Source organism: Pleurodeles waltl, chromosome 3_1, assembly GCF_031143425.1.
Source record: "Pleurodeles waltl isolate 20211129_DDA chromosome 3_1, aPleWal1.hap1.20221129, whole genome shotgun sequence".
NCBI lineage: Eukaryota > Metazoa > Chordata > Amphibia > Caudata > Salamandridae > Pleurodeles > Pleurodeles waltl.
This window is the reverse complement of record NC_090440.1, coordinates 1,527,675,524-1,527,798,853: the sequence shown is the minus strand read 5'-3', so window position 1 is coordinate 1,527,798,853 and position 123,330 is coordinate 1,527,675,524. Positions and strand designations below refer to the sequence as shown.

Below are 123,330 nucleotides of genomic sequence, written 5' to 3'. Positions count from 1 at the left end.
CGCTCCATTGAAAAAACAGCATTCCAAATTAAACCAGCACACGCTCGTCAGAAATCCAAAAGTAAACAGAGTTTCTGTTTACCTACGGGGGAGTCCGATTTAGCAAACTCCAAACCTTACTATTCAATCGCTCCAATGAGCATTTTTAAACTATAAAAGACAGCGCTCCAACGGCAATCTTTCTGAAAGAATAACCGGCACAACCTAACCATCGTCGAAGTGTACAAACAAAGTCTCCATTTGCAAGAAAGGGAATCACATCCTCTAACCACCAAAACACGCATATTCAAATTTTTCATTACCAACCACAGCAATATGTCAAAATCCTAACCTATGAAAAAAGCATAACTCCATCAATCCCAAACTCATAGTCAAAGCATCCAACTACTCCTGAATAAACTAGGCCAAAAAGTTATAAGATTTCCCTATATACATGAATTAACAAATATAAAATACGGCAAGCTACAAATAGTTTGAACTGCTCCTCCATCTCCATGTTCTAAGCCAATATTTCAGAACAAGGCCAAACCAATCCAAAAACTTGAACAATACAATAAGAGATTTATTCCTCCAAATCCATCATATAAAATGTGTTGCTAGACAATCCCGCTCTTAAATGAGAGTCTGTCAACAACCCCACATGATTCAACAACTACCCTATCTTATTCATTGTCAAAATATTTGAATTGTTACCCATTACCAAACCACAACCACAATTATTAAAGTGGAGAGTTCAGCCATTGGCCAAATTCGCAGTTTGTCCGGAAATTCCTTCATACTCATTCAAACCATTTTCCACTGAATAAAGAGAATGAATCTATTTACATTCTCTTAGCTTCAAGGCCCTTGTTAGATCACCTCCACGAGAATTACAATTAACTTTCTCAATCACAGTCCATCGTAAAGAGTCAAAGGGATGGTCCAATGCAGTAAAATGTTCCACTAAGGGTGCACCTGATGTTTTACACCTAATCCAACTGCAATGTTGCAGGATCCGTGCCTTCACCATCTGTTTTGTCTGCCCCACATATAGTAATTCACAAGGACATTTAGTGATGTAAATTACATTGCTACTGTTACAGTTTGTATGCTCTTTCAAGGTCACAGAAACATTTTAATAGTTAAACATTTTCATCTCCATACACTGTGAACACGCCCTGCATGCTCCACATTTAAAATGACCCACAATCTTTGGTAAATTTAAAATGGATAACAAATAGGGTTTTGTGGGTTCAGTTAACAAAGAACTGATCACACAAGCCTTGATATTTTTACCCCTCTTAAATGCATACATCGGTAAGTCATCGGTCTCGAGATCATCCGAAATCAAGTTCCAGTACTGATTAATGATCTTTTTAATTTCTGAACTTCTTGTACAAAAAGTAGTAACACAAATCATTCTAGTAGTCTCATTCTCAGACCTCTGTTTAGGTAACAAAAGGTTTTCTCGATGACAAAACCATGCTCTTTTTCGGGCCTTCCTACACAGACTCTTCGGGTATCCACGTGTTATCAAACGATTGATCAAATCATCCGATTCCAAAAAATAATCCTGCTTACGGGAACAATTTCTCTGAATACGCAGGAATTGACCATAAGGTAAATTATCCTGCACATTTGCTATGGGTAGGAATTTTGTTCTATTTTCAGGGGGATTATTATTTTCAAACAAAAGGAGTAGCGATGGGAGCGACCTTTGTCACAGATGTTGCTATTTTGTTTATGGATCCTTTTGAAAAGCGATATATCTTTGAGGAATCTTTGCTCTACTATCCCAACATAACAATGTGGAGAAGATAAATTGATGATGTGATAATGATATGGACTGGCACTGTAGACGATCTATTGGATTTTCACTCTTGGTTGAACAACAGATGTAAGGATATTCAGTTTACTATCAAATACAGTTCTTCTGAGATTGATTTCTTGGATTTGATTATTAAAGTGGAGGGACAACATTTGTATACTACTTTGTATAGGAAACAAAGTGAGAGGAACTCTTTATTACAATATTCAAGTAACCATCCACGAAATCTGCGGGATAATTTACCTTATGGTCAATTCCTGCGTATTCGGAGGAATTGTTCCCGTAAGCAGGATTATTTTTTGGAATCGTATGATTTGATAAATCGTTTGATAACACGTGGATACCCGAAGAGTCTGTGTAGAAAGGCCCGAAAAAGAGCATGGTTTTGTCATCGAGAAATCCTTTTGTTACCTAAACAGAGGTCTGAGAATGAGACTACTAGACTGATTTGTGGTACTACTTTTCGTACAAGAAGTTCAGAAATTAAAAAGATCATTAATCAGTACTGGAACTTGATTTCGGATGATCTCGAGACCGATGACTTACCGATGTATGCATTTAAGAGGGGTAAAAATATCAAGGATTGGGTGGTCAGTTCTTTGTTAACTGAACCCACAAAACCCTCTTTGATATCCATTTTAAATTTACCAAAGATTGTGGGTCTTTTTAAATGTGGAGCATGCAAGGCGTGTTCACAGTGTATGGAGATGAAAATATTTAACAAGCAAAATGTTTCTGTGACCTTGAAAGAGCATACAAACTGTAACAGTAGCAATGTAATTTACATCATTAAATGTCCTTGTGAATTGCTATATGTGGGGCAGACAAAACAGAAGGTGAAGGCACGGATCCTGCAACATTGCAGTCGGATTAGGTGTAAAACATCAGGTGCACCCTTAGTGGAACATTTTACAGCATCGGACCATCCCTTTGACTCTTTACGATGGACTGTGATTGAGAAAGTTAATTGTAATTCTCGTGGAGGTGATCTAACAAGGGCCTTGAATCTAAGAGAATTTAAATGGATTCATTCTCTTAATTCATTGGAAAATGGTTTGAATGAGTATGAAGAAATTCTCAGACAAACTGCGAATTTGGCCAATGGCTGAACTCTCCACTTTAATAATTGTGGTTTGGTAATGGGTAACAATTCAAATATTTTGGCAATGAATAAGATAGGGTAGTTGTTGAATCATGTGGGGTTGTTGACAGACTCTAATTTAAGAGCGGGATTTTCTAGCAACACATTTTATATGATGGATTTGGAGGAATAAATCTCTTATTGTATTGTTCAAGTTTTTGGATTGGTTTGGCCTTGTTCTGAAATATTGGACTAGAACATGGAAATGGAGGAGCAGTTCAAACTATTTGTAGCTTGCCGTATTTTATATTTGTTAATTCATGTATATAGGGAAATCTTATAACTTTTTGGCCTAGTTTATTAAGGAGTAGTTGGATGTTTTGAATATGAGTTTGGGAGTGATGGAGTTATGCCTTTTTCATAGGTTAGGATTTTGACATATTCTGTGGTTGGTAATGAAAAATTTGAATATGCGTGTTTTGGTGGTTAGAGGATGTGATTCCCTTTCTTGCAAATGGAGACTTTGTTTGTACAGTTGGACGATGGTTAGGTTGTGCCAGTTATTCTTTCAGAAAGATTGCCGTTGGAGCGCTGTCTTTTATAGTTTAAAAATGCTAATTGGAGCGATTGAATAGTAAGGTTTGGAGTTTGCTAAATTGGACTCCCCGGTAGGTAAACAGAGACTCTGTTTACTTTTGGATTAGTGACGAGCGTGTGCAGGTTTCATTTGGAATGCTGTTTTTCAATGGAGCATTCGAGCATGTTAACTCGGACTTCCTCACGGCTAATTATAGATTCTGTTTACCTTCTAATGTAGCGGCGGGTGTGTGCCCGTTTTAGTCAGAATACTGTTGTCATGATTGAGCGTTTGAGTTTCTAAATCGGCATTTGCTTAGTTGACTCTGCCTAATTGGCACAATTATCCCTGTAGGGAGCCTCCAGCTGGGATTAATCCAATACGTTGAGTGCGTGAATTTACGATCACTATAAAAGTGTGGCCTTTGAAGGGCGGCAGTCTGCTTGGTTAACGATCGGCTTCAGGAGGGCACGCACACAAATGAAGGTAGAACTTTGTTTGTTTGAAGGGGACGATGTATTGGTTTTGGTAGGACTCTGAAGGGCTTTTGTTCAGTTGTAAGGGCTGAGTTACATTCAGGGGGTTCGGGTTCCCTTTCCTTTCATTTGAATAGAAGTTTTTGATATTTATGTTGAGAGGGGAACTGCGATTTTATATGGAGACATAGGTTGCAAATTCTGATGCTCTATTTTTGTAATAAGGGATGCTGTATCGTTTGAAAGTTTAGGAGTAGGTACGTTTTTGGCACGTGATATTGGGTATTAGAATGTTAGAGTTTTATGGTAATTTTGTAAAGAATATATTAGGAGGAATTTATATTAATATTTAATGAGGGACACTAATGAGGTAAGGGAGTAAAAGGATGTGATATTGGTGTTTTATTGATTGATATTAATATTTATTGTTTGGTGTGTGGTAATGGTTTATGTTTGGTTAATTTTAGATTGCATTGAATTAATGATTGATTCGATATATGGTGAGATGTGAAAAATAGAAATAGGTAAGTATGTTTTCTTGTGGGTATGTTTTTAACTTTAAGGGTATGAATATGGTGGTTTGGTTTGTTGTGTGTGGCTTAAATGGTTTTATGTGGTTGATTGTTTTAGATTCAATCTTGTGACAAGTAGACAAGTAATAAAGCAACGAGTCAGTGGACATAAGGTAAGTTTTGATTAATGTTGTTAGACAGCATAGGTGTTTAGGGTATAAGTGATGGATTTTGATTGATTTTTTTGTGATGTTTTAGGGACTTCCATCAATTAGTCCTGAAGAAGAACCATTATAGAGCGGTGACTTGGCCCGAGATATTGAGGGGTCGAAACGTCAACGTACATGTTATCGTTCGGATTGGTCTCTGCATAGGATACTTATGGAGGACTGAAGCAAGAGATTTAGACTTTTTTTGAGGATTTGAAATGGAATCAATGCAGTAAAAAAAGAACCAACCGACTGTTTTTTTATGTTATCTGTATAGGTTTTTGATCTATTTGAATATTCACTATTCTTCTTTCTGTCATTCAACACAAGTACTCTTTTTTACACTATCTGTCCTTCGGTGGTTTGTTTATTAGATGGGTTGTCCTTATAGGATGAAAATATATATAGATGGTTTTTATATGTATATGTAGATGTATGAATATATTTTTGTATGAATAAATAGTTCTCTAACTTTCACCTATGCTGTTCTATGATGGATAAATAACTGTTTGATTTCCTCTTTGGGGCATTGTTTTATGTAATGACTAGTGTACCTGCAGCATTTGTTGTGCCAGCTACTTACGTAGCCCTTTAAATGTATCTCAGGTGGGCCAATGCAGGTGTAGCTGACAGTTGTGCTTTGGGTATTACTCCTAGACAGCCACACTGAATAGAGAGCTTAAGTGTGCCTGAATGGGCCTTCAGTGGCAAAATGGGAGGATGGAGCTGGACACAGCTGTACTTACACTTGAGTAGGCTGTTTCCTGCCTCCAAAGAAAGGGCTTCATAACCCCTGTAGTGAGTCTGGAGCCAAGGCAGGGAAGGCAGGGATCCTGCGCACTTCAAAGAGAATTTCTAGAAGTTTCTCCCACATTTCAGAGGAAGGGCACTGGCCACAAATATTGGACCTCAGACTCTAACTCCTCCATACACTTCTGGACCTGTGCATACTCTACCAGGAAGAAAGATTGCTGTGCTGCTGAAAGAGCTGCCAAAATTCCGCTGGACTGGTGCTCTGAAGAACTGCTGCCCTGCTGTGCTGACACACTGCCCTCCTCCCTGGGTGAGAAGGACTTGACCTGCATCTTTTGAACCCAAGACCCCAGGATGACTAGAAGGGCTAGTTGGCTGGTGTCCTGCCTTGATCCTCAGAACAGAAGGCTCCAACAACTTCGACCCCAGCACTTAGCTATCTGTGAGTCTATCCTATCAAGTGCTGCCACCTAAGTCCTGGACTCTTGGAAGTGGGCCTAAGGTGCTCGGTCAGCCTCTGTGGATCCAGAGGAACAAACATATCTCATCTACTGCTCACGCAACTTGAGCAGACTCTACACATTTCTGCAGCTGCGTGGATCGCCACAAAGACCGGAGCCTCGTCAGAACTGCTGCTGCACGATGCATCCTCGGCTCAGGCCCTCACATCTCTCATTGAGGGCAGCCTCGACGATGAAGTCGGACTCCACGTTGCAGCCTCACTGCTCCTTAGAACCAACACAGTGCCCCGACTACATTTCACATCCTCTAAGCCATATTTCAGACACTCTGTTCAGCTAACTGTGTCCTTGTAGCTGGTCAGCACTTCATTGCAGTCAGCCTGAACTGGAGTCTTTGTGCTAGTCCAGTGCCGCCAAATATCCACTGTTGGCCCTTTGTACATTTTGGTGCTATTTTCACTGAAATCTTTAAAATGGCATATCCCCAGTTTTAATGATTGGATTTGTGTCATTTTGATCCTGTTTTATCTATTAAAATGTACTCTATATCGTTCTAATTTGGTGTGGGATCTGTTTTGTGTGGCATTTTCACTTTACTATTGGAAGTGTTGCACAAATACTTTACACATTGTCTCTAAGTTAAGCCTAACTGCCCTGTGCCAAGCTCCCAGAGGGTTGAGCACAGGCCAATTTGGTGTTTCCTTGTGTCTCACCCTGACAAGAATTGTGGTTCCTGCTTGAGCAGGGCTCACACCATAGTCAACCAACAACCACATTTCTCACAATCCATTAGACATGTAAGAATAATTTGAATAATTCTTATGCTTTGCCCTGTAGGGCATTCTGGAACTGTATGGAACACTACGTTGTTAGAGTACCTAGACCATGGGTACTAGACAGAAGTCACAAAACAAAATGTTTAATAACTTAAATATAGTTTCACAAAATTTACCAAAATATGATAACATGGTGTGGTACATAGAAGGAATGGTTGCTCTGTGGATTCTACTGTAGAATTTTTGTCCTCTATGTCAGCGTGGCACTTCCTCCAGCACTTTAGGTCCTTCCTTGTAAATGAAGGATATAGTCAAAATCTTATAGCGCCCAGATATGTCTTGGTCCTTAAAAATGTTGGTAGAACTCACACAATGTTAAGTTCCATTTCTGAATGCATATGTGTCCGTTTACTCTGAGAAGACACTTCATGGCTCCCAAGCATAATGTTTTGTATAACGAAGAACGTCACACCATGGCTTCTTTACCACTCATTCCTCGTGCAAGGGTGCCTTCAAATGCTCCTCATTAGCAGATCATCAGCTCTTTTCCTCAAAGCAGGGTCACACCAGCATTTCCTAGTAAGCTAAGGGAATCCTTAGGTTTCTGCCAAGAGATTTTAGCAGTAGTCCCCCCCGACCCTGGAGCATACACTTTCTCAGTTTTCAGTGGTGTGGAGATGGATTCTAATAGAGAAATCTTGGTACAATGTCAGGAAGGTTCTACCCCAACTTAATATCAAGGTTGTAGACCGTGTTCAGTCTCTTGTCAGGAGAGACCCAGAAAAAGGGTACAGAAGAAAACTAGGCTGTGGGGTGTAGCCCTTCAAGTGAAAATCGGTGGGCAAAAGGACCCTCTGCCTTCACTCCTCCATACCCAAAATTATGATCTACGACAAAGGATCAGTGGAATGTTGTGGAGAAGGCCTGCAATTCACATTGATGTCTGGGTCTTTCTTTACCCTATATCACTTGAAACAATAACATGGATTCCAGTGTGGCTACATCTACATGTGCCACATAAAAGTAATGTACATATATGCATCATTCACGCCCTATGTAGGGCAAAGGACTCCGTTGTAGAGGACTGGCAGACCACTTTAAAAAGTGTGGGAGAGGCCAGAAAGCAGCTCTGACAAATACAGGTGATAAGGAGTCTTGCCACTGCAATTTTACCTCTGCCACCAGTCAGTCTTTTATGGTCCAGCAATTGACGGTAGCCACACTCAGAAAGGAGGATTTACATGGTGTGCCTTTCCAGTCCACAGAGCTCGCTCTGGCTCTCAATCTGTGTCAACTGAAAATGCATGTTAGAAATGGGGTTTACACCTCTAGTCAGGGTAAGGGAGTCACACAGCTAAGATAACCCTTGCTCACCCCTTTGGTAGCTTGGAATGAGCATTCAGGCTTATCTCAGAGGCAAAGTGTAAGGTATCTGTACACACACATAGTAACAGTGAAAAAAAGCCCAAAAGTACTCCATACTAGTTTAGAAACAAAGCCAATATTTATCTGGGTAAAACAGGACCAAATTACAAAAATCCAACATGCACAAGCAAAGATACACATTTTTAAAGATTAAATCTCATGTAGGAGGATTTGGCACCAATTGGCAAGTCAGGACTCTGAGCAAGAGTGCCCAGGTGCTGGCAGATAAAGTCTTTGATGTTCCTCAGATTTCTTAACAGGAGGCAAGCTCGGTCCAAGCCCTTGGAGAACCTTTGGAAGCAGAATGTAGAAAGCAAAGCCCAGTCCTTTCACTCCCAGGACAGAAGCAGCAAACCAGCACAGCAAAGCAATAGGCAGAGTGGCAGTCCCTCCTACAACATCCAGCTATTCTTCCTGGCAGAACGTCCTCAGTCCAGAAGGATTATAGCCAAGTGGTGTCAGAGGTCCAGTACCTATACCCATTTCTGTCTTTGAAGTAGGCAAAAATCGAAGAGAAGTCTATGTAGTGCGGAAGACTCTGCCTTTGCCTACCTTAGCCCCAGACACACTCCAGGGCGTTGGAGACTGCTTTGTGTGAGGACAGGCACAGCCCTATTCAGGTGCAAGTGTCTACTCCTCACACCACTCTAGCTCAGGAAGTCCCATCAGGAAATGCAGCGCACACCTCAGCTTCCTTTGTGTGACGGTCTAAAGTGAATTCACAAACAGCCCAACTGTCATTCTGAACCAGATGTGTATTCCACAGACAGGCAGAGGCACAGGATTGTTAAGCAAGACAATTCCCACTTTCTAGAAGTAGCATTTTGAAGACCACAATTCACCAAAAGATGTATTTTTAAATTGTGAGTTCAGAGGCCCCAAACTTCATATCTCTATCTGCTCGCAATAGGAAATTACACTTAAAAGGAATTTTCAAGGCAATCCCCTGGTTACCCTATGGGAGAAACAAGTCTGGAAATAGTATTGGGCATGTAAAACACACCAGTGCATGCCCTACCTTTTAAATACATTACATCCTGCCCATGGGGCTGCTTTGGGCCTACTTTAGGTGTGACTTACGTGATGTAAAAGGGAAGGTTTGGGCCTGACAAGAGGCTGCACTTGCCAGGTCGAAATGGCAATTTAACACTGCCCACACAGACACTGTAGTGGCAGGTCTGAGACATGTTTACAGGGCTACTCATGTGGGTGGCACACATGATGCACTATACTAGGGACTTACTAGTAAGTAAAATATGCAAATCATGGCTAAACCAATCACCAATACAATTTAGACAGAGAGCATTTGCACTTTAGCACTGGTTAGCAAGGGTAAAGTGCTCAGAGTTCTAAAGCCAACAAAAACAGGTCAGATAAAGTAGGAGGAAGTAGGCAAACATTTTGGGGATAACCCTGCAAAAAAGGCCAGTTCCAACAATGCGCTACTGTACAAGCATGACCGTGTACAGGGGTGAGGGGGTTTAAAAAAATATGAGGAGCTTGCAATAAACAACTTGCGGCAGGAGAAAACACCCACCCAACAGTGCCTTTGTGTGCCCCAATAGAAACATACACCCAAGAACTAAACTCAGGCCAGTAAAACCCCAATACACTACAAGACACAAAACAAAGCTACATGTAAAATAATATTTTAAAGAATATTTGCTCATTGACTCACTTCCCTCAGACCAAGATACTGAACCTAGCTGAGATAATGAGTTGTAAAGGTTATAATAGTTTGTCATTGTTAATTGGGAGATGTGACTTGCAGGTATGATGATGCCAAAATAACACAAATGTTACATTTCTCTTTTGTTAAAATCAATAAACATTAAAAAAGCAGAGGGTTAGATGTGGGTGGGATGTTTTCCTTGGTGCAGGGTGGCAGAAAGCCACAGAGATAGGAGGTCCTTTTGGACACAATATCGTTATGATTGTTGGGAAAGATTAACAAGTTCCCATTGTTCCATACCACTAGACAAATGGCCATACCTACAATTACCTACAATATGAGAGGTTTCAATAGCCCAGCCAAATGCCTACAAATTATACATGCATTAAAGAGGTTTGACGAGGATGTTTGCTACAGAAAACATTCCAGAAAGAAAAAAGAAATGCTCCTCCAGGCAGTCCTCATCCTCGCAGTTCAAAAAAGGTTGCAGGTATGAGTTTTTTTTTACTGACTGAGTTTCAGTTTGTAAAGTGGGAGGTCGAAAAGGATAGGTGGGTTGGGGTGAACAGTACTCTTCATAGGAACCCATTGTCCTGGACTTCATTTTAACCATTCAATAAGGGACAGATGCAATTCAGTGCTAAAAAAAAGGGTCCGACCGGATACATTTCAACACAGATTTGGTGTAACGGTAAAAAATGCCCACTGGATGAAAGAATCTTAGCGGATGCCTGCCACTATCATCATCAGCTCAAGGTAGACTACTCTCATCTATTGGAAGGCCACCAATGTCATCCTCAGATTGATCACCTGTTGTAGATAAAAGTTTAATGGGGAGGAGGTTTTACCAAGTCCCAATATCCCTCTTAGATTATGGCTGTGTTTACAGTTTAAGATGGGGAGGGAGGGAAGTGAAAGGTTTAAGGTGGGGGTGGAATCCCAATGTCTCCATGCTGATAGGCACAGTGGTAGTGAGAAGCATCAGCTGCAGATGAAGCAAAATATAGTAATTAATGACAAAGGAGAATTGAGGAGCGAGGTGGCGTGGGAAATAGTGGTGGTAGTGATAAGGGCCAGATTATTAAAGAGACTGCAATACTAGGAGGACCTCCCTATTTACCAAAACTCAGTACTTAATTTAGGCATGCGGAATCCAAACACAAAATTGCTCCATCGCAAAAGGTGTGGAATAAAGTATGGGTTGTGTGAGGGCAGATCTGGGCTGAAGAAGGAAAGAGGACAAGCTGCATACACTGGCACGACTATGGATGAGATATTGCAAAGGGAGAATATAGCAGCCACTCTTCTAGTCCGCTAACGCCACCAGAGGCCAGGTGGAAATGAAAGATAGAAAAGGTGTCCTGTCATATAGAGGAAAGGAGTGAGATGCTTTTAAACCTTCCATCAATTCTAGTTTTCTAAAGAATCTATGAGGACCCAGTCAGAAGGTGATACCTTAACTTGGTCGCCTTCCTTAATCTGTGCAAGGAGGAGCCCATCACTACAGGGATACCTCTACATGTGATTTGTAGCCTAGTGCGTCATATAAATGATGACATGTTATGTATTTGTCTTAATAATTGTAGGCCTTACGTTAGCGAGGTTTGGGCTTAGTATTAAACTGCACTGTTTAAGAAATTTGTGGGAATGTATGTCCAGAGAAACTAAATATGCATTGTGCACACTGTGTTGACCAAATGTTTTAGCAGATATCTTTAACTTTCTCATGAGAAATGCTTGCTAGAATATCTTGTATTAGTAGTTGTTACACTGTATAATTTGAGGCGTGAGATAGCGATGTTTCCAGGAACCAACAATGGATGCACAGACTGGAGTACGGAGTGATACAAAATTGTTACCTGATGAGTCGGACAATGGGAAAAGGAGAAGAGGAGCCAATCATCAATGTGTGAAACAGTTATATTTTTGATTTGAGGGTTCATTCTATTTGGATTGACTGTAAATGTTTGATCTTCTGACCAATAGTACTGTGGGAAGTTCTTTAGGTGATTCTAACTTAGCTCGACTGCACCGAGAGGAGGGTGCCTTTTCTGACTTTGATTTCCTCGTTGAGGTTCATTCTGTTCTGTTTTGGGAGCTGAGCAGTTCCTGATGACTTTATTCTTAACTTTAACTTTGAAGCTTGATGGCTAAATAGATTTGATGCTGCCCTTAAAGACTGCTTATTAAATGGTTGTTTGCATAGAGACCCCTGTGTCTGAATCATCCCCTTTTACTGTCTTTTTGCTGAAGAAGACCAGACTGATGTCCAACTGACGAAGAGAATCGCAGCTTGCCGATCCATATTGAGGAGAGGTATAATGAAATGCTATTGTCTTAATTATAGATTTGTTATTTGTTTCTATGTACTAGCCACTGTTTTGTTAGAGCCATAGCTAGATGTTTTCCAAATTAACTTTTGACTAAAACTGTTTTGCATGAAATATGGGATTCTAATCTGAAGGTAGAGAGGAAGACACAGAAAATGCTAACCAATCATTATTAAAGGAGAGGATGTTATTCATTTCATGAACTTAAATGTATTTCATTGTCATTTCAAAGCTGCAGTTATTTTTGTTGTTGAGTTGTACTGTGATTTTAGAATGTTTGATATCCAATGCACTAGCTAAGTTGAGATTCTTTAGAAGATTTGGTCAGCCGGTGTTTGTGTATGTATGCCATATGGTTTTCAGACTAAATAACGTGATATTAGCATTGTTAATCTAGGAAAATAAACAATCTAACTTTTATTAAATGATGTGGTTATTCATGTCCAATTGGGTCATGGTGTGTGACAATTAATGAGTCTAAGGAGTTTTGCTTGATGTTTATTGATCACGCTGATGTATTTTTATCAAATTTAGGGACTTGTGGTGGAATCACTCTAACCACAGTAAAAAAAGGTTAATTGACCCATAATGTGTCCCCTTATCTAATAACATATAAAGACCAAATAAGGACTGACGCGCTAACAGTGGCAACACAGTGTGACTGTGCATCTGGGTTGTTGATAGCGAAACAACTGTACGTCTCTGACAATAGAAAAGCCCAAAATTCTCCATCCTGTAGCCCCACAGTCCTGCCACTTGAGGCACCGAAAATCACACCAGCAAGGGTGTCAATTCAGTGAGCCTAGCCCACCAGCCAAGTTTTTGACTCCATTCTACAATTATTCTGTTAGAAGGGGGTTCATTGAGAACTTTATCTCCCGTACACAAAACATCTTGTATCCTTCTAAAGGCCCAACATTCACTTGTGTAATCAGGGTCTAGTCTTGAAAGGAAGCTCTACTATATTAAGCCTGGAAATCAGCTGTACTCAGACTGCAGTTGAAAGGAGATTTAAAATATTTTTCTGGGCGAATGCATGGTACTTTATTGTGGGACATAAATTATGAAATACATTTGAAGATTTGTTTAAATAAATTATTAGTAATTTTGAGATGGTTGTTTTAATTTTTCACATTCTTAAGCCTAAGAGGGAGCCATCTCTCTACTTTTCATATTGATCCATACCCCTTCTCAATTTAGATACAAAGATATTTGCCAAGATCTTGGCTAACTGTTGTTAATTGAGGATCAAACAGGTAATGTTTGTGGGCCTAAGAAGGGAGATAATTGCACATAAATCTCACTAGATAGTCATATGACAGGCCAAAGAGGTCGTCCGCCTCAAGCTGGATGCTGAGTAAGCAATCAACAGTGTGGATTGGGCCTTCATAGTGAGGTACAGTTTAAGGATATGGGTTTGGCCTACTGTGAAAATAGTGGTTCAATGGGGGTGTCAGAGTTGGGGAGTATAAAACAGAGTACCCACGGGGGTGCCTCCTCTTCTCACTTGAGCCACTGGTGTAGAGGATCCATGAAAATCTATCAATAGTTGGTATTAATATGCACCAGGATTGGTTTAAAGTTTTGACTTTCGATGATGATAGTGGAGTGTTGGTCGCAAGAAGGAGCATAACAGTAAGCCAGAAGACGGAGTTAGCAGAATTCCAGCCGTTCACAGGGTTTAAGGTCAATATGACAAAACTGGAGGGAACTGGATCCTGTCTGGTGCAACATATCTGCTTGAAAACATGCAGAAAAGTACATCTTTTTAGGACAGATTATTATATATGAGGAAATATGGTTAACCCTGGAAAGCCAAACCTTTGAGTAGAGTAATCACCTTGCTTCAGAAAGGTCAGGGAGTATATGCAACACAAAACTCTAATTTAGCAGCCTAAAAAGTCAGGCTATATTGCCAATTCCATTAATTTTCTTTAAAAGATGGAAGAAAATAACTCAGACCTTAAAAATGTCATTAATTGAAAGACATGTGACACTTTACAAACATTTTTCACAAACCCGTTTTCGTTTTCTTCTAAAGTGAATGATGGGAAAGAAAGGGCAATGTAAGGCAGTAAAGACCTCAGCAATGTAAGAAAGACAATATAGCCCTGCGGCTTTAAGAGCACCTTTACATCCAGTGTTCCATTGTGCCCTGTAGTTGGCAGTTGACTTGGTTCTTTTTAACACAGTAACAGGACAGTAGAAACCAAACTTTATCTCTTGTATCAAGGATGGAGGGTTGCTTCTAATTTTAGTGGATATTTCCCTAAATGAGTACTGAGATTACAGGCAAGAAACCATTCTCCCTCTGTCAGGGGGGATCTCCATTGATAAGTATAAACACTGATGACTGGCTAGCTCATACCCTAAGCCGCGAGGGAAGATATAAAACATATTTTTTAAAAATAGCCTAAGCAAAGATTTCTCATAGAGGCTTGCCCTTCTTGGGTGCCTGCTATAGTGTCTGACTCATGAAAAAGTGTCTTGTAAAGGTGTGATCAGATCTCTGGGTTGCAGCAAGGGGGCGGGTGCACTGTTCCATGAGTGAGAGCATATGTGCAGAAGCACATATGCCCTGTGCTGGCATCTAAAACGCAATGCTGGCCAGAGTAACGGCAGTTCAATTGATAACATGGGCTGGCATCTGACCCCTGCTCAGATGTCCAGCAACTCAATAGCCCAGCCGAATTCCATTGTGATTGGTATCAAACACTTTGCTTTTTAACCCTGAACATGGTGCCCAGGTTTAGGATTAAAAACCAGATGCCTAGGTGACACCCTTAGATGGTGCCCACCAAGTTATCCAGTCCTGTAGTGTTTTGGCGGGCTCTCCTGAGCCGCTGCCACCACAAACAGAAGTCTGACCTCCTGCTGATGGTGCTAGTATCTTGGCAGGACTTAAGACAAAGGGCCTGGTCAGGAAGGAGTTCACACCTCCTCCCTCCCAGGCTGGCTAGTGAAATTAGCATCAGGGCAGTGAGCCTCAAAAGCTTACCCTGCCCATTGATGTGCTGAGAGCTGCCCCCCCAGCTGACGACAAAGACCTTCCCAACCCGCCTGGCTGGGCAAGTGGGAAATTAGCTATGCAGGAGGTGGGCAACTCCCTCAAAGCTAGCCACATCTCTGAGGTGGGCTATGAGGTCTGCATAGCCAAGGAAGGGTTCTGTCACCTTAGGAGACCCTAAGAATAGTGGGTTCTCGGGTAGAAAGTGATGTACACACTGCAGGAAGTCATCAATGCAAGGGTGGATAACCGCAGGGACAGCAGCCCATTGGCCACTGTCCCTTACACCCTTAAACACCCCCTAAATCAGGATTTAAGGGGCACCCCTGGTATCAGAACTTAGATCCTACCTGGACAAGAAGAAAGAAGCACAAAGAGATGTCTGCACCAACAACAGGAGCTGGACTCCAGCCCCGGCACAAAGAAAAGGAGACCAGTACAGGAACAGAGTGTCCGACCTGTGCTAGAGGTGAAAACACATTGGTCCCAAGGAAGACTCCCCTGACTGGTGGCAGCAGTCCCTGGTAAATTGCAGGAGTAAAGACGTGCTGAAGTCCAAGAACTGTGACCTGAGGGGCTCGGAGTGCCTGAGTCCAAATAACTTGGTGTCCAGCATCTAAGGAGTGGGAGTGAGGCCTGTGCCAAATTTCAAGCCTCTACTCCCCACCAAACGACCTCCAGCCCGTGGACCATCCTTGCAGCTTCCAAGGCCGGTCTGTCACCTGCACAGAAACTGATGGCCACACGGTGTTCACCGACTCCAGGGCACCCCACCCCAAGCACAGAGACTGACATCGCCAGTGACCCATCTCCTGTGGGACTGCAACCTGAAGGGCCTGACTTCAGATGGAGCAGCAAAGCAGCTTTGGCGCGACCAGCCCGGTGATTGATAGCTAGCAGCTACCTCTGCATCCAGAGCCACTGGATGAGGTGGTGAAGATCCAAGCGATGATTCCTAGTCCTGGCCCCCAAAGACCTCTACATCTTAAAGGTAGATTGGGAGTCCACCCCCAAGTCCAGTTTTGCCGTGGAGTGCAAAATGCACCAGCCACTGCGGACCGTTCAGGACAAAGGACAGCCAAGTCACCTCTGCAACCGGACTCCCTGGGCAAGGTAATAAAAGTCTGACTGTTGACCCGAGGTCTAGGTTCCCGCAGAACCTCAAGTTCCCATGGATTCAATAGACTTCATCCTACAAGTGCCCAAGTGCACACTGCTATTTTCCCCATTTACTTCAATAGAAGCTCTTTAAATCTGCAAAGTGCTGTATTTTCCAAAGACTTAGAAATTCACAACTCCGGTTGTACAAAAGCTACAAAGTTCATTTTTGTGTCTACAATAAGATTAAAATCTAATCTATTTTTCTAAATTGGAGTCGGATCTCTGTTGAGTCATTTACTTTTTGTCCATGTTGGTAATGTGAAATACTTTAAACATGTTCATCTAAGTAGCCTGACTGCTCTTTGCCACACTACCAGGACTGAGCTAGGGTTTGCTAAGAGTGCATCCAAGGTCCACTACTGGGTATTGTGTTGGTATTCCATGGTAAAACTACCTAGTCATACCATATAATACCTTCACCTTGCTACACTTACGCTTCCTATGAAGAGTGCCATTGAGAGATAACACAATTTTTAAAAGTAATAATTCATGTCTGAAAGATGCTATAATAGACTGATACATGCAGTTATTTTATTTAACAATACGCACTGGACAGGCATGCTTTCCTGAACAGCACTGGTTGAGATTTTGAGCTGTGCTGCGAAGTGGGAGCCATACATGGAAACTTGGGTATACTCATCCTTGAGAATCGTGCCCAGTGATCTTTAAGTAAGAGTTCCCTGCAAACGTCTCCTAAGAAACGGGCTTCTCGCCTTGATGGGCCCAGTGCTTGACATGGCTGAGTGTGACAGGGGATGTGCACTTGCCAGATCCGACCATGGCCTTCATGAAACCTTATTTGTTAGGCATTCTCAAAGCATCTACAATAGCTCTGAACGGAACTCAAACAGTATTTAGTTAAGAGTTAGCATGATCTTTGTTTGGATTTAGAATCAAAATTGGAAAGTCACAGAAAGGATATACTCGCAGTGGGAAGTAGAAAGATGGAAGCACTTCAGTGAGCACTGTTTTATTTGGGACAAGACAGTAACGAACAAAACTATCACTGTTCTCTCCTTTTTATACCATCCAAAATACAACAAAATAACGTGGAAACCTGTAGGGGGGCATTTGGAAATTTTCAAATGCTTCTCCAGATTCTGTCTCCCTACTACTATTTCCTACTTTAAATTCTGGCAATTCCAAGAATTGGACGAGGTGGGCTCACTCACGCAATGTGATGTGTTTCATCATAGGCCACCTTGTCCTGCTCGGGTAAGATAGTACTACCGGGGTCAGCTCAACAGCAAGTTGGACTACCTTGAGGGAGTTCTTAGAAATTATTTTGTTTGTATTAATATCTGGGATCCACTTGGTGCTGTTAAAAATACCTTAGGGGAAACCACAAAGTACCCTTTATCAGGTGGTACCCTAAGGATAAATAAAAATACTATAGAGTATGGTCAGAGGACACTGGTGGGTGCCATGGCCCTTGTGTACCTCTGAGGTGACAACATATCTCTGCCCTGGGACAGCTGACTCGGTCTCAGGCATTCATCAGGGCTTTTAAATGGATCCCTATACTTAGTTAAGCTAAGGGTGAGAAAATATATAGAGGCCTTGCCTCTCTTTTACAATACCCAAGGTAATTGTACCTGATATACAGATAAAAAAGTAGAAAAGATCAGGGGCATTAGGGTGGAGAGATATATTTTAAATGTAACTAGAAAGCATAGACCACATAGTATTCTTATGGTTCACCCATAGGCATATATAAAACATTAAATTAGAAACGTGGCGCGTCAAGTACATTGGTGACAAGACACGTGAAGAGAAAAAACATACAAATATCCCATATAGGTTTTCACTTTACCTAGTGCCTAGAGGGACACTGCCTCATGCTCGGTTCTAGGTGGGCATCTCCTATTGTCACACACTGAGGGATATGAAAGTTAAATATATATTCCAGAAAACATTTCCATGCATACTAATAGGCACTAAAGTGCAGTATCAATCTATTGTTTGCCCTTTCTATATGTCAGAATATGTACTGCCTGTCTCAGAAGTTTCCAAACCATAGTACTGGGTAGTAAGCTCCAAATTAATTAGTTTGATAAGGAGAAGTGCCCACAATAGTCCTACCCTTTCCCGTCAAGCAGCCATCTGGTGGAACAGTATGCTGCTAGTGACTGCATTTGTATTGAGAAGCTGATGTAATGAGGTGTGTCTAGGCACATTTTTTTCTTTTCTTTGAAATACCAGCACACCTGCGAGCAGTCGGTCAGGTGTACTGACACACCCTTACACCATGAGCGTGAGTGTAGATTGATATTTTTTAATTCAAATGCTGTGCATTATTCCGCCATCTAGTGGTTGGGTCTGGAATTTCTACTATTTCTCTTGTAAACAAAAAAATGTGTTTGTCAGTCTTCCTTTTCTACCTTTATTTGTCGGTGGGCATCGGCAGAACCTTCATTTAGTGTCTAATTGAGACATCGTTGCACTTCCTCTGGATGTTCACACCTTGGTTCGCCATCTTCAGATTCTTTTATTTTTTTTCTCAAGCTTCTTCTTCTCCCATCTTCCTGATGGGAGTGGGTGGGTCGCTTGTGAATCCAGAAAATTCTTCAAGCTTCAAAACTACAACTAGAGGCAAGATACGTTACGTTTTGAAGTGTGAATCTTTTCCGGATTCACATGCTGTGAACTGATTATAAAGCGGTTTAACTAATGGGGAGGGTGGGTTGAAGAAGGGCATTGACTTGTAAATAAATGTTTTAGCACATTCTCTGCTACTTGAGCCTCCTTGTCCATCTGAATGTCAATGCAGTAATGTTTCAAAGACATCTACTTATGACCATGTTGCTGCCATGCAGATCTCTTGTAATGGAGTATCAGACATAAAGGCAATAATTGCACCCCTTTTTCTTAGTTGACTGCGCTCTTGGTGCTTTTGTTAATGCTTATCCAGCACTGGTATGATACATATAAATTACTTGTGCAAATCATCTTGCTACTGTGTTCTTTGTAACAGGTTTTCCCCAGTAGCCCTTTGCGGAAGATACAACTGCTGAGTTTTCCTCAGAGGTTTTGTCTTTTCAATGTAGTACATAATGGAGCATCTTGCATTCACTGTGTGTAATGTTCTTTCAGCATGCATCTTTGGACTCTGGAAAATACTTTGAATATGAATAGGTTAATGTGAAACTGCGAAACCACCTTTGGTAAGAATGTGGATTTGAAGACAGTGTTCCTGAATTGTGAGTACTTGCCACTCACTAACCCTGCGCAGGGAGTTATTAGCTACTAAAGGCACCATTTTCAGAGCCGGCATCTGTAACGCATCTTTGTGAAGCAGCTCAAATGGTTTCATGAGTAACGCAAGAACTAAATGTAGGTTCCATGAGGATGCTGGTAACTTACTTGGTGGTGCTATTCTTTTTGCACCCTTTAAGAATCTTTTCACCACTGGTGCTGTAAATAATCTTCTCCTCATTTGTCCTCTTGCATAGGCCACAATAGCAGCCAAATGGACCTTCAAGGATGCATATGTTAGGCCTTCTTGTAAAAGGTGTGTGACATATTTTAACACAATCTTTTCTTTTGTGATCTTCTTATACAACTTGTTTTTCACACACCAACTTAAAAATCTTTTCCATTTTGCCATATAGCATTTCTAGTTATATGTTTCCTCGCTTCCCTTAATACTGCCATTGTGTTTTCTGGTAATATCAAGTGACCAAATTCTAAGTTTTCATGAGCCATGCCGTCAGCTTGAAATGCTCGTGTTATGGGTGTAGAACCATCCCGTTTTCCATTGACAGCAGATTTTGTCGATTTGGTAATGTCATAAAAGTTCCCTGGGCTAGCTGTACTATTTCCAAGTACCATGATTGCCTTGGCCATGTGGCACAATTAGAATGAAGGTCATGTGACTCATTTTGAATTTGTTGATAACCCTATTTAACAGTTGAATTGGGGGAAAGTGTATGCAATATCCTTGGCCAGTTTATCAAAAGGGCATTCCCTCAAGACCAAGGGTGTAGTTATCTGGAGGCAAAGTTTTGGCATTTTCTGTTCCAAGGAGTTACAATCAGATCTACTGTTGGTGTGTCCCACATTTGGAAAATCTTTTGGACCTCTTTCTGACTGTGTTTCAATGTGTGGGAGCAGGAGGCCTGTGTGCTCAACCTGTCTGCCTTGCAATTGTCTTCTCCTTGTAGAAGTATTGCCTGAATTTCCATGTTCTTCTTGACTGCCCAACTCCACAGCTGCTTGGCTAATCTTGAAAGGGGTGGAGATTGAGCCCCCCCTTGTTTGTTAATGGAAAACATTGCTGTTGTCTGTCTGAATTAATACTGTATTTCTCTGAATGTGCTTCTAGAAAGATTTCAAAGCTAGTCACACCGTCTGTAATTCCAAGAGGTTGATGTGTTGTACCGCATTGTGATTCCTCGTATTTTCAGAGGGCCCATATGTGAGGCGTCTGTGGTTGTTGCTTAAGGAGTTGGTTCCTGAAAAGGTCTTCCCCGTGTAATGTTTTCCTGGTGAGCACTGCTATTTTCTCCCGCACCTTCTGCGTGACAACCACTAGGTCATCCCAACTCCCTGTCGCTCGAGATTATTGATTTTGGAGCCACTCCTGAATAGGTCTCATATAAAGTCTCACATACGGGATCAGAGGAATGCATGAAGCCACCTTTCCCAATAGTCTTCCAACAGTCCTCGCTGTCAGAGCTTGGCTGTTCCGGTAATGGTGAACCTCCTTTAGGAAAAACTGCATCCTCTTCTCGCTGGGGAATGCTTTCCCCTGAACTGAACTCAGTCTTGCTCCAAAGAAAACCTTCTCCTGCTCCGGTTGTGGCGAGGACTTCTCTATGTTTAATGAAAAACCCAGAGAGTACAAAGTCTTCATCACTATTAGAATGTCGTGTTTGCATCTCTGGTACAAGTGAGCTCTCACTAACCAATCGCTGAGATTTGGATTAACATTAATACTCATCCTTTTGAGGTGTCCTGCCACTGCAGCCAGGCATTTTGTAAACACTCTTGGAGCTTACTTTATTCCAAAGGCTAGCAGCCAGAATTGATGTTTCCTGTTTACCATAAACCTTAGGTATTTCTTGTGCTTCACATTCACTGGAAGGTATGAGTAAGCAACTTTCAAGTCTACTGTTACCATAAAATATGTTTGAAACTAAGGGATTTCTTCCTGTAAAGCTGTATTTTTGAACTTTAGAGTTTTCATAAACTTGTTGAGGAACCAGAGGTCTAAAATTGGACGAAGGGATCCATCCCTTTTGGAATTAGGAAGTATGTTGAGTAATTTCCCTTGTTTTTTCTTGAGTTGCGACCTGGTCTATTTCCCGTTTAACAGCTCTTTGACCTCTCTGAGGAGTCGTTCTGTTTCCTCCTTTGAATGACTCTTTCTTTGGCTCCCTTTTGGAAGGTACCTTTCTAGTTCTATGCAATAACCGTATTGTATTGTGTTTAGTATCCATTCTTCCAAAGTTATTTTCCTCCATTCCTGGAGAAATGTTTGTAATCTCTCAACTACTGGTGTATTATGCAAATAACAAGAGTCTTTGTTGTCTCCTACTACAGATTAATTTGTGGTTCTTGTTGATGTAATGCAGTCACTTAGTCACTTATTAGTCTGGGTTGTCCCTCCTCTCACAGATTGTCCTGTTTCTCGGACTCTTCCACAAAAGGAACCCTTTCCTTGCTGTTGGTACTGCCTCTTGAGGATGACTTTCTTGGCGCGAAGGAACCTATGCGAATTCTTCCCCGAAACTGCAAAGCCCTCATGGACTTCGCTGTTTCACTGCCCTTCTTGAGTTGATTGAGGTTTTCGTCAACAGTATTCCCAAACAATTGATGTCCATTAAACATGATATTTATTATATTTGCTTGAACCTCTGGCTTGAGTCCCAGAATTCTTAGCCGTGAATGGCACCCCATCATCAGTTGGCGACTAGATGTGTCCGCTTCTCCACCAGATGAGCAGCCCTCTTCTTGTATTGATCTGGAAGAGGTTTCAATAATTCTCCTATCTCCTCCCAATGCTCATGTGTGTTTCTGTTTAGTAATGCATTGGAATTTGCAGTTAACCACTGGTTAGCCTCACTCCTCCCCATGTTGCGGCCCATTAGCTCCATCCTTTTACTTTCTTTGTCTGGGGGCAGACCCGATCTTGAGGGAAGGTTCGTCCTCTTCCTTGCAATTGAGTTTATAATAGAGTCGGCTGGCATACTACCTTTAATGTACTCAAGATTTTTTGAATACTTTTTTTTATTTTTTCTCTGCCCTCTGCGTGACTGCTCTGCAGGTGGATGGTTCCTTGAACGCTTCCCTGCCATGGCCTAAAATACTTAGCACCATGGCCGGATATTGTTTCTTAGCCTGATTAGGAATCAGTGTGTCCAAAAGAAAGCATGACTGGGGCTTGTCTTCCTTTAGTTGAGTATTACATTTGTATGCATTTTTATCACCATATTATACATGCCAATCGAGGGCTTGGATGGATAACATTTCACTACCATCCAAATCTTCCCTCTGCATCTCAATATATTTTCCTTTCTCTGAAGGTTGATACAATGTCTGTTCCTCTTCTTCTGTATAGAAGATTCCCTCTTCTTGAGGTATTGGTGTAAGAGGGGGGGCAAATGTCCGCAGCCTCTGTCTCTGCCACTTCCTTTGTCTTCAAAGTTTTTTTGAGGAATTCGGAAACTACTTAGGCTTTCGTCAAATTCCTTCTTTTCTCAATCAGAGCGGCCAATTTCACCTCAAGCCTTTTCCTCTTTTCCTCAATCTCGAGGGCTCTATCTTCGGAACTTGCTTTTGAGTGTTTCCTCTAACATGGAAACCTCTTTTGCCTGATGTTCTGAATTTGTGGTCCGGTGAACCCCCCTTTTGACGATGATGCATCTTTTGCATTTCCGTCTTTTGGAGCAGAATGTTTTTCAGACTTTTTTCTTCACTGGAAACTCCGCATGAATCCTTTTTATGGGGCATGCCTGTGGACGGGGAGCGTTTTGTCGCAGAGGCTCCCTTTTGTGCCCTCGTGCCAGATTTTTTCAACTCGTCTGTTGTAACATAGGTGGCCAACTCTCTTACCTCCTTTCTGATTTCCTACGGTGACTCTTCCTCGAAATCAATGATCTTGTGATCACCCTCCAAGATCTCTCCTACTGCTGCTCCTTTTGCGCCATTTTCCTCTTCGTCACTGCAAAGTCCCAGATCTTTAGGGGTGAAATGGATTGTTGGCCTTGTAGTGAGTGGTAAACCATTCTTTGTCTTGCCCGCACCTTCAGCATTTTAGGAGTAAAGACAAGCAGGAGTTACTATCTTTAATCCGGCGGTCGAGTGGAAGGAAGAGATTACACACAGGATGTTTATCCTTCTGGGCGTATTTGTGATGGCAATTTGGTCAGAACTGAAATGCTGTCCTCTCCATCGTGGTGATTGGGGAGACCCCCCTACAGGGCATTCTTGGCCGTCAAAACATTGCACTAAATCTTCTTTTTTCCAACCGCTATTCCAAGATGATGTTTCGAGGCCTTTATAAACATTTCCAAAACTTTCTTCGGCAAATCTTCAATTTTCCCCTACGAGCGGGAGACGTCATTGCAGAACCTTCCAGGCCCAACAGATGAAAAAAAATCTGAAGATAGCGACCCAGGGTGTGAACATGTGGAGGAAGTGTGATGACATCACAAAGACACCAAATGGAAGTTCCATTGATGCCCACCAACAAAAGGTAGTTAGGGAAGACAGACTAAGACCTTTTTTTGTTTACAATAGAAATAATAGAAATTCCGGACCAGCCACTGGAAGCAAGATTAAGGCAGATCATCTGAATACAGAAAAGATTTACGCTCCAAAACTGCTGGTTATGATGTCATACTTGAACAATAAAATTATGTCCAAATAACACTAACTGGAGTTTCCACTGTTTAATTTAGTAGCAGGTTATACCGAAAGTGGTTGTCACAGAGAATGTATTATAACTACACAATCTGTCCTTCTCTTGATGGAGGGACTAAAAGTACCAGGTCAAAACCTATATGCTGTTAATCATATACGAAGAAACCCAAAACTGCACATTGTTAGTTATTGTAGACCTACCAAAATATGGCTAAGCACATTTAAGACAACTGCAACTGTTTGGTACGTGTCTCTAAGTATTCACTTTTTAAATTTCAGTGAGTCCTACACAAACGCACATATAAGTACACATGTGCTGTGCACTGACATCCGAGCAATCACCCCATTTCACGTAGCACCTTATTCTCACCCTTTTACACCAGAAATTAACTTCTCAAACTTTCTTTATCTGAAAAGTTTTATTGATTATTGTAGAAAAGTTGTCATAATGCTTTGCATCGGAAATGTAATGAAGAAAGGCAATACTTATGATGGCCAATAAGGTAGAAGAGACTGTTAGTGGTAGGTGGATGAGAAGAGCTCAGTATGCACGTTCTTATTTAGGCTCTAACTTTATCTCCCTTTACTACGCTTTTGGGTGATGGGAAGCGCTTTATTTTAAAAGCGTACTCAAACAAGTAGTAACGAGTATGAGTAAGAAAAAGAGGAACTAGCATGTGAGGTTTACATGGGCAAGGTAGAAGAATCAACACAACTTTATTCAGAACAACAAAATGGCTAAGGTATTTACCTCAGCTGAACTTAAATAAATATTAGTGAAAGGCTACAAGAATGTACTTTTATTTTTAAAACACTTTAATAAGGCGGTTTCACAAACTATACAATATGTTGGGAAAAATGATTTCAATGAAGTACAAAACATTAAATTAAGGAGATGTCCCAAACAAAAAATAGCTCCTATTTTAACAACCAATATTTAATTCTCTTGGTCTTCACACCTCCGGCCACATTCCAAAAGTACAAAAAAGTATCCAATACTTAATGGGATGGAAGAACATCTCACTAAAGGCAGCCATTACTATGTTCTGAGATTGAGTCTGTAAAAGCAATATATAATATTAATTCAAGACTACAGAGAATCACACTCATTCGCGTTGTTCCATTTTTACTTTGGGTGGTTTCAAAAAGGTTCTGTTTTTCTTCTCTTTTTTCCCTTTTTTATGTGCCTGAAAGGTTCGCCAGCTGTCCACACGACCATCTCGACTTTCCTATGAAAATTATAAATTCAACACAGAATTACACATTTCACAGTAGCAAGATTTTTTCAGAAGCAATTACTTCTTGGCAATTGTCAGATTTGACTTTGCACTGCAGTGTTTGTGGGCGAATGCATGTTTTACTGTTAAAATGCTGAATTACTTCAAATAAGTTTCAGGGTTATACACAAGGTGTGTGGGGGGGGGGGGGGCAATAAATGAATTACCTGAATAAAAAGAGGCATAGCAATGTTTACAAAATATACAAATCTGGAAAGGGAAATGGCAGAGGTAGGATACCTCATGATGACACTTGTGCAAGTATGTAACTTGCTGTTGCAGGTAAGAAGCCACGTGCGAGTTGGGGTGCTCCCCTGAAGTATGCAAGATGAGATTAGGGATGGGAGTAGAGGTGCCACAGTCTATGGCCAGACTACTAGTTACAGCATGGAAACAGTGCACTACTACATAACTTGCCCTCCTGGGCAGAACAAACTTGCCTCTCCTTTTACCTGTCCCACTCCCTCAAATACTTTTCACAACCTGGCAGAGGGACCCTAACATAGTGGCACTGCTGAAACATTGAACAAGACACCTCCAAGAGGCTACACCATCTGCATTCACACTAGTGGATAGCAAAAGGTGAGCAAAGCATTATATTCAGCCCACAGCAGAATATAACTACAGCAGCAAGGGAAACTAAGGCCACTTTGTCTTGCTGCCATAGATACAATTCACAAGAAAGGAAGACTAGCACAGGCCACAAAAGGGTTACTTCACAAACAGGAGATTACTGTATTTGACTTAAAAAATGTCTTGAATCATCAACAGTATGTTAAATATGGTTTTGTTCAAGACCGCCTCAGAGACCTGTCCTCTCAGCCCGCCAGGTAGTGCCAAGATGACTCCTAGTGTGATCCCTACACTTTAGAAAAGCCCATTTAACAGTAAATAGCGTTGGGAGACTGAGTGGATTTTGTGGAAACTCACTGTATGAATGACTTCCAGAAGGAAGAATGGCTGCTTAAAGTGAAAGGTGGTTATAAATATTAATACCATGTATGTTTATGTGCCTTATAAGCGAATGGCATGGAGAAAGGCATCCCAGAAGGCGTCTAAAATGGAGCAGCCCTCTAGCAGTCACATCAGTAAAGACAGTTCTTCTGCAGTTGATTCACAAGAGTATTGTATACAAAATGAATTATTCCTAAGTCTTTATGTTAATAGATGCCAACTCCGTTGATTAGAAACAATCATCATTGTTTCAACACGACATGAAACTTGCAAATTAGTGATTTCCCATATGTCAGAAAAAAATTATTGAAGACATCTACCATCCAATAGAAAATCAAATGTGATGGACAGGATTCAGGAGTTTTGAGCCTATTAAGTTACCAACAAAATATACAAAAATGTCAACCCTCTCAATCCTGTTTGGCACTTTTCCAAACAGAAAATATTTCAGAAACAACTGAACATAATTCAGCTTTAGGTGCACAGTCCTAACCAAATTTGGTGTAAATGTATTCTGTTTTTGCTGTAGGAGTGAGCAAAATTGCTTTTGGTATGTTGAATGAGAAACGTTTTTCACTTATCACCGCCCCCACCACAAAGCCCTTTTAACATTTTTTAGATGGACCTAAACAAACCTTGGCATGCCAAATCTCAGGAGGATACAAGGAGTACCATTTTAGTGCAGTTTAAATAAATGAAACTAAAGTAACAAGCAAAACAATAAAACACCTTTACAATAAAAGGTGACTCATACATAACGATAGAGTTGGTACCACTGCTTCTGTAATTATATAAATATATTCATTTAGTAAAATTACAGTTAAAGTGAAGTTATAATTAGGATTAGTGATAAAACACTGATGTATGTTTACAAACATTTGAAAATAACATCAAAGTCACATTTAAAGTGACGTTTTTGTTACAAAACAAAACCTATAAGTCACTGGAACCCACTGGTTATGGTTTGCTTCATAACTCACAACAGCCATCCAAATCTTAACTCGTTCATCAAATGTACTGCTTATGACTTCATCCTTAATGTGAGAAATGAATTTTCATATGATTGTACAGGTTAGATTACATATCACATTACCACAATAAAGCAACTAGGAATATAGCATTATTTATTAGTGTCCGTATGTGCTTTTATTTATTGACATGCTTTTTTAGATGTCGTTTTTAGGATAAATAAGGTGAGGTTATAAACATTCCATTTGGTGTGCGAGTCCTGCATTTTCGTCCATCCCAACAAGGATGCTTAAGACATCCACTGCACATGGCCAGAGAAGTTGTAAACAGGGCCGGCCTTTGGCCAAGGCCTGCCTGGACCAGCTGCCAGTGGCCACTCATAAATGTGCAAGGCCTGAGGCTAGGTCCTGTGCACAAAATGTCTCAAGGAGCCAATCTCCACTATGCAAGGGCTTCACCTAACCAGCAGCCTAGACTGTCCCCAGGGCGTTGAAAAGCAGCCAACACCTTAGCCAGGTCATGTACCCGACCCGCCACTTTAGACATGCAGAGTCCAAAAAATTGTATTTTACTGTTTTGTTTACTAACTGTTGTGTCAAATGGCTACTTCTATCATTTTTATACTTGATGTTTAAAAAAAAAAAAAAAGAAATCCTTTTTTTTTCTGTGCCAATTCTTTATTACTGTCTGCACACACTGTCAGTCTTCAGTCCATGCAGTATAAAGATTTTGGTGTGTCAAATGCCTCCCTGCCTTACTTGCTGTAGAACCTCTGCAAAAATGTTTGGCAAAGATCTGACATCCAATACTTCAGCAGCTAATGTCTCCTGTTGATGCATCATGCTCCCCTTCTCATGCTTCCACTTCAAGACTTCTTAAAGCTAAAGGAGCACTCTGCCACCTACTGAGTTTCTAGTCTTAAAGCATGCAGGTAAGCCTTCTGCTAATAAGCTTCTTCTTGCCCAGGATATTTCTAAAGAATTCCCAAATGAAGGGATCCTTGGTGTTCTTATCAAGTTCCACCATTTTCCCCAAGGCAAATAATCACTTTCTCAGCAGACAATTTCCATAAGAAGCCACACTAAATCCTAACTGCTCAGGTCTTCTGCTCTACAGAAAAATTACACAGCCACTTTTTGACTTTGTTGAGGATTACCTGAACCCTCAAACAAAGAGAATACTCTGAGTTGGAACACTGGCTGCGCATTTGGCTAGATGTTCATAGACTAAAGACCTGTCTCGCTCTCATAACTAGGTGTGTCAAGTCAGTCGATTCAATTTCAAGACTATGGACCTGCTGCATTTTTGAAAAGCTGGTTTCACTATGAACATCTCCCTGTAACTGAAGATAGTGGTAAGCCAAATAAAGTGGACTATTCATTTAGGAAACAAAATCAGTTTTTTAACAGTCTCCAAAAATGTGTATAGTCTACAGACTATTTTAAAGGACTACAGGCTTGATACATCTAAACTACTGCCCACAGTCCTCAAACTCTGCACTGAGTACGCAAATTATTGTTGGAGACCCAATGCAGGTTTATTAGTTTCACAGTCCATGATCTCTTGCTCATGGTCTGAGGACAGACATATTGTAATATGAGGGGGATTAAACATGTGACCACAAGTTTCAGAGTCCGAAGTCTCGGCACCGAGATCATGGACAATAAACTGAGAATTACGGGTGGACCCGTGCCCACCCTGACACAAAATGGGGTCTTCCATTTTTCCAGGAGGCGAGGGCTATGCCCGCATCCTGTAATAGAGACAGCAAGAGAATGTTTTTGCTTGCAACCAGCAAATCCAAGCCCATTTGCACCTACTGGGCCACTAGACACACCTGCAATGGACGCATCTGTAAACATGCTTTGGAGGCTAGCTCAATTCATGAAGCCATCATGCCCATCAACCTAATCACCATACTGTCAGAGATTGTGATGGCTAAAACACCGATTAGTCTCAAAACACACTCTTCACCATTGGGAAAGTCTGAGCAAACTGAGGTTTTCCTGTTGCTCCCAAATACGGCTGGGTCTGCCGGTGTGCAGATGGGTCTTTTGGCATGGATGGTAACGGCTAATTGATAAATCTGGGATACTTTGTGCGTGTTAGGAAGGTATTGCTGAGCTACCCTCCCTTTTACCAGCAAATTGTCTAGATGAGGATAAACCTAAACACATTGGTGGCATAGGTGAGTGACTAGTGCCACCACAGAAAAACAATGTGCAAGAAACTCTTGCCACAGCTGTAATGCTGGAAAGAGTAACTGAATGGTAATGGTTTGAGCCAGCCAAAAATCCAAGGTACTTACAACCATTCTCTAGCATTGGTATACACAAGTAGCAAAGCATCAGGTCGAGGGCCACCAATCAATTACTTTCATGTAGAAGGGGCATCACATCCGTCCAGGCTGTCATCTTGAAATAGATAGTGTATAGGAAGATGCTTAAGACACACAGCCCTAACAAGGTAAAAGGGTGCCGTCCATCTTTAGTATAGAAATGCACAGTGAATAGCCCCCCCTGTTTTTTTTAATGTATAATGGTACTTTCTCTATCACCACCTTACTTAACAGTGAGCATTTTTTTTTTTCCAACTGTAAGGGTAGTTGGCCTTTGTTGCTTTTGTGCTTGTCGTGTTTCTAGATTTGGGGTAAGCAAATTAACTTAATGTAACACTGCAACACTTTTGATAGCACTGATTGTCTTACAAATTTCCATCACTGAGAGTAACTCCTCAGTCTGGTTTTGTGACTGAAGGGAAGGAAGGATCAGTACAAAAGCCGTCTTAAGTCGCAACAGAAGCTCCTCTGGTGATGCAGTCTCTACCACAAACTTTACTATTACCATCAAACCCTCTGCTGTTGCATATCGTTGTGGTTGCTGACGTTGCTGGATAGAGGGTTGAATGTTGGCTACTAATGTGGTTTATTGGTGGTGCTGACTGCCAGGTGTAATTGTATTTCTTTAACTTTTCTAGAACTCATTCGAAACTGGGCCTAAAAGGTTAACACCATCAAATGGTATAGCTAAAAGATTACGTACTTTTGGGAGGAAACCGATAATCACGCATGGCAGTTCAATATGGCGCTGGTAGTAATTTGACAAGGTGCAGCATGTTCGAGTGTTCACAGTCTTCACTTAAGTAAAATTACCTGATCCTTTGTTCAAAGAAATTTTATGAGGAGGTGTTGAAGAGGTACTTTCATTTCCTCCAGTTGGCAATATTCATATAAGCTGGTCACCTGCTGTGAGCTTGCGATTTGCCATCAAGTGTTTTGCATTTTCTGGTAGAAACTAGACTTTCAATATCTGCTGGTGGCCTTTCCCTGGCCCTTTGGTTCACTAATCATTTTTTATTTGTATAAACCACCATCAAGCATAGAGGAAGTTGCTGTAGTAAGCTGCCTGCTGGCTGGGTCTGTGTCAAAAGATGACTTCAAGCAAGAGGTTGCATTATTGTTTCTCTTGTCTATGACTGCTCTGGGCCTCTTTTGGCAGTCTTTCGTATGTGGGACCTAAAGTCCTCCTTGTCCTTCCTAGGCAGGTGTGCATTTCTGTTTAGGAGGGCACTGAAATTAATGACATACCACTGAGTGGTAACTGCCCTTTCCTTTTTCCTACTAACCGCCTCCAGTCTTTTGCTTCTCCTGTTTTGGTGGGTCCATGGATGCTGGGGACATGGCTCTCTTTCTTGCCATGGAAAGTATGAGCAAGTCAGTTATCGCTTGTGCCAATATGTACTTGATGTCTTGTTAGGATGTCATGTACTCTTTTCAACATGAGGACTTACTGCTTCGGATGTATCAGACTTGGCAAAACCTCTGCTCAACACTTAAAAGCATGGGTAACAAATTATGATTTCCGTAAATTGGGCCTATTGTCTCTAACAGGAATCCTCCTTTTCTACATCTATCTGCACTCCAAAGGAGTCTGCAGCCCTGTTAACCTCATGATACATGGATATATGCTCCAGAGGGGATGGCAATGAGGGAATGTGTATCAGCATCTTCTCACAACGTTTCCTCCCCCTCCTCATGTGTGTGGAAACCTAGCACCTCTGTGTCAGGATGTGTGTAATAGTATTGTTCTTCTGCCATTTTTACCTCTTGGTCAACTTCTTGTGGGGTTTCTTCTACCCCCAATGTTTCAGACTCCTGCCTCCGCTTCTTCATTTCAAAAGGCGTTGGTATCTTGTGGGACACTGTATGCTTGAAAGCCCTCTTCTTCATTGGGTGTTCAATATTGGTCTCCGATGCCCTCTTCTTCCTCTCAATGTCAGAGGTCTTTTTGTCCCTATGGGACTTCTAGTTCAAGTGTGAATGTCCCTCCTTCCCTGTTAAAGCTCCATTGACCTTGGAAGTCAAGCCAGAACCTTTCAGCAAAATCTTATTGATGCCTTTTTCTTTTTGACAAGCAGGATGGGAAGAATCTCTAGCTTCTTCGACTGCAGGATTTTTTCTGGTGTTGAAGACTTTAGTTTGTGTGACTTAATCTTCTCAATCAAAGGATTTGGCTATCGCTTTTTAGGCGGCCACCGGGATGCCCCTTTCCTTAAATGAAATTACTTTTTAATATGCAGCACTGCCAGCATCCAATCCACTTTCTTTAGATGGTCTCTGACCTCTGGAATAAATCTGAGGTCTGAGTGTTTGTGTTCTTTCCAAGCCTCCTTGGCATCAGAGAAACCTATTGTAGGAGGTTGGCTCTGTATGCACTATTTCAAAGTAAGGAATAGTATGCACAGAGTCCAAGGGTTCCCCTTAGAGGTAAGATAGTGGCAAAAAGAGATAATACTAATGCTCTATTTTGTGGTAGTGTGGTCGAGCAGTAGGCCTATCAAAGGAGTAGTGTTAAGCATTTGTTGTACATACACAAGCAATAAATGGGGAACACACACTCAGAGACAATTCCAGGCCAATAGGTTTTTGTATAGAAAAATATATTTTCTTAGTTTATTTTAAGAACCACAGGTTCAAGATTTACATGTAATACTTCAAATGAAAGGTATTGCAGGTAAGTACTTTAGGAACTTTGAATTAGAAAAATAGCATATACAGTTTTCACATAAATCACATATAGCTATTTTAAAACTAGACAGTGCCATTTTCAACAGTTCCTGGGGGGAGTAAGAGTTTGTTAGTTTTTGCAGGTAAGTAAAACACCTACGGGGTTCAAGTTTGGGTCCAAGGTAGCCCACCGTTGGGGGTTCAGAGCAACCCCAAAGCTACCACACCAGCAGCTCAGGGCCGGTCAGGTGCAGAGGTCAAAGTGGTGCCCAAAACGCATAGGCTTCAATGGAGAAGGGGGTGCCCCGGTTCCAGTCTGCCAGCAGGTAAGTACCCGCGTCTTCGGAGGCCAGACCAGGGGGGTTTTGTAGGGCACCAGGGGGGACACAAGTCCACACGGAAAGTACACCCTCAGCGGCACGGGGGCGGCCGGGTGCAGTGTGCAAACAAGCGTCAGGTTTGTAATTGAAATCAATGGGAGACCAAGGGGTCTCTTCAGCGATGCAGGCAAGGGGGGGGGGGGCTCCTCTGGGTAGCCACCACCTGGGCAAGGGAGAGGGCCACCTGGGGGTCGCTTCCTTCAGGCCCTGGGGGCTGCGGGTGCAGAGTCTTTACCAGGCGTCGGATCTTAGAAGCAGGCAGTCAGGGTCAGGGGGAGCCTAGGGATTCTGCAGGCGTCGCTGTGGGAGGTCAGGGGGGGCAACTCTGGCTACTCACGGTCTTGCAGTCTCGGGGGAGTCCTCCCTGAAGTGATTGTTCTCCACAAGTCGAGCCGGGGGCGTTGTGTGCAAAGTGCCAAGTCTCACGCTTCCGGCGGGAAACGCGTGTTGTTTCAAAGTTGCTTCTTTGTTGCAAAGTTGCAGTCCTTGGTGAACAGAGCCGCTGTCCTCAGGAGTTCTTGGTCCTTCTAGATGCAGGGCAGTCCTCTGAGGATTCAGAGGTCGCTGGTCCCTGTGGAAAGCGTCGCTGGAGCAGTGTCTTTAGAAGTGGGGAGACAGGCCGGTAGAGCTGGGGCCAAAGCAGTTGGTGTCTCCGTCTTCTCTGCAGGGTTTTTCAGCTTAGCAGTCCTCTTCTTCTTAGGTTGCAGGAATCTGAGTTCCTAGGTTCTGGGGAGCCCTTAAATACTAAATTTAAGGGTGTGTTTAGGTCTGAGGGGTTAGTAGCCAATGGCTACTAGCCCTGAGGGTGGGTACACCCTCTTTGTGCCTCCTCCCTGAGGGGAGGGGGGCACATCCCTAATCCTATTGGGGGAATCCTCCATCTGCAAGATGGAGGATTTCTAAAAGTTAGAGTCACCTCAGGACACCTTAGGGGCTGTCCTGACTGGCCAGTGACTCCTCCTTGTTTTTCTCATTATCTCCTCTGGCCTTGCCGCCAAAAGTGGGGCTGTGGCCGGAGGGGGCGGGCAACTCCACTAGCTGGAGTGCCCTGTGGTGCTGTAACAAAGGGGGTGAGCCTTTGAGGCTCACCGCCAGGGGTTACAGTTCCTGCAGGGGGAGGTGTGAAGCACCTCCACCCAGTACAGGCTTTGTTACTAGCCACAGAGTGACAAAGGCACTCTCCCCATGTGGCCAGCAATATGTCTGGTGTGTGGCAGGCTGCTAAAACTAGTCAGCCTACACGGATAGTCGGTTAAGGTTTCAGGGGGCACCTCTAAGGTGCCCTCTGGGGTGTATGTTACAATAAAATGTACAATGCATCAGTGTGCATTTATTGTGCTGAGAAGTTTGATACCAAACTTCACAGTTTTCAGTGTAGCCATTATGGTGCTGTGGAGTTCGTGCATGACAGACTCCCAGACCATATACTCTTATGGCTACCCTGCACTTACAATGTCTAAGGTTTTGCTTAGACACTGTAGGGGCATAGTGCTCATGCACTTATGCCCTCACCTATGGTATAGTGCACCCTGCCTTAGGGCTGTAAGGCCTGCTAGAGGGGTGACTTATCTATACTACATAGGCAGTGTGAGGTTGGCATGGCACCCTGAGGGGAGTGCCATGTCGACTTAGTCGTTTTGTCCTCACTAGCACACACAAGCTGGCAAGCAGTGTGTCTGTGCTGAGTGAGGGGTCCCCAGGTTGGCATATAATATGCTGCAGCCCTTAGAGATCTTCCCTGGCATCAGGGCCCTTGGTACCAGGGGTACCAGTTACAAGGGACTTACCTGGATGCCAGGGTGTGCCAATTGTGGAAACCTAAGTACAGGTTAGGGAAAGAACACTGGTGCTGGGGCCTAGTTAGCAGGCCTCAGCACACTTTCAAATCAAAACTTAGCATCAGCAAAGGCAAAAAGTCAGGGGGTAACCATGCCAAGGAGCCATTTCCTTACACCTATCTACTCCATCAACAGAATACTTACTTGCTTTTCCAGCGCTGAGAGCTCAGCCATGCTCGCAACTATCCAATGAGCTCAAAATACCTTGTCTCTATGAACCAAAGTCTTGGTTTCAAATAAACAGGCAACAAAATACTCAGTCTTATGATATCTCTGGAGGCAAAACATACATACCCAATGTTCATTGTTCAGAACACCCTTCCTATGGCAATTTGGACAAAATGTAAAAATCATGCTCATAATCCTAAATTGAGTTGTGGCACCTCAGGGGTCTCACCTCGGCAATCTACCATTCTCCTGTATTGGATCTTCCATAGATTCACATGCTTGAATCATTCCCTGTTGAAGTGGGAGTCCCACGCTACCTTAACAAAGTTGTATATATTATTGTCAGAGGCTATAATGGCAATGACAAGTCAGTTTAATAGCATATTTACGTACTACTTTTTTTTTTTTTTTTTTTTTAAAGGAACAAACTTGACCCATAACCAATCAGACAACAGCACCCTCGGTCCTCGAGGCATATAATGCGTGATGCGGTGTTGTCGTGGGGTGCCCACGCCCCCCACCCTCAGTCCTTTCACTTACCTGGTGCCCTATTTTAGGGCCTTCTCCTTTTCCTTCTCCTTCTTGAAGGAGCCATGATTTCTCTTTCCCAGCATATCATTCTCCTTCACCTTCCCTGCATGCATCTATTCCCCTTACTACAATGGTGTCTTTTCCTATCTTGTTCTATAGCCCCTTTCCCAATCCAAGATGGCAGTCTTCTTCTTCCTGCATTTCACTTCCTGTCAAGGGGTATACAAGGGGATAGATTCTTCTTCTCTTTGCGTTGCAACACTTCTCCTGTGGCGGTCACGCTCCGGCTGGTCTTCTATTGGACTCTAGTTTTTGCTCCTGTTTTTCCTTTGTCTTTCCAGTGATTTTACAGGGATTGAAGTTCTGATTTTCTTGTGTCCTCCTTTCTGTTCCAGGGAGTTCCTGTCTAGAGGGGTTCTAGGACTCCTTCTGGAGGGCACGGACTGTGGTAGCGTACTACTGTCAGCAGCACCGTGGCTACCTGAAGGGGTCGCCCCTAACTTGGCCTGAGTAGGACTTGCAAGAACCAAGGCCGCATGCCATCCCCATCTGATCTGGGTGGTAAGCCAAAGGTAAATCGTGATACACTGGTTTTGTGTCAAGTTTTTAAAATTTTTTTTATTAAAGGGCGTAGATAGGCTTTTAAACTGACTTATAGCCTATGATACTGGTATATACAGCTTTGTTAGGGAACGTGGACTCCCACTTCGATAACTGGTAATGATTCAAGCATGTGAATCTATGAAAGATACGGATACTGGAGAACTACAGTTACAGGTAAGTAACTTATTTTCTTCTTCAATTATCCTGAATCACACTTAAGAATATCCCCAAAAGTCTTGATCGAGTATTGACCTCTACTACTCCCGCGACTGCTTCGATCTTCTCTCAAGGCCATCTGAACGTACTTTGGTCAGTTCGTTAGGCGAACTCTCAAACTCTATCAGAAGTCAAATTGTGCAAAACATGGGAGTCTAGAAGAGATTGCTCACTGTAAAAAGGCAGTTTCAAAGAGGGTGTCACAGGGAAAAGACCATGCAGTTTGCCATGTCCATGAACAGACAAAGACATATCTGTAGGGAGATCCAACCAAAAAAAGAAACAAGTGCAAAAGGACATCAATGTCACTTACCCAGTAGACATCTGTTCGTGGCATGTACTGCTGCAGATTCACATGCTTTGCATAAGTCTTTGCATAAGTCCGCATCAAATATTGGGCTTGGAGTGTTACAAGTTGTTTTCTTCGAAGAAGCTCTTTAGAGTCACGAGATCGAGTGACTCCTCCTCTCGGTGATAGTGAACATGGGTATTGAGTCTTTTGTTAGATTGTTTTCCCGCAGGAGAGTGAAGTAAGGAGTGAAGAAATGTATATGTACATATATATAGTAAGAAAAGAAGATGTCCATGCAATGTATGTACACATTTACATAAAGAAAGTACTACAACAGCTACAGGCTTCCGGGGAGGAGGGAGGGTGCATGTGAATCTGCAGCACTACATGCCACGAACAGATACCTTCTGGGTAAGTGATATTTTCCGTTCAATGGCATACGTAGCAGCAGATACACATGCTTTGCAAAGACTGAAAAGCAGTCGCCTCCTAAAGTAAGCGGTGGCTAGCCTGTAGGAGTTGGAGTAGTTTGAAATAGTGTTTTAAGCACTGCTTGACCAACATTTGCTTGTTGGCAACATACCCCATCCACACAGTAGTGTTCAGTAAATGTGTGTGCTGTGGACTATGTGGCTGCTTTGCATATGTCTGCCATTGGTATATTTCCTAAGAAAGCCATTGAAGCTCCTTTCTTTCTCGTAGAATGTGCTTTAGGAGTTATCAATAGTTGTCTTTTAACTTTAAGATAGCAAGTTTGTATACACTTTACTATCCATCTGGCTAATCCCCTATGAGGCTGCTGAAAAGCCACAAAAAGTTATTTAGATTTTCTGAAATATTTTTTTCTGTCTATATAATACATGAGATCTCTTTTGACATCAACAGTGTGAAGAGCTCTTTCAGCAACTGAATCTGGCTGTGGAAAGAAGACATGCAATTCCACTGACTGACTGAGTGAAATGGTGAAACCACTTTGGATAGGAATTTTGGATTTGTCCTAAGTACTATTTTGTGTTTGTGAATTTGGAAGAAAGGTTCTTCTAAAGTGAATGCTTGAATTTCACTAACTCTCCGTAAGGAAGCAATTGCTACTAGGAAAGCAACTTTCCATGAGAGAAATTAAAGAGTGCAAGAATGCATGGGTTCAAATGGTGGACCCATAAGCATTGTGAGCACAATGTTAAGATTCCAGACAGGAGCTAGTGGAGCTCTATGTGGATTAACTCTTTTAAGGCCTTCCATGAAAGCTTTTATGACAGGAATTCTAAACAGAGACATATGCTGTCTGTTTTGAAGGTAGGCTAATATTGCTGTTAAATGTATTTTAATAGATGAATATGCAAGATTAGCTATTTGTAAGTAAAGCAAATAAAAAACAATATCCTGTACTGATGCTTTAAGTGGATCAATGTTTTTGGGTTGACAGTAATATACAAAACGTTTCCATTTCGCTGCATATCACTGCCTAGATGTAGGTTTACGCCCTTCTTTTAGAATGTCCATACATTCTGATGGAAGCTGTAGATATCCAAACTCTATGACTTCAGGAGCCAAATCGCTAGGTTGAGCATACTGGGATTGGGATTCCTGATTTGACCTTTGTTTTGAGTCAATAGGTCTGGTCTGTTTGGGAGCTTGTGATGTGGTACTACAGATAGATCCAACAGTGTAGCAGTGTTGACGTGCCCACGTGGGAGCTATGAGTATCATTGTGAGGGAGGTGTGACGGATCTTGTTGACTAGGAATAGAATTAGTGGGAGGGGGAAAAAGCGTAAGCAAATATCCCTAACCAATTGATCCGTAGAGCATTGCCCTTGGATCGAGGGTGTGGGTACCTGGATGCGAAGTTTGGGCATTTTGCGTTTTCCCTTGTTGCGAAGAGGACTATGTGTGGTGTTACACACATGCGAAAGTACTGTTGAATCACTTGAGGGTGAATTTCCCATTTGTGTATTTGTTGCTGTGTCCTGCTTAAGAGGTCCGCTAGTTGGTTGTGTATCCCAGGGATATACTCTGCTAGTAGTTGAAAGCAATTGTGACTTGCCCATTTCCAAATTGTCTGTGCTAGAAGAGACAATTGAGATGAGTGTCTCCCCTGTTTTTGCAGATAATACATTGTTGCCATGTTGCTGTATTGAGTGTGATATGTGGCTGGAATGCTTTGAGTGCTAAGAACACTGCTAGCAATTCCAAGTGGTTTATGTGGTAAATTTGTTAGACTGAGTCCCATTCTTCCTGTATAGTAAGAATGTTGAGATGGGCTCCCCAACCTGTCATTGATGCATCAGTGGTGATTATGGTCTGTGGCACAGGGTCCTGAAATGGCCGTCCTTTTGTTAAGCTGGTGTGATTCCACCATTGCAGAGAGCTGTAAGTTTGACGGTCCAACAACACTAGATCGTGAACTTGACCCGGTGTCTGAGACCATTGTTGTGAGAGACACTGTTTTAGTGGTCTCATGTTTAGACGTGCATTGGGTACTATTGCTATGCACAATGCCATCATTCCCACCAGTTTCATGATAAACCTTACTGTGTAAGTTTGATTGTATTGTAGCTGAGATATGAGATTGTAGAAAGCTTGAATTTTCTGTGGGTTTGGGTAAGCTAATGCTAACTGAGTGTTCAGAATTGCTCCCAGATATGGTTGTATTTGCACTGGTTGCAGATGAGATTTTTGGTAATTGATTGTGAACCCTAGACTGTCTAGGGTATTGATTGTGTATTGTGTGTGCTGTTGACAAGTTTGAATGGTGCTGGCTTTTATAAGCCAGTGGTCCAGATAGGGAAAGACACGTACATGTTGCCTTCTGAGGTATGCTGCAAGCACTGCTAGGCATATGTTCAATACCATTGGTGCTGTTGTTACCCCAAAGCGTAGCACTTTGAATTGGTAGTGCTTGCCTGCTATCATAAATCTTAAGTATTTGCGATGTGCTGGATGTATGGTAATATGGAAGTAAGCATCTTCTAGATCTAATGCTGTCATGTAGTGCTGTTTTTGTAATACTGGAATGACATCCTGAAGAGTGACCATGTGGAAACGCTCTGAGAGAATGTACTGATTGAGGGGTCTAAGATCCAGGACTGGTCTGAGAGTACCATTCTTTTTTGGTATGAGGATGTTTAGGGAATATACTCCTGTCCCTTGTTGAGGTATAGGTACGATCTCTATTGCACCTTTGAGTACAAGTGATTGTACTTCTTGTTTTAACAAAATGAGGTGTTCTAGAGAAAACCTGTGCCACCGAGGGGGAATGTTTGGTGGAGTAGAGATGAGCTCTAGGCAACAACCATTGTGGATAATTAACAGCACCCATTAATCAGATGTTATGTTGTGCCATTGATTGTAGAAATGTTCCAGTCTTCCTCCCACAGGAGATGTATGTTGTGTGGGGATGTGGAGAGAGTTACTGTTTTGATGAGGTGGAGGGACGTCTTGTGGCAGTTGATTTTCCTCTACCTCTCAAATTGTTTCCTCTGTAGGATCCTCTGTAAGACCCTCTGGAGTAATATTGTTGTCCCTTCACGGAGGTATCGCGGCATTCACGGAGGTATCGCGGCACTTTCTCGACTTCCGGTTCTGGGTCAACAGCGGTTGACAGCACGGATCAGTGCGCCGGAGCGCAGAGTACAGAGCGGAGCAGCCCAGCGCTCCTGCCCCCCCTTCCTCCCCCCCCCCCCCCCCCCTGCGGACCCCCGCGGAAGTGGCCCGATCGCGGGTGCGGCTTGCGGTGGGGCTTAGGGGGTAGGGGCTAGGGGCCACAAATTTCTGGTGGCAAGAGAGGAGGGCCCCTCCGAGGACGACGCCAGGCTTCGGGCCACCAGGTACCGGCCCTCTGCTCCAGGTGCTGCCCGCGACGTGACCCCAGAAGGAGGCAAGTGTGCGGTGAGCAACAGAGGCCAGAAAGGGGCTAAGGGGGGTCAAGGAGGGCAACAGGAGGGCAACAGGGAGGGGGGTAGCCGTACCAGGGTCTGGCACCGGTTCCCCGCCAGGGCGTGCAGCACTCCTCACCCTGACACACCCCCGGTACTCCCACCAGGCAGCTCGTTGCCTCACCCCATCCCCCCTTTGCCCTGCTCCCCCGCACCCGGTACCTTCCCCAGGGTAGCAGGGCCCAGGAGCGGAGCGGAAGGGACCACCACCACCACGGTCCACCAAGGACTGGCACGGTCAAGCAACTCTGTACTCTGCACCTCCCCAGGACCCAGGCCCTCAAAAGCTCCTAACCCCCCCGGTGGTGATCACACACACTCAGAATTTAAACGTCCATTAAAGTTTCTTTTTGAAGGACGGCACCCTTAACTGCCTCTAAACAACAAAAGGGCAAAAAAAAAAAAAAAAAAAAAAAAACTCAACAAGGCCCTTTCCCTCACCCCAACAGCCTGCTCAAAATCACCCCGCTCTAAAGGCAGCAAAACCTACTGACCATGATATCAGGCAAAGCACGAGGCAGTATTACAAACCGTCCAGCAAAACAAGGAAAGAGAAAAAGGAAAGGAGACCTGGCTCTGGATGAAGCAACCCCAAAAAGGAGAGCAAGCAGCGAACAGGATCTCCCCCTCCCATGCAGGAGGCAAAACCTAACAAAGGGCACACTCGGGGGAGGCGAACAAAATTCCAGCATGGAAGAAACGATCTGGAGAGAACCCGGCTTTTGGAAGGAAGCAACCCCGCAGGAGGGGGCTCCAGAGTCCGTAGTCTCTCACAAACATCACAAGATAACGGACTACTTCACTACTACTGGCACCAACACCACCAGAAAAAGGATCGACTCCCTGGGTCCATCCCAAACAAGTCTTGGGGAAATACCCTCACCATGCCAAGACTGGCAACAGCAAGGAAGCAGCGAAAAGAAACTCAGAATGAATTCACCCCCTCGCCTCCCCCTATCGCCAACAGTAGTGATCAGGAAAAATCACCCCACGAAACTATACGCATCATGTATAGTCCAGGACAATGTTGTACCACCAACTCCTACACCAGCATTCGTCTTCAATCCTAGGCAAGACAAAACTCTATGTAATAACCCCCTAGACGCCACTAAGTACCAATGGACATCTAGCCCAGCGAAACTACCCATCCTGGACTCAGAACTGGTAGCAATCGCAGAACATTTAGAACAAGAATCTCAGGAAGATGGCCCATTCTGTCAAAGTCCAAAACTTCACTCATTCCCAACGTACAACGGTGAAAAAGAAGAACAGGACCTCTGGGATATAGAACAGGTATCCATAAACGGACCAACAAAAGCAGAAACAGTGACAGCCGCACAGAAAGCCCCCCATAAAACAACATTAAACAAAGTACTACCAAGTGATAATCAAGAGCCCGACTCAAAATCCCGAGCCCCAGGGGCAGTCAGATCAGAAGAAATGTGGGCCGCAATCCTAAATTCAATGCAAGCAACGGTCATGGCGCTGCAATTTCATTCAAATAAAATGGACATTCAAGTTGACCTGCTAAACAACCTGGCAGTATTTGTCTCCGGGATCGACAGCAAGTTGGAAAAATTAAACGCACTTATAACAAGGGCGCAAGTAAATCACTCCAATGACTTTACAATCTGCTCCTGTAAAGAGGTAGTAGAAAAGATATCCCAACTGCCGCAAATCTTAGAGGGAATACTGCAAGAAATCCGCTCCACCAGGAAGGATGAATATACATGTATTAAACCGCTCGCCACCATTCTGAAACCCACCCGAGGGAGCCGAAACAAAAAGAGCAGCAGCCCCTTCCCTCCCTGGCGCCCGCTCCATCAATTTTAAGTGAGGAGAGAACTTTGGCTGACAGCCACCAACTAGCAAGCGCTCGAATGGAACCTATGGTGAATCATCCTCCGCTACAGCCCATCAATAAGCCCAGGAATCCTGAGTCTACCACAACCCGGACCCTCTCAAAAAGAGAACGAAAGCGGGCAAGGAAGGGTAGGAAGTCCGCCCAACTTTATCAACTCAACTCGTCAAAGGATCCACCTAAAGACCAGGCGACGTCAAATGGTGGTTACAATAGAGACATTATCACCCACATAAGTACAAACTCTAACACAATAGTAGATGGGATAACATTCCCCGCCTCAGCAGACACTACCCACTTAAAGTCCCCCCCCGAGACCACACGAAACAATTGGCACTACAACAAACATAAGACCTAGCCCCACAAGGGGTCAGCAGAGCAAAAAATTAAAACCAATTGCGCCTGCGCTGTCCCCCCAATTAACATTGGTCAATGTGGACAGCAAGACTGCAATTAGTCAGAGAGAAGATGACTATAAGGTTCAAGACCGGCACATAGAGCAAAATCAGTCACTTATAACAGACACGAATACCCTCCAGTTACTCTGGATTCCAGAATTCACCTCCAGGTCCTCCACAGATGTTCTTAATCGATCTTGTATCTTAAGAATCATAAAAGCCTTACCGGATCTTCAGTTTGTGGCCTCGAAGGACCTCACAGCTATAAAATGTATTCAAGCAAGAGGCAACCAACACACAGATCCAACACTTACCATCTTCTCGGCTCCAGATATCCCAAAGCGGATCATGAAAAAAAAGGACCTTTTGAAAGACTGGGGCATTGAGGTAACCATCTACAAAGGAGACCGCTATCCAACCCCGTTACTAGCTCCACAATACCTGGGAACCTCCAAAGGCGCATGGTCGGTTCTGAAAGGAGTACATCAGGCCAGCAGAACCATCGAAGAAAGGTGCAGTGAGGAGAACCCACCTACACACACGCTGACAGTCCAAGTATGGAGAGAAGAAGGGAGGGAAAGAGTGGTTTTGGGTCAACAAAAGTACCCAGAAAGGGAACGGGTAGCGACGGTTTTACCCCCAAGACCGATGGGCAACAATTGAATTGGTAAGGATCAACCCGCACACGGCATTTTATCCATCTGCTCCTGGAATATCGGTGGCCTTCGGTCAAAACTGGAGGATCCCGCAGTAATACATTTTTTCAGCACTTTTGACATCTTACTCATACAGGAATCCTGGGCAATGGAATCAATACCGATAATCGGATTAATGGAATATCATAACCCAGCAAAAAAAACAAATAGGCCCGGTAGGCCAAAGGGAGGCGTTGCCATCTATATTAGTACCAGCCTTTTAGTAAAAATCTCTGAGCGTAAGGAGGAAAACCAACCTTTCCAATTTCTCCAGCTAGACGATTGGGGGAAAAACACACAGGAGCCATTGATTCTGGTCAACACATACATCAATCCTAAAAATAAAAAAATCGAAGCAAATACATTTTTAACGCAACTATTAAGGATAAAAGGTACAGTAAAATCAGCATTCTGGTTAATATTGGGCGATTTCAATCTCGGCTTATTTCACATCCCCAGTGAGGATCACACCCAAACAGTGGCAAGAATGCCTAGCCAAACCCTCCCCAAAAAACTCAGGAAAGACAAAATAGGGGAGAGTTTTATACGCACCTGTGAATTAGTAGGCCTCTTCGCGCTAAATGGACGGAAATGCCCCGATATCCCACCGGCATGGACAAGATTCTCCGGGAAATCAGTCTCCTATCTAGACTACACTTTAGTGTCCCCTGCTTTATATAAGTTAGTAAACACCTTCACCATCATAGACCGCACGGAAAGCGACCATAAGCCACAGGTATTGGGGATCTGTGCATCACCGCAAAAACCGGAGAAAGTGGCAGCCCTAAACGGGACACTAGGCACCGAAAATCTAAAGCGACTCAAATGGTCCTCAGACACCATCAAAACCCAGGCAGAAGAGGCCCTACGAAACCTAGAATCAAATACCACAAGTGGGGCAAAGCTGACAACAGTCTGGGAGAACTTTGCCCTAGATCTCACTAAAAAAGATTCCTTATGTAACACAAGAAAGGGAGCGCAATTGAATCATCGCCAAAGTTCACTTCTACAGCTGCCAGTGCGCAAAAGGAAAGCAGCTGTAGGGAAACTACTAAGGTCTCTACGTAAATCCCCAGATAATGTATCAATACTAACTGCCCTGAGAGAGCAAAGGAAATTGTACAAAAGGGATCTATGGACCTTTAAAAAAGCCCAAAAAGAGGTCCTGTGGGCCAAACTACATTTTGCGACTAAAACATCTGATTCCAAAAGATTTTGGAAAATCATCAATATAATAGACAATGGCGCAAAAGCAGGCAATAACGCAAACATAACAGAGGAAGTATGGGTAGCCCATTTAAAGTCCCATCTAAAAGAACAGATCATCGAAGAAGGCCCTCAAATTCAGTCGCACATGATTAGCTGGGATCCCAACATCCCGGAACCTTTGAAATTTACGGCACCAGAATTACAAAAAATCATTGGGAAGTCACGAATGGACTGCGCTCCCGGCCCCAATGGCCTACCGCAAGCACTATTTAAACAAGAAACAGAAAGATGGGCCAATTTCCTGGCAGCAATGTTTAATGATGTGATCACAACAGGCAACGTCCCGGCATCCTGGAAAGGCTCAGTAATCCACCCCATATATAAGGGTGGGTGCGTGCTCTCCCCAAGCAACTACAGACTAATCTCTCTTTTAGACGTTGACCTAAAATACTTTTCCTGCTGTGTGCTAAAACATCTAGAAGCCTGGATCACAGATAACAATATTCTACCCTTCAATCAAACCGGGTTCACCAAGCACCAAGGAACATTAACAAATCTTATGGGGCTAGGCTTGATTATAAACAGAGCAAAAGCAAAGGGGACTCCAACCTATTTATGTTTTGTTGATTTCAAAGCTGCTTTTGACTGTGTCTCCCGCGGTAAATTGTGGGCCAAACTACTTCAGTGGGGGCTGCCACATTCTATTTTTAATGCCATCATAATGATATACTCCGATACTTGGGTGAAGGTTAAACTTGGGGATGTCTCTCACCTATCCAGGGCAGTCAAAACAACAGTGGGGGTGAAGCAAGGCTGTGTATTGGCCCCAACACTCTTTAACCTGTACATAGCAGACCTCCCCACCAAGTTAAATGGTCACTCATCTCACTCTCCCTCACTGGGCGGCCAACAAGTATCCAACCTACTATATGCAGATGACCTATTACTAATCAGTAATACCAGAATAGGAATGCAGAAATTGTTAAAGGCATTAGAAGAATACTGTAAAGAAATGGCTCCCTGTTGCAGTTACCCCCCACTTTTTGCCTGATACTGATGCTGACTTGACTGAGAAGTGTGCTGGGACCCTGCTAACCAGGCCCCAGCACCAGTGTTCTTTCACCTAAAATGTACCATTGTTTCCACAATTGGCACACCCTGGCATCCAGATAAGTCCCTTGTAACTGGTACCTCTGGTACCAAGGGCCCTGATGCCAGGGAAGGTCTCTAAGGGCTGTAGCATGTATTATGCCACCCTAGAGACCCCTCACTCAGCACAGACACACTGCTTACAAGCCTGTGTGTGCTGGTGAGAACAAAATGAGTAAGTCGACATGGCACTCCCCTCAGGGTGCCATGCCAGCCTCTCACTGCCTATGCAGTATAGGTAAGACACCCCTCTAGCAGGCCTTACAGCCCTAAGGCAGGGTGCACTATACCATAGGTGAGGGTACCAGTGCATGAGCACTGTGCCCCTACAGTGTCTAAGCAAAACCTTAGACATTGTAAGTGCAGGGTAGCCATAAGAGTATATGGTCTGGGAGTCTGTTTTACACGAACTCCACAGCACCATAATGGCTACACTGAAAACTGGGAAGTTTGGTATCAAACTTCTCAGCACAATAAATGCACACTGATGCCAGTGTACATTTTATTGTAAAATACACCACAGAGGGCACCTTAGAGGTGCCCCCTGAAACTTAACCGACTATCTGGGTAGGCTGACTAGTTTTAGCAGCCTGCCACAAACCGAGACATGTTGCTGGCCCCATGGGGAGAGTGCCTTTGTCACTCTGAGGCCAGTAACAAAGCCTGCACTGGGTGGAGATGCTAACACCTCCCCCAGGCAGGAATTGTCACACCTGGCGGTGAGCCTCAAAGGCTCACCTCCTTTGTGCCAACCCAGCAGGACACTCCAGCTAGTGGAGTTGCCCGCCCCCTCCGGCCAGGCCCCACTTTTGGCGGCAAGGCCGGAGAAAATAATGAGAAAAACAAGGAGGAGTCACTGGCCAGTCAGGACAGCCCCTAAGGTGTCCTGAGCTGAAGTGACTCTAACTTTTAGAAATCCTCCATCTTGCAGATGGAGGATTCCCCCAATAGGGTTAGGATTGTGACCCCCTCCCCTTGGGAGGAGGCACAAAGAGGGTGTACCCACCCTCAGGGCTAGTAGCCATTGGCTACTAACCCCCCAGACCTAAACACGCCCTTAAATTTAGTATTTAAGGGCTACCCTGAACCCTAGAAAATTAGATTCCTGCAACTACAAGAAGAAGGACTGCCTAGCTGAAAACCCCTGCAGAGGAAGACGACAACTGCCTTGGCTCCAGAAACTCACCGGCCTGTCTCCTGCCTTCCAAAGATCCTGCTCCAGCGACGCCTTCCAAAGGGACCAGCGACCTCGACATCCTCTGAGGACTGCCCCTGCTTCGAAAAGACAAGAAACTCCCGAGGACAGCGGACCTGCTCCAAGAAAAGCTGCAACTTTGTTTCCAGCAGCTTTAAAGAACCCTGCAAGCTCCCCGCAAGAAGCGTGAGACTTGCAACACTGCACCCGGCGACCCCGACTCGGCTGGTGGCGATCCAACACCTCAGGAGGGACCCCAGGACTACTCTGATACTGTGAGTACCAAAACCTGTCCCCCCTGAGCCCCCACAGCGCCGCCTGCAGAGGGAATCCCGAGGCTTCCCCTGACCGCGACTCTTTGAACCTAAAGTCCCGACGCCTGGGAGAGACCCTGCACCCGCAGCCCCCAGGACCTGAAGGACCGGACTTTCACTGGAGAAGTGACCCCCAGGAGTCCCTCTCCCTTGCCCAAGTGGAGGTTTCCCCGAGGAATCCCCCCCTTGCCTGCCTGCAGCGCTGAAGAGATCCCGAGATCTCTCATAGACTAACATTGCGAACCCGACGCTTGTTTCTACACTGCACCCGGCCGCCCCCGCGCCGCTGAGGGTGAAATTTCTGTGTGGACTTGTGTCCCCCCCCGGTGCCCTACAAAACCCCCCTGGTCTGCCCTCCGAAGACGCGGGTACTTACCTGCAAGCAGACCGGAACCGGGGCACCCCCTTCTCTCCATTCTAGCCTATGTGTTTTGGGCACCACTTTGAACTCTGCACCTGACCGGCCCTGAGCTGCTGGTGTGGTGACTTTGGGGTTGCTCTGAACCCCCAACGGTGGGCTACCTTGGACCAAGAACTGAACCCTGTAAGTGTCTTACTTACCGGGTAAAACTAACAAATACTTACCTCCCCTAGGAACTGTGAAAATTGCACTAAGTGTCCACTTTTGAAACAGCTATTTGTCAATAACTTGAAAAGTATACATGCAATTTTTATGATTTAAAGTTCCTAAAGTACTTACCTGCAATACCTTTCAAATGAGATATTACATGTAGAATTTGAACCTGTGGTTCTTAAAATAAACTAAGAAAAGATATTTTTCTATACCAAAACCTATTGGCTGGATTTGTCTCTGAGTGTGTGTACCTCATTTATTGTCTGTGTGTATGTACAACAAATGCTTAACACTACTCCTTGGGTAAGCCTACTGCTCGACCACACTACCACAAAATAGAGCATTAGTATTATCTCTTTTTGCCACTATCTTACCTCTAAGGGGAACCCTTGGACTCTGTGCATACTATTCCTTACTTTGAAATAGTGCATACAGAGCCAACTTCCTACAAATACTCAGGCTCCAATGATTTAGAAATTAATCATAAAAAATCTAAACTGATTACCTTAAACCGCAGGCCATCCACCCAAGGTAAATGGCATATGAATGGGAAAACCCTAGAGGAAGTAACATCATACAGATACCTAGGATTGGTGGTGGATGCTAGAGGTAATTACACGGCACAAAAAGAAGCAATAAAAAACAAAACGCAGGCCCTTACTTACGCCTTTTGTAAGCTAGCAAATTCAATCTGTGGTCATGCTCTGAACCCATTAACAGCTGTAATGAGAGCGAAGCTTCTTCCAACTATCACCTATGGGACCGAAATAATGAGGGGGATGGAAGTAGGTCTTCTGGAAAAGCTTCTGATAAAAACCTATAAACGTGTTTTTCGGCTACCTGGGCGTGCATCGCCAGCCCAGGTCAGACTGGAATTCATGCTGGTCAAACAGTCGTTAGCCCGACCGGCGGCATACATTAAATGCTGCTACAAATTGAGCCGCGCTTCAAAGGGGTCTTTAGCCAATCTAGCCTGGCAGGAAATTATCCTAGAAAGAGGGAACTCCAACTACATAAAATTCCTAGAAGAGAGTAAGAGTCTTCTGAAATTAGATGAGGTATGGAACAGGGCCTTACCCATCCCCATTTTCAATAAAGTAGTGAATAAAGCGAGTAAATTACAGAGCCAGCTAGAAGACAAGACCTCATTGTCCCAAAGGGGACATAGTTGGTTGATCCTTAACTCCTGCAAAACATTTAAAGAATCACCAGTTATGGCGGGCCCGTACTCACGGAAAATCAAGCAATCCTTTCTCAGACTTAGGCTGGGTGAGGTCCCTACCTTAGACCTCATGCCAAAATGGATGAAGGAGCGGCAAGCAGACTCCCAGGAGTGCCGTCTCTGCCATCTAGCAGATGAAAACCTGATGCATGTGGTCTGCATTTGTCCAGCCCTGGCGGCCGAAAGGAGACACTTGCTGAAAAAAGAATTTAACGTCTTAAGAATTAGATCCTGCAGACAAGCACTAATTGCAGCCTTTAACCCTCAAAATACTATATTGAACATTAGGCTGGTTCAATTTCTGGAAATTTTCACTCATAAAACCACGTCCTCTCGAAATGTCCAGATAGAGGGAGGGCGAAAACGATAGCGAAATTCATATAATCTGCTTCGTATATCCTAAAGAAGGGAAGGCTCCTATGTAGTTCACAGAGTTGCTTAGCTCGTGTCATAATAAAGTCCGGCTTCAACAATCAGACGTAAGTAGGGGTAGATAAAATTGATGGAAGGCCTCCCCCCACTTTGTCTTATTTTTACCAATGTCTCAGTTGTCTGCCAATGTTTTCGTTAAATATCTCGGGGGAACGATATCTCATATAGCTTTTCATTTTAAACATAGGATTTTATCCGGCGTTGTATTCATTTTACATAAAAAAAAAAAAAAGATTGTTCTGTTGTCTCATTATTAATAATCATAGCACCAGTATGTTCCTTTCTTAAAATCTGTATATAGAAGAAAAACTCACTAACCACTTCACCTAAAGCTAAAGAACTGTAATTGCCTTTTTGCACTAAAATTGTTCTGTTAAATGTTTATGTTGAAGGAAAGTTTTATGGTTTTAATTAACTAATAAACTTGTGTTTTACTTTGTTGTCCCTGTTTTTGTTGGGACGTAGAGGGCACTGATGTTGACGGTTTAAAACCACCTCTGAAGTGGGGCCTGCGAAAAGTACCCCAAGTAGGTGTTGTATAAAGGGCACCCATGGCCTTAGCTGTGTCAATGCCTTTTTTAATTTTTCTATGGTGGTATCCACCTCTGATCCAAATAACTGCTGTTTGTTAAAAGGCATTTTAAGTACAGCTTGTTGTATTTCAGGTTTGAACCTTGAAGATCGCAACCAAGCATGCCTTCTGATGATTACACTAGTGTTAATACCTCTAGCTGCGTTGTCTGCTGCATCTAGGGCGGATCTAATTTGGTTGTCGGAGATAGCCTGTGCCTCTGCAACTACCTGCTGTGCCCTTATTTGGGTGTTCCGGTAGGAGATATTGTAGGAACTCCTCCATTTCATCCCAATGGGATCTATCATATCTGGCTAAAAGAGCCAAGGAGTTGGCAATTCTCCAGTGACTTGTAGCTTGAGTTGCCACTCTCTTCCCCGCTGCATCAAATTTATGGCTTTCTTTATCAGGGAAGAGCATCCCCGGTGGACTGACTATTTGCCCTTGCCAATAGAATCAGGTGGCAATTGTGTGATGAAGAGTGGATCGGATGGTGCAGCTTTGTATTTTTTTGTCCATCCTTGGTTTAAGTACCCTAGTCTCTACTGGTTCTTTAAAAATGTCATCTGCATGTTTAAGCATGCCTGGGAGCACTGGTAGGCATTGGTACTCTTTGTATGTAGAGGATAGTGTGTTAAATATAAAATCATCTTCTATGGGATCTGAGTGCAACTGCACATTGTGATATGCAACTGCCCTCGCAATGACCTGATTATAGGCCGTGGTGTCTTCAGGTGGAGATGGCCTAGTGGGGTATACATCAGGATCATTAGATGGGTCTGGATCATACAAATCATGGGTCTACATTGTAAGGATTGTCACCCAAGTCATCAACATGTGAGGAAACGGGATTGTGGAGAAAACAGTGTAGGGGAAGATGGTGGTGGTGGAGTATCAGGTGGTGGAGAAGTGGGAAGCAAAGGAGAATGTGGGGGTGAAGGCTGATATACTGCCTTTGGTTTCTCCTTGTGTTTGAAAATCTTGGAAGGTGAAGGCTCAGCTGCCAAAGTCTCTTGGAAAGATAGTTTCCTTATAATTGTAGGAGGAGGAAAAACAATAATCCTTCCAGTATCCTTATGGATTTGAATTTTGCACTGTTTATCATCCCTCACTTCAAGTATGAGCCTAGTGTCTAATGATTCTTCTGCAATAGGAGCATATTTCTTCCCCACAGGTTTGAGCTCCGAAAGCTTGAAGACAGATTGTTTTCCTTGGCCAGAGAATGTTAACTCAGAAACTGATGGAAGCTTTTTCGGCTACAAAATGGATGTTGGGTGTTTCGGCTCCAAAGTGGAAGATGGATGTTTCGGCCCGAGGTGAAAGCCTCCACTCTTCCGAGTCGATGCCGAAAAAGGTGTGGAACGCTGTTCAGTCGATGCCAAATGCATTTTGGTCTTTTTCGATGCCAAACTCGAGGGTCGGTCATTGAGATGTATCTTTTGGGTCTGACCATTCTCTAGCAAGCAGTGGCGTACCCTAGACCAGTTGTGATGACTTTTTGGCTGTTTTTTGGTGATGGGAAGGGACTGGGGTAATCACGTACTGCACCCCTGTAATCACTTGGCTGTCCCTATCAGAGTCACGGTCGGAATCAGAATCTGCAATGGAAACTGCAGTCTTTGCTTGTTCTTCACCGAAAATGTCAAACGTTTGTTCGGTCGACTTGGATGCCATCTCTAACCGACGCGTTCTTCGAGCAGAGTTTTCTTGGAGTGGAAATATCGACACACCTCACAAGTTTCCTCCTTGTGATCATGAGAGAGGCAGAGGTTGCACACCGAGTGTTGGCCGCTGTAGGTGAACTTGGCGTGGACCTGAGGACAAAAGCGAAACGGAGTCCGATCCATCATTCTGTGTCGAAGTAGGCCCAAGAAGGGTGCGGTCGCCCAAAAGGGAGTTTATTCGATCCCAACGACACAATCGGATCGAAGATAGTGAGAAAACGCGATCGAAAAACAATACCAATGTTTAGAGAAAAGTTCAGATAGGAACTGAACCGAGATCTACCAGACCGAGAGGGAACACGTCCGAACCCGACAGCAGAAAGAAAACAATCTAACAAAAGACTCGATGTCCATGCCCACTATCCCCAAGAGGAAGAGTCACTTGATCTTGTGACTCGAAAAAGCTTCGACGAAGAAAAACAACTTGTAACACTCCGAGCCCAACATTAGATGGCAGACTTATGCAAAGCATGTGTATCTGCAGCTACACATGCCATCGAAAATGTATACATACACACATATACAAAACAAAAGGATAGGTAAAGGATCCTAGTTATTTAGGACGGGATGGACTTTTACAGGCAACAGTCAAAAGGCAGTCTAACCAAGGTTGTACAAGTACAAAGGTTTAAAAATCTAAATGAAAATCGCTCTTACTATTGCCAGGAACATCGAGCTGGGCTGAGGTGGCAGAAGCCAGCCTCACAGAAATGGGGGTATACTTGGTCTAGGCCCTTCAGCAGAGGTAAGCTATACTGACAGCATTGTTTAAATGTGATGCATCTTGAACTAACGGAGACGGCCAGTTCACCAGAGAATAAACTTAGTAAGGTCAATGATGGGCAGGTCGTGCATATGTGCAGGCCTTTGTTTTTTCTCTTATGCACAATGATCTGCTGGGAAGGTCATCTCAAGCTAGCCTAGAAAAGAAGAGACTGATTGCAGAAGTGATTGCAAACACTGTTCAGACTTGCAAACCTACATAACACTGCAAACCTTTTATGGCAAAAATCATAAGAGCATTATAAATCTGGCATCATAACACTTTATGCATAAATACCTCAAAATTCTTCTGCCACTCCCTATCACGTTTTGCTTTTTCTGCGGTCTCAATTTCTTCTTCTCGTTGTCTCTTTCTGTATTAGTAACATAAAAGTGATGTGCAGTGATCAATATTTGGGGCAATTGGGAACAAATTATGTTAAAAAAAATACTTATGGTTTATTTTTTTTAAATGAAACATAAGCAAAGCAGTTACAACACCACCCATTGTCAAGAGCACATAAAACTGTATATGTTTTTGTTTCCATGCAAAACAAAGCAAAACAAAAGGTCATATTTAGTGTTGTACAACATTTAACAGAATCCACAACTTGATACTGCACACTGAGGTTGTCACTGCCGTTCTTGGTTTAAATTGTAACCCAAAATATGTGGATTTTACCCATCACTTCCTGTAAATCTGTGCATTCTACAGTACTATAGTCACCAGCAGATTCAGGCAGCAACCCAGGCCATCACTATGATTGCCACTCAATACAACTGAATGTGACCATGACCAACCCTATTTAGTTAGAAGATTTGGTCTTTTTATTTTTTCAGTAAGTCAATCCAGTGAACCATCAGTAAGCCGTAACTCCTCCTTTGATCCAAAGTCACACTAGGAAATCCAACTGGGGTCTAACTGTCTGCAAATAATCAATTGTATGTCCTGCTTGCGCCACAAAAGGGACAAGGCTGAAGTCAGAGATGATTAGTTTTCTGAGGTTGTTCTATATCATGTTATCCTCCTTATAAGATGCTTTGGTACATACATTCCTCAGTTATGACTTCGCACTGTCAGAATTTTGTATTGGCCCATGTTCTTCCCTAAACAATATATGTTTTTCAAACATGAGTTACATAAAACTGAGAGCTGGCTTTCCGGGCCTCCATCTAAAATTACATCACTTGACAAGTCCAGTACCTCTTTTGAAAAGCTCCCATTAACAGTGGGTAGGAAGCCCAAAATGTAGATTTATTCTACAGAAATTTTACTTGGTTTTCTGAGGTGGCAACAGCTGTAAAGACACAGAGTTTGACCTGCTGGAATCGCTGGTTCCTGTCATAATAAACCTTTAATGTACCTTCAACAGCAGACATGTCTCTTAGTTCTTGCTGTTTTTTCTGACTTGGTTCTTTCTGTCCTCCACTGCCTCTTAAAGTGCTGGCATTTTGTTCCCTACACCATACATAGTTCCTTGCAGGCATTTTAAGACCAACATCAAGGCATCTCCTTTACAAACTTTGTTCTAGCACCTACAGAGAATTCATTAATCCATTTGCTGCTTGGCCCCGTAACTCTTCTGCACAAGTCTTTCAAGGTGTCATGACACCATGCAATCATGCCACCATTCAACTGATCCGTGAAAAGCCGTAAGTAATTTGCTCATGCTGTCAGTAACACACTAATGGTCTCAAAGACACACAATGCAAAGCGTTCGGTATGTACTTTACTGGCCCATGACTTGCAAATAAGTGACTAGTTTCTGCTTGATATTTCTTGAAAAAAAGTAGACCTTTTGTTTGTCAATGAACACTCGCCAATACACTTAGGGCTTGAATGTTAATAGTAAATGAAAGCATGCAAAATTCAGTTCCACCTGTTTCGGGCAGGTTTTAAGTTTTTGTCTCATTTCAAACTAATGTATGTTGGAACCACGCATGCCTGAACCACGCGGTCGGAACAACGACCACGTTGTTACCGCTAATGACTTTACCATGAATGCCTAAACAACGATTTTTCATTGTAAAGGCATTCCTGGTAGAGGCATGCGTGGAATGGCATGCATGGTTCCAGCATGCGACCCCCCCTCCCCCCCACCCCCGCCGCCAAAAATTACCGCGACCCTCACTCCTAAAACCTAAAGCCACCCCTGCCCCTAAAACTACACTAGCCCCAACCCCCGCCCCTAAAACCACCCCAACCCCTGCCCCTAAAATACCACGACTCCCCACCCCGCTCCTAAAACCACCCCAACCCTGCCCCTAAAATTACCATGACCACCCACCCCTGCCCCTAAAACCTAAAACCACCCCAAACCCCCACCCCACCCCTAAAATTACTGCGACGCCCACCCAGCCCCTAAAACCTAAAACCACCCCAGCCACCCACCCCGCAAATGACAGGCGCTCTGGGTGTTTGCCAAGAATAAGGAAGAATACAGCTTTCATGTTTCGTATTCCATCTAGAAACATTTATCCCAACTGCAATTACTGTCTTTCTACTATGTCAATCAAAATAGTGAGTCAAGCAGTTTCCTGCAATGATTCATTCTAGAAAATGGATTTAGCCCTGAGCAGCTTCTGCTCAGTCATCACAAATTTGAAAAAATACAAATAGACAAATAGACCTCAGTACGAAATGCTAGCAAACTGTCAGGAGTAGTAAGCGTTATGTAAGTGCAAATGCCATTACCTTTCATGCATTTCCTTTGCTTCTCGCTCTTTCCGTTTGATTTCCAACTCTGCAAATAGCTTCATTGTTTGTTTGTACACAGCTTGTTTGAACTGTAAAAAACAATAACATTTATTAAAAGGTACTTCAAAACCATCAAAGCTCTAGTATATATAGAAACAATTCTTCTTAAACGAAAACACTAGATCTTTAAATAATCTATACAAATATCTTCCTGAAGCTGCCAGTAAACAGCTATTAATTTTAAATAGGAGGTGCTGCCACATTTTGTGCAAGGTTACTCATTTCATCAACTGCTGAAAGATGAAAAGCTCAGTCAATCTGCTTAAGACTTGCATGGGTAATTCACATGAAAAGGATAGTTAACATCCGGTAAAGCCACTACGCTGCTCCTTTGCTAATCTGGCTCTTCAACAGTTCCCATCCCTTCTCTGCTGGATTGGAGCCAGTGCAGTGTTTAGGTTTGAGGTTTAGTTTCTGGTTGATTCTGGTTTAAATGGGCCTGAAGTTTGGATCACTAACATAAACTGTTGAACTGCAATCCTGTGATATAAGTTTTTGAGGAGACTTCTCTGTCCGCATTGCTCCTCGTTGTAAGGTGGAAGGAGCATATTATAGGCAAAGGTAAGCACTGATTAATATGGACTACAGGCCCTTGAGGGATTACAGATCCGCTGTGCTTTACTTGTAGATGGATTGGAGGAGAGGTACTATTTGTAAATTGTTCAAGTACAACCTAGAGATCCGTTTCTGTACAACACTGAAATGGCAACATTGTGTCATCTTTACCAGAGTACAGAAGGAGATTAACTGAAGGGAGGGATGGTGATAAGCATCATTAGATGGATGTTGATCTGAGGGTTCCTCTCAGGCAGGAAGTTTGGAGTCTGTGATATAAAAAGATTGTTCCAGTGCCATGGATGACCCAGTCAGATGCAGAACGTTTTCCAGGAAATGTGTCTTGCCACTGGCAGCAAGATGATAGCTTTCAAGACTGGGATGATCATGGATGTGCAGAAGCTGTGTGGTGGCTGCATTCCAGATCTGCATGAACCTGTGGCAGCTTTGGAAGAAACCATAACAATGTCATCAGACCTGCAGGGCTAATGACCTGAAAAATCTACTTGAGCTAAATAATACGAGTACCCCAAAAACTGGTCTCAAATTGTATGATACAAGGCAAATATTTTATTTCACAAAGTTGTCTTTTTCTTCATTATCACATGAGTGCCTTCAAATATGCGAGGACAGCATGTCTGCTTTACAAAAACAACGTTTGTCTCATTTAATAGAATAATGTCTTACTGCTTAACCTCATGGGTGCCTGGGGCGAGATGTCCTCATCCTCGGCCACGGTTCCTGTGTGCCGGGGACAAGACCAGCTCATCCTGCACCCGGCCCATGCCCCCCCACCCACACACCCTATCAGGGATGGAAGGGGAATTGCTTCCCCTTCCTCCCGAGCCTTCCACCGCCGTCGCCCCCCCCCCCCCCTCAGTGACATCTGATGACATCAGCGCACAATGGAGTGCTGAACTCATGAGAGGTCGCCTCCCTCTGCGCTGGAAGCTTTGCTTGCAGCGTGGATCGTAAAGAGAAATTAAAGCATTTCTCTTTCAGATCAGGGGCTGGGGACGGGAGAGGCATCAGAGGAAAGGAATGGTCTTCCCTTTCCTTTGATGTCTCTCCGAGCATTTCTGCAGCCCGATCATGAAGTGATTGGGCTGCAGAAATGCCCACTAGACACCAGGGAGTTTTTTTTTAAAAAATATATATTTATGTATAAGGGGAGTGGCCCCTTTGGCAAGAGTTGCTCCCCTCGGGGCAAATTTATTTTAAGCCATTTTTGCACTCCTTGGGGGCAGATCGGCCTATTTTAATTAGGACGATCTGCCCCCAAAGGGGGCAAAAACCACGAGGCACCATGGATTTTTTTTTTTTTACTAATGTGGAGCGACACCTTAGGCAAGCGTCGCTCCCCAGGGGGGTATTTTATTTTTAGACCATTTCTGACCCCCTTGGGGGCAGATCGGCCTACTTCTATTAGGGCGACCTGTCCCGGGAGGGGTGGGGGGTGGGGGTTGGGTTATTTCTGTAAGGCCCAACTGCCCTCAAGGGGGGTCAGAAATCCCACCAGTGACCAGGGAAGATTTATTTTTAACAGAAAAAAGGGGGCGGAGGTATGGCAATACCCCCACCCCAAATAATGGGGATAAAGTTGTTCTGCCCACCAGTAGGCAGATGGGGCAATTACCCCCAATCCAATACCCATGGGGGCAGAAAGCCTACTGGATGCCAGGAAATTAAAAAAAAAATAGTGGGGATAGTGGGGTGGTGGCTACCAACCAGTATGGGCATGGTTATGCCCCCACCCCAACTGAAGGGGGTAACAGTGTTTACCCTTCCCCCACGCACATTAAAACATTGAATACCATGGAAAGCAAGAGGACATTTGATTATTTTCAGTTCTGGTTTTACATTTGAGCCATGAGAGCTAGGCTAACTCTCAAAATTGTCCCACTTGTGATGGTGAGGGCTGCACTTTTTGGACTTTGGGACGCAGCCATGTAGACAAATCTACAAGACCTAGACACATCTGAAAACTAAACATCCGGGTGAGTCCAGGGTGGTGTGCTTCACAAGCACCCCGCACCATTTTCTTACCCACAATGCCGTGCAAACCTTCAACTTTGCTTGATCACACATTTTTCACACATTTTTGTGATGGAACCTTCCAGAATCTGCAGGAATCCACAAAATTCCTACCACCCAGCATTGTCCCATCTATACCGCTAAAAACTCTGCACCACTTGTCAGCCTAAACAAGTTTTTTTCTCAAACTGCCCTTTTGGACCCACTTTGGTTCCCCTTCATTTTCATCATGTTTTGGTTCTTCCCTGTCACAGGCACTTTGCCCACCTACACAAATGAGATCATTTGTACCGGGAGACTAAGGGGAACGTTGGGTGATAGGAAATTTGTCCCAGTGCGGTGATCCCACACAGAAATGTGGGAAACGTGATTTTTTAGCTAAATTTTAGGTTTGCTGAGGATTCTGGGTAAGAAAGCACTGGGGGATCCACGCCAAGTCACACCTCCTGGACTCCCTCGGGTGTCTAGTTTTCAGAAATGATTGGGTTTGGTAGGTTTCCCTAGATGGCTGCTCAGGACCAAAAACTCAGGTATCCACCCTCCCCTCCTCCCCCCAAAAAACAGGTTGTTATGTATTTGATCATTTTGATGTGTCCACATAGTGTTTTGGGGCATTTTCTGTCGCGGGCCTACCCACACAAGTGAGGTACTATTTTTATCGGGAGATTGTGGCTCCTCTCAGATTCTGTCCTCAAAATGTGAGGATAAAGTGTTTCATTAGCCAAATTTTGAGGTTTGCAAAGGATTCTGGGTAACAGAACGTGATGAGAGCCCCACAAGTCACCCCATTTTGGATTCCCCTAGGTGTTTAGTTTTTTTAAAAAAGCACAGTTTTGGTAGGTTTCCCTAGGTGCCGGCCACAACTAGGCACTCTATAAAAAAACGGTCTGTTTTGTGATGTGTTCATGTTGCATTTCCTGCTGTGGGCAGTAGGCCTACTCAAACAACTGAGGTACCATTTTTCTCTGGAGACTTGGGGGAACACCGAATATCAGAACAAGTGTTATTGCCCCTTGTCTTTCTCTACATTGTTTCCTTCCAAATGTAAGACAGTGTGTAAAAAACACGTCTATTTGAGAAATGCCCTGTAATTCACGCTAGTATGGGGACCCCAGAACTCAGATGTGTAAATAACCACTGCTTCTCAACACCTTATCTTGTGCCCATTTTGGAAATACAAAGGATTCCTTGATACCTATTTTTCAACTCTTTATATTTCACCCAAAGTTGCAGTATACCCGGTATACAATGAAAACCCATTTTAAGGTGCAGCTCCTTTATTGGTTCTGGGTACCTAGGGTTCTTGATGAACCTACAAGCCCTATATATATCTGCAACCGGAGGAGTCCAGCAGACATAACGGTATATCGCTTATGAAAATTTGACATCGCAGGAAAACATTACAGAGTAAAACGTGGAGAAAAATTGTTGGTTTTTTTCACCTCAATTTCAAGATTTTTTTCATTTCAGCTGATATTTTCTGTAGGACAACCTTCTAGGATCTACACAAATGACCCCTTGCTGAATTCAGAATTTTGTCTACTTTTCAGAAATGTTTGGTTGTCCGAGATCCAGCCTTGGTTTCACACCCATTTCTGTCACTAACTGGAAGAAGGCTAAAAGCACAAAAAATACAAAAAAATGGGGTATGTCCCAGTAAAATGTAAAAATTGTGTTGAAAAATTTGGTTTTCTGATTCAAGTCTGCCTGTTCCTGAAAGCTGGTACGATGGTGATATTAGCACCGCAACCCCTTTGCTGATGACATTCTCAGGGGGGAAAAAAAACACAAGCCTTCTTCTGCAGCCTTTTTTTCCCATTTTTTTTTTTGTTTGTTTTTGTAACAAATGTATTGTGGCTAATTTCTTGGTCTCCTCCAGGGGAACCCACAAACTCAGGGTACCTCTAGAATCCCTAGGATGTTGGGAAAAAAGGACGCAAATTTGGCACGGGTAGCTTATGTGGACAAAAAGTTATGAGGGCCTAAGCGCAAACTGTCCCAAATAGCCAAAAAATGCCTGCCACCTGAGGGGGAAAAGGCCTGGCAGCGAAGGGGTTAATGTATAATAAGAATCTAGCACAATTATAGGGTACACTTGACTCCTGACTTGCATTTGTCATTGGAAAGAGGCAGGGAGGTTTCTCAGTTTCATGTTTACAAACTCACTTTTAAAAAATACATTACTAAAGCATGATGTGGTAGTGCAATGCCATTTACAGACAGCATATTTAGCATTGAAATAGGCATAAAGTTTCCCACTGACATGGAGTTTTAGTGATAAAAGTATACAGCGTACAAACCATAATGTGTGGAAATCAGTTTCAGCAAATAGCTATCCTTTGCATATCACCAAGTGAAGTGTTTTGATTTGTTTTGACCCAATTAAAACTGTTTCGATCCCACTTCAGAATTACCAAAAAATTGGCTTTCCTAACTGCTATTTTAAAACAATATTTGTACAGATAGTTCACAAACTATTTAAATTCTGTTTTAGGAAACAAAAAACTGCTATCCCATAAACTTTAATTTCACATGCTGTTCTCAGACAGTTCACTTTAAAAAATCCTTAACTTTGATAAAATAAGCATCAATTTGTTATTGGCATCTGATATCTGAATTTGAATAAACAGCAAATCTGACATGGTAAAAACAAGATTTAAAGGCATCTTTATTACGGATTCACTTTTCACAATGAACAGAACACCTGTTCTTTGCAAGCTCGAGCTCTCTCTGAAAGGAACTGTAGTCCATAAAAACGGCTTGCAATTATAAAATCTGATGTGCTGTAACAAGTGGGAAAGTAGATTTTTCGAGGCATGTGTGTGGGACCAAGGCAAATGATAGTTGGATGGAGCTAGGTGCCGATTTTACATGCTGACTGCAGTTTTGGGTGAAACTAAGCCTAATAATGCTCTCAAGATATATAGGGGTAGGAAAGGATTAGTCCAGTTTCTCTTATCTTCCCAGCATATGATGGATCCTCGGGTTATCAGCATAGCTGTAGCAAGTAAGGATGAAGTATTGGATATCTAGGAGTGGCATGTGTTGAACAGAAGAGAGACAATTGTGGAGCTTAGACTTGTGTCAATTGTTCCCAAGGAAAAAAAACAGAAATTACTGAAAGGTGCAATCATGTTTATATTGAATATTTCGATAAGATCAGGTAAAATCAAATTCAGAGTGGCACCTTGAAATTTGAGACTACTTAGCATCTCTAGTAATAAGGGAGTGCCTCCTTTGTTGTCAGTGGAATGCCGTTGTGACACTCATATTAGATACTATCCTGTGCCCTCTTCCAGATGCAATCTTGTTTCGCACTGTGGAAGAAAGCTGTTTATATCAGAGAATCTACTCTATCGAAGACGTTGCTCGAGAAGGTCCTATGAAAAAGCCGGATGTTTCTGGTGGTCGATGTCTTGTTTCTTGTACGCTGGATTTATAGGGGAGGTGTTTAGGTCACCGGTGGAGATGCCAGAGGACAGGAAGTGGCTGATGGTGAATAATGGTGGGAGTGGACATAAGGTGAAGAAGAACATTTTCTTTAAGCTTGCTGAGAGCAAGCGTCTGCTAGAGAACCAGCATCCTCACTTGCTTTATTTGTGTCAGCCAATGTAATGGAGGTAAGCTGTTACAGAGAGAAAGCAATCCTTGCTGCCAGCTGGAGCAATGATTCTTGATGATGCCATGGTAGTCACAGTATTGCCACTGTGTTGCATAGAACTTGGGAATGGATAATGCCAGAAGAGGTGCATTCTGGAACTCATCAACTGTTTTGTGTAGTTTGCAGAATGGGGCAGTTGCTTCTGCATAGCTTAACATGTGAAGTCTTACTCTACTGACAGTGGCTTCACATGTTCGTCAGTGAAGTGTTCGACATTTTAATTCTTCATTTTTTGAGAGCAGTTTGCCACTTTTACTGGTTTCAATTCTTTGCTGAACCAGTCAGTCCTCTTCCGGTTTCCTGGAAGTTCCTGGAAGGTTGAGGTCTTTAGACAAAACGGTTTGTAGAGAAAGACAATAGTAGGGGCTGAAATGCTGTAATTTCTTCATAAGATTACATGGCACAAGTAGTAATTGAAGCTGGCTTGTTTAGTTGAACAAAGCTTGCTATTAAACGCTTTTGGAGTTCTTTGTAGCCTATCTTCCTACAGCTTTGTTGTTTATTAGTGAGTTGAACTCAGCCTCTAATTGTTTAGATCAAGCAGGACTAGGATGGTGCTTTTCTGTATAACAGGATAATGCATTACTGATAAGACTAGCCACAGAACGTACAAATGCTTAAGCAGTGCAACACTTTGACATACAAGTGTCTCTCTCCACTGGTGCAGCAAGTTGATAGTATGTCTCTGCCTCTTCTGAATGTTCATCTTGAAGAGATGTGAAAGCAGTTATCCAGCTAGAACACAAGCACTTTTGAATTGTTCGGGTTCTGTGCCTCTCTTGAGGGACAGCGCATACAGTGATGAATGAAAAGCTGAATTAAATATTTTGAGTATCATTCCAACTTTTGTAACTATTTGGAGACTGGGGCAAACCACATGCAAATCTAGGGCAGGGTCGGAGAACAGCTTCACAGAAGAACAAGCAAACGCATAACCATTTTGGTCTTGCCTGACAGCTGGAGTCCTACAGCAGAGTGGGCTTATGATCAATGTCCAAGTTACTCTTGAAGGAGGAATTTAGGAAGCAGAAAGGTACTGCCACTGAGGGACAATAGGTATTTAAGGAGTAGCTCCCTCTGTAGGCCAGAATTCCTACACCTGGTCTACGAGTATTGTAAGCAGAGCGCAGACATTGGAGCAAAGGACTGTATGGAAAAATCACTGTCACTGTGAGAGCTTTCGGGCAGGTTTAATTCTCATGTGATTTATGGTCAATGATCTACGACTGTAATTTTTAAAGAGCAGAAGTGACAGTTTGGTATTTAGGTCCTGATGCCATGCTTGTCTTGTTAAGACTCAGTTAGCACTGGAAACCATGTTGCAAGACTTGCATACATGAGTCATCGTTGAGCAAGAAAATGGGGCCAAATAGATGAAGCTCTGCTTGAGAAGATTCTTAGAGGCTGCACAAAAACTGTGTAGATTCTGTATCTGGTTTGAGTGAATAGCAAGCTGTATTATTACTTTACTTGATACGTGCTGCTGTCAGTGCCTAATGACCTAAGGGGTATATCACCTACATTTGCTAAATGTTACTAAGTTCATAATAGGAAGGTGTGCCGGGATGTCTCCCAGAGAACCCCAATATTATGTTACAAGCATGGCAAAATAAAACAATACTGGATCCCAAAGAAAGGGAGACCTCATTGACCATGGTAAGTCCTGGCGGCAATCGCCCAATACCCATGCAGTCTTGAATGAGTGTCTGTGAGGCGAACCAGAGCTTCCACAGAAATAATTTGCCAAAAGTCATTGAAATAGCAAACAAGGGGGCATGTAGCATTTGACCTACACAAGACCCACATGCCAGAGGCAAAGACCGTTTGCCTAATAGTATCCAGTTGCTTGGACTACCTAGTGGGATAGCTGGGATAGAATGCTGCCTCAGTTGAGAAAATACTTGCACCACTGTAAGCAAAGCCGCTTTCTGTGGCTCTGCAAAATTCTGGTCAATGTGGTCATTATGCCATGCACTGCTCCCTGGCACCAGTGACAGCACATTGCGGATGAAGGCTGGCACCTAGGAAAAGGTTCAGTTCTCCATACAGAGTTCCCCTCAATAATATTCATGAACACTGAATAGACTAGCATAGGCAGCATCAAATTGATTTTTCAGTTTCTGAAAACAAATCAATTAACTCAAAACTACACTTAAAAACTCCTTAGTGTGGTCAAATGGAAATTTGCATAGGCACAAAGTACAAGTTACTTATTTTCGGTAACAATATATCTGGTATAGACATATTCTAGTTGCAGACTCCTCACCTTAGAATTTCCCCCCAGGTGTCAGACTGGATCCGGAGATTTTTTTCTTTGAGCAATACCCTTGCGCATTGGTAGGTGGCGTTGGGCGACTCCACAGGAGTCGTTGCGGAAGTCGTCATGACGACGTTGGGAGTAGTACATAGAGGCGGCCTCAGCGCAGTGACGTCAGTTTATTTTCACGACTTTCCACACCAAAGCGCAGAGCCGCGATGAACACTGAAATCGGGGCACCAGACCTAAGGCCTTGAAAGGGGCAGCCCTGTTCCAAGAAATCAGCTCACAAGCAGGGAGGATGAATGGGTCAGTAAGGAATCTGCAACTACAATATGTCTCTACCGAAGGTAAGTAACTTGTACATCTGATAGAGACTTCTAGTTGCAGATTCCTTACCTTCAAATAGATACCCAAGCAATGCCATCCTCGGAGGTGGGCTGTGAACCAAGATCATACTAGAAAGTCCTGCAGGATTGAGATAGAACGCCAAGGCCCTTTTTGGATCCAGGCGGCGGAGTCTCTCCTCTTCATGAGAAACATGTGGCAGTGCATAGAAAGTAGGCAAAGTGATGGACTGGCCTATATGAAAAGGTATAATTACTTTGGTAAGGAAGGAAGCCTTAGTGAGTAACACCACTTTGTCAGGATGCACAGACAAAAATAGGGGATTAGAAGATAGAGTCTGAAGCTCACTCACTCCGCAAGCAGAAGTGATGGCAACAAGTAAAACAGTTTTGAAAGTAATGAGCCGTAAGGGAGAATTGTGCATCGGCTCAAAGGGAGTACACATTAAGTAAGGACAAGATTGAGGTCCCACTGAAGCATGATAAACTGAGTGGGAGGAAACACATGTGTGAGGCCCTTAAGGAATCTACTAATAATAGGAGACTTAAAGAGTGAAGACTGATCAGGCAACCTAAGAAAGGCGGAACAGACGATAATAGCTCCTAAGGGTGCCCAAAGCAGAGCCCTGCTGGGCCAAAGAAAGAATGGCAAAAGAACCTCAGAAAGAGGAGCAGAGAGGGGAATCAACAGATTTGGTGGCACTCCATGCCAGAAATTTATGCCAACGACAGGCGTATACCGTTTTGGTGGAGGGACACCTGGCTGCCAAGATTACATCACAGACTTCGGGTGGAAGCCGTCAACTGTTGCCGCTCAATCTCCACGCATGAAGGCGGAGATTAGACAGGTTCGGGTGGATGACCGTCCCCTGCTGCTGCGACAGAAGATCCTCCCAAAGGGGCAGTCTGGGTGGAGGATCGGTGGCCATGTTCAATAGCTCTGGGTACCATGCTCTCCGTGCCCTGTCCAGAGCCATTAAGATTACTTGGGCTCGCTTGTTCTTGATCTTCTCGAGTACTCTGGACAGAAGTGTTATAGGCGGAAAGGAGGCCGGAGATCCAATCGAGACGAAAAGCGTCTCCGAACGAGTGCCGCCTTGAAAACTCCAATGCGCGAAACAGCTGACATTGCTCGTTCTCTGTGGAGGCGAACAGATCTAACCAAGGCTCTCCCCACTGCTGAAAGAGACCTTGCGCCACCTCCGGATGGAGATGCCATTCGTGATTGGTTATGCTTCGTCGGCTGAGTTGTCTGCTCTGGCGTTCAGAGAGCCCACCCGATGTTGAACTACCAGGGTGATGTCCTGATGTGCCAGCCATGTCCAGAGGCAGAGCGCCTCCTGACAAGGGGTCTAGGACCCTACTCTGCCCTGTTTGTGGCAGTACCACATGGCGATAGTGTGGTCAGTGAACACTTGCAATACTTTCCCTTTGAGAGAGGGAAGAAATACTTTAAACGCAAGCCTGATCGCACAGAGCTCCAGAAGACTGAAATGGAGTCCAGTCTCCACCAGAGATCATAGGCCTCTGCTCTCCGCCTCTCCCATGCGGCCGCCCCATCCCAGAACTGACCCATCCATCACTTTGGATAGATCTGGTTGGGAAGGGGGCGGGATCTGCTGTTGACCCAATGCCGATTCGAAAGCCACCACTTCAGGTCTTTCACCGTCCCCTACGAGATCTGGACCATATCAGAAAGATTTCCCAGATGCTGCGCCCACTGGAACTTCAAGTCCCACTGCAGAGCCCGCATATGCCATCTAGTATGTGTCACTAGCAGGATGCAGTAGGCCATAAGGCCCAGCAGCCTCAGAGTCAGTCTTACCGAAACCCAAGATAGAGGTTGAAAGATCAGAATCATAGCCTGAATATCATGGACTAGCTTTTTAGGAGGCTAGGCCCAAAACTGCACTGTCTAAAGAACAGCTCTGATGTAAGGGAGCCTCTGAGAGGGAGTCAGGTGTGACTTTGGCACGATTATAGCGAACCCCAGCATGTGCAGGAGGTTTGCCGTAGTCTGAAGGTGGGAAATGACTTTCTGGGGTGAGCAGGCCTTCAACAGCCAGTCGTTGAGGTAGGGGAAGACTGAAACCCCTAACCTGCGTAGATGAGCTGCAACAACCGTCATCAAATCCGTAAACACCAGAGGTAACATCTGTGGGCAGGCAGGATCAGAATATGGAAATAAGCGTCCTGCAAGTCAATCGCTACCATCCAGCTCTATGGGTCCAGGGAAGATAAGACCTGAGCCAGGGTGAGCATTTTGAATTTCTCCTTCTTGAGGAAGAGATTGAGGTCCCGAAGGTCTAGGATAGGACGAAAGCCCTTGTCTTTTTTTGGGCACCAAAAATTAGTGGAAATAACATCCACAACCAACTTCTTACGCAGGGACCCTCTCTATGGCTCCCTTGGCCAAGAGATCCGCGACTTCCTGGCTGAGAAGTGCCAAATGATCCTCTGGTATACGGCTGAATGATGGAGGCATGGCTGTTTGGGCAGATACGAGGGGGAGGGAGTAACCCCTTCAAATGATCCGCAAAACCCACCTGTACGCAGTGATGGGTTCCCAGTGGGGCAGGTGATGGCGAATCCTGCCGCCAACTGGACCAGAGTGAGGGGACAAACTAGGAGGGTTTGGAGATGGACTGGGCAGACCTCTGGTTCCCTGTCCCACGACCACACTGGATTCTGCGTCCCAGGCCATGCAGCGGCTGAACAGCATTGGTGGCACGGTGGCTGGGAAAGGGACGCGACAGGGAGGCCCTTCCAGGGCCACGGAAGGGGCAAAAGGCAGACTGTTGGGGACGAGGGGGCAGTGGAAAGAGCGAGGGACCGAGCCGAAGCCTGAGAGTCCTTGAACCTCTGCAGCACTGAGTTCACCTTGTCTACAAAGAGACAGGACCCATCAAATGGCATGTCTGTAAGAGTCTGTTGGACATCCCATGAGAAACCAGATGTACGTAACCAGGCGTGGGGCCTCATGGCCACAGTCGTCGCAACCGATCTACGCAGAGTGTCAGTCGTGTCCTGCCCACATCGGATAGTGAACTTTGCCACGTCTCTCTCATCAGTGAAAGCTTGGGAGACTATAGCACGGGCCTCCTCCGGTAACCGCGGCAGAACGTGCGCAATCATTTCTCACAGAGAGTGATTATAATGGCCCAAAAGGCATGAGGTGTTCACGGACCGCAGAGAGAGACTGGAGGAAGAAAACATTATCTTCCCAAATTGTCCTAGCCTTTTTGATTCCCGGTCCGGAGGTCACAGAAGGAGGAGAGAGCATGCCAGCGTCTGGAGAGGTATCCGGACCACTGGCCTCGCCCAACTCCGTGCCCAGTCCAAGTTAGGGTCATCCTGGTATTCATACGGGTCCAGGGACCCCTCCAATCCTTCCCCGAATTCGAACCCATAGGAATTAGGGTCAGAATCTAACCTGGGGTGAATAGGCCACATCGAAGAAGGCTGTGTCGGCTGACGCCGGTCCGACTACAAGTCGTCGGGTGATCAGGATCAGGTCGACGGTGAGCACCACCGACATCTGGAGCGTCAACAATCAAATCGGTGCCGGGGAGGTTTTGATGGCACGACCAACGCCGGTGCAGATCTGAGCATTGGATCTGAGACTTCGGTAGCCGGAGCCACAGGCGCAAAACCCAAAGGCCACCCAACCGAACCCCTTGAGCCGTAGCGGACTGCCCAAAAAATAGGCGCATGGCCTCATAAAATTCTTTCGATTGGGCAAGGGGTCGCCACGGCTCCCAGAAACTCAGGGAGGCGTGGTACGGACCTAAAAACAGGCTCTGAAGATGCAGGCCTCAAATACCGACGCTCCTCCTGTGTCTCATCACCAGAGCGACGGGGTGAAGTCGAAGGATGACGGGATTTCTTTGACTTCTTCTTACCTTGACCCGAAGACTTTGAAGAAGATGAGTGGTAATGGCTCCGCGACCGGTCTCGAGACCTTCCCCTTGAGCGAGACCGGGACCTATACTGACTCGAGCACCAGGCTGCCATAAGATTGAGGTACTGCTCGCTCAAGGCCTCCGGGAGTATGGCCTAGTACTCGGAGCACAACTTCAGGTTGTAGTCGCTCTCCAGGCACCACAAACAGACCTGATGCGGATCCGTCATCATGTGGTGATAGTCCTCGCACGGTTTGAAGCTGGTCTTTGGGGACATCCCTCAACGCACCAAAAACCTCACAAAAACTCACCAAAAGAGTCAGTCGGTCAAAAATTGACCAAGGGTAGGTCTCTCCGGATCAGCGTATGGCGCTGAGGTGGCGTCTATGTACTACTCCCAATGTCATCACAGCAACTACGACACCAACGATGCCGGCAGAGTCGACCGGCGCCACCTACTGACACGCAAGGGTATTGCTTGATGAAAAAATATCCAGATCCAGTCTGACGCCTGGGGGAAAATTCTATGGTAAGGAATCTGCAGCTAGGAGTCTCCATCAGATAGTCCATTTAGCACACAAAAAAGCAGCACCACGTGAAGGACTTTGTTGGGCTTCTTTTTTACCTAGTAATGTCCCCGTGACACCTAGCCATACTGATGGTTAATCTTTCAGTTCTTTTTGGCATGGTTTTAAAGGACATAAGACGTTACATAAATTATGCGACTCCACAGGTAAGGAGCAAGGTTGGTGTATGAAACACTTGAAAGAGAACCATAATTTTGATTGGATAAACTATATCCTTTCTTTGCTAAAACGTAGGGAACTATGCTTCCTTTTCAGCATTCGCTGGAAGAACATCAATTTTCTTGCTTTGTCCCCCTTTACCCTGCGTGCTACTCCTCCCTTCATGTCCCAGACTGCCCCCTCTACCCCTATCAATGTTCTGGGTTGCCCGTTCACCTCCAGTTTGCATGTTGCTCCTCTGACCAGTCTTAACTTGGCTTTTCTCTTATACTCCGGCTCCTCCTGTTCTTCTGTTACACCACCCAGACCATTTTTTTAATTTCACTTTAAAAAAAAAAAACTGTTAGGATCACATAGCAGCTGCAATTTGATAATGAGCTACTCCTTTCTCTGAATGTGCTTCTGTGTACCTTTTACTTTACTTTTAATTTAAGCCTACAAGAATGGCATCGGCCTTCTGGGAATGGTGTAGTGGAAGATGAGGACCAGAGGCAGAATTCTTGGCTGTCTCCCTTACAGGGATAAGGTCAATATACCCAGGACTTAAGAAGAATCTCTAATGAAGCTGCTGTGCATTAAGGATCTATCCTGCTCTGCCAGAATTCAGAATCTTTTCCCAAGGAAGTTGGTGATTCTAACCCTGCCCAGACTGGGAGCCAACAACTGCTGCTAGACCTGACCCACAACTACTAATTAAATCAGTCCTCAAAATGAGCTAGATTTATCCTGCTGCTGTTTGAGCCTCTATGCTGCAGCTTGCTTTGCCACTCTTTCTTTCACAACTAAGGTGGTGCAAGTGCTTGGGTGCACCAAGCAGTCTGCTTTCACAGACATGCCTGTGTATCTGCCCCCACCACTGAGTTTCCTCTCACACGGCTAGAACTACAACTCCCATCACAAGTGGTGCACTGGATGATAGTACCTCTCAGTCAGTAAGCAAAGACAAAAACAGAGGTACAAAGTTACACATTCAGATGTATTGGTCAATAGCATAAAACTTCTTAGTTACTGAAAAGAGCCAAAATGATCAATGTATCATGACATATGCACATGCACGCATGGTGACACTTGTACAAGTCTTCAATCTACGGGCAAAAGAGAAAATGGTAGCAGTGTCATGAAAGATGCCTTTGTGAGAACACAGACCCTTCAAATGGCAACATTTGTTTGCCAGGTTTTGTCATGTTTTCATTTTTTTGGCGCTGCTGGTCAGCATCAGCAAAAGGAATGCCAAAGCCGAACCCCTTTCAAAGGGGGGTCTCTCTGGCTTTGCAAATGACTTTTTTTAAAGTAAATAATATGTTATCCACAGTGTAATCTTTCAGAAATTAATTCAGCAACTAGAAAGTAGTTTTCAAAGAATGTTGCCCAATGCTGTTGTAACATGTCTCAGTTTTCAAATTACTATGGGACTCCACATCATCAAGGACGCACAGCTCCATTACTAGGCTCATTTTTTAATAGAAATGGCTGTTTTCATGCAAGTTTGTTCAAATGGATCAAGTGAAGTGACCCAAAGGCGCAACTCCCAGAACGCATTAGATAGTTAAACTAAATCCCAGCTCAGTTTCCTTGGGGACCTGGAATCATCTAGGAACATTAACCATTTAATATATTACTAACAAAATTAAAAGCACATGAGCTGGTTTATGTGCACAATTTTCTAAGTTTCTTATTTTGTTAATATATTGACATAGGATTTTGCACTATCTGTCTTAAGAGCCTTCACAGCATTTCCAAAGTTACAGAAAATACTGAATTTCGAGGCTCAAAATGGGAAAACTGTTCAGCGATCCCTCAAACAGCACAACTCACAACTTCTTCATCATCTTCAGGTACAACTGTTGGTTTTCCTTCCTTTTTCAGTGCCTTCCTTTTTTCTTTCACCTGTAAAGTTAATACAAGAACATTTAAGCAGAGAAGAGGGATTGTTTGAATAGGATTTTTATATGAAAATTCCACCCTCCATTAGAGAGCAGACTTTACTCATTGATGTATTCTTAAAACATCCAAAATTAATAGCACAGGGCAGTTTGATGGATATATCTGGAGGACGCAACCCAAAGAAGTGGCACCTACTCTGTACATTTTCTACAGTAATTTTACAGTTTGGCATTCCAAAAGTGTGTGGCACGGGCTACAGGGTACACATACAATCTAAAAATGGAGTAAAATTTATCAAAATTCCAATAACGATATGAACCAGTTAAATGTATGAAATTTGCATTACATTGTGTATTCTGATACCACAGGTCACAATAAAACCAGGCCAAATGGGCTTTTTGTTTCTGTTCTATGGGTAAGCCAAACGGAAAGAGTAACTAGGCATTTGAACTATTTCTTCATATACTAGCGGAACAATGCATGTAAAAAAACATACTGAAAGCTTAAGTAATTCAATGCAATGCCCTGCAACATTTTGAAGATAGGTTCCTTTCTAAAAAAAAAAAAACACAACAGTATATGTCAAGCATTAACTGAATTTGTACATAGATTTCTAGGAAGCATTCACTCAAATATCATTCGCTCTTACTGTCTTCTGAACCGATCAATTAACTGCTGTTTCAATTGGAATTCCACTAACTGAAAACATTGCCACAAACTTCAATCAATAAATCTATTGTTCCGCTCCATTCCATGGCCTCACTTCCGGGCGACAGCTCAATTGCTAAGAAATTAGATGACCTAGTTTTGACTAATCATGAAACTCTCTATGAAGACAGCGGGTTTCAACGTGGAGTTGTCAACCATATCTCTGATACCAGTTCCTGAAATAAGTTGACAAATATTGAACAGAATGAGGTGAATTGTGATCATCGTGGATTTGATCCTACTGGTCAAAAACTACTGTCATTGTTTGAAAGCAGAGTTTTTTTTATGATGAATGGCTTCACATTACATAATTGTCCTTCCACTATTCTTGAATGGAGTAAGTCATTCAATTGTGCAGCCTTCAAAACTGATGTTCAAGCTTGAGTTTTCCAATGATCAGCGTGGTTCTAATCAACTGCTGTTAAAACTTCACTTAAACAAAGAACTAAGCAATACCTCAGTAAAGCAAAGAAACATCTGGAAGTGTAAAGCATGTAGGAAAGTGAGATATTCCTTGGGTTTTGGGTACGGATTTGAGGAACAGGGTTTAAGTGGAATTCTGGATGAGTAAACACCTGATAAATGGTATTTGGAATACAGGCTTCATTCGTACGTGTTTGCCAAAAGCAAGACCACAGGTAGTTAGGCAGTTATAAGTTGTTATAACCCAAATATTATTATTAGACACCTATAGCTGAACAATGGCAGGAGTGGGGATAAAATGAGTTTAAAAATTGTTAAGGAGGGCAGTCTAAAGCAAGAGAAGAAAGGAAATTGTGATTGACATATCAATTGACTACAAGTGGATAGTTTGAGAGGTAGTGGAAACTAGGCAGGAGGTTTAGAGTGCTATGAGGAGGTTTAGTGTGGGATCACATTTCCAATGCCATCTGTAATACTGAGATTACATAGTTGAAAGATGCTGCACATGTAGGAGTGCTTCAGGTCTATTTAAACAACCAAAAGATAGATAAGGATTTACATTTCAACTATAATCGAATTCCACATAAATCTATTGTAGCAGGAGAATGTCAGGCATTTCAACTTTTCCTTCCTGCACTACTGAATTCCAGTCAGGCGAGTCTGCAATCAACAGCAATCTACTCCTACTCTTCTTCCGGCTTCCCCATCAAGAACTCATTCCATCTAGATTTACCATGTTTGCTTATTTACGCTGGCTTATACCTTGCAAAATGTCTTCAACTCTGAAATGAGGAGCAGCAGAGAAGGAAACAAGTGTAACCAATCAACAACCTAAATACAAACATATGTATTACACGTGATTCCTGCAAACCACATCAACAGGTTAATCCAAACTAACAGCTTTAGATGGTGTATTGATCTTGCCAGGTTCCTCTTATTTAAACTCAGATACCTACTTGTGTGGACATAGTATCACTTTCCATCCTCTTTGCTTCTTAATACTCCTCTGGCATAGGGTGAAATTAAGGCACACATATTCAATGTACCACTGCAGTTCTGTTATCTTATCTCCCTTCCGATGACTAAACAAGAGCCCTTGTCACTGGACATCGCAATTTTAGAGCACAGGGTGGCATAAAGAAGGTATCCAAGGGTGGAATGGACAGGATTTCAAAGTATATTTCTATTGAAAGTAACATTAGTTTGGACTACGTCAACTGCACTTAATCTGTGGGAACTCGATCCACCTGACCTTTCTTAAAGTTTCAAAGATTTTTTGGTTAGGCGTGTTTTTTTTTGTTTTTTGTTTTAAGATACTGGATTAACAAGTACTTGAATTTTGGTTAGTTTTGGATTAAGTCTCGATGTGGTCTTATGATTAATTTATGGCTTACATTATAAGAGTTATGAGTATTGGTTTAGGATTCTAAGTTTTGGCACTCAAGTGTTGGACATGATCTTTTGGACTTTCGGTTTAGATGTCTAAGCTTCATTTTAGAGACAATTTGGGCAATGAGGCTCACTTTTAAAGGTTTCCAGAAAAACTAGAAGGCATTATTCCATAAGGGATCATACTTAGGCCATCATCCTAACTAACTGTAGTTTTTCAGGTTAGCCTCAAATGGCCAGTGAAGCTTAATTGTTGGGTATTGCGTTAAGCCAGAGGGATAACTAAATAACTACAAATATTTCAGTGGTGTAATCTGGCGCTCCCAATTCATAACATGCTTGGGACAAATTTGCACTGATCAGAGGCGACAGAAGATGTAGAACCAGAAATTAAGCATATGTAGGAAAGTGCCCTTTTTCTTGGCATGGGGACCCCCATTTTCTGCCTGTTGACAGTATCTTGGACTGTGTTTGACTGTCTCTAAGGGGTTCCTGCTAACCAAGACCCCAGTAGTTTTGCTCTCTCCTCTAAATAGTACCTTTTTCTTCCCACAATTAACATACTGGTCCCCCCATGTAAGTCCTAGGTACCCAGGGAATTGAAGTTTCCAGGGGATCCCTATGGGCTGCAGCAGTTATTCTGCCACCAATAAGGAGCCCATGCAAAGGGTTCTGCAGGCCTTCCATTGCAGCCTGCAGGAAACGGGTGCATACAGCTACCTCTAGAGAGCCTGCCTTCTAGGCACTTCCTACACTTCACTAAGAGGGGATACCTGATATAAGGTGTAAGTATCATAGGTACCCACCACACACAAGGCCGGCTACCTACAGTATACATAAGTAAAAGTACAGTATATGCATTTGTGCTGAGATATGTACTTAGTCACAAAAGGGAAATGGCTTCCCATGCAGTGTACAGAAGAGTAAAATTCTATTCTATTGATTTAGCTCAAGGGCAGGGTGGTATTTAACCGATCTGAAAGAACAAAAGATTTCCGAACCGGACTCTGTGAAGTAAAGTGCTTGCCTTCGTCCTTCCCTATTCAACTCAGAGTGGTCCATGGTTTCTACTAGCCTTACACTACTGTCCTAGTCTCAGCAGGTATGGGATGAAAAAGCCAAGACACCTCCCCTACATTATCACCAGACAGAATGCGTTTCATTCTGGGAACTCTTTAGCACTAAGACAGTTAAAATTTCAAGATGCAAGGATATGGAGAAAGTCTTAAATTCATTAGGCATTCCAAGATACAGTGAAAGTCTGTTCTTGTCCTCCCTCCTGTAAAGAGGGCTACAGTTCTGTGTGGCACTGCATTAACACTTACTACTGAGTTCCCTCCTAATATTGAGCCACTACCAAGGCATGCAATCCTTGGTCTCTTCAGAGCGCTAGGTTTGGTTAGCCTCCTTCATTACATAAACAAGAAGTGTAGCAGCACGAGAAAGAAATCCACTTATACAAAATCATTACAGTAAAAGAAAACAGCAAACAGATAACTTACAATGTGGTCAATATATTCCTGGCCAGCTTGTATGACATCCAAAGCTCGTTTCTTTTGATCTGGGTCCAGTAAATTCTTATATGCTTTGTCCACAGCTGAAAAAATAATTCCATTACTACTGTATCATTAGTGCTACAACAGAAATCTGATTTTAGGGTGCTTTAACACCAGTGCACATAGACAAAAATAACTTCAGTTATTAGAAAAATAATCTGATTCACAAAGCAAAACACTAATCTGTGTATGATATTAGGTGATAACTATTTGGGTTACTATGAAAGCATTACGGCAGTCACCTATTTGTGAGGGTAGAGCTTGTAAAGAAAGTTTCACACAAACATGTTGCAGAATACAGGGGACTCCAAAACCCCAGTGTGATTCTGTAGCTAGAAATATTATACGGACTAAGTGAACTTTACAGTGTCTCTTGAACTCTTAGGCCTAGGTTTTTGCAAATGATCAATTATTGCCACTTATTGTCACCCACGACAACAATGAAAACTACTTTTCAGATATAGGTGCAGATTCACTATGTAGTCTCTATGCTTGCCGTGCGCAGATGCAGGCCCGCATCAGCGGTCACGCCACAATCAGTCAACTGGATAGAAGTGGCATACACTGAGAAGGGTTAGGTATGTTTTTATAATGGGGGAGGGGAACGGAGCAAGACAGCCACTTAAAAGCCAAGGTAAACGTTACACACTCCTGATCCTAATTTTCCATCACTGGCATTTCTTTGGAACCATAAGCATCACAATATTTCTCCTTTGCACAGAATACCTGCACACAGACTTTTTTCCTTATTTCTTCTATAATGTAAACATGGGTACTTGAGGGCATTGTTTTCTTTTTTTTTAATGAAAATATAACAAGCAATAAAAGTAAAACTTCAACAGTAAAAATTAATTGTGCAGTGGAAGTCACATTTTAATTCCATTTTACAAATGTATCATTAAACATGATATGTGCACTACTTTTCTTTTAAAATTGTTACTTCAAGGCTCAAAAAGCTACCAAATTCCTTAATTCCGGGTATGGCAGTTCCTTTTGTCTATAAGGTCAGAAAAAGGGGGCAAATTATTAAATTCTGGCTATGCTTCTGATTTAATGTGAAGAAGTAAATAGTTTATATATTGAAAGATACAATTAATGGCTAACGTTATAAAGAAGGTAAATGTTACTTCTAGCTCTAAGGGGGGGGGGCACTCGGGTGGTGGGTCACAGCAAGGGCTTGGCTTTCTGTACGCTCACCGATAGCCAATGGCACTGCTTTTTTCTATAACAGCTGCACATCCCATGAGAGCCCCTGTTCCTGCGAGAACACTAAGTGGCGGAAATATGCACAGCATGTGTATCTACAGCTACACTTGCCACAAACATGTGAGTTACAAATCACAAAGCCAGTAGGAAGCAAAGGGTGGAATGCATTCTCAGATAAGCTTTCAGAATGCCTACAAGGTATCTCTTCATACTCAGCTCTACTGTCTGGTAGGTTTAGACCTAACAATGCTTTCCATGTTCTCTAATTAAATTAAAAATATAAAACTAGAGCATTACACACTTACACACACGCTCACATACACGCACAATTCAGTTAAAAATTAGTGGCCATAAAAAAGTGGAAAGGGGGTGGGGGTTTTTATTAATTAAGAGTGAATAACCACTGCAAAGGATCACAATGGAATGCTCTCTGATATTCATAAAAGGTAGAGTACAATTGGAAGCCAACCTAAACTTATATCTGCAGTCAGAACCACAGAATTGATCTCTTAGTCATTTAAGTTACTAAGAGGAGCCTGACCCACTCAAGTATTTGACTTCCAGTCATGCAGACATAGACATGTATTAGACAGAGAAGAATCATCAGCTTCTTTGGAGACTGAACTGTGTGAGCTGAGCTATTAACAACCAAAGCGAAGTTCATTAGCTCCGCAGAACCAGCATGGCGTTAACAGGTCAGGAAATGGCAAAACTAAGAAAGAAGTGGAACAACTTTCTCTAAGAACATAACAACAAGCTTGTGTTCCAGCCAAGGTATGTGGCCTAGATACCATCAAAGAAACTCAATTTTGGAATTAAGACATTAACGAGGACCTAGAGAGATGGGCTGGTTAACAAAAACAGGATTTATCACTCAGAACTGCAGAAGGTGAAACAATGACCTTACCTTCAAAAGCCTTCTGCGCTCTTTCAGGATCATCTTGATTTTTGTCTGGATGCACCAATATGGATAACTAAAGAAGAGAAAATGAAACCCATATTAACACATAAGAATCAGTAATGTCATTGATCTGTGGTAACAAGTTGTTCATCTCTATTTGATTCCCTATAACGCCAGAGGCTTGGCTGAATTATTCAGTGTAAGCTGAAGATCCTAATATGCTCTGTTTAGCACTCAAACCCCATTGTGCCTTAAACCGCTGCTCAAGACTAAGCATCCAATTGTAGCCTGTTATGGCAAAGGAAGCCATATCCAAGCTCAATGAAGCCATCTAAAATCACTTTCCAAGCTATAAATATGTTCTCATTTACTTTGAGTGACATTTTCTTGAGGTCTTTAATTTTCTATTAAGTGCAGTTATTTCCATGGTTTCTACCTTTCTGTAAACTTTAAACATTATTTTTCTGTTTCACTCCTTCCTGCTAGAAAGTATTAGCTATATGTTTCCTTTCTTCGATTTAGCTGAGTTGCCTTCAAACAAATGCAACATTGATCTAATTCCACAAATGACTGTCATATCAATATGCACACGTCAAGAATGTTTTGGCAACCCAAAAGCCTTTAAGGCTGCGAAAAGGTTAAAAAGAGGCAGAGGTGCAGGAAAAGGGGATAACACCCTTCTCATTTATTCAGATGAGAAAGAGGGTAGCAATGCTTTTCTTTAAAGCGTTCAGATGATGTAAGACCAAAACAGCAATGGACCATCCAAAAAAAGAAATGCCCAAGGTTATAAGTCAAAACTGACTGGAACATCATGTTGATGGCAAAATTAAATCATGCATCACTCTGTACTGGAACGCCCAGGTCTCTTTTCAGCCTCATACAAAAAAAAGGAACTCAAAGCCCAAGAGTCTGGCATTCACTAGTGGATTCTGGTACCTATTATCTTATTGAAGGAGGCCTATGCACTAAAGAAAGTAAGTAATGGAAAACATTATTTTACAGAAACAGGCTTAGATGTCAGCCTTTGTGATTGCATTGTTGGACTGGTAAATACAAATAAAAAAAATGTCCTCCTCACAGAGCCAATTACACTTAGAGTTAACAAATTTTATAGAAGTCATCTATAATAATAAAAAAGAGCTGCAGCGAAAGAAAGGTTCTGTTCAATGAAGGACAAAGAGGTGCACATTGTGCTTTCTTATTCCGCTATATTTCTCCAGCAACTTTTTCCAACAACATATTAACAAACTACCTTTCCCATGAACACAAGGGCCAATTTTAGTTTCAAATGGACCAATCACAATACAGATGAAGCCAATGATGTGATCCAACCAGATTTCACCGTTTTTCTTCATGTGTGTTGACCATGAGTTAACTAAGAGTAATCTTGTTATTCCTAGTGCCAGGACACCTTAAAGTAAAAGTGTGATATTTGTTCTGTCATAACCCAAACCATCTCAACATATCCACATGCACTGACAGTCTTCTCGTTCAATGTGATCACTCAGAGTAAAGACAACTCAGCTGAGCCACAACGTTCTCCTTGTGACTTAACTTTCGCACAGTACAATTCAACTCAGAGGATACAAGCATGCCAACACATCTTCACTTATGGTTTAATTGGTTACTATTTCTTTGGAAATGTTTAGACACGAAAAAAAGTGTCAGGGCTTAGCTTTGTTTATTATAGCTGCCATGAAATGTAACACCTTAAATTAGAATGTGCTGGCTGTTTTTCCTTTTTTAAAGTGCTTTCACCCTCGATTTCCCATTACTCCCTTTCCTTACCTGCTGTGAAAGTCTGATCTTTTACAGTACAAACTCACTGCCCCACCTCTTTTTGCTGGTGATCTCGGTCATCTAGGGAGATAAGTAGAGGAAGGCCTTCGAGTGTTGGGGATTTCCAAAGACGGATGTTCTCAAAAGTCAACAATAAGGACAAAGGTACTGTTACATGATCATACATTGGAGTAACTGGGTTATCACTGATCACTCACTCTGATGGACCCTACATCTAGCGTGTGGGATGGTGCCAATCAAGCGATATTTATTTGTGACTAAAGTGCTAAGCCTCCAGGCTCTATAAATCTCCTCCTGTGCCCTTACCCTCATGCCTCTCAGAGCAGATATGTCTCACCTGCGAGTATAAGCCATTTTAATTGTTCAGCACTGTTTCTTACTGTTAATCTCCTCAACTTTTGAGTCATACAGTAACACTATAATTTGAAGTGTAATTCTTTTTCCCGGGTAATATCCTATGTAGGCAGTTGAGATAAATGCTGATGCACCACAGCCACCAATACTACTGCACTCCAGCTGAATAAAAAGGGTACTCTCCTCATGTAGCTGACCTCCCACAGGTAGTTCTGTCAACCAGTCAGAGCTCACTCTAGGTCGTATTAGGACTTGAAAAAATAAGGCATTATACCTTACATAACTCTCAGATAAACTCTAAATCGCCAGTCAGTGCCAATCCATCCATATAGCTTAACAGACGAGGACAGATTGCAGGTAAAGGTAGTATTCACACAAAAGGTGTTTGTACCTTCTGGTTCCAAGATAGGACTGCTAACACTTATGCTAGGTTTTTAAATGACAGTGAGCAATATGGTCAATATTATCCTCTGTTACTTTGTCAGTGAGCTCTCCTCTTTCATCTGGAATGGCACTGTCTACTCTGTTTGTAAATAAAGTTTTGGTCAATGGTTCAGAGGTGCCAGTCAAATAAAAATGTTGCAGCAAGGTTGCTACAAATATGTGTACCCTCCATTTCAATGACTGATGGCTCTTATGTGTACCCTCCATTTCAATGACTGATGGCTCCGAGTCTAAACCGGACAAACCAGTGGTTTAACAGTCTGATACCCAAGCAACAAATGTACCAATGAAGTCTAACAAATGTATTTTATTGCACAAGATTTGTACAGAACAGGTGTTCGACTGATTGCCACTTTGTAGCTCTGAAAGCAGAGAGAAAAAGGAGGCCTTTTGGTGAATAAGAATAGCCATTCTTACAGGACACATTACTCAGGCTAAAGAATAATGTGGTCACAAAGCCTAATAGATGACGGTGTCTTCAGCTAGAGCAAAACTCAATACCGTGAGGCACTGTCAGGGATTGTTTTTCGCTTTCCTTCAGAAGGTGTCAAAGTTTGGGTGACTTTTCAAGTTCAGCACAGGGCTTTCCAGAGTTGAGCTCAAGTCCGCACCTAATCCCTTAAAGACAATGCAGAGGATTTTATCACTTCAAGAAGATATAGTTGTGTAACAGCCATTGTAATGTGTGAAGATTTCTCTACCTTGCAACATAAAACTTTGTTCTGCAGCCTGTAGTTTCTGTATCTCTTTCTTTGGTACCCGAGAACAACACACACCACACTTGTCTGGCGTTGATACCACAAATACTTGTCAGCTGAATCCAGTAACGATGAAGCAACATGATCATTCACAGGAGCATAACGTAAATGCTTTTTTGGTTAGTTCTGTGGAATGAGGACAAAAAGGTATGTCCAAGTTAAACCATACTCCAAGGTTTTTTAAGTCCTTGGAAAAAATAAGAGAGGATTCTCGTAGGCTCAGCTGCTCAAAAGGAAGGCTGTCAGAATTTCAGTTCAACTGCTCAATCACATGTAGGTTTCGTTCAGTTACCAGTCAGTCTTTCAGGGACCTGTAGATAATCTCACTTTGTTCCTTGTGTCGCTCACTTCAATGTGAAACTGAATCACTTCTGCGTACATTTCAAACTGAAATTGGGATTGCATGGTCAACTGGCAGAGCAGTCTACTGTATTTTGTAGACATAAATGGAGACAGAAAATGCCCACAGCCTGCATGGGATAGGACTCACAACAGATTATGAGGAATCAACTTTAATTTGCTGACAGACTAGCAACAGTGATACACATTCCAGTAAACCATGCACCATTTTCAAAGCAGTCCATAATATTTTGTGTTTCACCGTGTTGCAGGCTCAGACAGGTAAAGATATCAGGATTTTAGAGTGATCTTCACCTAGAAAAGAATGCCGATATTATCTGAGATCTTAAGTTGTAGGTTTCTGTCCTACTTCTGTCAAAACATGGAAAGGTTTTGTGATGAATCAATTTAGATGCTATGAAGTCTGTAATGTAACTTCTTATAAAATTTTGCTAAGGAATGGAAGTTTTTTTAATTTTATTTTATTGTTAAAGGGTAACATACAACAATACAATAAGAAGACAGCCCACAGAGCAAAATACAGAAGGATAAAGAATCCAAGCCCCACATAGTCCCAGGGGCACAACTTATTATGTAAGACTACAAACATGTCTCGAGTCTTTCTATGGCAGTAAGCATCATCAAAGTCCCCGCAGATCACTAGGGGTCCCCAGCCTTCGCCAATAATATGTCAGCATCAATCCAATCTCGAGGCAGTTCACAGCCTACTCATCGGGCTATTAACTAAAGACATAACCGTAAATAGAAGGGAGAAAAAAGGAGGCAGGCGGAGAAGAACGCAGGGGCACTGGCAGCAAACAGATTTACACTCTTCCCACACCATGAGGGGAGACTGAAGGCACACAAAACAGCTAAGCGCATAGACTGTCATGTAGTACGCACACACCCAAATTATAAGGCTTCCAGAAAGGAGCGCAGCAGAGCCCAAATATCCATAGGACGGGAACCCTCCAGGGTCAACTCCCAAAAAATCAGCAGCTATTCTTGACAAAAGGAGCAGCCAGTTAGATCCGCCCGGGGGCCGACCCCGCCCCCAACACATCGCAACCCTGCACTTTGCCAACAACAGGAGCAGGCCCACCAACTGCCTATGGGTCCTCCGCTCCTCGTCCACACAACCAAGTAGCGCTACTCTGAGGGAGAAGGGCAGCCTCGAACCAATCAACTCCTCAATCATTCTCACAACCTCCACCCAGAAAGCATGTACCTCTGCACACTCCCATGCAAGATGTAGGAAACCAGCCGCGGGAGCACGGCATCGCTCACAGCATGCATCCGCATGCAGGCCCATCGAGTAGAGACCGCTAGGGGTATAAAAGAGGCGATGCAAGAATTTGAAGTGGATCAGGCGTAGTCTATAATTGGGGGATAAAACTCTCATATGCTCACAGCATCTTTGCCACTCCTGCTCAGATATAGGCTCACCCACATCTGCCTCCCAGCGCATTCTAGCAGACTCACACCAGTCACTCCGCCGCTCCTGCACACAATTATACAATTTAGTAATAAGTTGCGGCAACTGGCCGCAGCACAGCACCTCCAATGCCTGCCAATCCACTGGAGGTTCCGCAAGACCAGAGAATCGAGCACGTAACATTGCATAAACACGCAACACATACAGCCGCTGCAACGCTGTAGCGCATCCGTCATCTAGCGCATCTCCAGGGGAAAATCAATCGACCATTCACAAACCAATCACCCAGGGCAACTAAACTAGATTCCCGGTGAAAATCTCGCAGTCACACAAATCTTGGAACATCTCCAGATCCGCCACTACAAGAACTGGTAGTGAAGGAGCAAAGGGGAGGCTCACCCCAGAGGAGCGCAACAGCACCGTCCAAGCCCGAGCGGTGCACATCACCGTGTCAACGCCTCGCACCCAAGGCCGGGAAGGATTCCCCAGAACGTGGACCAAGTCGTCCGGCCACACCGAATCAGACTCGGGCGCAAGGTGCGGCAAATATCGAACCGAAAGCAGCCAGTAATATGCAAAATGAGCCTGAGCGCAATTGTAGTATAGCTCCAAATCCAGAGCAGCAAGACCACCAAGTTCAAATGGGAGCGTCAGCTTCTCCCAGGCAATACGAGGCTGCCCACCGGCCCAGACCAGTCTTATCAGAGCAGAACGGAGACGCCGCAAAAAGCTTGCCGAAAGTGGGATAGGGAGGTTAACAAACAGATACAGAAAAGTAGGCAGAATCACCATTTTCGCAATGGCAATGCGCCCAATCAGCGAGAGCGGCAACGAGCGCCACGCCTCCACCCTCCCCTCTAACCACGAAAAGTGCCTTCCGATAATTAGCCTGCCATAAAGTCTCCACACTGCAGCTAAGCCAAACTTCCAAATAATGAACTGGGCCATCCGCCCATTCAATTGGGTACAGAGAGGGGAACCTCGCCACTCTGGCCGACAAAGGCAGCACCACAAACTTGGACCAATTAATCTGAATCCCAGAAAAGGAACCAAAGTGCACTATTTTGTCTAACAGATCGTCGAGATCCTGCGCCGCTATCGTCAGCACACATGGCTATTAAAATGGGCCGCTGCCTGGCAGGCCCTTCCCATTATGGTGCTGTTGCAGCCATGCCGAAAAGGCTCCATCGCCACAGAGAAGAGTAAAGGGGACAAAGGGCACCCCTGGCGGGTCCCCCTGGCAACCGGAAAAGAGTCTGAAATAGACCCGTTGAGGCATAGCCGGGCCGTTGGAGACGTGTACAGCAATCGGATCAGGTTCACAAAGCGAGCACTCACTCCCACTCTAGCGAGCAACGCAAACATGTAATCCCACGTCAAAGAAACAAAGGCCTTTGTAGCATCCAGGAACACCGCAGCTGCATCCTCCTCGACCCCCGTGGAGCCAGCCACCGCAAAAAACGTGCGCAAATTATGGGATGTGGGCCTGCCCGGCACAAACCCAGACAAATCTGGAAGCATCAGTCTCGGAAGCAAAGGCTGTAACCGCGCCGCAATCATTTTGGCCAAGATTTTGTTGTCTATATTGATCATAGAAAGCGGGCAATACAAGTCACAACACTATGGATCCTTGCCAGGTTTAAGTACAGTGACAATTAAGGCCTCACAAAGTGAGGCAGGAAGGATCCCAGTTTCCATTGATAAGGTGATAAGGTGCAAGAATATCGGAGAACTCTTTATAGAACGCAGGGGCCAAGCCGTCCAGCCCCGGTGACTTGTCACTCGGCAAACTACGAATCGCAGCAACGAGTTCTTCTACCGAAAAAGGGGAGTCAAAATAAGCGCAATGTGCCTCCTCAAACCAGAGGAGAGCGAACTCAGAGAAATAAGCCTGAGCTGCAGTAGCATCCAACCCCGTCGGAGCCGCATACAAATTCACAAAAAAGTGGGTGAAAGCGTGCATGACATCTTGCGTCCCGGTCACACGTTCACCTCCAGGACCGTCAATCTTGGTAACGTAGTTGCTGGCCCATGGTCTGCGCAGCATGTTCGCCAACGTATGACCAGCCTTCTCCCCCTCCCCGTATCGCCACGCCTTAGCATACCGCCCTAAAAAACAGATCTCCCGGAGAGAGGCCTCCGCATACAAAGAAACTGCACTCCTCAGCTCCGCAAGTACCACACCGGACCAATCCGCCACCAACCGCCGCTCCAGACCTGCTATCCGCCCCCCCAGATCCGTCAGCTCACGACGCAGTGCCTTCAACACCATGCTGCTTCGAGGGGCATACCCCACGAATGACCACCTTAAATGCCTCCCATAGGGTACCGGCGGAGCTCAGACCCACAATTATCAGCAAAAAAAATAAGTATAGCCTCGCAAATCTCCTCCCAAAATACCCTGTCCCAGAGCGCCCTGTGCGCCAACCGTCACAAAAAAGTACGCTCCATTCCACAGGGCACCTCCAACACCAGCTGAACCGGCGAATGATCTGACAGAGTGCGAGGCAGGTGATCTACCGAACGAGTCCAAAGCTCCACATCTCTTGTACCCAACCAGCAGTTAATGCGGGACCAGCAATTGTGCACATAGTTGACACAAGTGCCCTCTCTAGCAGCACCATTCTTCACCCTCCCCAGATCTACTAAAGCGCCATCGACCAACACCGACTGCAGGGCATTGGCAGCCGCAATATGCTGCACCCGAGCCAAACTCCTTCGATCTGCCACGGGATCTATAATCACATTAAAGTCACCGCCCCAAATCACCGCACCATTTCCCATCGACTCCACCATGCGCCACAGCTCACGAAAAAACACAGGATCGTCCGTGTTAGGGCCATATACAGAAACAAGCCTGCACTCACGGTCCAGCAACGTACCACTCAGCACAACATAGCAGCTGTTAGGATCAACAACAGCTTTATGAGTACGCCACTGCAACCCTTTACCCAGCAAAATCGCCACCCCACAGGCATAACGCAAGAAGACAGAGCAGTGCACCTCCCCGACCCAGCCAGCTTAGATTTTATAATCGTCCTTTTAGGAAACTGATGCTGTGTAGGAAAGTGTCCCTTTTGACATGGCCACCCCCACTTTTTGCCTGCCATGTGATGCTATTTTGACTGAATGTTCACTGGGTTCCTGCTAACCAGGTACCCAGTGCCAGATCTCTTCCTCTAAAACTGCGCAACTGTTTCCCAACTGTTTAAACCCCCCCCCCCCCCAGAAGTTCCTAGTAAGTGGTACCCCTGGTACCTAGGCCATGGGTACCAAAGAGGGCCCCAAAGGGCTGCAGCATGTATTGTGCCACAATAAGGGACCCCTTACCTAGCACAGGCTGACTACCGTTGCAGACTGCATGTCTTGGTGCAGCTAAAAGTGAAAACACGACAGCACACAGCCTGAGTGCCATGTCGTCTAACACTGCATGCAATATATGTAAATCATCCCCTACAGCAGGCCTTATATCCCTAAGGCAGGGTACAATATAGTACATGTGAGGACAAATCTGCAAGAGCAGTTATGCCCCCGTTACGACTTTGTTGATTCTCAGACATAGTAAGTGGACAGGGAAGCCATTTTTAATACATGTGGTGGACACTGGTCAATATGAGTTACGCAGCTACATGATGGCTTCACCGAAGATAACGATGTGTGCTTATCAAACATCTCGTATTAATAAACTCTCACTGATGCCAGTGAATTATTTAGCAATACATGCATCAAGAGGGCACCTTATAGATGTCCCCTGAAAAACCTACCATTTACCTGTGTGCTGGCTGACCAATACTAACGAAACCTGTTTTGGCAGGGGTGTTGGCACACCCCTCCTAACAGAATGACCCGGAAATCTGCATACCAAGGCAGGGGGCTTCAAAGACCCCCACCACCCTTGATATGTAAATCTGGCTTCCTCAATGGAGAGAATGTCGAGTCCCCTGCCCAGGGCCCATTTGGCACCTCAACAGGTGGAAAAAGTAGTAGTCAGAGAGGGTGCCCACCTCTCAGACCAGTCCCACCCCTAAGGTGAGCTGCCTGATGTGGACACAACTGCAATCTTGGTGAAGGCAGAACTAGGAACTCTGGGACAGGATTATGCCCACTTCCCATGGGAAATGTTCCTATAGGGGGAGTGGTGACTACTAAACTACACTCCCCTAACGCCCCTACATTCAGTATTTAAGGTAGCCCAGGTCCCAGGAAATCAAATCCCTGCTGACCTGAAGGAGGAAAATCCAGAGGCTCAAAAGGCAAGAACTGAAGATCCGTCAATGACCTGGCACTAGCCCTGCCAGCCTGCCTGCTGACTTTCACAACTGCGAGAAAGACTCCTCAACCTCCAGCTGTTGAATCTTCCAAAAGCCCGGGAAGACTGCCAACCTTCAACCCAGCAAAAGGAACTCCCATGGAGCAGCAGAGCTGTTTCTCTGCACCTTTACAGGCACCCAAGTACGAATGAAGAGTACCCCCAAAACAAAACACTGGACAGCACCTGTGCCTCACCCCACCCCCGGTCACAGTCGAAGGGGGCCAACAGTGCCAGTGTGGTCCCCACTCAGGAGACAAAGTCCAGTGTGGGAGTCCCCACTGTGACCTTCACACAAACACCTGCTGCCTAACTTGTCAGGGCATCCCCCCTCATCAGCCTCTGGTGACGGCAACCCAATGGTCCAACTGCAGGTCTGCACCCAGATCGAAAACAAGAGGACCACTAGTGCCTCTGCTTCCCCCAGGCCCATGAGACTTGAGCCCACCTGTAGGTTTATTGGGACTCGTCGACCCAGTCCACCTTTGATGGACACCGAACGGTCTAGGAACCCTCTGCACCCAAACACACTAGACTGAGGAGAAGAGGACCAATGGAGTCCCTATGTCTTCGAGCATCACATGAACTGAGCCCACTTGGTGGCTCACCCTTACTAGATCCCCAGTCCTAACCTGCTGTCTCTTTCCACCAGGGCTGATCCCCATTGACTAACATTGGGCACCCGACGCTGTATACAACTCTCCAACCGGCCGCCCCAGTGTGCCTTTGTTGGTGTGCCCTTGGACCCTGCCCCATACTCACCTTAAGTCCAGGACATTGGTCCCGTAAGTCGATGTACTATATCTGAATGCAGTACTTGTTTTTCCCTCCAGAGGATAACATTGCCTGGTTCTGAAAAATGCCTAGTGTCGACTTTTGAAACCTGAAAGTATTTTTTCTTGCAAACCGTACTTAATTGATCGCATTGATTCTGGTGCCTAAATGTATATAAATATACTTTTATCTTTGTAAATTGGTGTGGACCTCCTTATTGAGTCATGAGTCTCATTTATTGACTGTGTGTATTTGCAGATGTCTAACACTCATCTCTGATATGCCCAAGGCTGCTTGACCACATTACTCACTAAAAAGAGCACCTTGGGATTGCTAGAGCAAGCCACTGTCCACTAGTAAGGGAACCCCTGGACTCTTTGCACAGTATACCTCATTTCTGCATCCTATATAAAGAGCCAGCTTCCTACATCCTGTCCCTCTGCCATTTCTGATTAAACAATATGGAGGCCAGAACAAGAGTGATGTTCCCTCTGAGCCTCCTCTGAAATATCCTAATTCTCACAAAAATCTATCCCCTACACAGATGACACTTGCCTTCTCTGATTTCCCAACTATGACTGAGTCATATCAATGCTTGCGTAGAGCCAAAATGATTGTTTCCCTGTAAATCAAGGACTTGGGATTTAAAGACAAGGCAGGCATACAATCTTCCAACGTAGGTCTCTTGGGAGTAGTAGCACACTCACTGCGTTTTCACAGTATATGGCAAACTTTCTGATGCAGTTAGGGCAGACTTTAAACAGCATGCTCATTATGGCACCAAGGAGCCTCAGAATAAACACCTTTCCCTGTATGGAATCTCTAATTACGTCAAAGTTAATCAATAAAAAAATTCTTGAAATTGTTGTTTGATTAATGATATGTATCCTCTTCCCTCAGCAGCACTGATTGTGCACCTTCAAACCCAACAGCATAAGTATAAAGAATCGAAAATGGAAATTGCAAATGGAGACATTAAAAAAAAAAAAACAAGACTACTACAAAAGTCGGGGTCCAACAACTAAATGGTCGACTTAGGCACATTGTATATGAATTTAGAAACTATTTTGTGCCACTTTACTGATGAAACAGATATAGCTATCACCTCTGAACCAAAGACAGCATTTATATTTAGTGGGAGTCCTATATTCTTCTGAATGGTGTCATGGCGATTCATAAATCTGTGCGTTGAAGGCTTTAGCAAAGGGATTTTATGTGTTTGAACAATGGTGTGTGAAAGAGTTTTTGCATTTTTAAATTGAGATCTTTTAAATAACTTTTTAATTTACATGAATGCTAGAAACCGTGTCTTTAGTTGGGAGAGGTATGCACCCTGTCCACAGCTCTTGTCGGGGCAAGTCAATGACACGTCATAAATTACCCTGTGCTCACCCTCTCGTAGATTGGCGCAGAGCAGGCAGGCCTTAAGAGGCAATGTGTAAATTACTTGTGCTACACGCACACACACACACACAATCGTACAAGGTATACCACAGAAAAGAGACTTCACATGGGTATACAGGAAAATAAAGCTTGTTTATCTGGATATGTTTAAGCTCAATACAATACAGAAATCCTTAACTTTGGAGGCTAAGGATAGTAAGATGTGCAAGAAAAGAGTAACAAGTCAAAAAGATGATGCAGAGGACTCCTCAGCACGAGAGTCCAGTGTCTGTGGTCATGCTCGTACCAGGAGCTGGATGCAGCTAAGTAGGGCCAGAATGGCCCGGGCTGAAGTTGACTACGTGTGAGTGGCAACGCAGAGCAGGGGCCACTCAAGTGAAGTTGTAGAAGTGTGAGTGCCAACGTGGGGGCAAGATGATGCTCGGGTGAAGCTGAAAAGATGGGAGCGGTGAAGCAGGTCAGACACCGCACGGGTGGAAAACAAAGTGTTGCGATGGGAGCGACAAAGCAGGCCGGAAGTTGCTTGAGTGAAAGGTAAAGAGTTGCAAGCAGTGAACCTAGGCAGAGGCTGCTCTAAGGGGAAGTCGAAGAGATGCGAGCATGGCAGAAGCCGCTGGGGTGAAGTTGATGCAATGAGAGCGGCAAAGCAGGGGCAGAAGACGCTGGAGTGAGGTTGATGCGATAAGAGCGGCAAAGCAGAGCAGAAGCCGCTCAGGTGAGGTTGATGCGATGAGAGCAGCAAAGCAGGGCAGAAGCCGCTGGGGTGAGAGTGAGTGTCAGGTGAGCAGTGAGGGTAAAGCAGGACCGCTCTGAGTCACTCTGGGCTTGGAGGTCGAGTCTTGGGTTACCAGCAAAGATCAGCAGGCTGGCACAACCAAGCAGGGCAGCAGTTCCTGAGAGCAGTCAGTCCTGGCACACAGCAGTCTTTACTCCAGCAGCGAGTCTGGGGTCCAGAAGTGTACTGTCTTGAGTAGGTCATGGGCCCAATATTTATATCAAAAATTGCCTTTGATGTGTAGGGTGAATATAAAGAGTTATTGTGAAGAGCACAGGTCCCCCTTTCAGGTCACCCGTGGCTTCAGACTATAAGTGAGAGGTAATCAGCCCCTTTTTTTGGACTCCAGACACTAGCCCTTGGAGGTGAGAGTGAGCCCTCCCCCAGGAAGACCCATCAGTATTCAGATGCATGCAGATGCAGCTGAGTACCCTGTGTTGAGGTTATCTGAAGGGAATGCACAAGTGTAGCTGTCACCTAACCCAAGCCAGAGGTGTATTGGAGATCGGCTGTGGGCACCCAGGGCAGTGAGCGCAGAGAAATGCCCACTTCCTAAAAGTGGCATTTCTAAAATAGTAATAATAAATAAATCCGCCCTTACCAGAAGAAAGGATATATTATTACCATTCCAATGGTACTAAACACAACGCAGGTACTCCTTTCAGATCAGGAATTACAGCTTGAAGGCAATATAAGGAATTCCCAAAGTTGGCTTAGGAAAGGGGCAGGCCTACCTTTGATAAAAAAAATAACTTTGGGGAGTTTTTCATTACCAGGACAGGAGAGCTTTAAAGTATTTGTCCTGCCTTTTGCTTACATGGCGCTCTAACCTATGGACTACATAGGTCCCCAGGGGTGACTTCAATGTAAGAAAAGGGGACATTAAGACTTGGAAAAGGTTTTAAATGGCAAGTCACGGTGGCAGTTCAGGCCTCGAAAAAATTTGCTTGGCCACTCGCTATGGCGAGTCATTTTTTATCAGGTCGAGCTATTTTTAGGACCTCCTTGCCCCTTCTGGAGAGTTGACAATAAACAGGTGTTCTGTTCAGTCAGAAAGTAAAGCAGCAATAAAAAACCCTTTAAATCTTATTATGTTGTCACATTTGTTCTGTGTTGAGAGACAGAGGCCAAAAGTCAGTTTGTCTCAAAATTAATTTCCCTTCCCACTGCAGAGTTCCAGGATTTTGTAAGGTGAACTTCTCTAATCTGCTGTAAAAAAAAGTTATTTAAATGTTGTTTGTTAGGAAAAACCTGACACCATACAGCCTTTAATTTCACAGTACGTCAACTGCACAAACATTTCGAAATATATTTCAGTAGTTGTTAAAGCCCATTTTTGTACATGTGTGATGAAAAAAATGTAAAAGGACGAAAAAAAAACCAGGACTCTTTACTTAGTGAATTGCATAAGTTAAATATGTTTTCTGAAACCCAATTTTCACAGATTATTGTTAATACTCTATATAGTTTTATCTGCAAAGCTGCAAGTCAGTGGGAAGGTTTTTGAACATTTCTTGGAAATTTACTGTGTAACTGACAGTATGCTACCACATAATACTTTAGTAATAGATTTATTAAAAGTGAGTGTTCACACAAACTGTATCCCCTATATGTGGCATAGATTCGTATTATACATGGAGCAAACATTTTGTCTATTTAATCAAACAAAACAAAAAAGTTTTTTGTGCAGCAAAAATGATGAGCTCACATATTTTAAGGTGCACTTGTATGGGAGAATGAAGAAAAAGGGGACTATGTAATTTAGTTTTCTAGGATCACACAATTTGAGACCAGTTTACCACGATCAAGTACATTACAGTTAGGTCGAGTAGCCTATTCAAGTTACTTGACCTGCAGGTCTAGTAACATTTATATACTTTTGCGAGGCCTGCAGTTTGACTGCGCAAACAGGCTCTGTGGTGGAAGGCCTGAGACATGTTTGCAGAGCTATTTAAGTGGGTGGCACAATTTGTGCTGCATGCCCACTAGTAGAATTTGCTTTACGGGCCCCGGGGAATAGGGCATACCACTCTATAAGGGACTTACAGGTAAATGAAATATGCCAATTGTGGATACACCAATGTTACCATGTTTTAGGGAGAAGCAAATGCACTTTAGCCCTGATCAGCAGTGGTAACGTTTTCAGTCTTAAGGCCAACAAAAAGATACAACAAATCAGGAGGTAAAGGCAAAACGTTTCTGGATAACCCTGCAGGAAGGTCGATTTCCAACAATGAATAATTACACTATTTTTTAAAATCAAAGGACTTATTTACAAAAATTTCAGACAGTTTAGGCACTCTTTCTGGTGTGGTGTGGACTCTGCTGGGGATCCTCCTGCTTGTGGTTTGCCGAGGAGGAATCTGCTGATCTTTAGGTTTATCTTGGGCTGACTGTGTATGGGTGTGTGGAGGAAGCAGTATGGCTGGGGTAGTGGAGGTGAAACAGATACAGGTTTAGTTGGCTTTGTGCTGCGCAGGGAGAGTACCTTCAACACTGCATGTAGCTTTATTTGCTTCAGGGCTCGAAAAATTTACTTGAACAATCGCTATGGCAAGTCATTTTTTATCAGGTCAAGCTATTTTTAGGACTTACTTGTCCCTTCTGGCGAGTTGACAAAAAACAGGTGTTCTGCTCAGTCAAAAAGTGGAGAAGCAATAAAAGACGCTTTTAAATCTTTATTTTTTTTTGTATGTCACATTTGCTCTGTGTTAACAGACAGCGGTTGTAGGAAGTTGGCTCTGTATGTGCTATTTCAAAGTAAGGAATAGCATGCACAGAGTCCAAGGGTTCCCCTTAGAGGTAAAATAGTGGTAAAAATAGATAATACTAATGCTCTATTTTGTGGTAGTGTGGTCGAGCAGTAGGCTTATCCAAGGAGTAGTGTTAAGCATTTGTTGTACATACACATAGACAATAAATGAGGTACACACACTCAGAGACAAATCCAGCCAATAGGTTTTTTTATATAGAAAAATATCTTTTCTTAGTTTATTTTAAGAACCACAGGTTCAAATTTTACATGTAATAGCTCATTTGAAAGGTATTGCAGGTAAGTACTTTAGGAACTTTAAATCATAAAAATTGCATGTATACTTTTCAAGTTATTCACAAATAGCTGTTTTAAAAGTGGACACTTAGTGCAATTTTCACAGTTCCTAGGGGAGGTAAGTATTTGTTAGTTTTACCAGGTAAGTAAGACACTTACAGGGTTCAGTTCTTGGTCCAAGGTAGCCCACCGTTGGGGGTTCAGAGCAACCCCAAAGTCACCACACCAGCAGCTCAGGGCCGGTCAGGTGCAGAGTTCAAAGTGGTGCCCAAAACACATAGGCTAGAATGGAGAGAAGGGGGTGCCCCGGTTCCGGTCTGCTTGCAGGTAAGTACCCGCGTCTTCGGAGGGCAGACCAGGGGGGTTTTGTAGGGCACCGGGGGGGACACAAGTCCACACAGAAATTTCACCCTTAGCAGCGCGGGGGCGGCCGGGTGCAGTGTAGAAACAAGCGTCGGGTTTGTAATGGAAGTCAATGGGAGATCTAGGGATCTCTTCAGCGCTGCAGGCAGGCAAGGGGGGGTTCCTCGGGGAAACCTCCACTTGGTCAAGGGAGAGGGACTCCTGGGGGTCACTCCTCCAGTGAAAGTCCGGTCCTTCAGGTCCTGGGGGCTGCGGGTGCAGGGTCTCTCCCAGGTGTCGGGACTTAGGATTCAAAGAGTCGCGGTCAGGGGAAGCCTCGGGATTCCCTCTGCAGGCGGCGCTGTGGGGGCTCAGGGGGGACAGGTTTTTGTACTCACAGTCTTAGAGTAGTCCTGGGGTCCCTCCTGAGGTGTTGGATCGCCACCAGCCGAGTCGGGGTCGCCGGGTGCAGTGTTGCAAGTCTCACGCTTCTTGCGGGGGGCTTGCAGGGTTCTTTAAAGCTGCTGGAAACAAAGTTGCAGCTTTTCTTGGAGCAGGTCCGCTGTCCTCGGGAGTTTCTTGTCTTTTCGAAGCAGGGGCAGTCCTCAGAGGATATCGAGGTCGCTGGTCCCTTTGGAAGGCGTCGCTGGAGCAGGATCTTTGGAAGGCAGGAGACAGGCCGGTGAGTTTCTGGAGCCAAAGCAGTTGTCGTCTTCTGGTCTTCCTCTGCAGGGGTTTTTCAGCTAGGCAGTCCTTCTTCTTGTAGTTGCAGGAATCTGATTTTCTAGGGTTCAGGGTAGCCCTTAAATACTAAATTTAAGGGCGTGTTTAGGTCTGGGGGGTTAGTAGCCAATGGCTACTAGCCCTGAGGGTGGGTACACCCTCTTTGTGCCTCCTCCCAAGGGGAGGGGGTCACAATCCTAACCCTATTGGGGGAATCCTCCATCTGCAAGATGGAGGATTTCTAAAAGTTAGAGTCACTTCAGCTCAGGACACCTTAGGGGCTGTCCTGACTGGCCAGTGACTCCTCCTTGTTGCTTTCTTTGTTCCCTCCAGCCTTGCCGCCAAAAGTGGGGGCTGTGGCCGGAGGGGGCGGGCAACTCCACTAAGCTGGAGTGCCCTGCTGGGCTGTGACAAAGGGGTGAGCCTTTGAGGCTCACCGCCAGGTGTTACAGCTCCTGCCTGGGGGAGGTGTTAGCATCTCCACCCAGTGCAGGCTTTGTTACTGGCCTCAGAGTGACAAAGGCACTCTCCCCATGGGGCCAGCAACATGTCTCTAGTGTGGCAGGCTGCTGGAACCAGTCAGCCTACACAGATAGTCGGATAGGTTTCAGGGGGCACCTCTAAGGTGCCCTCTGTGGTGTATTTTACAATAAAATGTACACTGGCATCAGTGTGCATTTATTGTGCTGAGAAGTTTGATACCAAACTTCCCAGTTTTCAGTGTAGCCATTATGGTGCTGTGGAGTTCGTGTTTGACAGACTCCCAGACCATATACTCTTATGGCTACCCTGCACTTACAATGTCTAAGGTTTTGTTTAGACACTGTAGGGGTACCATGCTCATGCACTGGTACCCTCACCTATGGTATAGTGCACCCTGCCTTAGGGCTGTAAGGCCTGCTAGAGGGGTGTCTTACCTATGCTGCATAGGCAGTGAGAGGCTGGCATGGCACCCTGAGGGGAGTGCCATGTCGACTTACTCGTTTTGTTCTCACTAGCACACACAAGCTGGTAAGCAGTGTGTCTGTGCTGAGTGAGAGGTCTCCAGGGTGGCATAAGACATGCTGCAGCCCTTAGAGACCTTCCTTGGCATCAGGGCCCTTGGTACTAGAAGTACCAGTTACAAGGGACTTATCTGGATGCCAGGGTCTGCCAATTGTGGATACAAAAGTACAGGTTAGGGAAAGAACACTGGTGCTGGGGCCTGGTTAGCAGGCCTCAGCACACTTTCAATTGTAAACATAGCATCAGCAAAGGCAAAAAGTCAGGGGGCAACCCTGCCAAGGAGGCATTTCCTTACAGCGGTCAAAAGTCAGTTTGTCTTGCAATTAATTTTCCTTCCGACTGCAAAGTTTCAGGATTTTGTAAGATGAAATGTCTGACCTGCTGTTTAAAGTGTGAAATAAAAGGATATAGGGTGTAAGGTTTTACCTAACACAAAACATTTAAATGACTAAGTCAAGTTTACAAACATTTCGAAATGTGTTTCAGCAGTTGTGAAAGCCCATTTTTTGTACTTGTGTGATGAAAAAAATATTTTACTAGCATGAAAACAAATCAGAATACTTTACGAGTTGATGTGCAAAGGATGTTTTTTTAAAACCCCAATTTTCAGAGATTGTTAATACACTATATAGTTTTATCAGTAAAGTTGCAAGTTAGTGGAAAGGTTTTTGGAAATTTCTTGGAAATTTACAGTTTCCATATTACCATATGCTACCACATTATAGTTTAGTAACATATGTATTAAAAGTGAGTGTTTAAACAAACTTTGAAACACTCCTACCCTGATGACAATGCTGTTAGTAAACTAAAAGCAAGTCATGGGTCATGTCTCCCCTATATGTGGGATAGATACATGGAGCAAACGTTAGTCATTGTAATGAAACAAAAGAGTTTTTTTTGCACTGCGGAAAAGCTGAGCTCACATATGTGAAGGTGCAATCATATGTGAGAATGAGAATGAAGAAAAAGGTAACTCTAAACTATTTGCCTAGAAAGCCACAATTTGATATCCGTTTACGGGTCAAGTACATTACAGTTTGGTAGAGTAGATTACTCTGTCTCTGTGTCTGTACATACTCCCAAATCAAAAAGGTTATGAATGTTAAGATGTATATTGTTTTGACTGTGGATAAGGTAAGGATTTACAGATTCCATGGCCTTTTAATATTGCAGAAATCGGTTGATAAGATGGTCTTAAGGTTGCTATTGGGGCGTATTTACTAATCGAGATTCTGATCACTACACTTTTTAACTGTGAGATAAAACTATGAAGACTGTATTAAATTAACACTTCCTGAAAATATAACTCACGAGAACTCATTGTGAGCGCTGGAAGGAAATCTAGCACATACCTACAATATATGCATTCAATACTGAATACAAAAATTGTCATTTTATAATACGTGCAAGCCAATTCTGGTTTAATTTTTTTCAGGCTTTTGTTTCGTTATGTAATTTTTTCAGTCTCATGGGAAAACATCTAGGCCTAAAAAAGGTGAATTTTTTAAAATAACATTATTTATTGTTATATCTTTAATAGCGTTCACAAATAGTAAGAATTGTTTTGCTACTTTGTTTCTGGTTGATTTCTATCCCTTCAAGCTTTGAAAAATCGGAAAAATGTTACCAGACCTACAGGTCTAGTGACCCGAATAATCTACTAGACCTAACTGTACCCATAAACTCATCTCCTCCTGTGTTCCCAGGCAATTATTTTATTTTCACTGAGTCACCTTTTACTTCATTATCACATACAAGACCATCTTCAAATATGAGAGTTCAGCATACCTACTGTACAAAAAAAATAGGCTGACGTTTTGCTACATATTTAATAATAATGTAGCCCACATTTACGGTACACATGGCCCCCGACATGTCTCTTAGTTCACTGATAAAACTGTCATCAGGGCAGGGAGACAGGAATGTTTCTCAGTTCATATTTAAAAACTCTCACTTTTCATAAATATATCACTAATGCGTGATGGGGTAGCACACTGTCATTTACAGACAAACATTTTCAATTCAAATAGCCACAAAAGTTCCCACTGACATGCAGTTTTACTGATAAAACTATATAAGTACAAACAATGTTTTGAAACCAGGTTTCAGCAAATATTTTTCATGTTAATATAAACCAAGTAAAGTATTCAGATTAGTTTTGATCAAATTAAAATCTTTGTTTCCATCTCACTTCAGAATTACAAAAAAGTGCTTTCCAAATTACTTACATATAATAAAACATTTGTACTGTTCACTTACAAGCTATTTAATGTTGCATGTTCAGCTCACTTGTCAGACCTTTACAAAGTACTCTAACTTTCCAGTCAGAGAAAGAAAAGTAAACACCAATCTCCAAGATAAAAAATAAGCAGCGATTTGTCAAAAGACATAGCCTGACATTTGACCTCTGTCTTTAGACCCACAGAAACTGTGACAAGATGAAAACAAGATTTAAAGGCATCTTTATTTCTAATTCACCTTCCAAATTAACAGAACATCTGTTCTTTACCAACTCGCCAGATGGTCCATTAAATCCCCAAAATAGCTCGTCCTGATCAAATCTGGCTCACCATAGCAAGTGGGCGAGAAGATTACTTGAGGCCTGCAATTTTTTATTTTCCATCTTTCTTTTGATGTGTGGTAACAATTGTACACTATTACATTCATGTAATTTAATCCAAACGTAATAATATAAGATAATAATAAGGTACGTACTACTTTGTTATAGTAGCAAAATACACATCAGTCAATGTTTGACGCTTGTGCCGTAAGAATTTAAATCTATAATTAATAACCAGACTCTATACGAATAAACAACAGTCTTTGAAAAATTTGTTTCATCTTCATACGATGGATGATAGAGACAATTTAAGAACTTGATTCCCTGGTCTTGCTTGTATTGATGCTGATAGTATTGGTGGTGGTAGTGCTAATGCATGTATAAGTTAAAGAACTAAATGTGACAGAGATGGATGAGTGCAATTTTAGATGCAAAATCCTCCAGAATGCGTTCAAACAGAAGAACTCCTTAAAATCAGGCCAATCACAAACAAGTCAATAATAAGATGTGAGAAATAAATACTCCAAGGCGTAGGCTGAAAGCACACTCAATGTGCTTCATCTAGAACGCCATCTAACCAGTATTTGGATGCATCCAGACAAATCCACACAACAAACATATGCCTAGATCAAGCCAGATCCATTTGCTTTGCAAATGTTTGTTAGAAGAATCAAATAAATGTGCAACAATGATTTTGCGGTGAATGATTAAACTAGAAAATGTTACAATTCTAAAAATACAAGATTGCAAATTAAAAATTACTAAGGTCTGTGGAGGGAGCAATCATCTTTGAAGTGTCTCATCAGACACAACCTTTTTCTCCCCATATTTCTGAAACCCTCCATTTACGACTCTCACCCATCATCTCTTGTTATCAGCATGTCTTATCACTCTACCTGCACGTACTTCCTTTCATCTCTTCCACTTCACCATCCCCTCCACACATAACTCATCCACTCACTTATAAGCACTCAATTTTATTTTCCTTTGGGGTTTTGTGGATGTTCTTCACACACTTTCCCATAATTACAACTGACACATGTGACCATTGCTTTGTGCAAGCTGCAGAGGGGAAAAGGATGGGATTGTGCTAGTAGGCTGTCCACCTTTATGACCCACTGACCATCACTGTGAGAGTTAGCCTTCAGCCTCAGCTCAAGAGCTCTCAATCGTGCCCAGTCATAAACACCACCTGAGAAACCTGAACCCCTGAGAGACATTGTTTTGAAGGGTCAGGATTCGAGAGTGAAAGTCAGGATTCGGAAATCAGAGATAAATGTAGTAGTGGGAGCATTTATGATAGAAGTTGAGCTCTTAGGGGACAGAGAGGCGATTCAAAAAGGGCTCTCACTTCGACAGTGGCATGATAAAAGAAGATGGTCACTGAGAAATAAATAAGAGGAATTAGATATTATTAAGTAAATGATTAACAGTGAAAGAGACGTTCTTCTGTCCCGCTGTTTGGCTCTCAAGTTGAAGTAAAGTTCTTTTAATATTACTTATAACAATGGCATGCACAATTATTTTATCTACAGCCTTCTCTACTGAAACGTTTGAGACAAAGAAATACAAATCTGGGACACAATGAAAACAGTTCTATGAAACCTTAAGGATTCAAGCAAGGAAAACAGGTGTATATAACAGGCAATAGTATCAGGCAGAAACAAATATGACATAGCAGCTACAAAACAGTGTTCCCCTTTCTGCTCAGGACAAAAACTAGTAGATAGGCAACATCACAAAAGACTGAGAGGAAAACACTATTTACCACTTGAATACAAAACATGTTATTAAGTGCTACATTACAATTATTACAGCATTAAGCATTGAAAGGTATTTAAGTTAGAGGAAGTATACAACACTGACAACACTCGTAATTCAATTCTGAAGATTACATCAATACCTATCTTAGGAGTTCATAGCGAGAGTCAATATTTGCCGTTATCATCCCATTCCAGCAATGGCCAACATCCCCTTCGAAAGCCACACCTAATCCAGCTACCACGGTAAAAGCTGCAACAATGGGATATGCAGCATACCTGTCTGAACCTCTTCTTTATGTCTTCATCAGTAGCCTCTGGATCCAGTTGGAGGACCTGGTATATCAGTAAATAAAAAATATTTTAATCACTTTCAAAGCACAGCAGAACAACCTTGAACATTTTGTAGTACATTAACTTCATGTACTGTTCCTAGTCAAAGAAGACTATGGGGGTTATTCTAACTTTGGAGGAGGTGTTAATCCGTCCCAAAAGTGACGGAAAAGTGACGGATTTACCACCAGCCATATTACGAGTCCATTATATCCTATGGAACTCGTAATACGGCTGGTGGTATATCCGTCACTTTACCGTCACTTTTGGGACGGATTAACACTCCTCCAAAGTTAGAATAACCCCCTATAACTATGTCATCACAATCAGAAAGGACCTCAGAGTTTCTGGCAAAAATACCAAAATGAAGAAAAGTTAAAATGATCTGCTGATGATCTTCAAGCTGGCTTCTAGTTGAACCTAATTAGCCTAAGTGAAATTAAAACTATTCACCTAAATCAGTAGCAATAAACATTGTTTATTCCTTGGCATACTCTTGAAGGGAGAGCGCAGGAGTGGGTCTGTGTGTGATATTAGAGATCGGTTGAGAGGGTTAAAATAAGAGACCACCGGATGTATAAATGATGCCATGTGGAGAAAACTGGCTGTTGCACAAAACGGTGTTACTGTGCTTAAGGCCTTCCATTCAGAGACCCTGACTCCAACACATATTTGTGGAGTAAGAGGTCTTTACATTTCAATACTGCTGAGCCCAGGATTTAATCCAACACCTCTTCTGTGTTTCACTGGATGCCCCATAGTAACAGCTCTTGCCATGTCTGACCCGCCTGTCTGTTCAAGGTACCAACACATAAAGCCAATGATTATGCACTTGGCCAATATTAGGGTAAGAGTTAGAATAACTACTGTCCCTCTTGAGCAGGAGTACTGGAATCATGAGATTGTGCAGCTGCTGTGTTTTTCGCATAAATATTTGCCACAGGACCCATCACATGCTTCATAATCTATAGAGAACAAAAAAGAAATTTGGTTTATAGCTTAAATAAATGGGTAAAAAGTTACTAAAGCACTGCGATGTGCTGCTGCACAGTATAAAAACCTTTGCAAAGGTTAAATAGTCAACTTTCTGTTGCTAATTGCTAAATCTGTGCGCTAAACTGATACTAATGCGCTTCAACCTATGCCTAGACAGTGTTAACAACGGTAAAAATGACAAAATAATGAAATACTATCACAAAATGTGTTGCATTACGTGCATAATTTGCCTTTTCTTGCTGCATAATTTAGCCCTCTCTTGCTGCACAATTCTAGTGGCCCTGCTTTCGAACTAATAATTTTATGTCACCTCACTCAAAGGCACCCCCAGCTTCAGAAGTGCGCAGGAACATTTTCCAGAAGTAGGCTTCCACATGCTTTTGTGGCCCTGAAGAATATTGCTAGGGCTGTGAAAACATAAGTAGCATGTTTTCTGCCCTGGAAGATAAGTGTCCTGTCTGATGTGTGGAGACGAGTTGGCCACCAACAATGAGGGCTTGTACTACTTCCAGAAGACTGAAGTCCACAACGATTGTCTTAAGGGAGTAGGCACAATTCAACATAAGTGATCAGAAGCTAACGTCAGGTATTTTTTGTTGCAAAAAGGTACAGGACCCACAGGTCAAACTAAAGACACCTGTCTGGAAAGCCTGCATTTTTCTTACCCACCTATATCATCCATGACTTTAAAGGAATCACAGAGCCCAAATTCCTGCCAGAGAGGTTCACAGGGTTGTTCCCATTTTCAGCGTAGGTGTGAAGCTAGTGTCCCACTGGATGAGGATGGACACCATGACTCCACCAGCACTGAAACAATTGCTCTACCCTTTGAGATTTTGAAGGTATCATGATTTGAGGGTGAGGGGGGACGATCACCCTGACTTCCTAACCACTGGAACAATCTCTACACCTTATGGAAATGGAAGATTCAACATCTTAAAGGTAGGATGAACCTGCACTCTAAATCTCAGTACCAACCGCAAAGGGTTCAACAAATGCCAAAGACAATGAAAAATGTTGGTCAGTACAATTTGTGTTACAGACTTTTAAAGTTTGGTCCTCCTTGGGTACTTATTACGGGCACTTAGTCTGGCTAGCAGATTCAGATTGAGAATTGGTCTCTCTCTTTTATTGTGTTAAGTACCTTCTCATAATTTAACTGATCCACAGTACAGCCTTTGCAGTCAGTCCAGTGTTTTTAATGAAGCCCTTTGCAACTTGGGGTCTATCATTAAACACGCCCTTCAATCATCAGTTTAAGAAGCAGGAAATGTTGCAGTCATAAAGTGCCCTGGACCACAGATTTGAATTCAAGGTAGTAAGGATCCGCAAATTCAGGTAGAGAAACTTTCTCTCGTCCAATAAAGATTCTGGAATAGAGTTAGGCAGATATCCAGAAAAGCAGGCTAGATATATAATGGGGCTCATTGGTGCCTGTGTCCAAATACTCAAGTTGCACAGTTATTGTGAACCCTATGCTCTTCCACTCAAACTGCTTCATGTAATATTTGGAGGAATTTATGTAGGTAAAACTGTCCCGAACTAGATGAAATGTGTTGAGTTCTAGCACAGGACAAACTGTCAGATGGAGTATGGCTCTTTATGGTACTTGGCAACAGAAAATATTGTGGGAATTGAACTACGGCCGTCTTTGGGGTAAAATGAGTGAGTATTATGAAGTGAGTCTGACAGAAACCCTGTGTGATATACTGGCTCCAAATCTTATGTTTCACCTCAAAACCTGTCAACCATTTAAGAGTTTGTGGACCTAATTATGTAAATACAATAGTAACTCGTGCAAAGTACAAAAGATGAAACATGTAAAGTCAAATTTAATGCATTTGTAATCCCTCTACTACATCCACTTACCTCATATGGGTTCAAGTTGAAGTACGAAGAACCAGGTCGGATCAACCTTTCAATCTGTTGTTTGGGTGTTAATACTGAATCTCTCCTTTCTATCTGCTTAACCTAAGTGCAAGAATGGAAAGTTTCTTTAAAATGCATAGGGGGTACTATGAAGGAGAAAACAAATGCTACATGCTGGGTTAACACTAACAATTTGATAGACAGTGAAAGGCTACTAATATTTCGGGTTAACAACAAGTTTATTTCAGGGTTAAAATTAAAGATGTAACAAAATTCAAAATTACTCCTGCAAGAATAGACTAATGAAAATTTAGAAACAAATAGCCACTTAACTCTCCTACAAAACACTATGATTCTTTACACCTTAACTACTATATTCGAAAGATATCATCTCTGCTCCTCAATTAAAAATTAGAAAGCCCCCTGGGGAAGCCACCTCTCCAATCATCCGCCCCCCCCCCCATTACAAGGACACTTTGGGCCTCATTCTGAGGCCGGGAACCGCCATATGGCCGCTCCGCGGTCGAAAGACCGCGGAGGCCATTCTGGCTTTCCCGCTGGGCTGGCGGGCGACCGCCAGAAGGCCGCCCGCCAGCCCAGCGGGAAACCCCTTCCCACGAGGAAGCCGGCTCCGAATGGAGCCGGCGGAGTGGGAAGGTGCGACGGGTGCAGTTGCACCCGTCGCGAATTTCAGTGTCTGCTAAGCAGACACTGAAATTCTTTGTGGGGCCCTCTTACGGGGGCCCCACGACACCCCATACCGCCATCCTGTTCCTGGCGGGTGAACCGCCAGGAACAGGATGGCGGTATGGGGTGTCGGAATCCCCATGGGGGCGCAGCAAGCTGCCCCGCCATGGAGGATTCCTGAGGGCAGCGGAAAACCGGCGGGAGACCGCCGGTTTTCCCTTTCTGACCGCGGCCAAACCGCCGCGGTCAGAATGCCCTTGAGAGCACCGCCAGACTGTTGGCGGTGCTCTCGCGGTCGTTGACCCCGGTCAGAATGACCCCCTTTATTCCTAACTGCTTGTCCTAAGCTGCCAACGGCAGCAGAACACAAGGGGCATAATGATCGCCACCATTGTATGTTAGTCGAAAGTGGAGAAATGAGCCCTGCTTGCCAAGATCGATGCAACAGCAAGGCTGAATCAAAGGAGGCAAAAGAAATACACAAATACTTCTGGTGGTGTTGATTATGATCTATATGCACAGATGAACAAACTGGCCCGTGGAGCCGAGGCCAATAAGTTCATCAATGCACATGATGGCAGCAAAGTATATATCTGCATGGTGCCACACTGGAAACCTAGTTTATCAAGTAAGAATCTCACATCGGAAAGCAATACATATGCTGCTGTGTGTGCTTTTCCAGGCCCTCCATTGTGTGGAGGCTCTCTGGGAAAATGCAAGAAGTCGCTGAAGACCACTGCAAAATACAACTAATTGTACTACAGCAAAAACAGTCTAGTATGGCATGTCCAGTCCCTCTTCAAAGACATCACAAGCACTCCATATCATCTGTGAACATTAAATACGGAATACTCTGTTGATGCATTAAGTGGCTAACAAAAATAAATCTTAAAAAGTAATTGTGTTACTGGCTACCCCCACCTTGGTTTATGCATGATAACAACATTTAACACATAGATTCTCTGAAAACAGAAACCAGCATTGATTGATAAATGGCTTATAAAGACGAAAAACAGGGCATTGTGTTCTCCAAGACGGACACCTTGTAATACTTCGGAATTTTCCTACAAATTCACCAGTGTCAGCAGCCTATACCGAGAGGGACTGGCACAATACTGACATTCGGAAATCCAGTGGCTCTTCATCATTTCAAAGTTACCCGTCAACACATTTGCTATCCTTCATAATGGCCAAAACAATACTGAAGACAACAGGAAAAGAAAAGTGGCTATTTGCAGCTTAGAAGGCACAGACACACACAGTTTCCATCTGTTGCCATTATAGCACAGATCATTAAAGTGCCTTCCTAAGCAGTCTTCGTGTAATATGCCTCAACTATGTCAATAATGGTTGTGAGACCTTACCATGTCACAATCGCTACCAGGTTCAGTTAAGATTCTTTAACAAATCCTTGAGCTCGGTCCTGAGAAGCTGTGGCACACAACAGTCAGGCTTAGGCAAAAGAATAAGTATAATGCATTTATAAGTATCAAAACTACAGGTAAGTAAAACACACCACAATAAAAAACGAACCCTAATTTATAAAACTAGAGTTTATTTTTTATATTAAATTAGATATAAAAATGACAAAAATGTATTGAGGGGTACGGGAGATATGATTTTTTTTTTTTAAAGTTAAGTAAAAATTTCTAAATACCAATGCATCTTTGTAATCTGAGTCGCGGTTCCTGAGCCAACAGCTAGCATGACAATTCTCTCTCACACTGGCCACAGCAGGCTAGGGGCCAGTCACAGGGACCAATTAGGTCCAGGGGGGCTGCTACCTGTCGAGTCTAGCAGTCTCAGAGTCCTTCCACCAGGATTGTTTTTCCAGACAGGAAGTGGTCCAGATGCTGGGGATGCAGGAAGCTGAGAAGATGGTAAGGATGTTAAAGATACAGGAGCTGTGGAAGAGATTAGAGGATTGTTTCTGGGGTCAACCTGAAATCCACAAACTTCAGGAGTCTTTTCCAGCCTCAGGACTCAATCACCCACGATGCCCCACTAAAGACCAATGCAGGTACAGCTGACACTAATTAACTGGTCTCTGGTTACAGAGATCTTCAGCAGTCAATGATAGGTATCTCTTTCTCCCAGGAGGACTAGGATCCACTCAGATGACGGCCACAGGTCCACGGACTTGGGGACACCTCAGGCAGATCTTTACTCTATCTCCCAGCAGCCATTTCAGCATCCATCAGGAGACAGACGATCCTGGGCAACTCGGCTCTCACAAGTACAGACTTTCTTCAGCTTTTGAGGCCCTGTGGCTGCCACAAGAAGTCAGTCAACTGACTCTTGGTCTCATTCCTTCTGTGCTGGCATATGTCTGCAACATTTCCACTAGTGGTCACTGGAGGCTCAGTCCTCTCTTTTTGTGGTCTCCAGGTTCAGCAGGTGTAGCTGGTCTTCTTCCCAGTCCAGTAGTGATCTGATGACTATGTGCCAAGGGTCCACTGTTGTGCCGTAGTCACATTTGTGGGATTCGAGGACTCGCTCGTCAATGGGGATATACTTGCCACAAGGCTACCCTTTGCACATTACCTCACTTCCTCGCAATTTGCCCCTCCAACAATCCCAGGATACCACCCTCTACTCCTAAATCGAGCAAGCCTTATTCGCCTGTGTCCCAAATGGAAGTTAGCACTTGGTGCAGTGGCTAGGGAAACTCAATGGGGCCATCAGTCTTCCTACAGTGACAATGGCAATTTCGTGTTTTCACTGTCTGGACAAGTTAAGTGCAAAAGGAGCGTGCCCTTCTTTTTAGGTATGGCATAGTCAGTGCATGCGCCGTCTCTTTGTGACATTTTGTTTACTGTAAGTGACCTTGGAGCCCTCCCATTACCCACCATTTGTGGGCTCCAAAGCCACTCTCGATTGTTTGCTTCCTGCTGGTCAGCTCTGCAGTTGGCACTTCCCTCTTCTTGCATGCGACTGTCCCCTAGAGCACAGCCCAAGTACTTGTGTCCTTACACTGCTCACACTTTTGGGAAACATTTTTAGATTGAGCGCGCAAGCGCTCTGACGTGTTATCTATCTGTGGGCTTTTAACCAGGCCCACTGCATGCCCATCACTATCACTCCTTCATGGGCTTGCCTTTCAAAAATTCTTTGTTATCTTTGGTAAATGCTTTACGTTTTTGTCCCTCCTTGGGCCAGTTGGGTAACCGTCTTGGCCATCGAACCCTTTTACATGGATAATTGCACATTTGTGTCTCTCCTTTGCGCAGACACTCGTGGCAGATGTGGCACTTTGGATTGGCTTGCTTATGCCAACTGTTTTACTTTTCATTTTCAATTAATGTGGGAAGAAAATCCCAGTTAGGAATTTACAACACTAATAGCTCTAACTCGTGCAAACATGAGACCCACTGTTTTGCAAATGCTTGTTTTCTTTTGGTTGAGCCACTCTACATGTGGAGTGTATCTTTTGTAGCTGTCTCTGTTGTCTGCTCCCTCGCACCCTCCTGTTGCCTGTGTCGGTTTGTTTACTTAGTTTTCACCACTGCCTGCATCTGCATCTCAGCCACATCCTTACTGGGTTTTTTTTTTTGTTGTATTTAACCAATTTTAATTTGCCTGAGTTTGCACGTTATCACACTCAGGGAACTGTTTGCCTGTTATAAACACACACAGGCGCATTCAGTTTCTTTTGAGAAATGAAATGTTCTTCCTACACTCTCTTCACATGCAATGTTATGGGGGAAATGTCATTCATCTTTTTTGCAAGACATTTTTACGGGCTCGGCTGTTTCAAAGTCCACTGATCTGCAGATAACGAGAACCGTGTTGCTATGGGTTTCTTTATGTGCAGATCTGTGCATATGAAGCTGGGACGCCCAATTCAACTCCCAGCAGCGCCACAACGTCTTGTGATTATGGTGCAAATTAGGTAATGTGTACAAGAAAAAAACTGAATAATCCACCCACCTCTTTAACACTGCAAGTGAAAGCAGTACAGGGAAGCACATTTCTTTATCTCAAAACGAAACAGACCTTGTATGTGAGGGCTTCTTTATTTACCTTTATTCCACCTCAGGTAATGCTGCCTTTCATTTGTAAGGTTGGACAGTTTTATACAATATTTTGCGACTGCACCACAATCTAAGCTGTATTCCCCTCGTAAAACGCTGCCTTTCAATTCTTTTGTTCGACCGCTTTAAGCAATAGTTGTTACTGCAAAAACATATGTTGTGTGAAAGCTACAGGGGAAAACATTACCCTCACTTATTTTTGCTTTTCGGTGTCCAAAAAGCGACCAAGTGGGCAACCTTTACATTCAGCTCTAAATTTACCTTTATCCCACCATGTACAGTGCTGCTTTTACTTGTTCAGTTAGACGGCTGTAAAAATATTTGTGACTGCACCACAATATAAACTTGATTCCCCTCATACAACGCTGCTTTTGAACTCTTTTGTTAGAAAACCTGAAACAATAGTTGTGACTGCAAAAACACAGGATGTGTGCAAGGTACACGCTGGAAAACGTTACCTTTCACATATTTTAGCTTAGTGGTGTCCAAAAAGCGATTTTTAGGGCAAGTAAGTTGATTGCACACGTACTATGGGGGTCAGAGCACATGCACTAAGCTTGGACAACAAGGCCCAGTGCCCTGCAGAATGGAAAAACCAACACTATAAGTCCAACAACTTTGGAGGAGGTAATCATACAAAAAAAGGTTCCTTTCCTCCACCTACGAAGTAGTGTTTGCATTTAGCATTTACATAATACACTGATATCACAGCCCCGTAGCACTGTGCAGTAATAGTCAATCTGAATACAAGCCAGAGTAGTCCAACCGGCGGTTGGGATGCACAAAGATACAAGGGAGACACTGCAGACATTTCTCTATTCGTGTTTGCTTCTATCACAGACAAAGACAGGTTTGTGAACCTCAGACTCTCCGTTTGTGAAGAAACTGCAAGCTATTCAAGCCAATTTTCTGGCAGCAGTTATAAATAGGGAACATGTCATTGCATTGCTTAATTATTATTACGATTATGAACAGTTCCAGTTCTCGGTGCAGTGCTTTTAACAGACCTCAGCTTTTCTAGAAATTGTGAAATGGGCGAGGTAGGTCAGGGCAAGTCAAAATCAGCCATCACAACCACAATTTAATGCTGGAACACCAAGTGCATTAAGATTAGTGCTGTGAAACAAGAAGTCACAATTACTTATTGCTAGTTATGTTTTCATGTTAAGACTACAGAAAAGCACTACAAATCAGTGACAAAGAAGTAGTCTTGGTCAGTGCCCCCAATGCCCAAATTGTTGTTTCAACACGACCCGAGATACGGTCAGGTCCTTACTTCATTACAGATGGTAAATTTGTGACGGAAGAGCCCCCACCCAACCCCTAAAACATTTTTCTGTGAGCAGATCCACTCTAAGACTTCAAACTAATTCCATTTGAAAACTGTGTTTTTACAATGTCCACCTTATATGATCGGCATATGATGATGGCCAATGTGCAGCGAGGCCTAGTGGAAAGGGCTAAACTTTTAAAACAGGGGGTTGAGGGGAAATGGGGGTGTTCAATTACAATGAAGAAATACTTCTTTGGCAACTCCTCAGTTAGGCCCTCTGTAGAAATCATTTAATAACTCACTGGGGAGTTTCCCTAGTGTATTTGCAGGATTAAACTGGAAAGCTCTGCCAGTCCAGGTTCAACTCTGTTATTCCAAATGTACCATTTACTCTACCAACAGCTGTCCCTTTGTCATCTCAAGAGCACTTCTCAAGGGACTCCATTACGATTCTGATATTTCACACTGATTTTCAGATGGCTTTTATGTGGTTAGTAATATTTCCAGATGCACATTCAAGATTGTCCTATCTGAGTGGTGATACAACTGCTTGGTCATTGCCTTTAGGGCCAGTGATGTTGTCTGACTGGCTAAACTCTAAGGAGCTTAAGAGAAGGTAGGGATAGAACAGGAACTAAACTATGCCCGCAAATGAGGAACTGTTGAAATTTCACCAAGGCAGGTCACATACCTCAAGTGGTTTAATAGGTTAGGATCAGAGACTACACAACGAGAAAAAAAGGTCTGCTCTGTTTTACCAAGAGCTAAACAAGGATTTGAAAGATGTATTCTTCTCCATGTACCGAGGTATTGTAGCTTACTCTATGTCTGGATCACAGGTCATCGGAACAAAGAGGAGAAAGAAAGAGACCAGACATCTGAGGTAATATTCACAGTGACACAAACAGGGGAGAAACAAAATCCAAACAGAGCCCTTAACCAGTTAGCATGGGTGCATTAAGATGCTTAAAAAAATAAATATATTATTATATATATATATATAATAATAATAATAATAATAATAATAATTGTATTATGCTTTTGTAAACAACATACATATAACAGAACTTTCGATACTGGTATGGAGTACATAAGGAAAATGTTTAGAAGTAAAATGGGCTGACAGTATTCCCTTGAAGGCCCCAGATATTGTTAAATTTGTGTGTGCAGCCCCTGCTCTTATATAATGTACACTAGGACTACATATACCAATCCATCCCAGTTTGTCATTGGGAGGCTGCGGGCACTGCTGGTCATCCCCATTTCTAGACTATGGCCCTCATTCTGACCTTGGCGGGCGGCGGAGGCCGCCCGCCCAAGTCCGGCCGTCAGGTTACCGTTCCGCGGTCGAAAGACCGCGGCGGTAATTCTGACATTCCCGCTGGGCTGGCGGGTGGCCGCCTTCAGGCCGCCCGCCAGCCCAGCGGGAAAGAGGCTTCCACGATGAAGCCGGCTCGGAATCGAGCCGGCGGAGTGAAAGCTGTGCGACGGGTGCAGTTGCACCCGTCGCGTATTTCACTGTCTGCGCAGCAGACAGTGAAATACTTGTAGGGGCCCTCTTACGGGGGCCCCTGCAGTGCCCATGCCAGTGGCATGGGCACTGCAGGGGCCCCGCGACCCCCCCTACCGCCATCCGGTTCCCGGCGGTCGGACCGCCGGGATCTGGATGGCGGTAGGGGGGGTCGGAATCCCCTCGGCGGCGCAGCAAGCTGCGCCGCCTTGGAGGATTCAATGGGGCGGCGGGACACTGGCGGGAGACCGCCAGTGTTGCCGGTCTGACCGCGGCTTTACCGCCGCGGTCGGAATCCCCATTGGAGCACCGCCGGCCTGTCGGCGGTGCTCCCGCGGTCCTCCGCCCTGGCGGTCTTTGACCGCCAGGGTCAGAATGACCGCCTATGTCTCTTCTGGTCACAATAATGCCCACAGTGTAAAACAGTAGGGTTCAGTTCCCCCCTCCATAGGTGCAATCAGAGGATTCTTATATAAATAACAAGCCTACACGCAGCATAAAAACAGAGTGCTTATGTTGTGAAAGCAGGCTTGTACTGCCTACCCAAAGAGCCAAGTCAGGAAACTAGAACAGTTAAAACAAGTTTGGCATGTCTTCCAGCGGCGGCCACTGCTACAAACTCACTGCATGGTCTTCAAAATATTTTACAAAGACTTGCACCACATTTGAAATTAAACTGTTTCACCTCATTCTGGTTTTAACATGATGGTTATAGTCACTGTCAAGGGCAAGGTGGAATTGCAAAATATGCTTTTGGTTTATGATTTCTTCTTCAAAAGAGGTTAAAACCCAAACATGATTAGAACAGCTGATGGAACCACATGAGGGTCAAGTCCTATTACTAAACACAGAGTACCTTTAAAGTTACAATGTGATAAAGCATAATTATCATAGAGGATTGCCTCAGTTCAATATACCAGACATCTTAGTTTTGCATACTTTTGGGTATGCCCTGGCTGGTGCCCCATAATTCAACAACAGATTAGGCTTGTAGGACAATCTGACTTTAGCCACACCACTGAATTTTCAGGTCAAAAAGATACTGTTTTACATGAGGAGCATTTTACTTGTTTTGGTGGGTTTGATAAGAAGGCAATAGGGATGCTTCCCACTGACAGACCATTTGACTGTAAAACTGATCTTACTCCTGTGGCTGATGTCAATTATAGTACAATTTATGCAAAGAGACCAAAAAGGGATTATTTAGATAACTATCTAAAGAAATAGTTCATTCTTCCCTATTTTCCATCCTGAAGACTAATGGAGAATTAAGGAGATGTTCTTATTGCTGTGCCCTTAATATCCTCATTAAGAATTGCTACCCATTAGCACCCATCCCTTTTTTTTTTTACTCACCCAGGTGCCATCTGCATTGTCTATAGCAAGCTCCATTTACAAGGGAGCTTACCGCCTGGTTCGTATTCAACAGGGTTATGAGTGGGAAATAGATTTCAGGATCAGTTAGTATCCTCAAGTACTGAAAAATGCCTTTTGGCTTATACAATGCTCTATTGGCTTTTCAATTCTTCAGATACTGTGCTAAGAGAATTCCTTTTTGATTCATAAACATTTACACAGAAGATATTGATTTAATCCAAGTATTTGGACACTTAAGTTTCAAAGACTTTCCTCTCTCCACCATTATGATTATATTGTAAGCTTTCAAACTGAAGTTACTAGTTTCAGAAATTGGTTTTCCTCGCAATCAGAAGCGCTTGAAAACGATAGGAAAAGTGCAAATAGCAATGGAATAGTTGATCTCAAAGTATACTTTTGTCATTCAGTGTTTCTTGGTGATTACGTTTACCATTGCTTCATTACTCTGGTTTCACCCAACAATACTTCTATTACTACGTTACTGCCAAAGGGAGCTACTTTTGCTTACACCAAGCGAGTTGGACTGGCTTTTGCACACTTAAATAAGCTTTTGCCTTGTGCTGAAGTGCTGGCTCATCCTGAAGTTGTGAAACCTTTTGTGTAGAGGATAATGCTTTGGATATTTCCTTAGGAGAAATATTCCCAGAAAGACATTAACAAATGTGGATCTACAATCTACTGCCTACCTATTAAAAAGTCTGCAGCTCAAAGTTATATGATTACAGTGAAATAATTAGTAACAAGTAGAGCTGCATTTAAAGACCGAAGACGTTATCTGGTGGGAGCCAGATATCCGGTTGCATTGTACACCAATCTCAGAAAAGTTAAAATGTCTTCGACTTGAGGGCTTATTCCAAGACTGCTCTACCGGATGTTATTTATTCTGACTAAGACTCTACATTTCATTAGGGAGGTGCAAATCACCAGCTGCACTCTTTACCAAGATACAGAACTCAACTCTGGAGAGCCTCTACTAATCACACCGATTGGTAGGAAGTAGGGACAGGCTTTATACAAACCATTTTTTATTCTGGCCAAAATGCACTATCCCACAAAACGTTTTGACTTGGTTTCTTAAAACATTCAAATATGACTCTCAGACACATGTATCTGCCAAATCCAGGATTACAAATTAAGGTAAAGCTGCGTTTTTAGTTTAATGCTCTCGCAGGTTATGCAGATATACAAACAAAAAAAATGAGAATTGGTCCATGTAGGTTTGCACCCTTTTTAACATGGTTAGCCTCCACTTTTTTTGGCCTGGTTTCTGATGTGGCTTTGACTGTTGGCGCACTGGCTCCCTGCTAACCAGGTCCGCAGTGCCAGATCCCCTTCCCCAAAACTGCCCAGTTGTTTTCACACAATTGGCAAACTCTTTAGCTACCACTGTTAGTCCCTATTAAATGGCACCCATTGTATCTAGGGCCTGGGGTACTAAGGAAGGTCCCAGAGGGCTGCTGCACCAATTGTGCCACCCTCAGGGTTCCTCACCAAACCCACACATGCTGCCATTGCAGACTGCGATTGTTGGTGCAAGCTAAATTGAAAACATGACCTGTCACACACCCCGGTGTGCCAGGTCCCCAGTGACTGCATGTGCCAGGTGTAAGTCACCCATAAGGCAGGATGCATCCCCAAGCAGATGTGAGGGCATATATGCATGAGCAGATAAACCTGTTATGTCTCTGTCGATTCTGAGACATAGTAAGTGCACAGGGTAGCCATTTTAAATGCATGTGCTAGACACTGATCATTACGAGTTCCCCAGCTACATGATCGCTTCTCTGAATCCTGGAATGTTTGGTATCAAACATCTCAGCAAAATAAACCCTCACTGACCCCAGTGATGGATTTATTGATAAATGCACACAATGGGCACCTTAGAGGTGTCCCCTGAAAACCTACCAACTACTAGTATGTTGACTGACTGGGCCTGACCAGTTCAGCCACCACAGGTGGGATCTGTTCCCCCTCCCAAAAGTGAGAGCCAGCGCCTTTAAGGGCCTGAGACAAAAGCCTGTACTTGGCAGAGGAGTGACCTCCTCTCCCAGGAAGGATAGACATTTCAGGGTGGGAAGCTTCAAAGGCCTTGCAGCCTTTGTAATGCGAACCAGGTCTTGCCAAATGGCAGAGATGACCAACATCCGCCCTCCCTTGTCCTGATCCCACTTTTGGCAGCAGCACAGGCGGGAAAGTTAGTTAAATTAGGAGGAGTGCCCACTTCATGCCAGGCCCACCCTAAGGAGCATGAGCTGAAGTGGGACACTACTTTTCAAATTCCTCCATCTTGCTTAGTAGAAATTAGGCCACTAGGCTTAGGATTATGCCCACTTCCCAGTGGAAGTGGTCATAAAAATGGGTGCAGTCATCCTAAAGGTGGTCAGCCCATTGGCTACTGCCCGTCACTCCCTGTAACAATCCTAAATTGAGTATTTAGGTGGCACTGTAAACCTTAGAACTCAGATTTTAACAACCTAAGAAGACCCGGACCAAGAAGAGTTGCACTCGCATAAGAGTAAAAGAAGAAGCAGTTGACCATTCCAGACTGCCTGCTGCCCTCAAAGGACTTCGCGCAGAAAGCCAACCTGTCCAGCCTTCAATAAGACAAGTTTCTCGTGGGGAGCGGACCTGCCCTGCAACAAGGAACACCAAGGAAAAGGCTCTTCAGCTGCTGGAACCACAGAAATCCGACACCTAGAGTGACCACTGTATCAGACGTCCATGACCCGAGGTGAAGCCAACCAATGGTGCCAATTAAGTTCTCCTGCTGTCCAGAGACAGAGTCCAGTGTGGTCTCACCCATCTTGGACTCACCTCTGCACCTGGCCGCCCAGTGTGACCTGTTGGTTTAGTTCTGTTCGGTGCCCAGTACTTATCTTTGCTCCCTGAGCTCGACTTTGTAAGTCATTAACCCTGCGTTTGCTGAATGTTGTTTTTCCTCCATAGGATAACATTAAGAGAAATCTGAAAACTGCATCAAGTGTTGATTTCTGAAACTGCAAAGTATTTCTGCTTAACAGTCTACTTACCAGATTATGAAGTTCTTGGGTTTGAAATACATAAAAAAATTATTATTTTTCCAAATTGGTCTTGGGTTTATCCTTTTAGTGTGTGTCTCATTTATTGCCTCTCTGAGTACAACACATGCTTAGCACTACCCTTTGATAAGCCAAACAGCTTGCCCACACTACCACAAAATAAAGCTTTAGTCCTATCTACTTTTGTCTTTGCAAAACCATTTGGGAATCGCCTGGACTTTCTGCACAGTGTACTTCATTTAAGTGCACTATATACAGCGCCAGCTTCCTACAGTCCAAAGAGATTTCTTGTGGCCTGTGGTGCAAACACCAGTAACCAACTAAGAAGCTGAATGCAACGTATGTCCACGCCCTAAGGCAGAAAGTGGAAGTAGTGTCAAGGGATTTCATTACAAGTTTACCACCTCACCTAGATTTTTTTTAAAAATCGTTGCAGATAGTTTACACAAAGCAGGTTATTTTTTACCTTCAAGAGAATGTTTCTTCATCCAGTAATTTCAGTCACAATTTAATGGATAAACAGTCACTGAAACCATGAAACAAGTTTTAACCAGCAATCTCTGTGAACATTCTTGCTCCTCAATAGGCTATTTGTTGGCCCTCAGAGTTGCTTTTAACAGTCTTTCACATGCCTCCATCTGGTGTACTCATTAGTTTAATAGTTCAAATGGCGTTGTTGGAGGTCTCACACAGCATCCAATTGGTGATGAGGACACAAAAATAAGTGATATGGACATTGCAGACACTCTAATAGCTGATTTATACCTATCACAGAGGACAAATATCATAGGATGAGGTTTACGTACCATTGGCTCTGGATTCTCAAATGCAGTGCTGGAGTTTGCAAACATTTTTCTTTAATTTTTCGAGGGACGCAGATTTAACAATACCAAATCCGTAAAATAAATTACTCACATCAGGGAGGGCAGCGAATACTCCAGTCATGACAGTCAACCATCCCAGAGGGAAAGAGAGGCTGAGACTTAAAAGCAAAACGGATGGGGTTCAAGGTCCAGACAGACTCCCAAATGCTCTTTCTAAAATCAATTCAGAATGTTTGACGAATTCACCCCCCTCACCCTACTGGACTATATATTCATGGTTTTGCCCATAACCAAATTCAAGATTTTTGGAAAGGCACGATAATTCATACACTATACAAAGGTGGCAGAAAAAGAAATTCAGCAAATTATTGCTTAATCGCTTTTTTAGGCAATGTGGCAAAATATTGAGTGGGTCTCTTACGACGCAACCTAAATGGCGAATGACACACAATTCCACCCAATCAGGCTGATTTTCGTCCATGAATAGGCAGAGTGACGAACCTGGTGGTATTAGCTTTGATTGAAGAAAAAAAAAAAACTCACAGATTACAGAAAACGCAGCTGTATGCCTGCTTTGTGAAGCGAAAACTAGTCTGACCATGTCGAAAGGACAATACTCTGGTCCAAACTCGTTGGTTGGGGGATCCCAGCGACACTATGAAGGCTATACACACACGTCATCCGAATAAAAACAGGGGATGGAATAAGGATCTCTCGCAAGATCCTGACAACAACCGCCCTGAAACAGGGATACATGCTTGCTCTACCATTGTTTAATCTTTTCTTGACACAAGAACGAGATCAGTTAAATGTGCGCACATGCAAGCTTGGGTGAAAACAATTGACAAGCATATTGCACGCTGACAACATTGTTCTCCTCAGTAGAACCAAGGTGGGCCTGCAGGCACTACATAAATTAAGCTCCTATTGGCAATTAACCTTAATAAAAACAAAAGTGGTAACTTTAGCAATAAATAAAAAATCCTCGGTCTATGGTATCTTAATGAACACAAACTAATCAAAGAAAAATAATAAAATTATCATGGTGCCTTATATCAACAGAAAGGGATCCCTTCAGCAACAAAAGGAGAAAATTAAATCATAAGCAGGGTCCTATTAGCTGCCTTTCAGATCTTGCAGAATAAGATTGGATATTGCTCGCTCCACCCAATATTGGAGATTGTAAGAACAAAATTACTGCCAACCATTGCCTGTGGCAGTGGAGCACTTTGCGATCGTGACTCAAAATGGTTGGAGACATTAAATATCAACATCTACAGGCAGCTTTTTTGTTTGCCCTGAAATGCCTCTCCAACTCGAATTTGGTGAGAGTATGGACAAGCAAAGCAAAAGTACATCACTCAAGGCACATTTGTCAAATTTGGTCACAAATTGAGAACATCCAAGAACGACACACTGGAATACCTGGTGCAATAGGCATTCTCGGGATACAGTTATTCCTTACAAGGTGAAACAAATTAATGAGCTTAATGCTGAAAAATCTCCCAAACTTAGACTTGTACCCTAAATGGTTTGTTACAGGAAATAACATCAGCTGAGTCCCTCAAAGCATCATACATATTATCTGTACCTGTCCAGCACTAGTGACTGAGCATCGATATTTTTTGCAAGACTGCTTTAATAAAATAGGAGTGCGAACCTGCCAAGAAGTTGTAATAGTTTTGTTATACGCAGAAATATAAGGTTAAAAGTGCAGATACTTACATTTTTGACACAAGCCATAAATATTCTGCATTCCACAATTCAGATCATACATCTGATTTCCAGCTATGTAAAATTGTCCATTTATATTTTAATTATGTGATTCTTTGATGAATATTACAGAGATATTCAATTCTAACGTTTATTGGGCCTTTTCTTTTTCTAATAGCAGAGTGATTATTTTTATGTGATACATTGATGAATTTTACAGAGACGAATGATTTTAACATTTACAGCGCATGAACTGCCAGTGAAATCTTGCGAACCAATTTATGAGACTTTTTATGCTTTTATTGTGAGATTCATGCACTGGTTTTTAGTAACCAAGAGTAAATCAAATAAAAAAACATAGAACCTCTGAACAGCAGATCATAAACCACAACCAGGATCCTTTCCTCCTACCCCAAAAAGATAACTTACAAATGACACAGTAAAGTCCTCAGACAAACAGAATACCTGCAATAATTCTGTGTTTTGCTTTTCACTAATGACTGAGCTGAAACACTCATGCACTGACAAAAATCTCTGGAATGCGCTTCTTAGTCCAAAGAAGACATTTATTATTTCACTACGCAAGGTTCCCAAAAGGAGATTAGCACGTTGAAAGCATATGTTCAAAAATGGTCACAGCAATAATGTACAAATGATTCTCCACTGCAATATGCACAGCAAATATATGTATCTATATTATAATGCAAAGCAAATAATGAATTAAAAAGTATGCATCACCATGAGAAAAGGGCAACCTTCCTTCATCTCTCTCCTAATCAGCATCAAATCGCCAGATCCCAGAATAGATCGAGGAGAAAGAGATCAATTATCCTCACTGGAAGGATGACACACTCCAGCATCCTGGATGTGCCAGAGATCTGCTTTGTCGCCGGTCCATCTGGTCTCCGCCTCATACTTTAAAACAAACAAGAGAGGAAGATTCTAGAAATTGCCTCTCCCTGCAGAAGTTTATAATTCAAAAAATGCTGATTGCTTTCATCCTGCTTTGAAAATAACACGTTGGGATGTGGCCACAATCCCAAGGTGGTAATCCAAAACAAGGCTGTTACCTGCCATCTGAGTACATTCTTATCAGCCAAAGCCCTTGGTGGGAAAAAGTACAAAAACAAGGCTCAGCACATTGTACAACGTGAAAAAATCACTTGCAGCTTCTAACATGGCATTGTTCAATGCTAAGATAAAGTCAATAGGCAGAATGAAGCTAGTGGTCACTAATGTGACAGTGTAGTGCTAGGCTAAGTGCAACGTGGAGTCAGTGGTCAAAACTCACATATCATTACATTCTGCCAAGTCCAAACTTAGATGAGATAGTTGATACGAGAAAGGCAGACTGTCACAAGGCATGATAAATCTACTGTGCACCACTCCACAAAGACAAGCACTAGCCACTTGGCTGGAAGGTCAGAACATGCTGGCACACACCCTCCAAATGACCCATTGATTTTCATCTGTGATTTAGGCAGGAGTGGGGATTCCTTTGTGGATAAAAGCACCCTGCTTGAATCACAACTGCAGAGTTAAGTTTCTATAATTGCCAAAAAACACAGGTAACTGTTAAGCACTGTAATGTATATTGGCCAGATATCTGACACTTAAGTTCCAAGTCGAATCGTGATAGTAGATTATTTTTTGTCCAAGAGGCTTAATTAGATGTTAGCATTTCAAATGAATCTACTTAGTTTGTAATTCAAATCTGTTCAGGGATGTTGAATTCATATAGACTGATGCCCAGGACATATTGTTTGGGGTCAAGAACAACAAGTTGTCATGTCTGTTTTGTCCTTGGGACAAGTAGACCCAACCCCTGCAGTACAAATCCTTTGGATAAGGGAAGAGCATTGTCTGCATTTAAAGTAATGTTAGTGTTCACATATTATTGCTATTCAGAACCTGTATTTATGGCTAATTAATGCAAAGTCTTTATTATTAGGATGAGCACTCTAAGGTAATGTTGTAATCCTCGGACTGCAATACTGTCAGTGAGGGCTTTCAGTATGAACAAGTATACACACTTTTGCAAAGTTCAACCACATGAGGCTATATGTAATGCTCCCAAAATGCTCTCCGAGTAGATGCAAATATTTGCAGAATCTTGTAAGCTAAATTGATGATTCTTAGATTTCAAAATAAGTTGTTCACAAAAACTGCAACTAGGAAAAAAAATGTTTTGCTATAAACTAATTTCACATTTTAGGTATAATTTGTTTGAAGCATGTTACAGTAAAATGTGTTTATGTACAGTAGTATTCCAAAAAATATTCGTAATGGAAAAATCAGGGTAACAGGTTTCAACAGGATTATGGAAAACATGAAAATAAACAACTGGTGGTCAGCCTTTTGGTTTTGTCAATGCATGTGTCTTTTTTTTACTTGGTTTTTGTACAATCTTATATGTGTGGGAGCTGATACACAGGCCAAAATAAAAATATTTTTGTTCTCAAAAAGCACACATTGCCATAATGTACCTGGCACTGATTAAAACTACTTTGTGTGCTGATAGGCTCCTTGTGAAAGAGCAAAATGCAGTCACTCGCAATGAAGCCAGTCAGTAGATTGGGAAAATAAAAACAAAAAGACTTGGTTAACGCAAGACCTAATTAGGGGGCAAATTCTTTTAAAAAGTCACAAAAGTGCATGCACAGAATATGTCCTTGAATTAATGCAAATGTACAGCATTCTTGAATCCACAAGTATTTCCAGAAGTAGGCTAAGAAATCATACTCCTACAAAATATTTAAGAACTGCCTTTTAGCACAAGCAAATATTCATGTGTACATTTGCTCATACCAAAACCTGGTGAGTTCACTTCCATTCAAACTACTTTTTTCCCCCCAACCCTGGAAGAAATGTTACTTTTGCTTTTCTCATGAACAAAATCCCAACCTTCCTCAGTATGGAAAATGATAAGAGAAGAGCTGATGAAAACCCATAAAACATGAAAGCTAGTAGGTTTGCACAGTCTGAAAAGGGCATTCCAACCCTGCATCTGTTAGTTACCACTACCTTCAGCCCCACCATGTAGATCTGTGGAAAGGTGGCAATGTAAGGGAATTGCTCGTATTCAAACCCTACTATGGTTATAGCCCAGGCATAATCAGATAGACTATAATCGGAGCTTTTACATAATGAAATTGCTGCCATAATATGTTGCCGCAATGCGTGGCATCCAGGAGGCAGTGGTTTTTTTTTTAAAGGGCAAGTAGATTTATAAAGCAGCTTGTCCCATCGACAAGTAGGAATTTTATTAAATTTCACACCCTTTTATTCAGTTTACTAGAGATTCAAGCGAAATCTGATGCCAACAATTCCAGTGTACCGTCCTACTACTAAACTATGTAACCATCTTGAGAATAAAACGGAGAAGAAAACTACAATCTTTACAACCAAACCTTTTAAAGTCAACTCACAGTGGCCAATTCAGTTCCTTGCATTCTATTTGCTTAGAAGCAGTCAAAAATTATGTTCTGCCTATTTCTTGACCGAGTCTGTGCTCCTCATGTGCCTTATTCCCCTGGCCCTACCAGATGTGGGTGTTATCAGCTCCGCCCTCCCCCACAATTTTCATGAGAGGACCACAGGGAGCACCTCCTTAATGTACAAAACATATTGATTATTCCTCTATACCTCACCTGGGCAAGAACATGGTTGTCAGGTTCATGATGCAGGGACGCTTTATTATACTCCAGCAGGAGCATTAGTGACTTGGATGGGAAATGTATCCGTAGTGTGCCTCAAGGAAGCCCAACAGGCAAAGTTTTTCATATGTTCCGTTAACTGAAGTCATATTGTGCTGCTATAAGTCTAGTATCTTATTCACATAAAGTACTCTGCTTATCGTGTCATCAACGTCTGTATTAATTCTACCTCCTCAGCAACTATTCTTGAGCCTATACTGCTACATTTTCTATGTTGTCACTCTCCGTTTACCAAATCTGTCCCACTGCAACACGTACTGGTAAATTGAGTCCCTTTGTTGGTTGGATGGCTTCCCGACCCTAAGACTACCTATCATATTCCTTGTGCAATCTGGTGGAGCCAAACTGGAGCTCTTAGAGAATACCTTTACCTGAGATTGGCTAGTACAACCTTCAGGAAATTACTGAGAAAAAGGGTTTACTTTAGATTCATCCTACTCAATAACATTTATTACATTATTGTCTTCTTTGCTCTCCGTCATTTGTTCTGGGTGGCACCGTTACCACTAAAATGTATAATATTGTCACAGCCTTCTCTCCCCAAGGGGAATGTCTGTAATTTTAGGAATGCAAGTGACATTTGGAAATAAACAGTATTAGCTAAATTATGCCCGTCATTAGCCTCCAATTCAAATAAAGATTATAGTCAACTTTTTTTTATCCGTCTCCATACATGTTGGGGTGGGGGCATACTAATAAAGAGGAAAACAAAGCAGCACGTCCCAGGACACAGTGCTGCTGTTTAAGATGCCCGCGTTCGCAGAAGTTGTCACAGAGTGCGCTTCTCCCCAGAACCTCTTTACCAAACATCTGCACCATCACGCCTCTCCCCTATCATCTGAGCCTTTAAAGGGATCTGATGATCGGAGGTAAAGCTAAAGCTGTCCTGTAACCTCCGGGGAGCTGGATGAGTGTTGGTCATACCATCCCTGTCAGTCCCACTTTCCCGCACAGCACCGATCCCGACAGGTGCTCTCATTTGCCATTCTGCAAGCTTTTTTCCCCGCTTCGACGCAAACAAGCCGGCTAACCTCATTATAATAAGTTAGAAACGCATCTTCCGAGGTGCATGAAGGGCCTCCAGCTCCAAGAGCCGCCATCTTCGCCGCAGATACTACGTCCACGTGACGTACGTATCTAATCACGCATGCACGTAAACTGACGTACACGGAAGTAACACTGATATCAACGAAACAGAATCACCCACAGCTCTGCCATGCTACTGAATTGTGAAAACGTAGTAAGCAGTGCAGGAATGTAAAGCACCACACATTTTTACTTAACTCGGTCTCAATTGTTGTTACGTGCATAGCTGACAAATTTGTCATTCGCATATGTATGACATTATCATGTCTTCGGGTCAGGGAGGTTATGTGTGACATGTCAGTTACGTAACGGACAAAGGTAAATTAGTTACGTAATGGACAAAGGTAAATTTCACCTAATTCCACTCTAGTAGCATATGTTCCTGAAGTACTTGTATATGCTATCTAATCGTCACATTTTCCCTAACGATATTTTCCCTCTTACATTCTGGGGTTTTGGAGTCCATTTATGTACTTTGGACACAGGAAGGCAATTAACCATGTTGGTAATTTAGTAGCAGTACAAATGTTACGGACGGCTTTGCTAGGACCTGAACGCATGCAGTGCTTACGTAGTTGGAGGGGCGGCACAGTGGTCGAGCTACATACCCGTTGGCTTCTAACAGAGGTGTAAGAAAATACCCGATCCTCGGTAAGAAATGCGGAGCAAAATAGTGACTGTCAGCAGACAACCAAGCGTGCAAAAGTGCTCAACAAACATGGCAGCTAATACTGGCGAGTACATGATGCAGCCTTCAAAGAAGATAAAACGGTGATCTCTCTATTCAGAGGAGGCACAGCAGCTATGTTGGCCTCCACAGGCAATGTAAACTGCTTCGCGTCCTGCCGGTGTTCTAACTGTCAGCGTATCCCCCTGACGTCAGCGGGGGCTCAGAAATACCGCTGCCTCCTGTATGTTTGAGCTTGTGCGTCTGTCAGTGCCTCCCGAACGTGATGTTAAACAATGAGTGAACCGGCACAGCAATACTGTTTCAAACAATATGTTTAAATGTATTTGTTTATATATACTGTAATAATGCAATATTGCGCATAGAAATATTCAATGAAGCTGTAATTTAAACTCAATTTTCACTAATCTCTGGGTGTAAAGTATTATTTATATTGCTCACATTAACTTTTCTGTTTGTTAGAACAATAATATATGATACATAGCTAATATATATACACATAATACATAACCATATACATACTATATAATTTATATATTATGCATATATATATATATATATATATATATACATATATATAACAATAATATAACCTAAAATAACATAATGATAGAATAATAACATATAATGATATGAAAAAACAAATGTTACAGGGACGTTATAGTTAGTCTAAGATTTTAAGTGTATAAAACCATAGACGTTCCGATGTTATATTTAGTGTTATTTGAATTAACTATAACTCATGCCCTAAGGTAACTGTAGAGAGCAACCCGGGCTCTCCCCTACAATGTTGCCTGTCCGTGACACCATGCAGTGTCAGGAGCAGAGGTTATAAAATAAAGAGGAGCCTTGCCCGCGCGTTTTTGGCACAGTAGTTAACTGCACAGCTGGCTGCAGTGTGGTTTTGTTCCGCGTTAGGCCGCACAGTCCGTGATCAGCGCAACGTACTTTGCCGTGCTACATTGGTGATGAGGCAGTTCGCTACCCACACAGGAGAGTGCCTTAGAGCACCCCTCTCACCTGGGGAGCTCGACAACCAACAGCTGATTCCTCGGAGGGGCAGCCCTAGTGCCCTGTCTCATCGGAGGCCTGCAGTCACCAGATGGCGTGTTCTTCCCCAGCCCAGGGAAACTTCAAGGTGTGGGGGAGGTCACGGTGCCCAGAGCTTGCAGTAGGCGGTCAAGCTCGCATCTCGCAGCTTTGTTCAGAGACCTGCTCACAGCACGCTGGAGCGTGAGGACCCCAGGCTACCCAGGCCCCTGCCTGCATGGAATGGGCGGCAGAAGTGCCATGCCTTCAGCCTGACATCCTGGCTGAGGAGAAAGTGCTTTCTTGAAGCCTGCACACATGATACCAGGCTGACAAAGACACAACATTGTGGAAGGTAACACGCACAAGCTGGCCACATTCCAGGTGCTAAGGGACTGGCACAGGTGCGCAGTGGCTGGTGGTGCTATTTTCCCCTCTTCCTCAAGACATGCATTTATAGCGCTAAGCCCACTCACCGAACCAAGATTCGTCAACGGAAGGACTCTTGAGTGAACGGGGGCTGCTAGCCAGTCGTTGGGGGCAACAATGAGTTCACCGCAAGATACCGATCATCCACCCCCAGCACACAATCTAGGAACACATTAGTC

The 123,330-nt window shown here is 43.4% G+C and overlaps 1 protein-coding gene and 1 long non-coding RNA gene across 2 annotated transcripts; one reads left to right on the top strand and one right to left on the bottom strand.

The window, feature by feature from the left end:
* The first annotated feature begins 4,406 nt into the window (after nucleotides 1-4,406).
* LOC138283379 (uncharacterized) lies at nucleotides 4,407-5,043 on the top strand. Its single transcript, XR_011201224.1, has 3 exons — nucleotides 4,407-4,465; nucleotides 4,572-4,626; nucleotides 4,712-5,043. It is a non-coding gene; the product is annotated as an uncharacterized lncRNA (long non-coding RNA).
* A 19,865-nt stretch (nucleotides 5,044-24,908) lies between these two features.
* Nucleotides 24,909-121,073, bottom strand: DNAJC8 (DnaJ heat shock protein family (Hsp40) member C8). The gene is made up of 9 exons (XM_069225111.1): nucleotides 120,951-121,073; nucleotides 101,748-101,849; nucleotides 98,829-98,885; nucleotides 76,722-76,788; nucleotides 74,555-74,649; nucleotides 70,464-70,535; nucleotides 55,084-55,175; nucleotides 52,687-52,762; nucleotides 24,909-25,342 (listed from the first exon to the last, which is right to left on the bottom strand). Exons 1-9 carry the CDS (start codon nucleotides 121,017-121,019, stop codon nucleotides 25,220-25,222), a joined length of 753 nt encoding a protein of 250 aa, XP_069081212.1. The 5' UTR covers nucleotides 121,020-121,073; the 3' UTR covers nucleotides 24,909-25,219.
* Between the last annotated feature and the right edge of the window lie 2,257 nt (nucleotides 121,074-123,330).

Bases quoted from the DNA above. Each gene is read 5' to 3' on its own strand.
- DNAJC8 (XM_069225111.1), bottom strand. From the start codon at position 121,019: ATGGCGGCTCTTGGAGCTGGAGGCCCTTCATGCACCTCGGAAGATGCG. The intron at 98,886-101,747 runs GTAAGTGGATGT...CTGATATACCAG, and splicing joins TCAACTTGAACCCATATGAG to GTCCTCCAACTGGATCCAGA. The intron at 76,789-98,828 runs GTATGCTGCATA...TCTCTTCTTTAG, and splicing joins TAAAGAAGAGGTTCAGACAG to TTATCCATATTGGTGCATCC.